Source organism: Zea mays, chromosome 2 (genome assembly GCF_902167145.1).
Source record: "Zea mays cultivar B73 chromosome 2, Zm-B73-REFERENCE-NAM-5.0, whole genome shotgun sequence".
NCBI classification, from domain to species: Eukaryota; Viridiplantae; Streptophyta; class Magnoliopsida; order Poales; family Poaceae; genus Zea; species Zea mays.
Window position 1 is genome coordinate 220,507,455 of NC_050097.1, and position 143,612 is coordinate 220,651,066.

Genomic DNA, 143,612 nt, shown 5'->3' on the forward strand with positions numbered 1-143,612 from the left:
TGGTTTATCCCGTGGTTCGGCCAAGTACAACACTTGCCTACTTCCACGTTGTGGCGTCCCAACGGACGAGGGTTGCAATCAACCCCTCTCAAGCGGTCCAAAGACCCACTTGAATACCACGGTGTTTGCTTTTCTTTTCTATATCCCGTTCGCGAGGAATCTCCACAACTTGGAGTCTCTCGCCCTTACAAAGATGTTCACAACAAAGCACGGAGTAAGGGAGGGATTAGCAACTCACAGAAGACACATAGATCACAACAAATACGCACACACAAGACCCAGACTTGAGCTCAAAAGACTAGCACACTAGAACGGAGCTTAAATCACTAGAATGTCAAACAAGTGCACAAGAATGGAGTGTGAGTGATCAAGAGTGCTCAAGGAATGCTTGGTGTTCTCCATGCGCCTAGGGGTCCCTTTTATAGCCCCAAGGCAGCTAGGAGCCGTTGAGATCATTCCAGAAAGGCAAATCTTGCCTTCTGTCGCCTGGCGCACCGGACAGTCCGGTGCACACCGGACAGTCCGGTGCACACCGGACACTGTCCGGTGTGGATTTCTTTCTTTCTGTGGCGGAGCCGACCGTTGGCGTCTGGGAGCCGTTGGCGCACCGGACACTGTCCGGTGCACACCGGACAGTCCGGTGCCCCCTCCCGACCGTTGGCTCGGCCACGTGTCTCGCACGGATCGCGCGGCCGACCGTTGGCCTGGCCGACCGTTGGCTCACCGGACAGTCCGGTGAATTATAGCCATATGCCGTTAATTAATTCCCGAGAGCGACCAGTTCGCCTGAGCCAGCCTGGCGCACCGGACACTGTCCGGTGCACCCAGACAGCGCTGGCTTTGGCTGAAACAAAGTTATCTCTCTCCAATTTGTTTTCTCCTGTTTCCAGCACTTAGACGCAATACATTAGTCCTTAAAACAATGTACTAAGTCTGAGAAACATACCTTTTGACTTGATTTGCACTTTGTCCACCACTTTGCATATATTAACACTTCAGCACTTGTGTTGGCACTCAATCACCAAAATACTTAGAAATGGCCCAAGGGCACATTTCCCTTTCAGTATTCCTATTCCGCTAGCTGGTTATGCTCTACTACGATACAATCAGCTGGTGCAGACCCATTCATTAGTATGTTACTGTTCCTGAATTTTAGCTCTTAATAATTTTGATAGTATATTATTGTTCCAGAGTTTTAGCTCTTAATTTTGCCCATAAAGTTTATTGTTCTTCTTTAACTAGCTGCTAAATTAGCGATTAATATGAAGGCCTTCTAGTATTGTTGGTCATTACCCTTGATGGAAATCAGACTGATGCTGATTTGAACTCTATAAGGGAGGAACTTGCTTCAAGACTGTTGAACAGATAGCAAAGGTACCTACCTCTGTTTTCTCATGTGTCTGCCTACTTTGGAAATTAACACATGAAAATTATTTTGCATTTTTGCTATGTGCAACGAAAAAATAATATAGCTACTACTGATTCATTTGATGTGTTGTTTGTTTGACCTGTATGACCTGTTTCTACCATATATCTTCCTCCTGGGTTTTGGTAAGCATTGTTTCATCCATGAATCCTGCAATCGAATAAACAATCTGTAAAAAGTTAGCTATGAATTTTTGTTTCTTATGGCTTCGTGAACTGCATAGATTGTACTGCCTACCTTTGAATAGTTCTGTTGTGAAATCTAAGCAATTTTTTGTTGGTGAGTTGTGATTTCATTCAAACATTATGGTCATTGTACCAATGACATGATTTTTTAGACCCATTACATATGAAGACTCTCACAAGCGACCTCCTTTGAGCTTGCAGTTCATATGGACGCAACAACGGTTGGTGCAGTGGCGCCCGTGTGAGTGGTGGCTGTCGGGGCCGCCAGTGCAAGGTAAGGCCTCACTATTTGGGGGGGTATGTGGATTCTAGACCTGGAAGTACTGATGATTAATGTCTGCCCTCCATGTGCAGCTCCGTCCAGGAGGAACGGGTACATCCGAATAGACTACTACGACGTTTAGATATGATTATTGATTGGAATAATTAAAAATAGCATGTTTAATGCATCTTCAGGGTCAAAGGAAAATACAAATTACGACTTGCAATATTAGAAACCAACATCATATTTTGTGTTGTGAGATTAATGTTGGAACTTGCTCTCCTGGGCAAGTTGATCCAACGGGGGAGTGGAAAGGATGCAAGTAAGGTTTAACTCGAGATGGCAATTGCTCTCTGTTAATCCAGCCTCTCAAGGGCACTATACAGGGGTATTTATAGGTCCCTGAGCGCCCAACGTCCCGATGTAAGGACGCTTATGCCCTCAGACACCTGGATTATCCCCAGAATATTCCCATAAGGGAGGGTTACAGACTGTCATTACAGAAAAGCTATTACAAATCAGGCTCGTAACACGCCTGTCCGTGCGGGGCCTGTTACAATGGGCTGAATCCCACGTGGGCCTCCAGGTCGGGTGAGGACGTGGGGTGGAGAGACTTCGTCGTAGGCCTTCGTCTTGCAGTGAATAGGGCGAAGGGTGGGCTGCGCCGGTCATCTTGCCTTCGTTGGCACAGCGAGTTGACGAAGGCCTGGAGCGAAGGGTAGCGTCTTTGCCTTCGCCCAACATTTGCCCTCCGAGGGACCAGTTCGACTGAGTCATCTGGTGCCGAAGACGTCGCTAGATGGTGGAGACGCTGCCCTCGCTCGAAGTGGTTTCGTGGGGGTTTTTGATGTGACCGTTGACGGACACGGTACTATTGGACTGTGGGCTTCCTGAAGCGTCGCGCCCTGTGTATAAAAGGGGGGTGGCGCGGCTGAGGCTTTCTTACCTTTCTGTGCGCCGCAAAACCCTAGCATTTTGAAATTGTTCGCCCGCTCGCCTACCCTCCTTGCTCCTGTTCATCGGAGATCTGGCCCGCGTCAAGCAGACCGCGCGACGCCGCCGACGGTACGTAGCCATGCCGTCTTCTTCTTCATCCGCAGCGAATACGCCATTGGGGAATCATCGTCCGAGGGTACCTTCAGTGATTTGGCGGCGGTGGAGCTACACCCGGGCCACACGGTGGAATTCAGCGTTTCGAGGATCTCCTCGGTTCACGTGCAAGACATGCAGCAGTTGGGGTATTTTGGGAACAGAGTTGGACGGGTTCCGGGGGCGGAAGAGATTCCTGAGCCAGAGGGTGAGATGGTTGTGTTCGAGGCATTTTTCATTGCCGGCCTTCAGTTGCCTGCGCATCGTTTTGTGGTGGAAGTGTTGTGGAGGTATGACGTGCAGATCCATCAATTGACACCTAATGTCGCGGTGGCCCTGACGAAGTATGTCTGGGCAGTGACTTCGTATGGCGGTCAGCCCTCCGTAGAGGTCTTCACTAAGAATTATTATTTGCACTGGCAGAAGAGAAAAGTTGGAAGCAAGATTGCACAGTTTGGATCATGCACCTTTACCCCGAGGACTGGGAAGACGTCGGTGGAAGTTGTTGAGCTAGTTCCCTGCGCCCGCAACAAGTGGGGCAACTGGTATGATTATTGGTTTTAAGTGGCGGGAGGCGAAGTCGAAGACCTTCCAGGATTCCCAGCGGTCGTGATGTGCTCCCACTGCTATATGGCGTTCCCACCGTTTGAGGTGGCGGAGGATGATGTTGACGAAGGGGCCCTTCGTTGTGCTGCCCGCATGAGTAGCAGGCGCGATTTAGTTGAAGAATTCATCGGTTATGGAGTGTGGCCCTTGGCGCATGGCTGGGCGTTGGGCGAAGTATGCCCTCGCCAGATGCCCTCTCTAGGCGAGCAGCGAGTGCGAAGTCCGGCCTTCGCGTTGGATCTGCGTGGCCGGGATCTAGCCGCATTCGTGCGTGAAGTGGAAGACGGGGCTGTGTGGATTGTGGAGCGTTATGTGCCGAGGACTGAGGCTCTACATATTTGGGATATCCGTGGATCCAACGTTCGCCTGAATATGGTCTTCGAGTTGAATCGTTTGCCGTACGGTGGCTATCCCGGGGACAACGCTGTCGTGGCCGTCGACCGCCGCGGGAAGAAACCAGTGGTCGTGACTGAGGAAGGCCCTTCGCAGGAGGCTGCCCCAGGCACTAAGAGGAAAATAGGTACTGCAGTGGGGGAACTGGGGGTCTCTGATAGTTTTGTTGTGGAGTTGATGGAGATGTGCGCGGCCCTCGGGGGAAGGATGTCTTCGCCCGAGCTCCGGGAGTCTTCGGCTCGAATGCTGAGGGTTACCGGGGGTCGATGGCCAAAGAATGTTCTGATCCCCCGCGCGGCTGGCGAAGACATGTTTACGTCTCGTATGGCTCGTGACTTGAAGATTTTTCCTTATGGACGTAATATTGTTGTTGTTGTATCGATAGTGATGGAGAAGGATCCTTAAGACGCTACACAGAAGCGTCGGGCGGTCGTTAGGATCGGGGATCCTTTCCGCGAGGCGAAGAAGGCGTGGGGGGCAAAGTCTACCGCCCCCAGCAGCAGCAAGCCGGTGCCGGCTGCGAAGCCGGTCGTCCCTAGGCCCAGGAAGTCTTCGGCAGGTGCGAAGGCTGCTGCCTCTGGCGCGGGCAAGACATCCTTGGGCGAGCCTGCAAAGGGGCGAAGGTTGCCCTCGCCGCCGTGTACTGACGAGGCGGCGGCGCGTGTTGCCGACTTCGATACATATATCTACGTGGGGGATTATCTTGGTGGTAAGGTTTTTTTAAAACTAGGTCTTAACCAAGATCATGGTGCAGGGTCGGATGTGGGGCAACTGGCTGTTGTCCCGCCTCCGGTGGTGGCCACTTCGCCGACGGCGGCGGTTGGTGCGAAGGGTGCTTCGCAGGACCTGTGGTCCGCCTTCTGCACGAGCGGCGCGATTCCGTCAGCCGCCTCCGCTAAGGACGTGGTGGGCTCCATGTCCCGGTAGCTGAGGCAAGCGTCGAAGCAGCTATCGCAGCAGCTGAAGCATGTAAGTTGTGTTGGACTTCGATAGTTCGTTGGTTTTATGAGGTTGCGAGTCTCATGGTTTTTGGTGGCAGACGGCCGACTTCGCCGACCATGTCGCGTCGGGTGCTCTAACTGCGGAGTTTGCTGCCAAAGTCGAGCGTCTCCATGCGCAGCATGCAGATGCTGTTCGGGAGAAGTCGGCTGCGGAAAGTAAAAACCGCAGGCTGACAGAGAGGTTGGCCGCTATGGAGGCCGAGAAGGGGGATCTCCGGCGCCAGCTGGTGGAGGAGAGGAGGGAGGCGAACAAGGCCATTGCTGATGCGCAGGCTGCGCAGGCCGACGCCAAGCTTGCACGGGCGGAGGGCAGTCTCGCCTGCCAACGCGCCGAGGAGCTGGAGGCGAGGTTCAACAGCCTACGCAACCGCGTGGACAAAGCCGAGGCCTCGACGCGTGCGGAGGTCGAGCAGACGCATGCGCAGTTCGTGGATGCGTACCGGGAACTGGGTGAGCGGACCGCCGCCTTCGAAGCGTCTGGCCAGGAGGCAGGCCTCCGCTTCCTTGAATGGTTACAGGAGGAGTTGGGGGTGCTCCCGACGATCGTGATGGGCCTCATGTCCTTTTCCTCCATCGTCACCTGCGAGGGGGCCATAAATGCTTTGTCCCGCGAGGGGTGCGGGCATTTTGAGGTCTTCAACCAATCGGACGAAAACTTCGAACGCGAAATCTTCGAGGTCGAGGACCCGATGCTGAAGCAGTCGGCGAGGGCGCTCTTCGACAGGATGTGGGGCCCGCACGGCCGAGAGATGGTCCGGAAGAGGTCCGACCGGGCAATTGATCAGGTAAGGGTTCATTTGCGTGGTTAAATGTGTGAGTATGCGTAGTTTTGTTGAATGTGTGCCATTGTTGCAGGTGGCGCATGCCGAGGAGGTCGAGGACCTTGGTGACCTGGATAGCACGCTGCCCGCGGCCTCGGTGGTGGAGGTGGCGCCGCCATCCGATGCCAGCGAAGGCCCCTCGACGGCCCTCGCGACAACCACGCCGACTGGAGCTGGCGAAGACCTCGCACCAGCCCCTGGGAAGACGGGTGGAGATGCTTCGAAGGCGATGGTGGAAACAGCTATCGAAGACCCCGCGGCGGCGGCTGGGCCTTCTGTCACACCCGGGTTTCGGAGCACCAAGACCCGGGCGCGAACATAATCACCAGGTGTGTTGGGACCAAGTCTCACACATATGATGAATCATGGCACAGGATCGAATGTCACATCTTTACTACATAACAGGAGTTCTATACAAACTAAATAAATAATTACATTATAAGGAGACAACGGTCCAGCAACCCAAAGTTGACTGGGAGACGACGGCCTAGACCTCTCACGAACGCATCACAGCATCCTCCATGCGCCTCATCCTGCGGTACCTGTTCTTGACCTGTGGGGGGGTGTGAGACAGCAAGAGTGAGCTCACATACGTTCATCGCTCAACAAGTTGTGGGGAATAATGTGCATGAACTCGCCAAAGGTGGGAGCTCATGTGAAGTGTAAGGCTTACCAAAGAGGATGGTTAGAGCTGAGCATTGCTTTTAAAGTTGGTCAAAATTTTATTAGCAATTACTAAGTATAAGTAAATACCAACCCAATTAAGTAGTAGAACAAAAGTAACAACATCACCTGCGATGCAATGCATATGACAAATTGAATTTAAGTTCCATAAGTTAATCATGTGAGGGTCCGAGCTGCTCATGACCGTGAGCACGGCTAGTATACCAGTTTTACACTCTGCAGAGGTTGCGCATCTTTACCCACAAGTCATGTTACCCATCTGCCAAGGGATCGCGACTTCCCATACACCTCTACCGAGGAGGCGAGGCAGGGTAACACTACGAGGCCTTTACAAAGTTCCACTAGCTTCAGAAAACCCGCTACAGTTTATAGGAAGCTCCAATGCAGGATATCCCTTGCAGGACCGCCATCGCAGCAAAATCCTCCCGAGGGTCTCCCTACACTGACCACTCCCCTACTGCCCTTGCCCCTTTCGGGTAAGGTAGTCCTCCACTAGCTTTCCTAATTAATCAGCCAAGGGCGTCCCATTGTACCCTTGTGGTAGCACTGTTTTCCCGGGTGGTCGCTCCATGTTCCAATTAACATAATGATCTTATCATGAACGATAAATAACAACAGATAACAAAAGTATAATCATGAGTAATGTATCTTCATACCCAAAACCACATAAAGCACTAGCAAGTACTACCCAAAAAGTTCAGTGGTAACAAGGTATAAATATAATCAAACTAGGGTAACCTATTGGGTCCCATCAAAATTAACCTATGCAGATCATTATGATTAATCAGAACATGAGTGGGTAAAAGAAGTGATCAAGGGCACAACTTGCCTGGGACTTGAGATTCCAGGTACCAAGATGATCTTCAGGTGACTCGTGACCTCACGCTAGTCGTAGCAATACAAACAAACATGGTATAGACAAAATTAACATCACACTAAACATAAGCACAAACTGCATAATAATGATCTATGTGTCGTAACGAGATCGTGGGAACAAGAATCGCTAAATTCGGAGTTACGGTTAAGAAGTTATGATTTTCCAAAGATCCACGTGGTTACATATAGAATATACTAAGTGCAACATTTTAACCTATATTCCATGACAAAACAAAATTATCAGATGATAATAAATATTATTGTGAGACTAATGCAACTAGAATGGATCAAAACAGAGTTACAGTTATTGAGTTACGAATTTCTAAAATTATTTATCACCTAGAGTAGATTAATTCAATTGAACAATTTTAATTCAAATTTCATGGTTAAAATAAAGTACTAGGTGATAAACAATATTAATACAAAATTATTACAACTAAAATGACTTAATTTGGAGCTAAAATGAATTTAATATGAATTATATAAGTTTATGGATTTATTTTTGTATTAAAATCAATTTCTATAAGTATTTCTCTGTTTTCTTATTTTCCTGGATTGCTCGCATGATTATATAAAAGGAAAGGGGCTAAAGCGCAAAAGCGTCCTAGACACAGCGATGCACTAGAGTGGACGGCGGGTTCTATATTCTAATAACATAAGGACTCTTTTGAATAAATGCCGAGGCGAAGGGGGTACGCGCCATTCTGGATTGTACGATCATAAATGGACGGTCCCGATTAAATCCCACCGAAGCGGTATTCTATTTCCTAATCGGAGCCACTCGATCAAACATGAACGACTCAGATTTTATTAACGTGCGATCAGCCCCACACCACCAGATCTGGCTACAACGGCCCGGATCATCCCAACCGAAGGGGTACGCTGGTGTTCTAATCTAGGCCGTTCACATAGGATCTGATGTCCCAGGCGCTTTCTTCCTCCCTGGAACACGCCAGCGGCGGAGCCCGAGCGGACCACAGCAGAAGGCTCGCCGGAGCACGCCAAGTTCTGGGTTCTGGCCGTCGATGTGGGATAAGACTAGGCGAAAAAGAGACCGAAGATCCTAACGAACGCGATAGAGAGCACCATACCTGGGATGGAAGCGCTGACTGACCTGCCCACGGTGGTGAGTAGTAGTGGTGCATTGGTGAAGGATTCCGGCCGCCTGAAGCGCGGCTTCGCCCAAGCAAGGCCACGGAGGAGTCACGCCCAGCATGGCGAAGCTCCCTGGCCCAGATCCAAGGCCCGAACGGCAACCCAAACGAGCTCCAGCGGTGGAGTCCATTCTCTCTCTCCCTCGGTCCGCGGCAGACTGTATGGCGGCCCGACGCCCCACACGGCGCTAGAGCAGTAGTGAGCCCGGACGACGGGCACCGCATACTGGCCATGGCACAGGCTCCCATCATCATACATACAGGCAATGGCGCCCGCGGTTCCTTCTTATCCCCCTGCTCACCCTCTCTGCCCTTCCGTCGCTCGAGTGATTCCTGGCGCGTATGCATAACAGAAGGGGAAACGGCAGAAGGCGGCTTGGCTTTTATAGCACGACAGATGATTCCGAGTTGGCAATCGACCGGTTGCCCTGAGAACGCCACCGAGATTCGCGGCAGGTGGAGCAAGCATCCAGAGAAAAGGATAAGAAGTAGCGACGAAGTAGCGGCGTCTGTTACGGAGTTCGCGCGGAAGAAGAAACTGGCTTCCTGGGCCCACGTGTAAGAGACACGGGTCTTCCACTGTGAGCGACCCCATGTGTCAGTGTCTGGGTTTCCAAGTTGGGTTGGCGCGGTAATGTGGCCCAATAGTCCAGCCGGTCGCGCGATTAGTTGGGCCGAGGGGAGAAAATCGGCCTAGGTAGGCTTACAGGTTTATCTTTTCTTTTTTTTTTAATTTCAGAGTTCTTCCTCCAAATTCAATTCAAATTCAAAATTCCTATTTAAAATCCCCCAAGTGTCAAAATTAATACTAATATAAATATGACCTCTAATATTTTCAATATTATTATTTATTATTTTCCTTATTATTTATAGGAAGAATAAATGGTTTTATTAAAATTCCCTCTCTCATTTTCTTAAATCCTTTTCTAATTTTCAACTTCAAATTCAATCTTCGAATCCCAAATTATATTTGAGCGGATACTTTAAAATCTAGTTAATTACACAATCAAAGAGATACTCAGCATGATGCATGTTCCTATTTTTGTCAATGCTTTTATATGCACATTTCATACACACTAGAAGTAGGGAATAGGTAATTTAAGGAATAAATTCTCTATCTTAAAAAAAATTCTTTAGAGAATAAATATAAAGGTGTATATATATTTTAACAAATGGAGAGCTAAAATCATACAGGGGTATTTTTTATAAAGAAAATATTCATTTTTAGGATGAGTGACTTCAAAAATCTTTATTGAATGATATTTTAGTTTAACTCTTCTCGAGAAACCCACATAAACCCTAAAATAGGATTTTGGGTGTTACAAATCCTACCCCCCTTAACAGAAATCTCGTCCTCGAGATTTGTGAGAAAGGGATATAGAGAGATTTGGTATGTAAATTAGCTTTTAGTTTCCCATTAGTTCAAAATTAAGAGTCCACTTTTAATAATCCTTAATGGGTGATCAGGAGAGTGTAGACATCCAGCTACTTATTATGTAGGATAAAAGATAGGAAGGTTAGGGCAAGATTAGACTGGGGTAAGACAGTTTATGGTGAGAAGAACTCTGTGTTGGATGGTAATGCACCAAAAGATCCAGTTTGACTTCTCTCCTTTCTTGACGAGGTTGAGCTTTTCTTCTCCAGACTTGGTCTCATTGATTCGAGGTTAGTGTATATCAACAGAGTTAGGGAATATAGATTTGGATGAGATAGACTACATGATGTGGGTCAAAAGCTTGTTTGATGTTAGTGGGGATAGGCAGATTATGTAATCCATCTCGACTCTATTGGTTGGGTTAGATCTCATGTACGTGGCTGAGTTGGTTTAAGGCACTAGTTTAGTTTTAAGTGTATGAGGGGTATGGCCTTATCTTTTGTACCAGCATTAAGTAACTTACTCTAGATTAGATCATAATAGATTAGATAAAATCTAGATTAGGTTAGATATGTCTGGATTAGACTAGTTAAGATCTAAGGTAAATTTTGGATTAGCTCACGGTTGTTATTCTAGAGTGGGATAAATATGCTAATTAGGGCAAGATGAATCCATAAGGATAAGGTAGAATCCTTTGAGGTCAGTTAGATCTATTAGGGTGACGTAAGATCTTTTCCAGATAAGATGAGTATCTTTTAAGATAAGATGGATCTATGAGTGTAAGATAGAATCTTTCAAGATGAGATGGATATTGTTAGGCTAGATACTTTAATGAGGGATAATCTAGTTTATCTAGTTATTTTATGATTTTTTTGCCTACATGTATACGTAGATGCAATTGCAGACATTACTCCACAACTCATCACACTCAATCAAAGATCCAAATCAGACAAGTTCCATAAGAACAAGCATTCAAGTACATAGATACCTATAAAAATAGTTTTGTTTTTGTTCCTAAGAGTAGGTCTCCTATTCCTAAAGATCACTTTAGGCACAGGATTTCAAAGTGTGAAATCCAAGTTTGTCTTTAGAAGGAAAAGGTAAGGATAATCAGAGTAAAGCGGAAATAGATGAGAAAAGATTAAGAAAAGTTTAGTAGGAATCAGAGTAGTAAAGATAAGTAGACAATGGTTGTCGAGTTCTATCTAGGTTTCGTCCTACAATCAACATTCCTCTGATACCACTTCTGTCACACACGGGTTTCGGAGCACCAAGACCCGGGCACGAACATAATCACCAGGTGTGCTGGGACCAAGTCTCACACATATGATGAATCATGGCACAGGATCGAATGTCACATCTTTACTACATAACAGGAGTTCTATACAAACTAAATAAATAATTACATTATAAGGAGACAACGGTCCAGCAACCCAAAGTTGACTGGGAGACGACGACCTAGACCTCTCACGAACGCATCACAGCATCCTCCATGTGCCTCATCCTGCGGTACCTGTTCTTGACCTGTGGGGGGGTGTGAGACAGCAAGAGTGAGCTCACATACGTTCATCGCTCAACAAGTTGTGGGGAATAATGTGCATGAACTCGCCAAAGGTGGGAGCTCATGTGAAGTGTAAGGCTTACCAAAGAGGATGGTTAGAGCTGAGCATTGCTTTTAAAGTTGGTCAAAATTTTATTAGCAATTACTAAGTATAAGTAAATACCAACCCAATTAAGTAGTAGAACAAAAGTAACAACATCACCTGCGATGCAATGCATATGACAAATTGAATTTAAGTTCCATAAGTTAATCATGTGAGGGTCCGAGCTGCTCATGACCGTGAGCACGGCTAGTATACCAGTTTTACACTCTGCAGAGGTTGCGCATCTTTACCCACAAGTCATGTTACCCATCTGCCAAGGGATCGCGACTTCCCATACACCTCTACCGAGGAGGCGAGGCAGGGTAACACTACGAGGCCTTTACAAAGTTCCACTAGCTTCAGAAAACCCGCTACAGTTTATAGGAAGCTCCAATGCAGGAATTCCCTTGCAGGACCGCCATCGCAGCAAAATCCTCCCGAGGGTCTCCCTACACTGACCACTCCCCTACTGCCCTTGCCCCTTTCGGGTAAGGTAGTCCTCCACTAGCTTTCCTAATTAATCAGCCAAGGGCGTCCCATTATACCCTTGTGGTAGCACTGTTTTCCCGGGTGGTCGCTCCATGTTCCAATTAACATAATGATCTTATCATGAACGATAAATAACAACAGATAACAAAAGTATAATCATGAGTAATGTATCTTCATACCCAAAACCACATAAAGCACTAGCAAGTACTACCCAAAAAGTTCAGTGGTAACAAGGTATAAATATAATCAAACTAGGGTAACCTATTGGGTCCCATCAAAATTAACCTATGCAGATCATTATGATTAATCAGAACATGAGTGGGTAAAAGAAGTGATCAAGGGCACAACTTGCCTGGGACTTGAGATTCCAGGTACCAAGATGATCTTCAGGTGACTCGTGACCTCACGCTAGTCGTAGCAATACAAACAAACATGGTATAGACAAAATTAACATCACACTAAACATAAGCACAAACTGCATAATAATGATCTATGTGTCGTAACGAGATCGTGGGAACAAGAATCGCTAAATTCGGAGTTACGGTTAAGAAGTTATGATTTTCCAAAGATCCACGTGGTTACATATAGAATATACTAAGTGCAACATTTTAACCTATATTCCATGACAAAACAAAATTATCAGATGATAATAAATATTATTGTGAGACTAATGCAACTAGAATGGATCAAAACAGAGTTACAGTTATTGAGTTACGAATTTCTAAAATTATTTATCACCTAGAGTAGATTAATTCAATTGAACAATTTTAATTCAAATTTCATGGTTAAAATAAAGTACTAGGTGATAAACAATATTAATACAAAATTATTACAACTAAAATGACTTAATTTGGAGCTAAAATGAATTTAATATGAATTATATAAGTTTATGGATTTATTTTTGTATTAAAATCAATTTCTATAAGTATTTCTCTGTTTTCTTATTTTCCTGGATTGCTCGCATGATTATATAAAAGGAAAGGGGCTAAAGCGCAAAAGCGTCCTAGACACAGCGATGCACTAGAGTGGACGGCGGGTTCTATATTCTAATAACATAAGGACTCTTTTGAATAAATGCCGAGGCGAAGGGGGTACGCGCCATTCTGGATTGTACGATCATAAATGGACGGTCCCGATTAAATCCCACCGAAGCGGTATTCTATTTCCTAATCGGAGCCACTCGATCAAACATGAACGACTCAGATTTTATTAACGTGCGATCAGCCCCACACCACCAGATCTGGCTACAACGGCCCGGATCATCCCAACCGAAGGGGTACGCTGGTGTTCTAATCTAGGTCGTTCACATAGGATCTGATGTCCCAGGCGCTTTCTTCCTCCCTGGAACACGCCAGCGGCGGAGCCCGAGCGGACCACAGCAGAAGGCTCGCCGGAGCACGCCAAGTTCTGGGTTCTGGCCGTCGATGTGGGATAAGACTAGGCGAAAAAGAGACCGAAGATCCTAACGAACGCGATAGAGAGCACCATACCTGGGATGGAAGCGCTGACTGACCTGCCCACGGTGGTGAGTAGTAGTGGTGCATTGGTGAAGGATTCCGGCCGCCTGAAGCGCGGCTTCGCCCAAGCAAGGCCACGGAGGAGTCACGCCCAGCATGGCGAAGCTCCCTGGCCCAGATCCAAGGCCCGAACGGCAACCCAAACGAGCTCCAGCGGTGGAGTCCATTCTCTCTCTCCCTCGGTCCGCGGCAGACTGTATGGCGGCCCGACGCCCCACACGGCGCTGGAGCAGCAGTGAGCCCGGACGACGGGCACCGCATACTGGCCATGGCACAAGCTCCCATCATCATACATACAGGCAATGGCGCCCGCGGTTCCTTCTTATCCCCCTGCTCACCCTCTCTGCCCTTCCGTCGCTCGAGTGATTCCTGGCGCGTATGCATAACAGAAGGGGAAACGGCAGAAGGCGGCTTGGCTTTTATAGCACGACAGATGATTCCAAGTTGGCAATCGACCGGTTGCCCTGAGAACGCCACCGAGATTCGCGGCAGGTGGAGCAAGCATCCAGAGAAAAGGATAAGAAGTAGCGACGAAGTAGCGGCGTCTGTTACGGAGTTCGCGCGGAAGAAGAAACTGGCTTCCTGGGCCCACGTGTAAGAGACACGGGTCTTCCACTGTGAGCGACCCCATGTGTCAGTGTCTGGGTTTCCAAGTTGGGTTGGCGCGGTAATGTGGCCCAATAGTCCAGCCGGTCGCGCGATTAGTTGGGCCGAGGGGAGAAAATCGGCCTAGGTAGGCTTACAGGTTTATCTTTTCTTTTTTTTTTTTAATTTCAGAGTTCTTCCTCCAAATTCAATTCAAATTCAAAATTCCTATTTAAAATCCCCCAAGTGTCAAAATTAATACTAATATAAATATGACCTCTAATATTTTCAATATTATTATTTATTATTTTCCTTATTATTTATAGGAAGAATAAATGGTTTTATTAAAATTCCCTCTCTCATTTTCTTAAATCCTTTTCTAATTTTCAACTTCAAATTCAATCTTCGAATCCCAAATTATATTTGAGCGGATACTTTAAAATCTAGTTAATTACACAATCAAAGAGATACTCAGCATGATGCATGTTCCTATTTTTGTCAATGCTTTTATATGCACATTTCATACACACTAGAAGTAGGGAATAGGTAATTTAAGGAATAAATTCTCTATCTTAAAAAAAATTCTTTAGAGAATAAATATAAAGGTGTATATATATTTTAACAAATGGAGAGCTAAAATCATACAGGGGTATTTTTTATAAAGAAAATATTCATTTTTAGGATGAGTGACTTCAAAAATCTTTATTGAATGATATTTTAGTTTAACTCTTCTCGAGAAACCCACATAAACCCTAAAATAGGATTTTGGGTGTTACACCTTCGCAGGTGGCAGAATAGGTTTTGGAGATTTTAAGTGTAAAATGTTGTCTCTGTGATACTGAACCTCGGTTGCTGCGCAGGTTCCGACGTTTGGGCATGCGCAAGCAACCGCTGCTGACTATACTGATTTTGTGGCAGCCTCAACCGTAGTGCCTGCCAATGATAATTTGTCTGTTTCTATGTCTGATGATTTTGAGTCCGATGGTGGATCTGGGAGTTCGTTTCGTTGGACGGAGGAGTCCTCGGATGAAGGCTTGGATTATTTTGTTGCGTTGGATGTGGTTGCGGCGGAGACTTCGTCGCGTATAGAGGGTGTCGGGGATCTTCCTAGTGCGGGTGGAGGGCGTTTGCGGCGAAGGGTGGTGGGGAAACATAGTGTGGGTGAGTTTTCGCGGAGTGGCAGGCGCCGTCATATGGGGATGGAGCGTGGCCGTCTCCGTGTAAACCAGGTTGATAAACGAGAATTGTTGTCCTTGCCAGCTGGGGCGAGCATAGGTGAAAGTCGCCTAGAGGGGGGTGAATTGGCAAATCTAAAATTTACAAACTTAAGCACACACTACAAACCGGGGTTAGCGTTAGAATTAAATTCGAGTCCGAAAGAGAGGGAAAACAAATCAACAAAGAAATAAAGCGGATGAACACGGTGATTTGTTTTACTGAGGTTCGATTCTTGCAAACCTACTCCCCGTTGAAGTGGTCACAAAGACCAGGTCTCTTTCAACCCTTTCCCTCTCTCAAACGGTCACCTAGACCGAGTGAGCCTTTCTCTTCAATCAAATGGGACACTAAGTCCACTACAAGGACCACCACAACTTGGTGTCTCTTGCTTTTATTACAATTGAGTTGGAAACAAGAATGGAGGAAAAAGAAAAACAATCCAAGTGCAAGAGCTCAAAAGAACACAAAAGTCTCTCTCTCTCTAGTCACTAATTTGTTTGGAGTGATTCCGGACTTGGGAGAGGATTTGATCTCTTTGTTTGTGTCTTGGAATGAAGTCTATAGCTCTTGTATGAGGTTTGATGGCTGAAAACTTGGATGCATTGAAGTGTGGTCGTTGGGGGGTATTTATAGCCCCAACCACCAAAATGGTCGTTGGTGAAGGCTGCTGTCGTATGGCGCACCGGACAGTCCGGTGCGCCAGCCACGTCACCCGACCGTTAGGGTTCGACCGTTGGAGCTTCTGACATGTGGGCCACCGGACAGTCCGGTGGTGCACCGGACAGGTCCTGTTCACCGTCCGGTGCGCCATCTGCGCCTGCTTTGACTTCTGCACGCGCAGTCCGCGCACTGTTCCCTGTTCCTGTAGCGTTGCAGACGACCGTTGGCGCAGGTAGCCGTTGCTCCGCTTGGCACACCGGACAGTCCGGTGAATTATAGCGAAGTGGCTCCCAGAATTCCCGAAGGTGGCAAGTTTGGAGTTGATCCACCCTGGTGCACCGGACACCGGTGCGCCAGACCAGGGCAGCCTTCGGTTGTCTTTGCTCCTTTTTGTTTGAACCTTTTCTTGGACTTTTTATTGGTTTGTGTTGAACCTTTGGCACCTGTAGAACTTATAATCTAGAGCAAACTAGTTAGTCCAATTATTTGTGTTGGGCAATTCAACCACCAAAATCATTTAGGAAAAGGTGTAAGCCTATTTCCCTTTCAATCTCCCCCTTTTTGGTGATTGATGCCAACACAAACCAAAGCAAATATATAAGTGCAGAATTGAACTAGTTTGCATAATATAAGTGCAAAGATTACTTGGAATTAAACCAATTTTTATTTCATAAGATATGCATGGATGCTTTCTTCATATTTAACATTTTGGACCACGCTTGCACCAGTTGTTTTGTTTTTGCAAATATTTTGGAAATTCTTTCTCAAAGTTTTTTGCAAATAGTCAGATGTATATGAATAAGATTTTGAGAAGTATTTTCAAGATTTGAAATTTTCTCCCCCTGTTTCAAATGTTTTTCCTTTGACTAAACAAAACTCCCCCTCAATGAAATTCTCCTCTTAGTGTTCAAGAGGGTTTTAGATAAGAACTAGGTGTGTGCCCGTGCGTTGCAACGGGACATATAATACCACGATAACTTATATACAAAATGTGTGTTATACTGTTATAAGAAAATGTTTCATAATCTATTTGTGATCCTAGCCATACGTAAATTTTATTTTTTTAATCTAATTGTTTCACCACTACATTGCAACCATCAGTAGCATCAGACTTCAATATATGCCACAATTTGAATAGTCTCGTCGTTGGAGAGCATGCCCCACACATTTCGTAAGAAGTTCCCTCGTACATCGTCAGTCATTAGGCACGCACCACCATAAACGCTTGCTTAAAGAAAGGCAAATGTGTGTTTGCGAAGATAATTAAAGGCAGATAGACACAAAAGCTACCCCGACGGTGGCGAGAATAACGAACTGATCATTGTTGTTGGTCTTCCTATGCGTCACCTCCGGCGCCGAGATGACGCACAGTCCTTGATATAGTAGTCATCGAACAAGCGCGATATGTCGAGTCTCGATGACTTTTGGCTAGGCTGTCAGACAAAGTACATCCCGGGCTCATCAGCGAGGTAGTACACCTGGTCGTTGTACCACCGGATACGCTACTCCTCTGCATACATCATGTTCGAGAACCACATGCGGGTGCGGCAAAAAGCCAAGCCATGCATGGATTTGCATGCGATCCAGCCAGGTCCAGGTGCTCATGAAAGTAGTTAGGACATCTCATGCACGTAGCGGCTGCCAGGTGGGCCCGTGCCGGGCAGGGATGGGAGGTTTTTAATGGCCCTAGCTTGCTTGTTTTGTGGCGGGAGCTGGGCGAGTTGCTTCGTTTTGAAGCATGTATATGTTGCATGCACGTCATTGCCCACCGGCAGGACGTGCAGTGCAGCCAGTGCGCGCGCGGCGGGGAAGGCGTGAGCCGTACGCGGCCAGCCGACACAGGGGCGGGGTGGCTGTTATATAGTCGGTTGCTTCCTGCACCGCACAAGCGGCGCAGAATTTCTGTCGTCGAATTCAATTTTCGTCCAGCCATTTTACCACGGTGTCTAATCTAGTGTAAAAAAGAAACGTGTAGGAGGACCATTAATTCCTGCTATTTTTTTAAGTACGCCCGACCTACTCTCCCTGACGTCGTGTCCTGTCCGTGCTAGTTCGGATCTGATATATATTTCCAGCATGTATAACTGTTGTCGTCTCCGGCCGGACGAACGAATATGGGTCAAATCGTCTCTGGATTATTGCATGTATATATGTAATAAAATAAAATGGGTGGCTGGTGGGTCATGTCAACGATTCCTAACATATGCATGCTAGAAATAGCATGACCCGAGGAGCTACCAGCATCGATCATATTAGAGTTTATTATATTATTTTTCTTAAAAGGAAAAGACCAAAGATTGCCCAGATATTGGTAGAGCCATCACCACGCGGTGTCACCAATGCAAGCGTGGTGAGCGTGGTGGTGGCCTCAGGTTCCATCGATCCTGACGGTGGATGGATGGCGGCGTCTGTGGCCGGGGTTCCTGTTGCCAGATAAGCGAGAGGAGCTGCCGACACGTCGTCGTACCGTCATACGTCTCGCGTCGAAAGGAAGGATAAAATAATGACAAACACGCGTATATATAATACGCCGTGGCCACGGACTTCGCAACAAAAGATACGCCCTGCTCGGTCTTCGTCTTCGTCTTCAGCTGTTGGTCCACCCAGTGTCACAGTAATTACCAGCCCTAATCAAAATTTTAAAATCACTACAGGTAGAGGTACAGGTGCAGGTACAAGTACATATTCAAGTAAAGAAGTGCTGGAGGGGTAGAGCGAGCGAGTATACTGCATCTGCATGCACCGGTGGCCCCGCTGGTTGAACGAGCAGTCAAAACTCGCTACAAATTGCAGCAACCAGCACGCCGGCCCTCTGCCTTCCTACCAGCTGCATGTGCGTCACTCTCGCCTCGCTAGTCGCTACCGGTACCAGCCCCAACTGTATCTGTAGCAACACAGAGTTCCCACAAGTGCTTCCCTGCCAGTACAGTGGTACACCCGATTCATATTCCACTCCTATAGTAGGGTCTTGGGACTTGGGAGTGATGAGTGTGGCACGCGGAGCACTGTACATCTGCGATTGCACGTCGCTCGTAGTGCTGGAGTGCAGGCGGGGACCACGGAACCAGTAGCAGGGCTCTACAGGGAGGGAGCAGTGTAGTAGAGGTAGAGCCGAGTGGAAGGAAGCAAGGGCACATAGAAATGACAAAAATCATGTAAAGGAAGGAGAGAGAGGGAGCGCATATCAAGAAGCGCGGAGTTGCGCAGCCATCGATAAGTGCGGGGGACGCAGCGCTAATGCCGGGAGGAGCGAGGCAAGCGGAAGTTGCGCACCTGCGAGAGGACGTGAGGGCGTAATGCGCGGTGCTGCGTAGCAAGCGGAGGGCGGGGGCAAGCTTCACCAAATGGTGGACGCGCTCCTTATGTTCTTAAGAAGTAGTATAGATTTTGAAAGAGATTATACCAATTTGAAATTATATCAAATATAAGATACCAATTGAAAAACTTCTTTAATACAAATTGAAAAGACTATATTTTTGAAATTGGTGGTGGTGCGGTTCTTTTGCTTTGGGCTAATACTTTCTCCCCCTTTGGCATGAATCGCCAAAAACGGATACTTGTGAGTGAAATATAAGCCCTATTACTTTCTCTCCCCCTTTGGCAAATAATATATGAGTGAAGATTATACCAAATTGGAGAGCGGTGCGGAGTGACGGCGAAGGATGAATAATTCAATGGAGTGGAGTGGAAGCCTTGTCTTCGCCGAAGACTCCATTTCCCTTTCAATCTATGACTTAACATAAAATACACTTGAAAACCACATTAGTCATAGCAAATGAAAGAGAGATGTGTGCAAATGAAAGGTACATAAATGAGCCATGTGTGCAAAACATCAATCAAAATTCGTAGAATCAAGAATATTTAGCTCATACCTAAGTTTGGTAAAAGTTTTCTCATCTAGTGGCTTGGTAAAGATATCGGCTAATTGTTCTTTGGTGCTAACATAAGCAATCTCGATATCCCCCTTTATTGGTGATCCCTCAAAAAGTGATACCGAATGGCTATGTGCTTAGTGCGACTGTGCTCAACGGGATTATCCGCCATGCGGATTGCACTCTCATTATCACATAGGAGAGGAACTTTGGTTAATTTGTAACCATAGTCCCTAAGGGTTTGCTTCATCCAAAACAATTGCGCGCAACAATGGCCTGCGGCAATATATTCGGCTTCGGCGGTAGAAAGAGCTACAGAATTTTGTTTCTTAGAAGCCCAAGACACCAGAGGCCTTCCCAAGAACTGGCAAGTCCCTGATGTGCTCTTTCTATCAATTTTACACCCTGCCCAATCAGCATCTGAATATCCTATTAAATCAAAGGTGGATCCCCTGGGGTACCAAAGGCCAAACTTAGGAGTATAGACTAAATATCTCAAGATTCGTTTTACGGCCCTAAGGTGAACTTCCTCAGGATCGGCTTGGAATCTTGCACACATGCATACGGAAAGCATAATATCCGGTCGAGATGCACATAAATAGAGTAAAGAACCTATCATCGACCGGTATACCTTTTGATCTACGGATTTACCTCCCGTGTCGAGGTTGAGATGCCCATTAGTTCCCATGGGTGTCTTGATGGGCTTGGCATCCTTCATCCCAAATTTGGTGAGTATGTCTTGAATGTACTTCGTTTGGCTAATGAAGGTGTCCTCTTGGAGTTGCTTCACTTGAAATCCTAAGAAGTACTTCAACTCCCCCATCATAGACATCTCATATTTTTGAATCATGATCCTACTAAACTCTTCACAAGTAGATTTGTTAGTAGACCCAAATATGATATCATCAACATAAATTTGGCATACAAACAAATCATTTGCAATTGTTTTAGTAAAGAGTGTAGGATCGGCTTTTCCGACTTTGAAGCCATTAGCGATAAGAAAATCTCTTAGGCATTCATACCATGCTCTTGGGGCTTGCTTGAGCCCATAAAGCGCCTTAAAGAGTTTATAAACATGGTTAGGATACTCACTATCTTCAAAGCTGGGAGGTTGCTCAACATAGACCTCCTCCCTGATTGGTCCATTAAGGAAGGCACTCTTCATGTCCATTTGATAAAGCTTGAAGCCATGGTAAGTAGCATAGGCAAGTAATATACGAATTGACTCAAGCCTAGCTACGGGTGCATAGGTTTCACCGAAATCCAAACCTTCGACTTGTGAATATCCCTTGGCCACAAGTCGGGCTTTGTTCCTTGTCACCACACCATGCTCGTCTTGCTTGTTGCGAAAGACCCACTTGGTTCCTACAATATTTTGGTTAGGACGTGGAACAAGATGTCATACCTCATTCCTCGTGAAGTTGTTGAGTTCCTCTTGCATAGCCAACACCCAATCCGAATCCCTTAATGCATCTTCTACCCTGTATGGCTCAATAGAAGACACAAAGGAGTAATGTTCACAAAAATGAGCAACACGAGATCGAGTGGTTACCCCCTTTTGAATATCGCCGAGGATGGTGTTCACAGGGTGATCTCGTTGTATTGCTTGGTGGACTTTTGGGTGAGGCGGTCTTGGACCATCATCATCTTCCTTGCCTTGATCATTAGCATCTCCCTCTTGATCATTGTCCTCCTCTTGATCTTCATTTTCATCATCTTGAGCTTGATCCTCATCTTGGGTTGGTGGAGATGCTTGTATGGAGGAAGATGGCTGATCTTGTGCATGTGGAGGCTCTTCGGATTCCTTAGGACACACATCCCCAATGGACATGTTCCTTAGCACGACGCATGGAGCCTCTTCATCATCTAGCTCATCAAGATCAACTTGCTCTACTTGAGAGCCATTAGTCTCATCAAACACAATGTCACAAGAAACTTCAACTAGTCCAGTGGACTTGTTAAAGACTCTATATGCCATTGTGTTTGAGTCATAACCAAGTAAAAAGCCTTCTACAGCCTTAGGAGCAAATTTAGATTTTCTACCTCTTTTAACAAGAATAAAGCATTTGCTACCAAAGACTCTAAAATATGAAACATTGGGCTTTTTACCAGTTAGGAGTTCATATGATGTCTTCTTGAGGATTCGGTGAAGGTAGAGACGGTTGATGGCATAGCAAGCGGTGTTGATTGCTTCCGCCCAAAACCGGTCCGAAGTCTTGGACTCATCAAGCATGGTCCTCGCCATGTCAAGTAGAGTTATATTCTTCCTCTCCACTACACCATTTTTTGTGGCGTGTAGGGAGAAGAGAACTCATGCTTGATGCCCTCATCCTCAAGGAAGCCTTCTATTTGTTTGAACTTCGTCCCGTTGTCGCTTCTAATCTTCTAGATCCTTAAGCCGAACTCATTTTGAGCCCGTCTCAAGAATCCCTTTAAGGTCTCTTGGGTTTGAGATTTTTCCTGCAAAAAGAACACCCAAGTGAAGCGAGAATAATCATCCATAATAACTAGACAGTACTTACTCCCGCCGATGCTTATGTAAGCGATCGGGCCGAATAGATCCATGTAGAGTAGCTCAAGCGGCCTGTCAATCGTCATGATGTTTTTGTGTGGATGATGAACACCAACTTGCTTCCCTGTTTGACATGCGCTACAAATCTTGTCTTTCTCAAAATTAACATTTGTTAGTCCCAAAATGTGTTCTCCCTTTAGAAGCTTATGAAGATTCTTCATCCCAACGTGGGCTAGTCGGCGATGCCAGAGCCAACCCATGTTAGTCTTAGCAATTAAGCAAGTGTCGAGTTCAGCTCTATTAAAATCAACTAAGTATAGCTGACCCTCTAACACTCCCTTAAATGCTACTGAATCATCACTTCTTCTAAAGACAGTAACACCTATATCCGTAAAAAGACAGTTGTAACCCATTTTACATAATTGAGAAACTGAAAGCAAGTTATAATCTAAAGAATCTACAAGAAAAACATTGGAAATAGAACGGTCAGGTGATATAGCAATTTTACCAAGTCCTTTGACCAAACCTTGATTTCCATCCCCGAATGTGATAGCTCTTTGGGGATCATGGTTTTTCTCGTAGGAGGAGAACATCCTTTTCTCCCCTGTCATGTGGTTTGTGCACCCACTATCGATGATCCAACTTGAGCCCCCGAATGCATAAACCTACAAAACAAATTTAGGCCTTGTTCTTAGGTACCCAAATGGTCTTGGGTCCTTTTACATTAGAAACAAGCACCTTGGGTACCCAAACACAAGTCTTTGATTCCTTGTGTTTGGCCCCAACATATTTGGCAACTACTTTGCCTGATTTGTTAGTTAGCACATATGATGCATCAAAAGTCTTAAATGAAATGTTATGATCATTTGATGCAATAGGAGTCTTCTTCTTAGGCAATTTAGCATGAGTGGATTGCCTAGAACTAGATGCCTCACTCTTATACATAAAAGCATGATGAGAGCCAGAGTGAGACTTTCTAGAGTGAATTCTCCTAATTTTGTGTTCGGGATAACCGGCAGGGTATAAAATGTGACCCTCGTTATCCTGAACCATGGGAGCCTTACCCTTGACAAAATTAGACAATTTCTTATGGGCATTGAGTTTGGCATTGCCTCCCTGTTGGAAACCAATGCCATCCTTAATGTCATGGCGTCTCCCACTATAAAGCATACTATGAGCAAATTTAAAATTTTCATTCTCTAATTCATGCTCGGTAATTTTAGCATCTAATTTTGCTATATGATCATTTTGTTGTTTAATCATAGCAATGTGATCATGAATAGCATCAATATTAATATCTCTACATCTAGTGCAAATAGTAACATGCTCAACGGTAGATGTAGATGATTTGCAAGTATTTAGTTCAACAATCTTAGCATGTAAAATAACGTTTTCATCTCTAAGATTGGTAATAGCATCATTGCAAACATTTAAATCTTTAGCCTTAGCAATTAATTTTTCATTCTCAATCTTAAGGCTAGCAAGAGATTCATTCAACATGTCAATCTTAGCAATTAAATTAGCACTGTCATTTCTAAGATTAACAATTGAATCATCACAAACATTTGATTTCTCAACCTTAGCAATTAATTTGACATTTTCATTTCTAAGGCTAGAAATAGTGTCATGGCAAGTGCTTAGCTCACTAGTTAATTGTTCACATTTTTCTACCTCTAGAGCATAAGCATTTTTAACCTTAATATGCCTTTTGTTTTCCTTAATAAGGAAGTCCTCTTGGCTATCCAAGAGTTCATCCTTCCCATGAATATCACTAATCAATTCATTCAATTTCTCCTTTTGTTGCATGTTAAGATTGGCAAAAAGAGTAAGCAAGTTATCCTCATCATCACTAGAATTATCCTCATCACTAGAAGTTGCATACTTAGTGGAGGATCTTGATTTTACCTTCTTCTTCTTGCCGTCCTTTGCCATGAAAGCACTTGTGGCCGACGTTGGGGAAGAGAAGACCCTTGTTGACGGTAATGTTTGCGGCGTCCTCGTCGGAGGAGGAGTCGGTGGAGCTCTCGTCGGAGTCCCACTCCCGGCAAACATGGGCATCACCACCCTTCTTCTTGTAATATCTCTTCTTTTCTCTTCTCTTTCCCTTCTTGTCGTTATCCCTATCACTATCACTAGACAAAGGACATTTAGCGATAAAATGACCGGGCTTACCACATTTGTAGCACACCTTCTTGGAACGGGGCTTATAATCTTTCCCCTTCCTTTGCTTGAGGATTTGGCGAAAGCTTTTTATGATTAAAGCCATCTCCTCATTGTCGAGCTTGGAGGCGTCGATGGGGAGCCTACTTGATGTAGACTCTTCCTTCTTCTCCTCCGTCGCTTTGAAGGCGACGTGTTGCACCTCGGGTGTGGAGGTGGCGCCTCGCTTGATGATTTGTTTGGAGCCTTTGATCATTAGTTCAAAGCTCACAAACTTACCTATCACTTCCTCGGGAGACATTAGTTTATATCTTGGATCACCACGAATTAATTGTACTTGAGTAGGGTTAAGAAAAACAAGTGATCTAAGAATAACCTTGACCATTTCATGGTCATCCCATTTGGTGCTCCCGAGGTTGCGCACTTGGTTCACCAAGGTTTTGAGCTGGTTGTACATGGCTTGTGGCTCCTCCCCTTAGTGAAGCATGAAGCGACCGAGCTCCCCCTCGATCGTTTCCCTCTTGGTGATCTTGGTCACCTCATCTCCTTCATGTGCGGTCTTGAGCACGTCCCAAATCTCCTTTGCACTCTTCAACCCTTGCACCTTATTATACTCCTCTCGACTTAGAGATGCGAGGAGTATAGTGGTGGCTTGGGAGTTAAAGTATTGGATTTGTTCGACCTCCTCCAAATCATAATTCTTGTCCCCTTTCTTTGGTACCTGCGCTCCATACTCAACAATATCCCATATGCTTTTGTGGAGTGAGGTTAGGTGATGCCTTATTTTATCCTCCACATAGATTAATCTTCACCTTCAAACATAGGTGGTTTTCCTAATGAGACAGAAAGTAATGGAGTGCATTTTGAAATACGAGGATAGCGAAGGGGCATCTTACTATACTTCTTGCGCTCATGGCGCTTAGAAGTGCCGGATGCCGATTCCGAGCCGAAGGTGGAGGGTGACGAAGAGTCGGTCTCGTAGTAGATCACCTTCTTCATCATCTTCTTCGTGTCACCCTTCCGTTGAGACTTGATGGAGGAAGAGGATTCCTCCTTGTGCTTGTGGGCGGACTCCCTTGAGTGTGTTCTCCCCGAGCTTGCGGACTTGTTGCCGGTCCCGATCTCCCTCATGGCGGATGCTCCCGACATTACTTTGAGCGGTTAGGCTCTAATGAAGTAACCAGCTCTGATACCAATTGAAAGTCGCCTAGAGGGGGGGGGTGAATAGGCAAATATGAAATTTACAAACTTAAGCACACACTACAAGCCGGGGTTAGCGTTAGAATTAAATTCAAGTCCGAAAGAGAGGGAAAACAAATCAACAAAGAAATAAAGTGGATGAACACGGTGATTTGTTTTACTGAGGTTCGGTTCTTGCAAACCTACTCCCCGTTGAGGTGGTCACAAAGACCGGGTCTCTTTCAACCCTTTCCCTCTCTCAAACAGTCACCTAGACCGAGTGAGCCTTTCCCTTCAATCAAATGGGACACTAAGTCCACTACAAGGACCACCACAACTTGGTGTCTCTTGCTTTTATTACAATTGAGTTGGAAACAAGAATGGAGGAAGAAGAAAAACAATCCAAGCGCAAGAGCTCAAAAGAACACAAAAGTCTCTCTCTCTAGTCACTAATTTGTTTGGAGTGATTCCGGACTTGGGAGAGGATTTGATCTCTTTGTTTGTGTCTTGGAATGAAGTCTATAGCTCTTGTATGAGGTTTGATGGCTGAAAACTTGGATGCATTGAAGTGTGGTGGTTGGGGGGTATTTATAGCCCCAACCACCAAAATGGTCATTGGTGAAGGCTGCTGTCGTATGGCGCACCGGACAGTCCGGTGCGCCAGCCACGTCACCCGACTATTAGGGTTCGACCATTGGAGCTTCTGACATGTGGGACACCGGACAGTCCTGTGGTGCACCAGACAGGTCATGTTCACTGTCCGGTGCGCCATCTGTGCCTGCTCTGACTTCTACGCGCGTAGTCCGCGCACTGTTCCTTGTTCCTGTAGCGTTGTAGGCGACCGTTAGCGCAGGTAGCCGTTGCTCCGCTTGGCACACCGGACAGTCCGGTGCTACATCGGACAGTCCGGTGAATTATAGCGGAGTGGCTCCCAGAATTCCCGAAGGTGGCAAGTTTGGAGTTGATCCACCCTGGTGCACCGGACACTGTCCAGTGGCACACCGGACAGTCCGGTGCGCCAGACCAGGGCAGCCTTCGGTTGTCTTTGCTCCTTTTTGTTTGAACCTTTTCTTAGACTTTTTATTGGTTTGTGTTGAACCTTTGGCACATGTAGAACTTATAATCTAGAGCAAACTAGTTAGTCCAATTATTTGTGTTGGGCAATTCAACCACCAAAATCATTTAGGAAAAGGTGTAAGACTATTTCCCTTTCAATAGGCGAGGGGGATCTTCGAAAGCTTTTTGAGGGTGAGGAGTTGAGGATAATGTTGTTTAATTACAGGGAGATGGGTATTATTTCGAAGGTTGAGCCGATGTAATAGGCGATGCCTTCGTCGTGTGTATGTGATAGGCGATGCCCTCGCCTTGTGTATGTAATAGGCGATGCCCTCGCCGTGTGTATGTGATTGTAATTTGTACGTGGGCGACTTTGTGTGGAGTGTCTTTGTAATGAGAGACTTCGATTAACGTTATTCCGGCTGCGCCCTTAAGCAACTGTTGCGCTCAGTGTCTGTTGAATAAAAGACTTTGATTAACACTCTTGTTGTGTTGTTCCGGCTGCACCCTTAGGCGACTTTTGCGCGGAGTGTCCTTTAAATAAAAGACTAGCACACTTGTGCTATTCCGGTTGCACCCCTAGGCAACTTTTGCTCGGAGTGTCTTGTAAAGAAAAGACTTTGATTATCGCTCTTGTTGAGCTGTTCCGGCTGCACCCTTAGGCGACTTTTGTGCGGAGTGTCTTTTGAATAAAAGACTGATTAACACACTTGTTGTGTTATTCCGGCTGTACCCTTAGGCGACTTTTGCGCAGAGTGTCTTTTTGAATAAAAGACTGATTAACACACTTGTTGTGCTATTCCAGCTGCACCTTTAGGCGACTTTTGCGTGGAGTGTTGCACGCGAGGGTAGTCTGCGCTGCCTCTCGCGGTGACTTTGGAGTAGTCGAATGCCGAAGACCGTCGATGCAGTCTTTTTGACATGTGGCATCTTAGTTTTTGCGGGGGATTTTTGCAGGTATATTACATGGCTCCGCCTCGTTAAAAACCTCACCCCCCCGGGAGGAAAAGTGTGCGGGCCTGAATAATATTGTTTGGTGAGTTACAAGGGCGCGTAGGCCCTGAGGATTTAAACCAAAAATTTGCGGAGATTGTCAATATTCCAGGAATGGTCTAGGTCTTCGCCGGATGGCATTGTTAGCCTATATGCGCTGGGGGACGCCTTCGACTTGACGATGAATGGACCCTCCCACTTTGGCTCCAGCTTGCCCCGTGACTCTGTTCGGGTGGTTCAGACGAGTACGAGGTCTCCTTCGTTGAATTCTGTTGGGACGACTGCGTGGTTGCGCCAAGCCTTCGTTTGAGCTTGGTATTTGTTGAGGGCCTGCAGGGCGAAGACACGGTCTCCGTCGATGAGGTCTTTGGACGTTGGTTTGTCTACGTCGAGGACGGCTGATGCACTTGTTCGAGGTGACCCGTGCTTTATTTCCTGAGGGGTCATGGCCTCTGATCCATATAGTAGACGAAAAGGAGTGAATCCAGTCGCTCGACATTCGGTCGTGTTTAGCGCCCAGACTGCTTCAGGTAGGTGGTCGGCCCATTTACCCTTCCTGTCGTCGAGTACCCTTTTCTTGATAGCAGTGAAAATCTTGTCGTTGGCGCGCTCGACGACGCCGTTAGATTGTGGGTGATATACTGAGGCGAAGGCAAGCTTGGTGCTGATGGAGAAGCAGAAGTCCCTGAAGTCCTGGCTGTCAAACTATTTGCCATTGTTGACTGTGAGCTCGGACGGGACTCCGAATCGGCAAACAATGTTTTGCCAGAAGAATTTCTAGGCAGTCTTCGACGTTATTGTGGATACTGCCCTTGCCTCGATCCACTTGGTAAAATACTCGACGGCGACGAAGGTGAACTTGAGGTTCCCTTGAGCCGTGGGTAGTGGCCCGACAATATCCATCCCCCAGCGTTGAAGTGGCCATGTGTGGGCAATCAGCTTTATGAATTGCGAAGGGTTGCCCGAACGGGGAGAAAACTTCTGGCAGGCTTCGCACGATGTTGGGGGCCTTCGGCTTCCGAAGGTCCTCAAAAACATGATTTAACAGTGTTTCTAGAGTATAATGTGTGAACAAGTATCTTCGGACTCGTATCAGAGAGGGAGAAGCTCAAAAGATACGAAGGTTGACACAGCGCCGAAGCTGTGAAGCAGGAAAGCTTCGGCATGTTCGCAGAAAAGGGAACCGACTTGAAGATGAAAAGGCCATTTAGACCTCGATAGATTACTATAGAATTAGCACCAAATGTAAAGGGCATGTATGTAATTTTGTATGGGTTGTACCCCGTGCCTATAAATAGGTGAACGATACCCCCGTACTGTTCACGCTGATCTGGTGTTCACTTTTGCGTCATGCTTGTACTTTCATTTCCTTCAAATTGGAGGTACATCTGTAATTCAATGTTATTTTTATTTATATATAATAATGATATATGATGATCTACGTAATTCTTTATGTTTCTTGTAATTCATTCTTCGTCAATATGTAATGTATTTATAAAGGTTCACCCTTTGTGACCTTCGTCCGGAAATCATTATATCCCAAGGGGAATAATGCTTCGTAGGACGAAGGACTTAACCGATTAACATTTTTCTATGTTGCCTTGTTCTTGAAGCATTTGAGAACAAGTCCCCAACATTGGCGCCCACCTCCGGTGAACTCATTTCCACTCTTTGAAGTTTTTTATCTTCGGCGATCATAAACCTTCGTTATGGCGCCGAAGAAAGCTTCAGCACCTGGGACTGCAGCTCTACAACCGCTGGACCACAATCAGGAGACAGTCTCTCTTTGGGAGGCCCGAAGCCAGAAAAGGAAGGCTGTTAGCCCGTCACCACCAGAGGACGAGTTAGATCAAGAAATTAGAGATATGGAGATGCTTCATCAACAAGTGCAGAGGAAGAAAGAAAAGATGGCCAGGCTAGCTGAACTACAGAGGCAGATAGACGAAGCCTCTGAAGAAGTTCGTCACCTTGCTCAGGATGAGCAACACCGAAGGCCTCAGCACCAAGACCTTCATCAGGAGGATTTTCCCAACGGAGATGACTGGTATGACAATTTCCATCATGGGAATTTTGTTTTTGACGATGCTTCTCCTCTGTCCGCTGAGCTGCAGGCTACACCTTGGCCTCCGTCCTACAAGCCTCCTCAGCTTCCCGTATTCGATGGCCACTCAGACCCGAAGCAGTTTTTGATGAGCTACGAGGCAACAGTATCTTCCTATGGTGGCAATGCTGCGGTCATGGCCAAATCTTTTGTTATGGCTGTCAGAAGTGTTGCTCAAACCTGGTATTCCTCCATTCGACCAGGAACGATCACTTCATGGCAGAAGCTGAAGGACCTCTTGTTAACTAGCTTCCAAGGGTTTCAGACGAAGCCGGTTACTGCTCAGGCTCTGTTCCAGTGCACCCAGGATCACGAAGAATACCTTCAGGCGTATGTCCGAAGGTTCTTGCGTTTGAGAGCACAAGCACCAACGGTGCCCAATGAAATTGTCATTGAGGCCATGATCAAGGGGCTTCGGCCAGGACCGTCAGCTCAGTACTTCGCCAGGAAGCCCCCTCAAACTTTGGAGAAGCTTCTCCAGAAGATGGATGAGTACATTCGGGCCGATAACGATTTTCGCCAAAGAAGGGAGGAAGCCTTCAGGTTTTCTGAAATGACCAGGGGCTTCGGTGGGAGATTTTACCCGAGGCATGTTAGATCAATTCATAACTCTACACAAAGTGATGATAAGGGGAGCCAACAGCAAAGGCCACAATATTCCTCACAGGCTTCGGGGCAACAGCAAGCTCCCTTCCGACCACCAGCTCCAAGAGGCAGAGGTGCCAGGGGCTTCGGAGGAAGATTTGGCGATCAACAAAGAAGAATCTTTTGCTTATTCTGTGGTGAGAACAAGGGCCATACTACCAGGATGTGCCATGTTACCATCCAGAAGCAAAAGGAAATAGCCGAAGCCGCAGCACAACAAGCTCAGCCGAAGCAGGTCATGCATACAGCTTCGTATCACTCGCCCTACATCCCAGACAAGGACAGCAGCCAGAAGGGAGCCAGTATGCTCCACACCAAAGGGACTTCCGAGAGCAGTCCGAAGCTCGTACAGTCAACAGCACCGTGCCAGAGTCAAAGCACATCTATTGACAAATATCCTACCCTAATAGCAATCTTTTCTATCCAGTTTTGTTTTCTGTAATAAAGGATATTGTTTAGGTTTCATATAAATACTTTCGTTGATTCCCACAAGGAAAATATATTTTTCTCAGGCTTAAATTGTGATAATCAAGAGGACCTTCGGACTACCGAAAATTATTCGAAACAGCAAAAAGTCGTTCTAAGGAACGCAGAGTAAGTTGCCGAAGTCACAAAAAAGTCGTTCCAAAGGGAACGCAGTGTAAGTTTTTTGCTCCAAAGACGTTCCTAAGGGAATGCAGAGCTTACAGCGAAAAGTCAACGCTGATTCCGCCAAAAGTAAAGGCGAAGAAGCTCCAAAGACGTTCCTAAGGGAATGCAGAGCTTACAGCGAAAAGTCAACGCTGATTTCGCTGAAGTAAAAGGCGAAGAAGCTCCTAAGGGAGGCTTATAATGAAAAATTTTGTATGTTTTGTCACAGGAGCGTGTGTATTTTCGGAATAAACAACATTTTACTCAGCATAACATCATCGCATCATTTCGCATAACATAAGCATCATACATCATATTGCATAAAGCACAAGAAGGGGATGTGACATCGATCTTCGGAAGAATGTTTTGAAAAGGGCAAACCATGCTAAGTAGCTTCACATTGTCAAGAAGCCTGGATATTATTCATCAGAACACTGGATATTGTTGTGACAAACAAAAATCCTTCTTCACGAAGCATGAAAAAAAGGGAAGGTGTTTTTTCGTCAAAGACTCAAAAAGCGGTATGTGTAAAGTTTCATGCATCGTAAAGAATTAAGCAATAAAAAGGGTATATACATTCAGGATTACAAAATGTTACAATTCAGAAGTTTACTTTACAATAATGTTCAATTTTCTTTTAGAACAACTTCTGCAGCCTCATTCAGGAGTCGATTGACGACTTCATCCATGATTGCTTCGGCCATCTTTTTAATTTCATTGTCTCCTTTCGGCTGAGGGCCTGGAGACGCTTCAGCAGGATCTGAAGGACAGGACACGGCTATGCTGCTATTACAAACGGAAAATGAAGCTTAAAACCAAAAATTACAACACAATACAAACTATTAGTTAATACCTAATTGACCTTCGGGCTCTGTGCTCTTTTCAGCAGCCTTAGCCACTTCTCTAGCATCGTAAATGCCCTTTTCACTTCTTTGAATAATATCTCCTGCCATTTCTCGGCCACCATTATCCCAGATATCAGTAAAAAACTTTCCACCAATTATGCTTGCTTCGGCCGAAGGGTCTTTTGCGTCTTCAAAGGACAAAGCAGTTTCAGATTGTGCTAAGATTTTTACGTGTTCACAGCCCTTCTTCTCTAGAATGGTGGCAATTCCTCTGGCCCCAGAAAAAGCACATATATCCCCACGGCTATTTAAAATTTCTTCGAAGGCTTCAGCTTCGTGGTCGATCCATTCAATAGGACCTTCGGGATTGCCTCTTATAAAGTTTTCTTCACTAGAGAAGGCACCGACCCTGGCGAAGCTAGCCTTCAACTTCTTAACACATTCTATAGATTTGTTATAGCACCTCTTTTTGGATGAACGAAGCTCTTCAACAGTTGCTTCCAAGTGATCCGCCCATTGGTCGCTGAGCTCTCGCCTTGTTTCTTCAAGTATACGTTCTTCCCTGGCTCTGGCCAGTTGTTTCCGAAGATCTTCTATTTCGCGTCTCTGAGCTTCAGCCTGACTCTTGAACGCAGCTTCGTCTTCCTTTATTTTATTTACCAATGAGTGTAATATTTTATCTTTTTCGAGGCCTTCGTTCCTCAGTTCAATTACTTCGGAACGAAGGTTGCTCAGGGCTATAGTACACCCTTCGTCTTCAGCATCTTTTTGTGCCCTGAGGGCATTACTAAGTATCAGGCCCTGCAAAGAAAAGTATGTGTGTTTCAATAAAACAAGCAAAAGGTTTTTTTTTGGTATCAACAAAGAATACAAGGATCCCATTTGTCGCACCTTTAAGCTATTGTAGGCCAGGCTGTCGGCCAAATCGTTCTTCGACAACACCGAGAGCCCGTCTTCTAAGGTTGGGAATCCGAAGCTCTTGCTCATCTCCCGGCAAACAGAAATTTCCTTGTTGTCAGGGAGACAATACAAAAAGTCTTCTTCTCCACTACCATTGAATATTAACGCCCCCTTTGGATACTTCAGCTTTTGGGCGTAATGCTGGGCCTCTTGCTCCTCTTTTTCTGAAAGTTTTTTCCCCGAAGCATGACGAACAATATAATCACGAGCTCTGATGGATGCTTCGGGGGCAATGACTCCGATCTCTTCAACAAAAGTTGGCTTTGTTATTTTTTCCTCAGTTTCCAAGGATTCTATCTTCGCGGGCTCTGAGGACCCAGCTTCGGCTTCAGTCCCTTGCACTGGAGTTTTATCAGAAATTTCAGTTGTCGTTTCAGGAATGGCAGCAGCCTTCTTCGGAGGTGTGCTTGAAGTTTTAATTGTTTCTAGTACATCTAGCACATTGGCCATTCTTCTTCTTTTTGGAGTCACTGCTGGCACTTTTTGATTTTTTATTGTCTCAACATTTGCTGCAGGACTCACAATTTCTGGTACTTTTTCTTCAGTTGGTTTTTTCACTTCTCCAATTTTTTCTGTGGATGGCGCTTCGGCCATTTCTTTTGTTTCTGGCAGCGAAACCTTCGGTTCTTCTAGTTCTGTCTTTTTCGCCGTTTCGATCATCCCTGCAGCTGCAGGTGGCGTGACTGGTATGGTGGGCTTTTTAGTCTCGGTAGCCGAAGAAGATTTTTCGGTAAACTCCGGCACCGAAGCTGGTTCGATATAGCGCGGCCGGTGAGTGAGGACTTTTATTTTCTTTCTTTCAGGCTCTGGCTCGCTAGGAGCAGTTGCAGCTTCTTCTTTTGCAGAGGTTGTGTTCTTTCTTTTCTGCCTTCGGACGGGGTAGCAATAGTCAGGGTAAACAAACCCAATTGCATCAAATACCCGATTCAGCCTTTTCTTTTTTCGGCCTCCGAAGGCTGCTGACATCGCAGTATCTTCGGCCTTTGAATAAGCACCAAGCAATTCGTCACTTAAATTTTCAATACTCTTTAGCCAATCATCATCTGGCTCAGTAAATTTATCTCCAAACTTGAAGGTGTACTTCAGTCTCACAAGCCCACCTTCGTCGGCCTCTTTTATGGTTTCTTGAGGCATTTCCCATTTCTCCGCAAGAGGCCAAACCCGGAAGGCAATATGCTCTTGTACTAAATCTCTTGTTCCAATAAAAGAGCAGATGACGCCGAAGGCCCTCTGGCATTCTTCGGCAGCTTCATTCATTTCCACCTTCAGCCTCCGAAGGCCGAAGCTTTGCCAAATAGGACGCATAATTATACCTTTGATATCTTCTCGTACTGATAGGTCATTCTTCACATAAAACCATTCTGTCATCCAATCCCTGGGCCATCTCTTCCGAAAGGTTGGTACGGGACAGCTTGCCCCGGACCGAGAGACGAAACTGTAGCAGCCAAAGTTATTATGGTACTGTTCTTTGCCCCAAGGCTTTGTTTCATATAATAATTCGTGTATATTACAGAAGCTTCTTGCATCAGGCTTCAGACCTTGGCTTTTCGCGGCCCACACGAAGATATTTAGCCTTATAATTGCCTCGGGAGTAAGTTGATGAAGATAGACTTCGAAGATTTTCAACACCTCCACGACGAAGCTACTCAAGGGAAATCGTAGCCCAGCTTTCAGAAAGCTTCGGTATATTACGACTTCATTTTCTTCAGGGTGTGGACAAGTCTTCTCTCCTTCATCGGCCCTCACAATGGACAAATCCCGAAAATACCTTCCTCTCATGTTGACAAGATGATTCTCTTTGATAGTTGATTTACCATAAACTGAATGGCTTGGTCGCCAGGGACGATCTTCGGAGTCTTCGCTACCGCTGTCCACATCATAACTGTCACTGTCACCAGTATCCTCAGACAAGCCTTCCAGAATTTCCTTGGTAATTTTTTCCGTGTTTGTCTTCGACATCGCTATAAGAAACCCCAAGTTTTTCTCTTCATCAAGAGTCAGCTTCGTCTCACCAGCAGTTTTCTTTTTCTCTTCATCAAGAGACAGCTTCGTCTCAGCAACAGCTTTCTTGTCTCCAGACATCTTCGGAAATACTAAAAAACTGTTTTCAAAGCCGAAGCTTTAAAACTAAAGACTCAGGGAATCTTAGCGCGCAAAAGCTAAAAATCGAGCGAGCGAGAGCAAGTGACAAGAGAGCGTACCAAATGAGCTCGCGGTATGCTCTTATTTATACGCTTGGTGCGGTAAAAATGGAAAGACCCCGCCTGTCAGTGAATGTTGCTATTCTAGCAAAGGGAAGGTGTTTTTTTCGGACCTTCGGCTTAAAGCCTTCGTCCATGTCGCAATCTAAATTTATTATTTTAACAAATTAATATTGCGAGGGGCTACTGTTGGGGGCCTTCGGCTTCCGAAGGTCCTCAAAAACATGATTTAACAGTGTTTCTAGAGTATAATGTGTGAACAGGTATCTTCGGACTCGTATCAGAGAGGGAGAAGCTCAAAAGATACGAAGGTTGACACAGCGCCGAAGCTGTGAAGCAGGAAAGCTTCGGCATGTTCGCAGAAAAGGGAACCGACTTGAAGATGAAAAGGCCATTTAGACCTCGATAGATTACTATAGAATTAGCACCAAATGTAAAGGGCATGTATGTAATTTTGTATGGGTTGTACCCCGTGCCTATAAATAGGTGAACAGTACCCCCGTACTGTTCACGCTGATCTGGTGTTCACTTTTGCGTCACGCTTGTACTTTCATTTCCTTCAAATTGGAGGTACATCTGTAATTCAATGTTATTTTTATTTATATATAATAATGATATATGATGATCTACGTAATTCTTTATGTTTCTTGTAATTCATTCTTCGTCAATATGTAATGTATTTATAAAGGTTCACCCTTTGTGACCTTCGTCCGGAAATCATTATATCCCAAGGGGAATAATGATTCGTAGGACGAAGGACTTAACCGATTAACATTTTTCTATGTTGCCTTGTTCTTGAAGCATTTGAGAACAAGTCCCCAACACACGACCTCGTGACTCGATTCGCGGCACAGATTATAGCAGGCCAGTAGAACCCTTGACGGATCACCTTGGCAGCGAGGGCCCTAGGCTCCGAGTGAGAGCCACAAGTTCCGCTGTGGACTTCGCGCAGGATCTAGATGCCTTCGATTTCATTGACGCATTTAAGCATGGGTTGACTGACCCCCTTCTTGTATAGTTGGCCCTTAATGATTGCGAAGTCCCGGCTTCAGTGCTTGAGGCGCTTGGCCTCGTTGATGTTGCTTGGATGATAATATCCTTGCAGGAACAGGGTTATTGGCGCCCGCCAATCTTTGGTCATGATGAGGTTGACTATGCGGGTGCCCTCGATGTCGTTGGTTATTTGTAGACCCTCTGGACTACGGACGACTGGCGTGCTGATGACGTGGTAGAACACGTCGGAGGGCAAGGCTTCGCCTCTGGTAGCTGCTTTGGCCAATGCGTCGGCCTCCTCGTTCCTGGCTCGGTCCACATGCTGCAAGGTAAAGCCCTTAAATTGTCTCTCAAGACTGCGAACAGCCGTGAGATACTACATGAGAGCAGGGTCTTTTGCTGAATATTCTTTTTCGACCTAGCCGGCAACCACTTTGGAATCTATCTTGATTATGCAGGTGGTGACACCAAGCGCTCTTAGCTTGTGAAGACATAGGATGACAACTTCGTATTCTACTACGTTGTTGGTGCATCTGTCGGACTCCAAAGCAAAACTGAGGCATGCTGCATGTCTGTGTTTGACCCCTGTGGGAGATGTGATGACTGCAGCCGCGCCTGCCCCCGCATGGCACCATGCGCCGTCGCGGTGGATGGTACACACTTCCTCTTCAGACTCGTCCTGCTGCATTATTGGCCCTGTCCAGTCAATGATGAAGTCTGCCAGGACCTGCGACTTGATTGGTGTCCTGGGTTCGAAGATGATATGGTAGCCGGAGAGCTCGGCTGTCCATTTAGCGATCCGGACAGACGCCTCCGGGTTGCGGAATAGCTCTCCCAGTCCCCTGTCCGAGGTGACCCGCACCTTGAATGCTTCGAAGTAATGGCGCAGCTTGCGTGATGCCATGACGACTGTGTAGGAGATTTTTTCCAACTCGGTCATGTTACACTTGGAGGCCGTGAGGACCTCGGAGACGTAGTAGACTGGACACTGTCGGGTTGTGCCCTCCCTGTTTTGCTCTTGGACTAGGGCTGCGCTGACTACATATGGCGAAGCGACGATGTAGAGCAGCAGTGGCAGCGAAGGGTCTGGACTGGTGAGAATGGCCAAGTCTGACAGGTGCTGGCTGAGTGATGTGAAGGCTGCCGCCTGTTCTGGTCCCCACGCGAAGTCTTTCACACCACACATTGTCTTGAGGAAAGCTAGACTCCGCTCGGCGGACTTGGAGATGAATATGTTTAGAGCGGCTAATCTGCCTGTTAGATGCTGGACGTCCCTGGTTGACTGCGGGGGTGTCATGTTGATTATTGCCTGAATCTTGGTCGGGTTGGCCTCGATCCCGCGATGCGACACCAGGTAGCCCAGTATCTTCCCCTGGCGGACCCCGAAGATGCACTTCTCGGGGTTGAGGCGAAGCCGTGCGTCCCTCATGTTTGTGAATGTCTCTACGAGGTCGGCCAGGTGATCCTCCTTATTTTTGCTGGCGACGACGATGTCGTCCACATACGTGAAAATGTTCCAGCCTACTTGGCTCTCGAGCACCGTCTTGGTGAGGCGAGAGAAGGTTGACCCAGCGTTCTTGAGTCCCTCCAGCATCCTGATGAAGCAGTATGTGTCGAAGGGTGTGATGAAACTGGTACTGGCCTTGTCTTCCTCCTTCATATATATTTGGTGGTAGCCAGAGAAGCAGTCGAGGAGTGACATGACTTCGCATTCGGCCGCACTATCGACTATCTTGTCGATCCGCGACAGCGGGAAATTATCCTTGGGGCAGGCCTTGTTGAGGCTGGTGAAATCGATGCACATCCGCCACTTGCCGCTCTTCTTTTGCACCATGACTACGTTGGACAGCCACGTAGGGTAGGCGACTGGCTTGATGAAATTGGCCTCTAGCAGGCGATGTACTTCGGCTTTGGCGGCTTCTGTTTTTTCATCGGACATTTTGCGCAACCGCTGCTTCTTTGGGCGCACCGAAGGGTCGATGCCCAGACTGTGCTCGATGACGGTGCGACTGACTCCGACCAGGTCTAGGGCAGACCAGGCGAAGACGTCCTTATTTCTGGAGAGACAGGAGATGAGTTTCTCCTCCTCTTGCGAAGTCAGGTCTTCGCTTATGATGACTGTTTGCTTGGGCGTTGTCGGGTCAAGGGGAACTGTCTTTGTTCCGTCGTTGCTTTGCAGCTGTGCCTTTTCATGTTCGTTGGCGGCTAGGCGGGTAGCCTCGGGGACTTCGGGCTGCGTCGTAAGGCAGTGTACGTTCCGTTGGCCGGGAACAAAATCTCTCTCAATGTTACGCGCAGTCTGCTGGTTCCCGTACACCGTTATTACACCTTGCGGACCCAGAATTTTCATGCAGAGGTATAATCCGTGGATGGCCGCTTCAAATTTGTTGATAGAGCCCCGACCCATTATGGCGTTGTAGGGATAGACCATGCCAACGATGTCAAAGGTGACATGTTCGCTTCGCGCATTGGGTGCTACGCCGAAGGACATGGGTAGCTCTATCTTGCCCACAAGGAAGGTGCCCTTGCCACCGAAGCCATATAGGGGATTGTCCGAAGGCTTGAGTAAGCTATGGCTGATGCCCATGCGGTCGAAGGCGTGGAGGAAGATGATGTCCGCCTGGCTGTCGTTGTCAACTAGGACTTTGTGCAGGTCCCAGCCTACCACACTGCAGTTGATTACCATGGCGTCAATGTGGGGTGCACTGCACAGATCAACATCTCTGGCGTCGAAGGTTAGCGGCACATGTGACCACTTCGTTTGCACGACTGGGCCGGTGATGGCGACGTGGTTGATGCTTCGGTAGTGATTCCTCTTTTGTCGCTTCGTGTCGAAGTCGACGCTGGACCCTCCGGTGATCATGTGAATGACTCCGCGATACGGCTGATCAGTGAAGTCTTCCTGTTTTGGTGCTTGGGGGTGATTTTGGTGGTGGGTGTTTGGTTGACGCGGAGGCGGGAGTGGGGGTGGTACGACCTGTACCTCCTGGTGTTGTTGATATGCGTGGTTGGGTAGATGCTGGGCGGGGCCGTGGTTGTATGGTTGTGGGTGGTGGTGTTGATATGTGTGCGCGACAACTCTTGGGTTGTCGGCAGGTTATGCCCGAGACATCCTGTCCCTGGTGGCCTTCGTTTCCGGGCAATCCCTGGTTGGGTGCGCGCAGTCTTCGCCGTGAAACAGGCAGTAATATCTGCGCGGCTGTTGCGCCCGTCCTCGGCCCCGTCCACGCGTGCCATTGCTGTGGCCCTGGGGGGATAATCTTGATGGCGGGGGGCTGGTTGGCAATGTTATGCACCTGCTGCTGACTGCGACTGTCTCGACTAGAGTCTGACTGTGAAGGTCTTGTCCATGTTCGACTGGACTGCAGAGGGTCCTTGGGCTTTCTTTGAGACTCGACCTTGCGCTGATGGAGCTCTTCGGATCTAGTGTACTTTTCAAACAACTGATAGAGCTCTTGGAGGTTTTTGGGTGGGTCCCTGATGCAGTGACTATACAGGACGCCAGCCCGAAGGCCACTGATGGCGTAGTGTATGGCAATTTGGTCGTCGACCGAGGGCAGTTGTGACTTGAGAGTCAGGAACTTGCGGTAGTACTCCCGCAGGGTTTCTTTCTCTTGCTGTTTGCAGAGTGACAGCTCGGCCAGGGCATCGGTGTCTGGGTGGTACCCTTGAAAGTTAAGCAAAAACTTGTCCCGGAGACTTCTCCAGGAGTCGATGGACAATGGGGGCAACCTGGTGTACCAGGTCAAGGCCAGACCCTCGAGGGCGATGATGAAAGACTTGGCCATTGTGGCGTCGTCCCCTCCGGATGATGCGACGACGACTTGATAGCTCATGATGTATTGTGCTGGGTCAGTGCTGCCGTTGTACTTAGGGTAGGTCCCTGCCCTGAAGTTGGCGGGCCATGGTGACACTTGCAGTTGCGGCGCCAGGGGGCTTCACTCATCGAGGTAGTTGATGCCCTGGAAAGCTGCAGCGTGCGGGATGAAGGGTCCGCGCTGGGGAATGAATAAGTCCCCGACTAGCGCACGCTGTTGGAGGGGCGGGTCGTGTTGCAGATCGTGTTGGCCTTCACGCTGCATGAGCGCAATCTCTTGCTCGAGTTCCTGAGCCCTCTGCTCCTCGTCTCGTATCATCTGGCGCACCTTGGCTTGCACGGAGACACGCTGATGCTTGGCCTCGAGGATTTCTTTCTGCTTTTGAAGGTTTTGGTTCTTGATGCGCAGGGCTCGTAGCTGTAGTTGTTCTTCTGCTGAGATGCCGATGACTTCGCCATCCTCTGTGGCATCCTCGCCCTCTAGTGGAGCGAAGCCTGGGGGTGGTTCTTGTGGTTGTTCTCCGGAGCTGTAGGTGCGGAGGGTGCCTTTGGGAGTGGGTTGATCATTGCGCTGTCTCTTGCTGAGTGCGTCGTCTTCGCAGGCTTCTTGGTGGGTGTTGTCTGCGAGGGCCTTGCCCTTTTTCTCGGCTAGAAGTGCTGCCTTCGCTGCTTCGTCGACGGATGGGGCTGCCTTCGAGCTAGCTCTCTTGGGTGCCATCGCGGGTGGTTTGCTCGTAGCACGAACGGTGGGCGCCAAATGTTGGAACTTGCTCTCCTGGGCAAGTTGATCCAACGGGGGAGTGGAAAGGATGCAAGTAAGGTTTAACTCGAGATGGCAATTTCTCTCTGTTAATCCAGCATCTCAAGGGCACTGTACGGGGGTATTTATAGGTGCCCGAGCGCCCAACGTCCCGATGTAAGGACGCTTATGCCCTCAGACACATGGATTATCCCCAGAATATTCCCATAAGGGAGGGTTACAGACTGTCATTATAGAAAAGCTATTACAAATCAGGCCCGTAACACGCCTGTCCGTGTGGGGCCTGTTACAATGGGCCGAATCCCACGTGGGCCTCTAAGTCGGGTGAGGACGTGGGGTGGAGAGACTTCGTCGTAGGCCTTCGTCTTGCAGTGAAGAGGGCGAAGGGTGGGCCGTGCCGGTCATCTTGCCTTCGTTGGCGCGGCGAGTTGACGAAGGCCTGGAGCGAATGGTAGCGTCTTCGCCTTCACCCCAACAATTAAATTTCTGCTTTGATGGTTTTCATTTTCTGAACACTAAATCCAAGTCGGCGCTTTCTGTTCTTATCAAGGTAACACATGGAATTCCTCTGTACCGGCTGCATTTGTAAATCAAAGCTAGGACAAAAGCGAAAAAGTTGGCTAAGCACTAACCAAACAAGCCTTTTTATTTTAGGCATCACCATTGGATTTGTGTGGTTCTGATTGTAGAAATAACATGGCTTTAGGATTGGAATATTTACCCTGTATTATCATTTATGAAACATAGTCTTATGATTATTGCTATTTTTGGTTCATCGAACATCGAACACACTTTACCACACCTGACTTGAGTTGGTCAAGTCTGGCTTTCCACTTTAGTATTCCTTTGTTGACACACTTGTGGAGCAATACAGTCTTAATGCAAATTAGCACTTTGAAATGCAAATAGGCCTGTTGTTCATATTATTACGCAAATTGATTACTGCTCTTTTCATTGGGGTCAGAATAGTGGACACCCATCATAGTCAATGAAAAATCCTGTGCATGCAAAGAACTTCGATTCACGTGGACTCCATAACTGCCATTAGAGTTTACTGGAAGTTCTACTGAAAAATTGATTACTGCTCTTCTCATACAAACGCGGAACAATATGCTGATGGGGCAAAAGGGTAACACATGCTCAAGTCTTAATATGTTTGGCTTCCGAGCAAACTTTCTCCAGACCCCAAGAAAATATAAGATCCGATCAGATATGTGTCGATGCTCATCCCAACGTACTCCCGTTGCAACGCACGGGCATACACCTAGTCATATATATAGGTCTGCATGATATTGATGGTTACAATGTAGTGGTGAAACATGTAGATTAAAATAACAAAATTTATATGTATAGTCAGGATCACCAATAAATTACAAAAACTTTTCTCATAACAATATAACACATTTATATATAAGTTATCATGATATTATATGTTTTTGTTGCAACGTACGGACACTACCTAGTTAGATTTGAAGATGTTAGAAGAGAAGCTCGCTTAACAGCTAGTTTGACAACTGTATTTTTTAAAAGGTTTCTATTTTTTAAAAAATATTTTTTAAAAGTAAAAATCTGTTAAAAAACGGACTTGATAAACTAGGACTCAACGAGGAGAGAAAAAAAACTCGGGCACGCCCGCACCTGTCCAAGTCTCCATGGATCCGGCACCGACAGTGTGCCATCCCCTGAGGCCCTGACCGGCTGACCCCTGCTGCCCCTGCGCTGCGGTGCTGCGCTGCCACGGAAATCCACTATGCCGAGCAAGGCGTGCCGCGTGCCCGCTGCCTCGTATGTGCACCTGGCTCTTGGACTAAACAAACCATTCACCATTCTAAAAAAAATCCCCGATCTACTACCTTTCTCCTCCTCTCTCACGGTCTCACCTCTAGTTTCCAGGATGACAAAATATGGGATCAGATTCGATTCGTGAGCCTGTAGAACAAGGATGCTCCTCCAATCCATACTAAATTGAACCCACGCAGCAGACATCCGCGCGCAGTACGTCCCCTTCGCGAAGCACCGCCATCCTCACCACGCCGCCGAGTCGGGCGGCGCATGCGCCATGGCGTTCCTATTCGGCGCATTCCTGGGCCTGGTGGTGGGCGTGGCCGTCGTGATGGCGTTCGCGCGATTCGAGAACAGCCGCGCCGAGCAGCGCCGTGAGCTGGTATGTCATATGTGTCGACGACCCAATTCCAGCCCCTTTCCTTCTTCTATTTCTCGTTGCGAGCGCTAGTTTGGTTTCAATTCGATTTAGGGTGAATGGGTGATGTTATTCCCGGATTTGCGTAGGTTTATTAATACCTTCCGTGGCGCTTAGCTCATCGCTAGCACCGGTGTTGTAGGAATTGTATCTCCGAATTCTAGAATAACGGTACTGTGGGACCGGTAGAGTATTGCGGTCCAGTAGGATCCACCTCATGTGTTGGAACCTGTCATCTATTTTTCATGCGTGGCTTAATTTGTTCCCGCAGGCTGCTACAGCTGCAGCTTTCTCGAAGTTGACTGTACAGGATTTGAGGAAGCTCATCCCACCCGAGTTTTATCCATCATGGGTTTCATTCACACAAAAGCAGAAGTTGAGTTTCTGCCTATTCTTGCAGCCAACCCTTATGTTGTGCAACACTGCTGCTACTGATACTCTTTGTTTTTAACCTGTGCAGCTTAAATGGCTGAATCAAGAGCTGACAAAAATCTGGCCATTTGTCAATGAGGTACTTAGCTTTTACAGGGTCTTCCAGTATCCCGCTTTTCTGATTTTAGCTGAGCTCTCTTACTCTTGAGTGAATTTGGTTATCAACAGTAGAAGTAATACGAGAGTCAAATGTGGTGGCTGTAGGCTGCATCAGAGTTGATCAAAACTTCTGTGGAGCCTATTTTTGAGCAGTACAAGTCATTCATCCTGGCCTCCCTCCATTTCTCAAAGTTGACACTTGGTACTGTTGCTCCTCAGTTTACTGGTATGGCCTCTTTACAGAACTCTAGAATTATTATATTTTTATTTGATTTGTGTCCTTTTCAATATTCGTGGTGCCTTTTTTTTGTATGTACTATGATACAAATTATCTTCCTTGTCATTTCCTTTATTTTTCAATTATTTTTTGAACTGTTAATCTGTATGGAGAATGTTATGTACCAAAGTCTCTGGAATTGCAAGGGACGGCCTCAATTCTCTAGTCATTCTGGGAGTTTGGACCTTATGGAAGCAACGCAATGGCTGTGTTTTTGACAATAAGAACCCCAGTGCGGTGGCTCCCATATGAGTGGGGTCTAGGGAAGGAATAACCGAGGCAAACCTTAGCCCTGTATTTTCGTAGAGAGGCTTGCGTCGAACCCATCTACCACAAAAGCTTATGGCTATTAGAAGAGTTGAGTTGGAGGTTCACCTATGGGAGATGGCTGGTGCAAAAAAGTTGTCTTTGCTCACCGCCCCCATTCCGGGCATCCCTGCTAGTTAGCTAGCATTGTGGTAATTTGTGTTAGTTTCTTCTTTAGACATGGATGGGTTTCTGTATGCCTGTTACTGGCCGCCATAGGCGCCTCTTTTGTTTTCTTCTGTAATTGTCCTTCTTCTTTAATATAATATCGCGCAGTTCTCCTGCGCTTTCGAGAAAAAAAAATCTGTATGCAGTAAGGGTCTGATCAGTGCAGTTTGCTCGTTGGTTGCCTGCATACACACTTATGCAGGTTTGCACGGTGCTCAAAACATGCCCAATGCAGTATTAGCTAGTACACAAGATTTGGTCATATCATACAATGCATATTTGCACAAACTGATGCGCATGTAGAACTGGAACATTCTCACCCTCCATACCTCTACTAGAAAGTAGAAACATGAGATTGAACTAATGACTACATGCAACAACAATTTTGTCAAATGCGGCTTGTCTGTGCAGAACAACCAAACATCAAGACTGTATATGTTTATGCTGGCTTAGATTATGCTACATAATGTCTAATGCAAGCTAAGGCTAATGCAACCAACCACAAGGACAGACCCAGTGCGGTGGCTCCCATATGAGTGGGGTCTAGGGAAGGAATAACCGAGGCAAACCTTAGCCCTGTATTTTCGTAGAGAGGCTTGCGTCGAACCCATGACCTTTGGCTCTGTGGAAAGGCAACTGGATCAGATATGCTGACTTCTAGTTTCATAATCAATCAACAGGCGAAAGGGCCTCTAGCTGAGTTGGTTAGGTGGTCTGAGTAGCACTCCTCAGGTCCTGGGTTCGACTTCCCGTGGGAGCGAATTTCAGGCTGTGGTTAAAAAAATCCCCTCGTCTGTCCCACGCCAAAGCACAGGTCTAAGGCTCAGCCCCGGTCGCGGTCGTTCTCACATGGGCTTCGATGCCGCTGTGTATGGGTGGGGCAGGGGTTCGGGGGTTTTCTTGACCTGTGTGAGAAGGTCTTCTTCTTAATACAATACCCGGGGGCTGTCTTACCCCCCGCAGGTCAAGTTTTTTTTTAATCAATCAACAGTAAATATAATTGGCATACTCTGCGTCTTTACAAATATAAGGATGCCTAGATCAAATATTGTTTATTAGTCATATTTTTTTTATCGAACAATGTAGGAGAGCACGGGTCATTTCATCAAGAGAAATAAGATACAAAGGGAAGGTCAAAAAACAGACTCTCCCCAACACAACCCCCACCCGCACACCAGGTCAATCACTTTACAGATGGCATCAACCAGTTAGGCCAAGTATTGTTTCATGATGAGGTTTTCTCATTAATATTAAATAGATCTAAGCATATTCCTGTATGAACCTTGCGAACAGCTTCATTGATGGTGTTAGGTGTATATCTTGTTGTATTTACCTACTAGTGTAGGGGGTTTCTTGCATATGTACGTGCTGTTGCTGTATGTATATACCTCCTGTTTGTTTGGGGTTCTCCTCATGCTTGTGTTGTGTAACCAAACAATCCAGCAAGCAATGCACAGAAGCATTTCTATGGTGCAGCCCTGAGGGTGAACACAATGGTACGAACTATGTCAAGAATTTGGTTGCTAAGTACTGCATGCTAGCTTGGCACCAAGCTTAGGCTGTTTTTCTTTTATTTTTTGTGGCATACGAAAGGGCCTCTAACTGAGTTGGTTAGGTGGTCTGAGTAGCACTCTCCAGGTCCTAAGTTCAACTCCCCATGGGAGCGAATTTCAGGCTAGGGGTAAAAAAATCTCCTCGTCTGTCCCACGCCATGGCACTGGTCTAAGGCCCAGTCCCTGGCCGCGGTCGTTCTCACATAGTCACATGGACTACGACGCCGCTGTGTATAGATGTGGTAGGGGTTCAAGGCATTGGAAACCCTAACCCTAGAATAGGGAGGGGATATGTATTAATAGACCTAGAGATGGGCCTGGCCCATTACTGTACACCGGGGAGACCCCCAAACCCTAATACAATGCTAACACCCCCCGCAGTCGCAACTCTATCCTGTACAGATGTTGAGAATGGACCGAAAGTCTAGGAATGCACTCGTCGGTAACCCCTCGGTGAAGATGTCGGCAAACTGCAGCGTGGTGGGAACGTTGAGAACCCGAACGTCAGCGGCAGCGACACGCTCGCGGACGAAGTGCAGGTCGATCTTCACATGCTTCGTGCGCTGATGCCGAACGAGATTGGTGGAGAGGTAGACGGCACTGACGTTGTCGCAGTAGACGAGGGTGGCACGCCGGAGGGGGTTGTGGAGCTCGTGGAGGAGTTGGCGCATCCAGGAGGCATCCGCCACGCCGTTGGCCACAGCGCGGTACTCGGCCTCGGCGCTGGAGCGGGAGACGACGGGCTTCCGCTTGGCGGCCCAGGAGACGAGGTTGGCACCCAGGAATACAACATAGCCGGAAGTGGATCGGCGTGTGTCGGGGCAGCCGACCCAGTCTGCGTCGGTGTAGACCACGAGCTCCGACATCGGGGATGATCGGAGGAGCAGACCGTAGTCGAGGGAGCCGTGGAGGTAGCGCAGGATTCGCTTGAGAGCGGTGAGATGGGGCTCCCGTGGGGTGTGCATGTGGAGGCACACTAGCTGGGAGAGGAGAAGAAAAAATGCCTCTGTTACCATATTGAAAACCCTAACCCTAGAATAGGGAGGGGATATGTATTAATAGACCTAAAGATGGGCCTGACCCATTACAGTACACCGGGGAGACCCCCAAACCCTAATACAATGCTAACACAGGGGTTTTCTCGATCTGCGTGAGAAGATTTTCTTAATATAATGACCGGGTGTTGTCTTACCCCATTCTTTAATTGCATGCAGCTTGCCTGCACATTTTAGGAAAAAAAGTATTTCAAAGTTTTGTAATTAAATGTTATTTTTTGTGATTCTAGTACCCCACTAGTTGTGCTAGATATCTGTTTTGTTGATCAGTCCAGATGTCTCTGAAGTCTCTATGATAATTTTGGGCAGCAGGAGAGGATCCCCATTTTCCTTTTTTTATTACTGACATGATATTTTCAGGTGTTTCAATCTTGGAGAGTGATGATTCTGCCATCATCATGGAACTTGAGTTGCAATGGGATGGCAATCCCAATATAGTACTTGACATCCAAACAACACTTGGAATTTCTCTTCCTGTACAGGTAATATGCTGTAGTTATATGTTACATTAAAGAAGAGAAAGGTATATGAATCCCTGCAATCTGGTTTACTATTCAAGAATCCCCCCCCAAGTTTATAGGGAAAACTGTTGTGTGATCAAGTTTCCCTTGCATTCAAACTACTAAAAGCCATGAAAAATGCTCAAAAAAATATAGATGTACTTTGTTATTTACTCTGTACATTTTGGTAGTACAAAAATGTGTGCAGTAAATAGCGACAAGAATGTGCAGAGTAAATAACGAAGTACATCTATAAATTTTTTTGAGAATTTTTCATGGTTTTTTGTAGGTTGATTGCAACAGTCTTTGGCCCCAGCTTGTATATTGTTATAATCTGCACACAACTTTTCACAGTCTACAAAGCAGGCCTTATAATCTCAGTATAATTTAACTAATTTATAGTTGTACTATTTCCTAACAATACATTTGTAGTATTTCTATTTCTGAATGTCTAAACCCAAAGAAAAGCAGCTGAAACACTGTGCTTATTATTTTTTTCTAGAACATGAAGGAGATCTGCGTGTCACACAAACATCCCACCGCTCTCAACCTACTAGACTGCCCATGATACACGACAAAACACTACTACGACCAGCACACACCAAACCCCACCGTTCTCAAACTACTAGATTGCCCATGATACATGACAAAACACTACTATGGCCAGAACACCTGAGAAAAACACATTTATGTCCGCTGAAGAATCAAGACAGTTAGATAAGCAATACCCTTAGCCCCGGCCAATGATAGATTCTCATCTCTCTTTGTCATTGGATAGGAACAGGGATTGCTCCTTTCTTTTCTGCCTATCTTTAGGACAGTAGCAGGTAGCATAGTTGTAGTACAAGTACTATGGGCTGCATGGCCCTTGGTTGGTAGAGTTGGTAGATGGCTTCATGTACTTTTGACTAAAACTAGTAGAGGCATAGGGCTTGATTGGTTGTCTGCATGGTCGAGTCTGGCTTGTACCTAGGGAGCCTGGCTCTTGTTGGCCTAGTTGAGAGCATGCAACATCCTTACGTTTGGTTGCCTGCATGTGTTCATCTTGGTCCATTAGAGGTGTTGTTTGATTGCTTGCACGAATAATCGGTGCATGGGCTCAAAAGCTATGAAGTTTATTATATTTTCATGTGACAGTGTTGTAACAGTCTATAATTTATCATACTAAACATCAATTTTCTTTTAAGCAAATTAATTCATTTAATAGACACTACTTACATGCTAATCCATCTTTAAGAAAGACTAATAATTGCACGAGTAGAGCCTGGCTCTGGAGAGAGACCCATTTCCTGCGTATCTCTAGAGTCAGGTCCTGAGGGAATCTTTGTAGGCTTGTAGTTGTAGCTGCAAAGCCAGGCTGTAGAGGCTGATCAGACAACCAAACGCGTGAAGGCTGCATCCCGTGAGCCTGGCCAGGCCATATGCAGGCAACCAATCAGGCCCATAGTTGTAGCCTCAGTTGTGTTAAAAAGTAGCTGCAGCCTCAGTTGCGTACTTGCGTTAAAAAAAAAGAAGATGCAGCCTCATTTCAGCTGTTCCATTTCACGTGTGTTGATATGTGTAGGGGTGGGCAAAATAAAACCGAAACCGAACCGAATAAATCGAAAAATCCGTTTTTTTAGTTTTGGTTTTTATTTCTCTGTAATTGAGTTGTCACACCCGGATTTAAGGGACAAAGCCGGGTGCATCTCATACATGCGCCAAAGAAGACAACATATATAATAACAGAGTGTATAGAGATAAATGTCACAATAACATCAAAGTATTTATTACATTGTGGAAGTCTTACACAATAAAAGATAAATATAAAACGAACTAAATTCCATCTTTGGCGCCAATAAGTCAACTGGGAGACGTCACCTAGATCAGATCAAACTCTTCGTTGTGTGGCTCCTCTTGAACCACTTGTTCTTCTCATGTGGGAGGGTGTGAGACAGTAAGGATGAACTCACACATGATCATAGCTCAACAAGTTGTAGGGAAACCAGTGTGCATGAACTCACCAAAGGTGGGAGTTCATATGATGTGTAAGGCTGATCAACAATAGGGGTTAAAGCTGAGCATTGCTTTTAATAAGTTGGTCAAATTTTAATAGCAGTTACTAAATGTAAGTGAATACCAAACGATAATAAAAATAATAGAACAAAAATTAATAAATAATCCCATGCAATGCAAATGACAAATTGAATTTAAGTTCTATATTTAATCATGCGAGAGTCCTGAGCTGCTCATGACCGTGAGCTCGACTAGTATATCAGTTTTACACTCTGCAGAGGTTGTACCCTGTACCCGCAAGTCGTGTATCCCATGTCGCCAGGGTTAGCTAGACCCTTAGACACTACCGAGGTGAATGGCTAGGGATCCACTACGAGGCCTTTACAAAGTTCCACTAGTTTCCGAAAACCCGCTACAGTTTATGGAGAGAGCACTTGCAAGAATCCCTCGTCTGACCGCCATCGTAGCAAAATCAACCCGAGAACCTCCCTGCATGCAACTCCCCTACTGCCCTTGCCACTTTCAGGTAAGCTAGTCTTCCACTATCTTTCCTAATTAGTCAGCCAAGGGCGTCCCATTCTACCCTTGTGGTGGCATGTGTTTCTCAAGTTAAGCTCCATGTTTCAATTAAAGATAATGATCTTGACATGAACATAAATAACATAACATAATAATTGGAACATGGATATAATGAAATATTAACCCAAAACCATATAAAAGAATAGCAAAACTACCCAAGTGATTCAGGGGTAAACAAGGTAAAAGATAATCAGACTAGGGTGACCTAGACTAGGGTGACCTATTAGGTTCCATCAAAATTAAACTTATGCATTGAATAGTGATAATAAAGAACATTATTGAGCAATAGAAGTGGTCAAGGGCACAACTTTCCTTCAATGAGCTCCTGCTCAGCAACTTCTATCTGCTGGGCACCAGGATCCTCAGCCACAGGTTCCTCTACTCGCCACAGTACAAACAAGCACAGTATAAAGGAGAAATTAACATCACACCAAACATGTAAACAAAATACATAATAATAATCTACACATTAAAATAAGATCCTAGGAATAGGAATCATTAATTTTGGAGTTATGGATTTTAAGTTTTGAATTTCCAAAGGTTTTATGTGCTTGATATATGATTAATTGAGAAATTAATTTTATTATTGTTTTCATGTCAAAACAGAGACTCTAGGTGATAAACAATAATATTACAAAATTTTAGAAACCGGAATGGATCAATTTGGAGTTAGTATGAATTTTCTATGATTTACACAAGTTCTAGCAATTATTTATGCACTAAAAAGTATTTTCCAAAGGGTTTTATCCATTTTCCCAGATCCCTGGCTTGCGCGCACTAAAACAGAGAAAGGCAGGGTCTAACGCGAAAGAATTCCCAAGACTCAGGGCTACCTCCAGTGCGGACCGCGGGTTAAATCTCTAATCACTAGGGGGCACTTATGAAAATGTGCACGCGAAGGGATATGGACCGACGCTGGCCGTCCGATTAGAGACTCACGGCCCAGATCAGATCCAGAGTGCGATGGTCGGGCGATCAGCGCGGACCACCGATGTCGTGATGGATGGTCCTGATTTAAAATGACTAGATCTATTCTACCGCGACAGATCGAAATCGTACGTGATAGTCGCCTAGAGGGGGGGTGAATAGGGCGAAACTGAAATTTACAAAAATAATCACAACTACAAGCCGGGTTAGCGTTAGAAATATAAACGAGTCCGCGAGAGAGGGCGCAAAACAAATCGCAAGCAAATAAGGAGAGTGACACGCGGATTTGTTTTACCGAGGTTCGGTTCTCGCAAACCTACTCCCCGTTGAGGAGGCCACAAAGGCCGGGTCTCTTTCAACCCTTCCCTCTCTCAAACGGTCCCTCGGACCGAGTGAGCTTTCCTTCTTCTCAATCAACCGGGAACAAAACTTCCCCGCAAGGGCCACCACACAATCGGTGCCTCTTGCCTCGGTTACAATCGAGTGTTGATCACAAGAGCACAAGAGAAAGAAAGAATGCGATCCAAGCGCAAGAGCTCTAAAGAACACGGCAAATCTCTCTCGCTAGTCACTAAAGGCTTGAGTGGAATTGGAGAGGATTTGATCTCTTTGTATGTGTCTAGAATTGAATGCCTAGCTCTTGTAAGTGGTTAGAAGTTGGAAAACTTGGATGGCAATGAATGTGGGGTGGTTGGGGTATTTATAGCCCCAACCACCAAAAGTGACCGTTGGCTGGAGGCGTCTGCTCGATGGCGCACCGGACAGTCCGGTGCACACCGGACAGTCCGGTGCCCCTGCCACGTCATCACTGCCGTTGGATTCTAGCCGTTGGAGCTTCTGACTTGTGGGCCCGCCTGGGTGTCCGGTGCACACCGGACATGTACTGTTTGATGTCCGGTGCACCGGCATGGGCGATTCTGACATCTGCGCGCGCTGCGCGCGCATTTAATGCACCGCAGGGAGCCGTTGGCGCCGCAGGGAGCCGTTGCTCCGCTGGCACACCGGACAGTCCGGTGTACACCGGACAGTCCGGTGAATTATGGCGGAGCGGATGCCGCGCGAACCCGAGGATGGCGAGATCAGGAGGCCGAGCTTCTTTGGAGCACCGGACATGTCCGGTGCACACCGGACAGTCCGGTGAATTATAGCGCGCCGGCTTCCGAGAAATCCCGAGGGTGAAGAGTTTGAGTCTGAGTCCCCTGGTGCACCGGACAGGTACTGTTCACTGTCCGGTGGCACACCGGACAGTCCGGTGCGCCAGACCAGGGGTGCCCTCGGTTGCCCCTTTGCTCCTTTATTGAATCCAACACTTGATCTTTTTATTGGCTAGATGTGAACCTTTTGCACCTGTATAACTTATACACTAGAGCAAACTAGTCAGTCCAATATTTGTGTTGGGCAATTCAACCACCAAAATTATTTAGGAACTAGGTGTAAGCCTAATTCCCTTTCAATCTCCCCCTTTTTGGTGATTGATGCCAACACAAACCAAAGCAAATGTAGAAGTGCATAATTGAACTAGTTTGCATAATGTAAGTGAAAAGGTTACTTGGAATTGAGCCAATATAACTACTTACAAGATATGCAAGGAATGTTTCTTTCTTATATAACATTTTGGACCACGTTTGCACCACATGTTTTGTTTTTGCAAATTCTTTTTGTAAATCCATTTCAAAGATCTTTTGCAAATAGTCAAAGGTATATGAATAAGAGTTTGCAAAGCATTTTCAAGATTTGAAATTGTCTCCCCCTATTTCAAATGCTTTTCCTTTGACTAAACAAAACTCCCCCTAAAAGAGATCCACCTCTTAGTGTTCAAGAGGGTTTTGATATACCATTTTTGAAATACTACTTTCTCCCCTTTTTGAACACAATAGGATACCAAATGATAAAGACTTTTGGAAAGCACTAAGTTTTTGAATTTGGTGGTGGTGGTGCGGTCCTTTTGCTTTGGGCTCATTTCTCCCCCTTTTTGGCATGAATCGCCAAAAAACGGAATCATTAGAGCCCTCGAAGTGCAATCTTCCCCTTTGGTCATAAATAAGTGAGTTAAGATTATACCAAAGACGAAGTCCTTTTGCGTTTGAGCTTTTACTCTCTCCCTCAAGGATGAAGTCCTTTTCCTTGATGCTCATTTCTCCCCCAAAGAAGAGAGAGTTGCTCGGAGTGGTGGCGAAGTATGAGTTACGGAGTGGAAGCCTTTGTCTTCGCCGAAGACTCCAATTCCCTTTCAATATACCTATGACTTGGTTTGAAATAAACTTGAAAACACATTAGTCATAGCATATAAAAGAGATATGATCAAAGGTATTCAAAAGAGTTATGTGTGCAAGCTTAGCAAAAGAAATTTCTAGAATCAAGAATATTGAGCTCATGCCTAAGTCTGGTAAAAGATTGTTCATCAAGTGGCTTGGTAAAGATATCGGCTAATTGATCTTTAGTATTAATGTAAGAAATCTCGATATCCCCCTTTTGTTGGTGATCCCTAAGAAAATGATACCGAATGGCTATGTGCTTAGTGCGGCTATGCTCGACGGGATTGTCGGCCATTTTGATTGCACTCTCATTATCACATAGCAAAGGGACTTTGGTTAATTTGTAACCGTAGTCCCGCAGGGTTTGCCTCATCCAAAGCAATTGCGCGCAACAATGTCCTGCGGCAATGTACTCGGCTTCGGCGGTGGAAAGAGCGACCGAATTTTGCTTCTTTGAAGCCCAAGACACCAAGGATCTTCCCAAGAACTGGCAAGTCCCTGATGTGCTCTTCCTATTAATTTTGCACCCCGCCCAATCGGCATCCGAATAACCAATTAAATCAAATGTGGATCCCCGAGGGTACCAAAGCCCAAACTTAGGAGTATAAGCCAAATATCTCAAGATTCGTTTTACGGCCGTAAGGTGTGATTCCTTAGGGTCGGCTTGAAATCTTGCACACATGCAAACGGAAAGCATAATGTCCGGTCGAGATGCACATAAATAAAGCAATGAACCAATCATCGACCGGTATACCTTTTGATCCACGGACTTACCTCCCGTGTCGAGGTCGAGATGCCCATTAGTTCCCATGGGTGTCTTGATGGGTTTGACATCCTTCATCCCAAACTTAGCAAGAATGTCTTGAGTGTACTTCGTTTGGCTAATGAAGGTGCCCTCTTGGAGTTGCTTGACTTGGAATCCTAGAAAATACTTCAACTCCCCCATCATCGACATCTCGAATTTCTGTGTCATGATCCTACTAAACTCTTCACATGTAGACTCGTTAGTAGACCCAAATATAATATCATCAACATAAATTTGGCATACAAACAAGTCATTTTCAAGAGTTTTAGTAAAGAGTGTAGGATCGGCCTTGCCAACTTTGAAGCCATTAGCAATAAGGAAATCTCTTAGGCATTCATACCATGCTCTTGGGGCTTGCTTGAGCCCATAAAGCGCCTTAGAGAGCCTATAGACATGGTTAGGGTACTCACTGTCTTCAAAGCCGGGAGGTTGCTCAACATAGACCTCTTCCTTGATTGGTCCGTTGAGGAAGGCACTTTTCACGTCCATTTGATAGAGCTTAAAGCCATGGTAAGTAGCATAGGCCAATAATATGCGAATTGACTCAAGCCTAGCTACGGGTGCATAGGTTTCACCGAAATCCAAACCTTCGACTTGTGAATACCCTTTGGCTACGAGTCGAGCTTTGTTCCTTGTCACCACACCATGCTCATCTTGCTTGTTGCGGAAGACCCATTTGGTTCCTACAACATTTTGGTTAGGACGTGGAACTAAATGCCAGACCTCATTCCTCGTGAAATTGTTGAGCTCCTCTTGCATTGCCACCACCCAATCCGAATCTTGGAGAGCTTCCTCTACCCTGTGTGGCTCAATAGAGGAAACAAAAGAGTAATGTTCACAAAAATGAGCAACCCGAGATCGAGTAGTTACCCCCTTATGAATGTCGCCGAGGATGGTGTCGACGGGGTGATCTCGTTGGATTGCTTGGTGGACTCTTGGGTGTTGCGGTCTTGGTTCTTCCTCATCCTCCTTTTCTTGATCATTTGTATCTCCCCCTTGATCATTGCTATCATCTTGAGGTGGCTCGTCTTCTTGATTTTGCTCTTCATCATTTTGAGCCTCATCCTCATTTTGAGTTGGTGGAGATGCTTGCATGGAGGAGGATGGTTGATCTTGTGTACTTGGAGGCTCTTCGGATTCCTTAGGACACACATCCCCGATGGACATGTTCCTTAGCGCGATGCATGGAGCCTGTTCTTCACCTATCTCATCAAGATCAACTTGCTCTACTTGAGAGCCGTTAGTTTCATCAAACACAACGTCACAAGAGACTTCAACTAGTCCAGTGGACTTGTTAAAGACCCTATATGCCCTTGTGTTTGAGTCATAACCAAGTAAAAAACCTTCTACAGTTTTAGGAGCAAATTTTGATTTTCTACCTCTTTTAATAAGAATGAAGCATTTGCTACCAAAAACTCTAAAATATGAAATATTGGGCTTTTTACCGGTTAGGAGTTCATATGATGTCTTCTTGAGGATTCGGTGAAGATATAACCGGTTGATGGCGTAGCAGGCGGTGTTGACCGCTTCGGCCCAAAACCGGTCCGGTGTCTTGTACTCATCAAGCATGGTTCTTGCCATGTCCAATAGAGTTCGATTCTTCCTCTCCACTACACCATTTTGTTGTGGCGTGTAGGGAGAAGAGAACTCATGCTTGATGCCCTCCTCCTCAAGGAAGCTTTCAATTTGAGAGTTCTTGAACTCCGTCCCATTGTCGCTTCTTATTTTCTTGATCCTTAAGCCGAACTCATTTTGAGCCCGTCTCAAGAATCCTTTTAAAGTCTCTTGGGTTTGAGATTTTTCCTGTAAAAAGAATACCCAAGTGAAGCGAGAATAATCATCCACAATTACAAGGCAATACTTACTACCGCCGATGCTTATGTAAGCGATCGGGCCGAATAAGTCCATGTGTAGTAGCTCCAGCGGCCTGTCGGTAGTCATGACATTTTTGTGTGGATGATGGATGCCAACTTGCTTCCCAGCTTGGCATGCGCTACAAATCCTGTCTTTCTCAAAATGAATATTGGTTAGTCCCAAAATGTGTTCTCCCTTTAGAAGCTTGTGAAGATTCTTCATTCCAACATGGGCTAGTCGGCGGTGCCAAAGCCAACCCAAGTTAGTCTTAGCAACTAAGCAAGTGTCGAGTTCAGCTCTTTCAAAATCTACCAAGTATAGCTGACCCTCTAGCACTCCCTTAAAAGCTATTGAATCGTCACTTCTTCTAAAGACAGTAACACCAGTATCAGTAAAAAGACAGTTGTAGCCCATTTTACATAATTGGGATACGGAAAGCAAATTGTAATCTAAAGAATCTACAAGAAAAACATTGGAAATAGTATGGTCAGGTGATATAGCAATTTTACCCAAACCTTTGACCAAACCTTGATTTCCATCCCCGAATGTGATAGCTCGTTGGGGATCTTGGTTTTTCTCATATGAGGAGAACATCTTTTTCTCCCCTGTCATATGGTTTGTGCACCCACTGTCGAGTATCCAACTTGAGCCCCCGGATGCATAAACCTACAAAACAAGTTTAGTTCTTTGTTTTAGGTACCCAAACGGTTTTGGGTCCTTTGGCATTAGAAATGAGAACTTTGGGTACCCAAACACAAGTCTTGGAACCCTTGTGCTTGCCCCCAACAAATTTGGCAACTACCTTGCCGGATTTGCTAGTAAGCACATAAGATGCATCAAAAGTTTTAAATGAAATGGCATGATCATTTGATGCATTAGGAGTTTTCTTTCTAGGCAACTTGGCACGGGTTGGTTGCCTAGAGCTAGATGTCTCACCCTTATACATAAAAGCATGGTTAGGGCCAGAGTGAGACTTCCTAGAGTGAATTCTCCTAATTTTGCTCTCGGGATAACCGGCAGGGTACAAAATGTAACCCTCGTTATCCTGAGGCATGGGAGCCTTGCCCTTAACAAAGTTAGACAAATTTTTAGGTGGGGCATTAAGTTTGACATTGTCTCCCCTTTGGAAGCCAATGCCATCCTTGATGCCAGGACGTCTCCCATTATAGAGCATGCTTCTAGCCAATTTAAATTTTTCATTTTCTAAGTCATGCTCTCTAATCTTAGCATTTAGTTGAGCTATGTGATCATTTTGTTTTTTAATTAAGGCTAGGTGATCATGGATAGCATCAACATTAATATCTCTACATCTAGTACAAATGGAAATATGCTCAACATTAGATGTAGAGGGTTTGCAAGATTTTAGTTCAACAACCTTAGCATGCAACATATCATTTTTAGTTCTAAGGTCGGAAATAGTAGCATTGCAAACATCAAAATCCTTAGCCTTAGCAATTAGTTTCTCATTCTCATTTCTAAGGCTAGCAATGGAAACATTTAACTCATCAATCCTAGCAAGTAAATCAACATTATCATTTCTAGGATCAATGCAAACATGAGAATCTACCTTAGCAATTAATTTAGCATTTTCACTTCTAAGGTTGGCAATAGTGTCATGGCACATGCTTAGCTCACTAGATAATTTGTTACATTTTTCTACTTCTAGAGCATAAGCATTTTTAACCTTAACATGTTTCTTATTCTCCTTGATTAGGAAGTCCTCTTGGGAGTCCAAGAGATCATCCTTTTCATGGATGGCACTAATTAGTTCATTTAATTTTTCCTTTTGTTCCATGTTAAGGTTAGCAAAAAGAATGCGCAAGTTATCCTCCTCATTTTTGTCATCATCCTCATCACTAGATGTTTCATATTTAGTGGAGGACCTTGATTTTACCTTCTTTTTGCCGTCCTTGGCCATGAGACACTTGTGGCCGACGTTGGGGAAGAGAAGGCCCTTGGTGACGGCGATGTTGGCGGCGTCCTCGTCGTCGGAGGAGTCGCTTGAGCTTTCGTCGGAGTCCCACTCCCGACAAACATGGGCATCGCCGCCCTTCTTCTTGTAGTATTTCTTCTTCTCCTTTCTTCTTCCCTTCTTGTCGTCGCCCCTGTCACTGTCACTAGACATAGGACATTTTGCAATGAAGTGACCGGGCTTACCACACTTGTAGCAAACCTTCTTGGAACGAGGTTTGTAGTCCTTCCCCTTCCGTTGCTTGAGGATTTGCCTAAAGCTTTTGATGATTAGGGCCATCTCCTCATTGTCGAGCTTGGAGGCGTCAATTGGTTGTCTACTTGGTGTAGACTCCTCCTTCTTCTCCTCCGTTGCCTTAAAGGCCACTGGTTGCGCCTCGGAGGTGGAAGGCTCGTCAAGCTCGTTGATCTTCTTGGAGCCCTTAATCATGCATTCAAAACTCACAAAATTCCCGATAACTTCCTCGGGGGTCATTAGTGGATATCTAGGATTCCCACGAATTAATTGTACTTGAGTGGGGTTAAGGAAAATAAGAGCTCTTAGAATAACCTTAACCACTTCGTGGTCATCCCATTTTGTGCTCCCGAGGTTGCGCACTTGGTTTACCAAGGTCTTGAGCCGGTTGTACATGTCTTGTGGCTCCTCCCCTTGGCGAAGACGGAAGCGACCGAGCTCCCCCTCGATCGTTTCCCGCTTGGTGATCTTGGTGAGTTCATCACCTTCGTGCGCCGTCTTGAGAAGATCCCAAATCTCTTTGGCGTTCTTCAACCCTTGTACTTTGTTGTATTCCTCCTTGCTTAGGGAGGCAAGGAGGATGGTTGCGGCTTGGGAGTTGAAGTGCTCGATTTGGGCCACTTCGTCTGTGTCATAGTCCTCATCCCCTATAGATGGTACCTGTACACCATACTCAACAACATCCCATATACTCTTGTGGAGAGAGGTTAGATGAAATCGCATTAAATTACTCCACATAGCATAATCTTCACCATTAAAAGTTGGTGGTTTACCTAATGGGACGGAAAGTAGAGGTGTATGTTTAGGAACACGAGGATAGCGTAGGGGAATCTTACTATACTTCTTACGCTCTTGGCGTTTAGAAGTGCCGGACGCTGCGTCGGAGCCGGAGGTAGATGTCGATGAAGTGTCGGTCTCGTAGTAGACCACCTTCCTCATCCTCTTGTGCTTGTCCCCACTCCGATGCGGCTTGTGAGAAGAAGATTTTTCCTTCTTCTCCTTGTGGTGAGAAGAGGAAGATCTTTTCTCCTTCCGCTTGGAGGAGTTTTTCTTCTTCTCCCTTTTCTTGGTGCGGGACTCTTCCGATGAGGTGCTCCCTTGGCTTGTAGTGGGCTTGTCGCCGGTCTCCATCTCCTTCTTGGCGTGATCTCCCGACATCACTTTGAGCGGTTAGGCTCTAATGAAGCACCGGGCTCTGATACCAATTGATAGTCGCCTAGAGGGGGGTGAATAGGGCGAAACTGAAATTTACAAAAATAATCACAACTACAAGCCGGGTTAGCGTTAGAAATATAAACGAGTCCGCGAGAGAGGGCGCAAAACAAATCGCAAGCAAATAAGGAGAGTGACACGCGGATTTGTTTTACCGAGGTTCGGTTCTCGCAAACCTACTCCCCGTTGAGGAGGCCACAAAGGCCGGGTCTCTTTCAACCCTTCCCTCTCTCAAACGGTCCCTCGGACCGAGTGAGCTTTCCTTCTTCTCAATCAACCGGGAACAAAACTTCCCCGCAAGGGCCACCACACAATCGGTGCCTCTTGCCTCGGTTACAATCGAGTGTTGATCACAAGAGCACAAGAGAAAGAAAGAATGCGATCCAAGCGCAAGAGCTCTAAAGAACACGGCAAATCTCTCTCGCTAGTCACTAAAGGCTTGAGTGGAATTGGAGAGGATTTGATCTCTTTGTATGTGTCTAGAATTGAATGCCTAGCTCTTGTAAGTGGTTAGAAGTTGGAAAACTTGGATGGCAATGAATGTGGGGTGGTTGGGGTATTTATAGCCCCAACCACCAAAAGTGACCGTTGGCTGGAGGCGTCTGCTCGATGGCGCACCGGACAGTCCGGTGCACACCGGACAGTCCGGTGCCCCTGCCACGTCATCACTGCCGTTGGATTCTAGCCGTTGGAGCTTCTGACTTGTGGGCCCGCCTGGGTGTCCGGTGCACACCGGACATGTACTGTTTGATGTCCGGTGCACCGGCATGGGCGATTCTGACATCTGCGCGCGCTGCGCGCGCATTTAATGCACCGCAGGGAGCCGTTGGCGCCGCAGGGAGCCGTTGCTCCGCTGGCACACCGGACAGTCCGGTGTACACCGGACAGTCCGGTGAATTATGGCGGAGCGGCTGCCGCGCGAACCCGAGGCTGGCGAGATCAGGAGGCCGAGCTTCTTTGGAGCACCGGACATGTCCGGTGCACACCGGACAGTCCGGTGAATTATAGCGCGCCGGCTTCCGAGAAATCCCGAGGGTGAAGAGTTTGAGTCTGAGTCCCCTGGTGCACCGGACAGGTACTGTTCACTGTCCGGTGGCACACCGGACAGTCCGGTGCGCCAGACCAGGGGTGCCCTCGGTTGCCCCTTTGCTCCTTTATTGAATCCAACACTTGATCTTTTTATTGGCTAGATGTGAACCTTTTGCACCTGTATAACTTATACACTAGAGCAAACTAGTCAGTCCAATATTTGTGTTGGGCAATTCAACCACCAAAATTATTTAGGAACTAGGTGTAAGCCTAATTCCCTTTCAGTACGGCTCCGCTCACCCGAGCCATCCGGTTCATGCCGTTCTAATCCCAGTCGTTCCCTCATCATCCAACGGCCATCGCGGAGCGCCCAAATTCTCCCCCAACACTGACCGGCGGCGACCCCAAACACAGCGGCGCCATAGCTGGTGAAAGCGAAAGCTCTAATCCCTAGCCTAGCTTCGATGTAAACGGCGCTACACTCTACGGCGGTGATGGCGAATCAAGGGGAAGGATTCTCACTGGTATTCTCGGCTTCAAGTTCTCTGCCCCCGAAGAGATAAACCAACGGCGGTGATACTCTACCGATGATGAAATTCGCCGACCGATAAGGCACCCACAGCCCACCAGCACGACGTCCCAGATCCACGGGGTCACATCGAGTGCCGATGACGGGCTCGCCACGAATCCGGCGCTCCTGCCCTCACGGCCCTCGCCGTATGGAGCTCCGGCGACGAAAATCTCTCTCTCCCTCATGCGATACTCCCTTTCTCTTACCGCGTCAAGGTTCTTCGGTGGAGGCGCAGGAGGGTCGAGGAGACGAGGCCAGAGAGGATTTTATACTTCGGTTGAGATTGGTCAGCGGCGGATTCGCGGAGTTCGCGCAGTTCGCCCACGCCGCGCTTATTTCGGGAGGTAGGTGACACACCTGAGCGGTCGGACCCACCCGTCATCGTAACAAGAGCGCAGTGCGAGCGTGCGGCCGACTACCCGGGTCCACATGCCAGCGAGAACGTGAGACACGCGACGCGCGCGCGTAGGAGCCTGACCCGCGGGGTCCTCTTGTCAGCGCCGGGTGTGGCTGGTCAGGCGCGCGGGAGAGAGGTGAGTGGATGGGCCGAATTGGGGAGTTTGGCCCAATTAGGTTTTCTTCCTCTTTTCTTTTTTCTTTTCTTGTTTTTGTTTTTCCTTTTTTCTCATTTAAATTCCAAATTCAAATTTTCAAATTTGGTTGGGAACTTCATTCCTAAATTTGTGTAATTATCCAAGACTTCAGTGTGAATAGTGACACTTATTATTATTTTTATTCCTTTGCATTCTTTATAATTAAGATCTTCTTTTCTCAAATTCTTGGTTTCCAAAATCAGGTTTAATGCCGCTTCTACTATTTGCATATTTCTTTTATCATCATCTTCATGAGTGAATGCACAAACAAATAAACCACAACATGATGCACAAATTATTTTAAGTGTCACTAATTAATTTCTCGGTTTAAGAGTGAGGGTTCTCATGTGCTAACAGGACTCATACCAAATAAAGAAATTAACTCTATCTTTATTATTTACAATTTTGGGTATTACAAGTTGCTCGGCTTCGGTTCAGTTTTCGATCTATAAAAACCGTATACGCCGAACACAACGAGTGGAGCTCGCTGCTTGTCTGCTTCGACCAATCGGTTGTGTTCGGTCTCCAGTCTTCAACATTTGTCCGCTGGCTCAAGTACCAAGAAGCCCAGATGCCAAGGCCCAGTAGCCAACATCCACGATTACACGTGGCCAGCATATGCAAGGAGACAGCCAGGCGCCCAGCTCGGTAGCTCATACAGTCAAGAGCCAACCACACATGTTTTTGTGACGTTTCTAAAATTTTGGTTTAAAACCGAAAATAGAAATAACCGAACCGAAATAATTCAGTTAGTATGGTCCGGTTTCTGCTTTTTCAACATATATTTCGGTTCTGGCCAGCTTTCGTGACCTTTCTCGGTCGGGGTTCCGATTGAGCTTCTTCTTAATATAATATCGGGGGGGGTCTTTCCCCTACCGGCGGAGAAACCGTTTTTTTATAAACCGAATTAACCTAATAAATGGAATGCCCACCCCTAGATATGTGTGTGCTCTGATCTTCTCTTCAACCTCCAGCCTGTTCTGTGGGAGTAGGGTGTGGTGATAGACACCTGACCGACAAAGCCGGCCAACAACCAAACCCCATAATCTCATCTCCTCAATTGCCAACAACGTGGTGCTCTCAGATTGTGAGGTCCCATAAAAATACAGTGATCACGATAGATTCCAAAAGATCCAAGTTCCGAGAATTATAATGGAATTTGGACCTTGCTGAACCTGTTTGACCACCCCTTCGTTGAATATTTGGTGCGGCTGGGTCAGCAGAGTTATTGTACTGTAATTACTCTGTTGCCCGGAATATTCCGGGAATGTAGCAGGTAATCGAGGGCATAACTGTATTTAGGTGTACCCACCCCCAGTTACCCTATAAATACTCCTGCCTAGCCGCCCTATAGCTGGACGGGACACGCCTAACAAGACATTTGAGCTCCCAGCCACGCGTTTTGTCGTGCCATCTGTCGCTTTTGCTCCTGAGTGCTTGGGCCCACTGTTCTTAGTCCCCAACACTTCTAAAGTCTGAACTGTGTAAGCGTGCTGATGTTCCTCTGCCTCTATCTTCTTGTGACATTCAAAAGTGGGCCCCCAACATAACACTAACGGCTACATCTTCACTGGTTTCTATTTTTCCACAGACAGTTTTGTGTCAAAAAAACATTAAACAGTTCTACTCAATCCTAGCAAACATGATTTGAAGAACTGGAAACATATTGTCATGGGCATCATAGGGAGCGAGAGGCAACAGCCAGGCTGGGATAAGGCTAGAGAACAAGATTGAGATGAGCTAGGATAAGGCTAGAGAATAAGATTGAGATGAGAGAATTGTGGAGAGTTGGTTAGCAGCAGATAAGTCCAAGAAAGTAGGAGTTAGTTGAGAGTTTGTAGGAGAAGTTGGTTAGCCATAGGGCTATTTATAAGCCACATGGCAACAGGGAATAAATCAAGCAAGATCATTATCAAACCAATCTCTCTCCCTTGCAATGACCCTCTCAAGCGCCTAGGGCTGCTACCCTAGAACCAAGTCTGCGGCAGAGGGGTATAACCTCGCCGGAGAAGACAGCTATCCCCATGGACCGAAGGTCCATGACACCTGGTATCAGCTCCAGGTTATCCTCACCACCACCAGCCGCCCATCCCTCACCACCACCAGCCGCCGCGCCATTTGCCGCCGCAACGCCCTCCCACCCGCCCTCTCCAACTCTAGATGCATTCACTCGGCTCGAAGAGAAGTGGGATCAATTCGTTGTGATGTTCCACCGCTACAAGGAGAAGACAGAGAAGGAACTCCAAGCAGCGGTGCGGCTTCAGGAGGCAGCGCGAGGGTTCCTGGCACGCCGCCAGGTACAGTCCCTTCGTGGGGAGAAGCACCTTGCTGTGGCCTCCAGGGCCACCCCATGGCCGTCATCACATGAGCAGGCCGTGGTGCGCCTGCAAGCCGCAGTGCGCGGCTTCCTTGTTAGGCGGGCGGTGCGGAAGCTGCACTTGCTGATCAGCTCATCGCTGCACCAACTCGCAGCCTGCGCGCCCAACCACCAGGTCTCGTCTATACTTTTTGAATCCCCTGCAGAAGTCAAGATCTGGGTATGCAATCCCCCTGCACGGCCAAAGAGGGTCGTCTCCTTCATTCGGGCAACTGCCTTGGTGCTGGACAGACCCAACATAAGAACGGGCTGGTTCCTCCTTCACCTTTCATCCAACGTGAAGTCCGCAGTTCAGCTCTTTCCTTGGGATCCAGGAGGACAGGAGGACATAGCTACAGTTCAAATTTATATTTTAGTTCCACAATTATTTTGCATTTTCGTCTTAAATAATAAAGGTAAGCCGAGATGTAAAAGGCTTAACCTTAAGTCGTGTCAGGTAAGTCTATGGCAGCTCGAGGACGAGCTGGTCCTCAAGGGAGGGGGAGATGTCATGGGCATCATAGGGAGCGAGAGGCAACAGCCAGGCTGGGATAAGGCTAGAGAACAAGATTGAGATGAGCTAGGATAAGGCTAGAGAATAAGATTGAGATGAGAGAATTGTGGAGAGTTGGTTAGCAGCAGATAAGTCCAAGAAAGTAGGAGTTAGTTGAGAGTTTGTAGGAGAAGTTGGTTAGCCATAGGGCTATTTATAAGCCACATGGCAACAGGGAATAAATCAAGCAAGATCATTATCAAACCAATCTCTCTCCCTTGCAATGACCCTCTCAAGCGCCTAGGGCTGCTACCCTAGAACCAAGCCTGCGGCAGAGGGGTATAACCTCGCCGGAGAAGACAGCTATCCCCATGGACCGAAGGTCCATGACACATATTCAGTGCAATGGCATGGAACAATTATTATTTTGTTGTTCGTGGCTCTTGTTGGGTTTCATCTCTAGCCTACTCTAACACACTTGAGTTGAGACTAAAAGGCTCCATTGTCTTTGTTGTTATTCAGGTGCATTCTGTTAGACATATATTCTTGTGCATTCTGTTAGTATTGAGCTTGGGTTTTGAGCCATGTAATCCTAAGCATAGCTGGCCAGCCCTTGATTGATTAGGAATAGGAGAGTCATTCTTGGTTGGTATTGTTTCTATAGGCCAAGATCTCCTGTGGCCTATATATACATGTACTCATCTAATCAATCAATCTACTATTTTCATGCAATCCCTATTGCTTATGCATGGATCATGGAAGGGAAAATGTTGCACGATTTTTTTGAGCAGTTGAACATTTGAAATATGCTTGATGTTATGTAGCAGGCTATATTTTTTTAGATCATGGTGTAATTATATAGAGTACTAAGTACATGTTTCTTTTTTCCATGTTAGGTGAAAAATATTGGATTCACAGGAGTACTTCGGCTCATATTTAAACCGCTGGTGTCTGAATTCCCCTGTTTTGGAGCTGTTTGCTGTTCTTTAAGGGAGAAGGTATCACATTTTTCTTTCAGATCTAATTCTCCTCGAAATGACTCTAGTAGACTGCATGTTTTGATTAGTTTGATTTCAGAGCAAGGTGGAATTTACCCTCAAGGTTATTGGTGGCGAAATGACTGCTATTCCAGGAATTTCTGATGCAATTGAGGTTTTTTTAATACATCATCCACTTTATTTTAGCATGTACTACTTCTGTCATGTTACATTTATTGAACAATTTCAGGGGACAATACGTGATACTATTGAGGATACACTGACATGGCCGAATCGCATAATTGTTCCCATTGTACCTGGAGACTATAGGTAACTCACTGCATACATAATCTGGAAGTATGTATGTTTGTCATTGGGTTGTTGAGTATGTCTATTCTTTCAGTGACTTGGAGTTGAAACCTACTGGGGTATTAGAAGTAAAACTGGTGGAAGCTAGGGACCTAAAGAACAAGGATCTTGTGGGAAAGTCGGACCCTTTTGCATTGATATACATACGTCCATTGCATGATAAAACAAAGAAAAGCAAAACAATTGTAAGTGCATTCTCTTGTTTAAGGCAGATGAATGTCATCCTAACTTATTCTTCTGCAGAACAATGATTTGAATCCCATCTGGAATGAGCACTATGAATTTGTGGTTGAGGACATATCTACGCAGCACTTGACTGTAAAAATTTATGATGATGAAGGACTCCAATCATCAGAGATCATTGGGTGTGCTCGAGTAGACTTAGCTGATATACAGCCAGGAAAAGTGAAGGATTTATGGTTAGATCTTGTGAAGGACCTGGAAATTCAACGAGACAAGAAACCTCGTGGTCAGGTCAGCTGATGCAATTTGCATGTCTTTTCCAGGTTTAGGTGCAGGTTTACAGGTTTAACTAGTATGAGGTTAGACCGTAGAATTGGCTCTATGGCATTTTAATTCCATCACATTTTCTAGTTATAGTTGTGAATGAATGGATATGCTAGGCATAGTCATGATCTGCCGTAAGATTTACAACACAATAGTGCTCCTACTTCGTCTTTAATCAGTTTTTGATTTTAAAGGGCAAACCCAGTGCTAGAGGCTCCCACATGAGGCCTTGTTCGGTTACATGAGGATCAGAGGGGATTGAGGGGGATTAAATTCCTTTCTATTCAATTTTGACTAGTATGGGGTTTAATTCCCTCCAATACCCTTCAATCCAGTCCCAACCGAACAAGCCCTGAGTGGGGTCTAGGGAAGGGATAAACCGAGGCAAGCCTTCCTCGCAAATGCGGAGAGGCTGCTTTGAACCCGCAGCCTGGTGACTCAATGAAACAACGGTCACCACTGTCTCAGTCAGCTTTTGGTTTTAGAACTAGAGAAGTATTTTAGTTGAAATGATGATAACACGCTAATCAAGTCAAATTGAAAGCGAAGGTATTTGGCGAGTGTTAAGGCCCATCCTATTGCTAAGGCCTGCTGGCCTCTATATAATCTCTGCAGCCCCTATGGACTAATCATCATTTGTCATTTCCAAAGGTAACATGGTAACAAAGTAGGTTAGGGTTAGCTTTAATCCCTCCCTCTAATCACACCACTTTTTTCGTCCGTCGGCGCCCGCACGTCTGGTGGCGCCCGCCTGGTCGCGTCCGCCTACGTGTCTGACTGCCACGGACTGTCATGTCTTCTCCGGCGCCCGTCGCGTCCGTCTGCACGTCCGCCTACGCGCGTGTCCTATCTCTGGCGGGTGGAACTTCGGGCCACCGCGTCCGCCCGCACGTCCTGTCTCTCGCGGCGACGCGTCTTCTCCGGTAACCGGCGGTCGGCAGCAGATGTTCTTTGGCGACGCCCACCCGCCCTTGCTCTGCTTCACGCGTCCAGTGGCGCGTCTCCAACGGCGCCGTCTGTGCCCGTGCGTGTGGATGGTCTTTGTCCACGTGCGACCAGCCCATTGGATCTGCAACCCGGTGGGGCTGACCAGACCTGTGCGGCTCTGAGGTCTTCGTATTCCCTGGTTGCTGGGCTGCTGCCGCTGGGACCTATTCTTTGGTCGGATATGATTCGCCTTCGGTGATTTTGTCACTAAGTTTTCTGATCGTTCATTCAGTTGCTTTCTCATCACTATGCCAGCCAATACTATAGTTGTCAATATTGTGCTTGATGGTCAGAACTACCTTGAGTGGGCCTTTTGTGTTCAGACTGCATTGAGAGGTCATTGGTTTACTCTTCCACCTCACTGAAGCTCCACTAGTTCTTGCTGATGATCGAAGCAATGCTGCAGCGATCAAAACATGGCAAATTAATGATGGCAAAGTTATGGCTGCAATGGTCAACAGTACCAGATCATCTATGATAATGAGTTTGTCAAAATTCACAACTGCTAAAGCTATTTGGTCACATTTGAAGGAACACTTTGTTCAAGATAGTGGTTCGCTGTTACACACCCTTATGCAACAAACTCATACCATTGAACAACATGATATGTCTATTGATGAGTATTACTCAGCCTTTGATCGTCTGATGGGTGCATTGACCTCTATGGTGCCTGCTTGTACAACTGTTCCATGTCCCACTCATTAATTTATTGAGAAGTTCTTCACCTACAAATTTGTTATGGGAGTTCGACCTGAATTTGATACACTTCATGCCCGATTGCTTCATACTTCTGACACTCTCACCATGGCTAAGGCGTTGTCTGAATTACTTGCTGAAGAGACTCGTCTTAAGTCAATGTCTTCTTCTGTTGGTGAGGGTCCTCACAGTGTGTTGGCTGCTGTTCAGAAACCCAGGCGTCCCTCTTTTCAACCTTGTGAGCATTGTAAACAGACTACTCACCGCTCCAAAAAATGCTTTGCTAAGTTTGGTACTTCTCCATGATATGATCATCTTCGAGTTTTTGGATGCACATGTTATGTCTTATTAGCACCCCGCAAACGGACTAAATTGACTGCTCAATCTGTTGATTGTGTTTTTCTTGGCTACAGTCCTGAACATAAAGGCTATCGATGTTATGATCCATCTTCTCGTCGCATTCATATTTCATGGGATATGAGTTTCAATGAAAACGGACCCTTCTTCCACAACTCGTCCACCAGCTCCACATACTTTCCCATAGAGTCCACATCCTTCATATGTCTTCCCACAGAGTCCACATCCTTCCTAGTCCTGATGCAGAACCAGTTGTGGATACTTGTACTAACAATATTGAGTCATCTGCTGTTTTTAATCAGGGATATTGTCTTCGTGACCATTGCACCATTGAACCTCTAGATCGCTATGGTTTTCCACTGGCTGCTACAGTAATTGTTGAACTATCCTCTTATCATGAGGCTTCTAGTATCCCTGAGTGGCAGCTTGCTATGCTTGAGGAATTGGCTGCTCTTGAACGCACGGGTACGTGGGATATTGTTCCTTTACCTACTAATGTTGTGCCCATCACATGCAATTGGGTCTTTCAAGTTAAGACAAAGTCTAATGGTTCCATTGAGCGCTACAAAGCTTGTCTCGAGGCTCGTGGTTTCCAACAGACTCAAGGACTTGATTATGATGAGACTTTTGCACCAGTTGGCAGTTGCCCATATGACCATTGTTCGTACATTGATTGCTGTTGCAGTCTCATCCTCTTGGACTCTCTCTCAGATGGATGTTAAAAATGCTTTTCTTCATGGTGATCTACATGAAAAAGTTTATATGCATCCACCTCCTGGTGTTGATGCACCATCAGGGCATGTTTGTCGTCTTCGACATGCCTTATATGGTCTGAAACAGGCCCCTCGTGTCTGGTTTGAGAGATTCTTTTCTGTCATCAAGGATGTCGGTTTCTCTTCTGGTGATCATGATCTAGCATTATTTATCCATACATGTACAAAAGGCTGTACTATACTATTATTATATGTGGATGACATGCTGATTACAGGGGATGATTCTGAGCATATTTCTCAAGTCAAGAAGCATCTTAGCAAAGAATTTCAGATGTCTGATTTGGTCCTCTTAGATATTTCTTGGGTATTGAGGTCCTACAAACCATAAAAGGATTTTATTTATCACAATCCAAGTACATCCAAGATGTTCTTGACCGTTCAAGTATTACTAATACTTGCACTGTTGTGACACCAATGGATATTCACTTGCAACTTCGTTCGACTGATGGGACACCTCTAGAGGATTCATCTCGATATTGTCGTATTGTGGGCAGTCTTGTTTACCTTATAATCACCAGACTTGATATTGCTCATGCTGTTCAAATTTTGAGTCAGTTTGTATCTGCCCCTACATCAATTCATTATGGTCATTTGCTTCGTGTGTTGCGATATTTACAAGGCACGAGATCCAGATGTTTAGTTTATGTTGTTGATAGTCCTCTATAGCTTCATGCTTATTTCAATGCCACCTGGGCAAGTGATCCGATGGAACAACGCTCTATTACAGGTTATTGTATCCTTCTTGGATCCTCTCCTATTGCATGGAAATCCAAGAAGCGAGCAGCCATTTCTCGCTCTAGTACTGAAGCTGAACTTCTAGCTCTTGCAACCACTACTGCTGAAATTATTTGGTTGCGATGGCTACTGGCTGATCTTGGTGTATCTTGTGACACTCCTACACCTCTTTTATGTGATAACATGGGTACTATACAAATTGCTCATGATCCTGTAAAGCATGAACTTACTAAACATATTGGTGTTGATGCATCTTTTACTCGTCTCATTGTCATCAAAAGACTATTGATCTTCAATATGTGCCTTCAGAAGCTCAGTTGACTGATTTCTTTACCAAAGCGCAAACCAGAGCTCAACATCACTTTCACTTGATCAAACTCAATGCTTCAGATCCTCTACTTCCGCCTTGAGTTTGAGGGGGGTGTTAAGGCCCATCCTATTGCTAAGGCCTGTTGGCCTCTATATAATCTCTACAGCCCCTATGGACTAATCATCAATTGTCATTTCCAAAGGTAACAACGAGAATTAGTAGACTATATAGATACATGGAACATGTATATATAGGTAGGGATAGGGACGACTTATAGAAAGAGAACCATCCTCCGCTATCCTGAAAACTCAATGAAACAACGCTTTTGGTTTTAGAACTAGAAAAATATTTTAGCTGAAACGATGATAACAGTCTAATCAAGTCAAACTGAAAGCGAAGGTATGCGGCGAGAATTAGTATATTATAAACATACATGGAACATGTATATATAGGTAATAGGGATGACTTATAGAAAGAGAACCATCCTCCGGTATCCTGAAAAGATCAAGATGCCCAAGAGGGGTGGGGTTGAATTGGGCTTCTCTAATTTTCTCACAAATTAAATACTAAACATAAGCCCAATTTCACCTAAGTGCCTAATGATGTGATAAACAGTTTTGTACCCTAATTTTCGACCCTATACTAGCATGACAGTTCTAGGAATATAAATGGTTGAATTGAATAGCTCAATTGTAAATACGTAAAAGGAAAGGGTTAAAGACTTCTCGACGTTTTGTCAAGTTCTTAGAGAGTCGGCACACACCACGAATCCTTGTTGGAGCAACCATACAAGAGTGTCGCTCACTGTTGGCCCGCACAAGGACCAAGTGTTTTACGAGTTGGTTCTTCGCCGCTTCGACATGGTGAACTATTCATAACCGTGTACAAGTTCGACTCGGGTTACTCACAAGCTCTCCAGGTAATCACTGCACTCCTGATAGTCACCTAGCCATCTAAGTGATGACGATCACTAAGAGTAACAAACACTAGACTCTCACTTGACCATGTCAAGTCTAATGAGGGTGGTGGTTGCACAAAAGTCTCTACTATATTTAAGTGTGAATCTTCCTTCGTGCGTCGCATCCCTACTCACGTGCGCGTGTCACATACTAGCATCCCTACGCCCTTTCTGCCCGGTGGGCCTGCCTCCTACGTGTAGGGTTCTCCACCAGACGCGCGCGTTGCATCCCTGCCCAACGGGCCCTTCTACGCACATGGTTTCCACACCAAAAAAATTGGACACGTGAAATAGGGCTCAAACCCTGGTTAGTGGTTATCGTTGTGAAGCTAGGGCACTTAACTGCCATCTGCTGACCAATAGAGCTCATAGTGAATTATGTAATATAAAGGATTAGGGTTTAGGGCTGCGACACTATTAAATATATACATACTAATAATTTGAAGAAAAAAATATAATCGTGCCAGGCCAAACCGACACTGCAAGCTGAAAGAAGGCCCAAGCAAGACACAGTTATCGGGTTGGAACGACATGCATCGATTTTGAATTTTGTTACACCAGGTTGCGACACTATTAAATGGGTTGTGCGTGCTGAGCTAGGCCACGGCACTATTAAATGGGTCGTGCCTCCCAGGCCAGACTGCGACACTATTGGGTCATGCCTGCTGGGCCGGGTCGCGGCACTATTAAATAGGTTGTGCGTATCAGGACAAGCTGTAGCACGACTATATATACTAATAATTTGAAAATAAAGAAATATAATCGTGCCAAGCTGGACTTGCACTGCAGGTCGAGAAGGAGGCCCAGACAAGGCATGATTATCGGGTCGGGCGCAACACCGAATCCATCGCGGCGACAGGGACGACACCGCCACATGCCTAGCTTTGTATTGGTTTGGCTTGACCCTGTATCTACGGGTTTGGATCGTATTTAAATAAATATCTTATTTAAGTAAGGTCTAACGATATAATATATAGAAACCATAGCAACGCACGGGCAACTAACTAGTCACTCTCTGCACTAATGAGGTTGCTAATCGCGCGATTACAATCTCTCGAGCTCCTCGCTATGCTATTGATCTTCCTCGCTCTTAAGTGGTTGCTTCAATAGTTGGAAGGGGCAAGACATCTCAAATGGCCTAGTTGGGGAGTATAAATTGGCCTAAGGGGTGAAATTAGTTGTTACACCCCACTTAGCACCGTCGGGGGTGCTGGACATGTCTAGTGCTCACCAACCCACAACATCGGACATGTTGGTGCCTTCCCAATAGCTAGTTTATGAAACTAGCCGTTATTGTATGTGGCATTCGGTGCGCAAGCTGGTGCTACACCGGAGATGTCCAGTGAGTATAGTTCCGAGTAACATAGTTGCATAATCTCTAAGTACCTTGCTCGGTGCCACATCTGGTGGCACACCGAAAATGTCCGGTGAGTACTCGGCCTCTCGAACACAGTTTACATGATCTCCGAGTACCTTGTTCAGTGCCATATTTGGTGGTACACGAATATGTTGGTGAGTTCAAATGTCTTTAGGCCACTTCTGTAAGATCTCTCGATCGCTAGTGAGTTCAAATGTCTTTAGTCCACTTCTGCAAGCTCTCTGGGTGCCTTGTCCGATGCACATTACCTGGTGTATACCAGACACGCCGGTGAAACTCTCAAATACTGTAGGGCACACTCCTATCCGGTGAAGCACTGGAAACATATGGTGCAACTGAGTCACCAACTCATTTGTTTCACTCACTTTTCGAGTTGGAATTTTTTTTCAAACCTTTTGTGGGCTCTCTTAGGTTTACCTAGCACTAGTTTTTACAAGTGTGCTCACCGTATCTAACTAGGCTCACCTAGGTACAGCTATCCGTTTCATAACCTCCTTTATAGTACAGCTTAGAGGAAAATAAAGGTCCTATTACTAATTTAAGTGCCTAACAACTCCATTGACATTTAGAACTAGCTGATCTTTTAGAAGCCAACCATTGATCTCTATTAATTAAGGGCACACATACCTTATAAGCCCAACCATTTTCTATTATTACGACCTAAGTTACTTTTTTCTGCAAAACACATGTTACTCACAATAATCTTTTGTCATTACTCACAATACCTTATATGCAATCATATCCCTTTCTAAATACTAAATTGGATTTGCATCCCTAAACATGTCAAGCGTACTGCCTGAGGTCCAAATCTACCTTAGTAGCTAGTGGCAATTAGCGTGGAACTCCATATGACCACATGTCTGTTCACCTAGCAGCAGCACCACTTTTTGATATATCTGTGTTGGATGCAGGGTAAATAGGGTACAACTTCGTAGCTAATGACATGCATGCCAGTATGTAACAATTGAAAACTTAACATCCGCAATGCCTGTGGCCAGCCCTAGTAGGGCTACATGCAACGCCTGCCTTTCAGGCTGTATACTTACCCACATGACATCCCGAGTGACATCAGTTAATACGCGCTCTTCCTTTTTCCTGTATTCTTATGGAACTTCAATCAAAACTTAGATCATATGCATTTATGTAACAGTGGTCCTCGTTTTTTTCTTGCAGGGAAGTTAATGATTTTGTATGTTTCCTTGTTCTTCAGGTTCACCTGGAGCTCCTCTACTACCCTTACGCGAAGCATGAAGGGGTTCCTAATCCTTTTGCTAATCAGATTCAACTAACTTCATTGGAGAAGGTTCTCAAAACCGAGTCTAATGGATATGATATTAATCAGAGGAAAAATGTTATTATGAGAGGAGTCCTTTCGGTGACGGTCATATCTGCAGAGGAGTTGCCACCTATGGACATTGGTGGCAAGGCTGACCCATTTGTGGTCCTGTACTTAAAGAAGGGAGAAACCAAAAAGAAGACAAGGGTTTTTATCTTTCCCAATCTCAGAGTTCTGTAGGGCCATATACTTTTTTCAAGGCTCTCATAGTTCAGTATTGTTGCAGGTTGTGACAGACACGCTAAATCCAATATGGAACCAGACATTTGATTTCATGGTAGAAGATGCACTGCATGATTTGCTCATGGTGGAAGTATGGGACCATGATACATTTGGAAAGGTGCATTCTCTCTCTCTCTCTCTGTCTCTCTTGCACATTGTTTGTTCATTTGAAATCTAGAACTCCCTACCTTGATTCCTTATGGTTTCACGACATCTCTGCCAATTTGTCCCTGTGTTGCTCTTTATAAGGGTGTTTATTTTTTGTTATCTCGACCAGACAAACATTCTGGTTTGTGGTTTAACAAGTCAGAAAAACTGTGGGAGGGGCTACTTGATATCATGATATGTTTATTGCTGCTTATGCGGTTTGAGTAATGTGTAGCCCTCTTGTTTACTTCTTGACTGCTTTGTGACCGATAGTTACTGTTTCTGATTTTTCTCATCGCATTTAGGTATATAGTGGAACTAATGTACCAAAAAGGTCAAAACGACTTAGAATTTGAAGTTGAGGGAGTATTTATTACGTTGCAGGATTACATAGGGAGGTGCATCTTGACACTGACGAGAGTTATACTCGAAGGTGAATTCCAAGATACCTTTGTCTTGCAAGGTGCCAAATCGGGAAAACTAAACTTGCATTTCAAGTGGACGCCACAGCCAATCTATCGTGATCGTGACAGGGATCAGTGAGACTTGTAAACGAAAAAGGCCGATAAACACTTATCCCCAACGGTGCTATGTATATTAGTCGTTCTGTATTTACAAAATCCCACGGTTCTTATAGCCACGTGACCAAAAAGAGATCAACCCACCGACCTGTATTTTCTCCTTTGTGATGCAAGTCAGCAAGTGCATGGACCTGTATATTTGAGTCGTTAATGAATAGGAAATGCTGTTACTATGCTGCAAGCACATATATGCTTAGTGGTGCCGTGGTGGTGGTTGCTTCTGTGCTGCTGTTTGTTCTTCCGGTTGTTATTATTTCCATAAAGAAAAATGTTTTTCATTTCTTTTTTCTTTTACAAAATCAATCCAATTTCACTCCATCTGCTTGATATTTTATCTGCTATTTTTCTTCTTATTTTCTAGAATTGTCCTTTCCATCATTAGAAAAAAGCCATGCTCTTTCCTAATCTAATGCAGCGACATGATGTGTGAAATTTCTACAAAACTGGTGTTAAAATTTATTACTTTATTAGATGGGATGTGTTTAAGGTGAACACCGATACAGACATATATAATTTACTAGGAAGGTGCGGATTAACTTGAGAAAATTGAGCAACTCAAAAGAAAACATGTGAAGTGTTTTTGATGAAATAAAACATGAAGACGCCCCTGCCATCTAGCCCTCTTATGTGTCCTTGTTCTCCTTGTAAAAAGGTGAAACCTGATAATATTGCTTACTATTACCAATCCGATCAAAGTCATTGATTGTGAGTTTTTTAGACCAAAACATTATTAAGCTCTCGGTCAATCATAGGAGTTTATCATGCTAAAGAAAGACAGAGTAAAATTCTAGCATAAAGAAATATTATAGGAATCCATAATCCTAATCCAAACTGTATATTTAATATACCTAGAGGTTTATAGTGTTGGTTTGGTCCGACTTCTCTGCTAGAAAATGAATGAAAATTACCAACAGTGCACAAACAAAGTAGTTTATCCACATAAATGTATTCCATTTTATAAACTACAATACATCATGCCATTCCTTCGGTCGGGGGAAACTGACCAAGGAGAACAGGCAAACCAACATAAATCTACTGAACCAACATAAATCTGACATCACCTTGGCGCCTCAGGATCAGATCACATCCAATCAATGATTTTGCTCCTCTTTTGGGGTCTTCTTATACCTGTTATTCTCAAGATTTGCTTTTGAAAGGAGGGAATCTAGAACTGCTACTTCAACAAGATTGTAAGGCGCCATCAAAACACTGGCATAATATCCACATGGGTGAGGGATAGATAGACATGGAAAAAAGAACATGATACCTAGCAGCTCGTATGTTTGGGCTAACAGATGTAGATGTAGAGGCAAAGGCAGTGCTCTGCTCATCCCTGTGTGCCCAGCTCTTGCTGTTGTGCGCCACGAACATCCTCCTGAGCCCATGCATCATGGCCGCCATCCTAGAGGCCTGCCGTCGAGAGCTCCTAGACGCGCTGAGCAACGCACCGCCGCTGAGCCAGTTTTTGTCCATGCCCACCCTCCCCGCCCCCTCAGCGTGTTGGCGGCCACGAATCGATGGCAGAGGATCTGGAGGTCGACTGCGGTACGGGGGCCGCGATTGAGATCGAGAGCGGGGGAGAAGAAATAGGGGCAGTGGGGAGTTCAGGCAGGCGAAATCGGTGGCGTGCACGCAGGCATCTGGGTGGCAGGGTCAGGACCTCCTGGCAGGACAGATCGGCGATGATATCGTGCGGGAGGGTGTAGGGGGTGCGGAACTCCAGCCACGGCGTGCGGCAATCTCAGGGGCGGGGGCGGCGGCGTGGGGGAGGGGCGGTCGCGTAGGGGTGATGAAGGGCGCGCGGATGGGGTGAGGGCAGGCGGGGGCACGGTAGTGTGGACGCTGACGTTACTAACTTAATAGAGTAGTATAGATACATGGTGTGAAAGGCTCTAGTTTAATTTTAGTAATTATGCGGCTGATTCGTTGCCGCATGCGTTGATTTTGTCTGAGCACATATTTAGTTATCTGCACGTGAGATATGCTGCACGTGAGATATGCGGGCTATATGAGTGGGTGTAAAATAAGTTATTTTAAAGTTACTTTTTTGCATCCGTTTGTGTCGCCGTGTCGGTGTTTTGGACCCGAGGGACCCTTAACCGACTAGTGAATTTTATGCTGCGTGTCTCTGCCCGGATGGATTAATGCAAGATGAAACACAAGGTTTATCCTGGTTCGGGCTAAGAAGGCCCCACTTCCAGCAGAGGGAGGATGAGGCTTATATTATCTTGCATCGGGGCGTTTGTAGTAGGTAATACAAGCTTTGCGAGAGAGGGAACGGGTCCCAGGTCTCTTGAGAGGTCTAGTATTGTGGAAAGGAGGTTGATGTTGTGTGAGCCGTCTGGGTGAGCTTTCAAAGCTTGCCTTGAGAAGGCCCTAGGCATCTCCTTTTATAGGCACAAGGAGGTGACCTAGCTGTACACATGGGGGTGTAGCTATGCGCTAACATGGACGACGGAGAAGTGCTTGAGCCCTGTAGAAGCGTGGCTGGCGGTGTGGCCTGGTCATCGAGGTGGCCTTGAAGTTTGTGTCCTGCTGACGTTTCTTTGACTTTGTAGAGAGCTCAGGACAGTCAACGTCATGGGCGCATGCCGAGAATCATCATTACCTGTCATTGGAGTAATTTGATGTGACACCGGTCTTGTTCCTTCGTAGCCTGAGGTGGCTAGCTAGGGGAAGGATAGTGTTGTATTCCCTGTTCGCGTAGTCGGTCCGAGGCCGTCTCGGGCGAGGCGGTGATTTCTCCCGAAGCCGAGGCCTAGGTCGGGCGAGGCGAAGACCTCCTCCCGAGGCCGAGGCCTAGGTCGGGCGAGGCGAAGACCTCCTCCCGAGGCTGAGGCCTGGGTCGGGCGTGGTGACGATTCCTCCCGAGGCCGAGGCTGGGTCGGGCGAGGCAGAACTCCTTGTTGCGGCCGAGGCTGAACTCGGGAGAGGCGGTAACTTACTGTTGTTAGTCTTACCCTGGTGGTTGGCACAGTGGTCGGAACGGGGTGAATAGTATCGTTATCCTGTTAGAACGATCAGTGAAAGGGCGAAGTGACTGCGGTCATTTCGATCTTGCCAACTGCGGTGCGCGTGTCGGGATAAGGTGTCAGGTGATCCCTATATTAAATGCACACATGATACGGTCGGTGGCAAGGCGGTTTGGCCGAGGCCGCTATACGACAAAGTTTACCCGAGTTTTGCCTCGGGCGAGCCGGGGGTGCGCCCTATGCCTGAGGGGACCTCGGGCGAGCCGTGAATCCGTACAGGACTACTGTTCTTGCCCGAGGCTGGGCTCGGGTGAGACGGGACCTCATCCCTTGGTAAACGAGGTCTTGATTTGAATCGTGCTTACCAGTTTTTATAGTTTGTTTTAAAGATGTTCTCCAGTCATATTTAGGAGTACTGGGGTACCCGACAGTTTGTATGCCTCAAAATAACCGTATCTGAGCCTGGGTGGACGGGTTATGTGAATTAATGTTACGTCAGATACACAGGTCTACATATACACTAGTGTGAGCGACACAGAGTCATGGGCTCGGGAGAAAGAAACGCCTAGTGTTGTCTGCGTATTGCATCGCACATTTATAGTAGGGTTGGTGATCCTGGGCTCCTGAGTCCTGGCCGACGATCGAGTTCCTATGAATTCAACTGAGGAGAAACATTACTCTGATGCTGCTGTGCTGCCAGCACCACAAAGTATCATCCGTTCCATAGCAACCCATACATAATCCTACAAGGGCAGGCACAGCACAATCTACTTCGTCAGACCAATTCACGGGGAATATATTTGGCTGCATCGTCCCGTTCTGAATCTGACCAATGTGCATCGACGAAACATGCAACATCTCCCGGAGACCGGAGTCCAGGACGCACAGCTTTCTGTTGGCAACAAGCACCGGAATCAAATTGAAATGAAATCACCAAACACGAACAGGCTTTTCGTCGAATGCCCAAACCGCACAGAAACCCAGACCACATTTGTCCACAGGGCAATGCAGCCAAAACAAAAGGGGGACAAATCTGATGCTTATATACTCGCCGCCACACTCAAACATGCATTTCATCGAACACCTAGTGCACTCCAAAACTGAACTCACGGAGAGGAGAGGCGGCCCCAGACTCCAGCCCCCGCGCTACCCACGCCGCCGCTGGCTTAGAGAAGCCCGAGGAGGAGGAGCAGGAGGACGGCGGGCGCCACGGCGAGGACGAGGAGCAGCTCGGAGCCGGCGACCCGCGCGTGGGCAGCGGCCTCGCGCCGCGCCGCTGCGATCTCGGCGCTGCGGAGGAGCCCCTCGGACCGGAGCCGCGCGAGCTCCTGCAGCGCAAGCTCGCGCACGGTCATTTCGAAGAGATGGAAGGGGAGCGGCGTGCGTAGCAAACATGCGCGGGGCCGATAGCGGGCGAGGACGAGGGGTTAGGGGGAGTTACCGCTGCGGCGGCCGAGGAGGGAGAGTAGGAGGTCCGGCGGCGATCCTGTGTCGGCGTCGGCGCGCGTGGCCGGCGGAGGGAGGCGAGGAGGAGCGCGGCCCTGGCGCAGCGGAGCATGGCCTCTGGCGCTGGCTTGGTCTCCTCCATGGCCGATGCTGCTTCACCGCTTGGCGTGCGCGCCGGTGGTTTGGGTAGGGGGTGCGGCTATTTTTACGGAGGGAAAAGCTGTTTTCGTGTTTGGTTTCTATTTCATTTTAATCTTTAAATTGTTAAATATAGAACGGTATTTGATAATTTAAATAAATAAATAAAATAAAATAGATAGACTAAAAATTAATCTCTAGAAATCAAACATCTCCTTTATAAAGCAAAAAAGAAAATCTGGTTTGCTAGGAATACTAGCTTACTAATGTTTAGACTTTTTAAGTCACCGATCACTAATGATCACCAGTCATAATTATAGCATTTAGAGAAGTTTGAAAACTTTGAATGTGACTTAGAGTGAAGTCCTTGCTCTTATATTGAATGTGGATGAGAGAAATGCTTAGATGATATGAATATAGGTGGTTGGAGTTATATTTATGATCATCAACCACTTCCTAGCCATTGCCCACTTCCGCCACTTGCGGACGATCCATTCTCCATCTCCTGGCCCGGACGGTCTGTCCCTTCAATCAACGGCTGAAATCGCAACAATCAGCAGTGACGGCTATATCAACAACTATAAATTCATTAAATATGTTGTCAGATATCAGATAAAGCAGTCGCGGACGGTCCTATCGTGCACCCCGAAAGGTCCATGAGGACACTACAAATTAATTTTATCGAATCTAGCACCTTCGTTTTTTGGATTTCAACGGGCAGACGGTCTACGCCTGTGTGCCGGACGGTCCGCGCTTGGTCCTGGATGATGGTCTTCTCTCCTTCGGATAGTCCGTGATAGAAATGTAGTTTTCAACATAGTTCCTGTCCGAGGTGAATAAAGTTGTCGCGGATGGTCGGCCCGGTCGGTCTGCGCACAGGTGAACTCTCCAAAAAGTTCTCTTGTCTGAAATAATCTACGTTATTACGGGCAGTTGACATCTGTGAAACAATCAACTAGTCAAACTAGTTAGTCCATTAGGTTGTGATGGTTATCAAGCATAAAATCAATTTAAAGAAAATAGTTAAAGTCATTTTCCTTTCAAAAGCACAATAGGAGTTATCTTTTTTTTCATTGTCAGTCTCACCACCTGGCAATCAACGAAGTAGAAAGTGGTGGCATAATCCACTTGGGAAGTTGGGTATATTTGTGGCATCCAATACAACCTGTGAAGCATTATCGCTGGCTCAGGTGCTAGCAAAATTGAGAGGAGCAGAAAGTGTAGCACCTATGAGGGTTAAAAACAAGTCTGTTTTTGGTAATTCAATACTACACAGAGTAAGTTTATTGAGCTAAAGTATCATTTAGTTCGGGGTCTATATATAGTGGCATGACCAATGTGAAGTTCATCAGGAACAAAGATCGATTAGTTGGCATTTTAGCAAACCCACTCGACAAGACAAAAATCCACTCAAAAATGGTCTGATTGAAGCTGGTAGCTTGCACCACAAGGCTTAGAAAGAGTGTTAGAAATAAACCTTATATGTTAAGTTTGGTTTGTTGGTTAGTTTGGTATGTTAATTATATTAGAAAATTAACATTTATGTGTTTGATTATAGGAGTATAATTTACTTTTCATATAATTTCTATTTAATCAAAGGAATGGGCCATGAACTACCAATCTTTGCAGCAGAGCCGTTCCTGACTTTTCAGGGGCCCAGTGCGAAATCCGATATGTAGGCTCATCCACACACAAATATATATAATTATACAAATACTATCAAATATTTGACATATAAAAATTATTATGCACTGTTTTAAAGTTTATAAGATAACAAATGTAAAATATAGTCAAAAACACTTGTTATCTGATATCATTAATAATATCTTCTAACATTTTGTGATACAAAGTCATCGCTTATATCATTGAGATCAATCTCATCCAACAACTTTTTCGATATATAGAATCGTCAAGCCATGTAACCTCTCTTGAGTTATTGTTGGCCATAAATAGTCCACAAAAATATTTCAATTTTAAAAAGCTTCTCTCTGTCGATGCAACCATTATATGTATAGTAAATAGTAGTCTCTCTATATCAAAATAGAATTTGGTTTGCTTCTTTAGTGGATTCATCATCATCTAGTTGAATATAAACATAAAAATCAAGAGCTAAACTATTTTGAAACGGATTGAGTATTCGATAAGTAATTGAGATATTAGTTTAATAATCTAAACGAGACTGGTTGATAGCGCAATCGCTCTTTGCGTATTTGTGTCTAGAATAGATAGATTTAACAGGAAAAATGCTAACGTCTAGTGACTAGGGGCCCTCTGTTTTTAGGTGCCTGGTGCGACCGCACCCTCGGAAACCCCTCAGGAACGGCCCTGCTCGCAGGACCAAAGCAAGCTAGTGTCCTGATTACGTGATTTTGTGGATGCTTTTGGTCAAGTGTTTACTGCGACAATATTCTAAGAGTCGTGACAAACAATCGACATTTTCGAGAAAAGTGCCATCGGAGCCCCCTTCCCATGTTCATCAGCGAAATTCTAAAATTCGATGGACCAAATTTCGTAAGAATAGTACTTAGAGTGGTTAGTTCAAAAAGAAATGAAAAAAAGCGAAATTAAACGTTTGAGCTAGGAATGGGCCTTACTGGCGGCGGCGTGGGCTATCGATCGGCCTCAGCAGTATACTGGACCGGCCCGTGAGAGCAGCTCATTCCGCCCGGCCCACATAGAGAACCCGTCCGTCCATCCATTATCTGGCCCATCCGGACATGCTGCTATACACGCATGCGTGATCCATGCCATGACATCCATCTCCTTCCATCGGCGGCACAAGTTCGTTTTCAGCAGCTGTTACTGTTATGCTCCAGTGACGGCGTGAGCTAACTAATCTAAACTCGAGCTGAGCAACTAACGAGTGGTCCATCGCACATCGACCGGTTGAGACGATTAGGTTAGGCGGGCCCCGGGCGGTGAGTGTCACTCGCAGAGTCACATGCCCCGCGCATCCGGTCCATCCACATCAAATAATGCCGGTGGTTGGCTGGAATACTTGCGAGCTCGGCTCATCATTGCGTTGGACTAGGTAGAAGAAGAAGGCACGAGGAGCTCGCCTTCTTACAAGCACGACAAAGCAACCTGCTAGTCTTAGTTCAGTGTTAGTTCAGAGCTTTTCTACAAGTGTTACTACTCACTCTTTCTATTTCAAGAAGATACACCAGCCGTTCAATTGGCTTTAATTAGTATCGGCCTCCTGAAGTGTTATGTTTCAATGAATTACAGCTGCAGTTTCAAATAGCTAATTTTAATCAAAGCGAGCATACGACGACCATACAGCTGATACACACTTTAATTATTTCATTTTATTTTACTTTGGACAGAGTTGATACACACCAAAGCGACTGGCAGGCCATGGCGGTACAAGACGAGTCAAGAGGAGCTGTTGTTGCTGCTTCAATTTATGCTTCGGAGGAAGCTAAAAATGTCAGGGGCCGCCCCAGCATTAGGAGGTGGCAGGCACACAAGACCAGGGATCGCGGCCGTTCGGCTAACCGGGCTAGCTGGGCGGACGGCTTCACCGTATCGACAGTTTTGGATTTTGAATTTGGTAAATTTGTAAATTTTGAAAACGATTGATGTCAGTTTTGTATAAATACTATGAATTATTTGAAGACTTTCTGCTAAAACCAAATTTCAAAATACACAATGAATTTTAAACATAAAAGTTTTGAAAAAAAATAAAAAAAACTGATATATCGGCTAGGATTACTGATTAGCCGCTCCTCAAAGCCCATAAATTGATGTGTATGCCTGATAAATATAAAAGTATTAAATAGTAATACTAAGATCTAACAAAAAATATTGGTTCTTAAAGCCATTGTCATCAACCTAACTCAAACAAATGTTAATAGATTTAACAAAAATTGGTATGAAAGTTTGCTACGATGTTAATAGATTTAACACTAACTCGAACAAATTTACATATATAGAGGTCTATCAAGTATCAACAATGCATATGTTAAAGGTGGAGGATGTATTGTATCTTCAGTGTTATTTGTGAACTATAAAAGTGAGACATGTATTATATTTGAATCATGAAATCGTGTCGTGTGATGCATTTGAACCATCAATTAAATGTGTTATTGAACTTGTTATAACTATTTGAAGACTTTTTGATGAAACCAAGTTTCAAAATACGTAATAGATTTCAAACTAAAAATAGTTGAAGTGTATGACTAATAAATCGATGTATATAACTGATCTGTCGGTGGTCGAATAGGAGCTAGGGTTAAGGGGATTTTTTTGTCTTTTACTTGAAATCTTTTTAAGTTACCACAACTAAATGTTGTTATTGAATGTGTGACAACATTTGGGACATTTTTTGTTCAATTGTTGAGACCTAAACATGTTTTTATTTGCCAAAAACACGAGATTTGATTTTACCTTATGTGTTGTTGATTTATGAGTTCTGGAATCGATAAATCAGTCATATCGGGCGATAAATTGATGTCAAACCGAGTAGATTAAAAAATGGTTTAAATTTGGATTTGGTCGGTTTGTTTCATTTTTTTAGCTCTTGGTCACTAAAAGCTGTTGTGGACCGCCGAACACTCGGTTTTTCAGCCAACTTCTATGAAAATCGATTTGATAAAAACCATCCAAAATCAAGTTAGACACATAATCGGTTGATTTGTTGCAATAGTAGAAATCCGTCACATTTTAGATCCTAATTCTTAGAAAAGTTAGTCAGAAAAAAGCTGAACCAAACATGCCCCTAAAGACCTCTCTCATGACCTAATTAAATCAATTCATATGCTAATTTTATCTATTTATTCCCCTGCAAAAAAAAGTCACGGACGCATACTTCAACAATCAGCACAGCACATGCCAAGCTGGGACAGCCGCGAATGGTACCAGTACCGTGCACCACCATGGACACGTGCTCCACGCCCACTGATGGCTCCGGCGCCCGACAAGGACAGCATGCAAAGGCAAAGCCCGTCGCCCAGGCTGTCTCCAGCAACGTCCTCTATATTCATCCTCTATATCCGTCCTTTACAGTCTCCTCTAAAAGATTCCACCCTCTATATTTCTTTCTTCTCCAACAACGTCCTCTAAATCACGTCCTCTATACTCAAATATCTATATTAGAAATATTTTTTATTTTTATTTTTTGTACATACGTATTTGTCATACTCTCAAATGTATTGTACATATTTTAGTTTTGCTAAACCGGTTATTTAAAGTATTCAAATGGATAGAAGATCGTTTAGAGGAACTCTATATATAGAGAATCCAGCAGCGTCCTCTAAATTTAGAGAACCGTTTAGAGGACGCTGCTGGAGGGCGTAGAGGACCATTCGATCCTCTATATTTAGGGTACAGAACTCTTTAGGGTCCCTTGTTGGAGCTAGTCTGATACCCTGCTTCGGATCGGAGCAGCTCTTGGTGTCCGCCCCATGCGCCCGCGCGCGTGCCCGGGCTGCCGCCGACCGCCGCTACTTCGCCGACATGCTGCGTCCCCGCGCGAGAGCTCGTGTGATTGTGCTTGTGCTGTGCCGACGTCTCAACGCGTTTCAATCCCCGAACTAACCGATCCTTGCTTCGATTTTAATTCTTTTCGATTTGAACCAAAGAAGAAGAAAAAGGTTCAGGGATTAAAAAAAAGAGTACCAAGTGTCCGGTTGCGTATCGTTGGTGTCAATCAAAGCGGAGCAAGCGAACCCCAAACCTTGAAGCGGAGAAAATGCGTCCGAATTGAATAGTCGGCGACTCGGCAAAGAGGACCAGACCAGCGCTGGACGGCGGCAGAAAAAAAAGGAAAGCGTGGCCGCACGATCGGGACGCGCTCCCCCGCTGTCCCTTTTGACGCGATTTTCCTCTGTTCTGTTCTCATATAGTCATATCATATCCGGCGCCCACTGGTTCTTCTTTTTCGCGATCAGTACACTCGGTGGCCTGATTTCAAATCGCCGTCGGCTATCTCAATTTGCGGGCGGTAGCGAGAAGCCACAGAGCTCGGCCACACGGTTTTGTTCGCCGCAGCGCATCCCGCGGGGTGCCAGTCCGCTTTCAACGCCTCCGACTCGGCCACTCCCCACGGTCCCACCCACAGTTTGGCAGCAAGCGTTTCGAGCTTCGAAGCCAATGTCTCCCGTTCCCTCCATATTTAAACGCGCGCCTCGGGCGGGGCACCGGGCCGCGGGCTGACCGGCGGGTGGGGCCAGGAATCGAAGGGCGTCGTAGGACCCCACTTGGCAGTGAGAGACGGTGTCCGGGCATGGATGATCACGGCCAATGAATGGGTTCGGTCCGCTTCGGGCTTGTCAAACCGGCCGCACTGCAAGATCCTCCTGCTGCCTGCTCGGAACGAAGCCGCTAGCCGCAGGCCACAGAGCACAAGCAGACTGACCAGCGCTCGTAGAATTGCAAAACTTACTGAATGCAGCATTGTACTAGTGAAGTTTTGGAGGATTTTTTTACGTGAGGTCTAACCAATTGGAAATTTTTCTATAGAATTGAAGGTCCCATACTCCCATACAACTCTATTCCTATTTTTTTTCTATTACTATATTTTACTAATCCTATATTCCAAAGGAGACCTGAATATTTTTATTGTTGGTTATAGATGATATTGCAAGGAGTTAAGCTCTATTATTAACTTGATCTAATAGTAAAGTCCTCCAAAGACGCCACCCTCCGAAATTGACTAAAACCATCGATCGAACTAGAAATTTCAAACTACCAGAACCTACCTGTCTGGAAAGACTAGGGACTTGACCAAAAAGAAAATGCTACCGCTGCTACTTGTAGATAGACCTGAGCACGGCTACCCGACCCGATCAACTCGATCTCACCGCCTGAAAAAAAATCCGACCCGGATGGATCGGGCCATTGTGTCGGGCGGGTTCAGGCCATGTTTTTTTTAACCCAGCGTAAAATTCGGATCAGGATCAGGCTCAGGCCAAAATTTAAACCCGCGGGCCAGTCCGTTGGCCTGACATAAACTTGCATCTCAAACCGTGTCCATCGGTTGGGCCTGGCCGGCTACCCCAATATGTCTGGCGGCCCATATATAACTCTAATAGTCTAACTCCTAGTGTAACCCTAAAATTTCTCCTCCCCTCCTCGGTTCTCACTCCTCAGCGGCTATCCCATGACGATATCTCCACCAGCAAGTAATCCACAATACCACTGTACACCACTAGTCACTGCTAGTTACATTCTGATTTATGAACTTTTTTCATAGCATTTACGTTCTAGATAGTTCATAGCATTTATGTTCTAGATAGCTAGCTGGTAGCCTCGTAGCTTTAGTTCTTTAGTAGTACTTATGATATTTTCAATGATGGTTTCATGCACATTTAATAGTGTATTACATCAGATTTTTTGGTGACATAGCATAGCATTTAAGAGGATTTAGTTTCATGGGAATGAAACCATGTTAACTCGTTTCCAATGTATTGGAAACCGTGTGAAACCTATATTGAAAGTGATTTGTTTCATATTCACATAATTTACTAACTTATATTAGTCAATGAATTCCGACATTTAATTAGTATGTTAGCATATGAAATAGTGACGCAAAATATTGCATTGGGAGATATTGTTTCATTCATAGTTTCATAACACTTATGAGGTTGTGGCAACGTTGGAAAGAGTGCTACAAAACTCAATAGCCTTAGTAGTTTACGTTTTGCATAGCTTTAGTTCACTTAGTTCCGAGACTATTGAAGCTTTGATGTGTCTACAAGATTGGTACCGTGAGAGGATGGATGAAGGTAAATGCAATCATAGTAAGTTTGGACTATATTTTTTCTCTTATTCACTACTAACTATCTTGTGTTGTCTTTGTTGTATGTGTACTTGTGCAGCATCACTTGCTAGCACAAGCGCACAAGGAGCAGACACTACTACAATTGGAGATGAAGAGAGGTCTAATTCTAAATGTAAGCGCCAAGTTCATTTCTTTTCTTGTCAAATTAATATAGAGTTGACATAGAGCCGTTTGCTGATTCTTTTTACCTATTGTATCCAACTCCATCCAAATACTTTTCAGGAAATGAAGCTCAACAGAAGGTTAGAACTCAACAAGTGAATAACCGAAGAAGTGTTTGCATGCTGCTGTAAAATATTAATTTATGTGATGTGGTATGTGACCTTTGTACCATGAATGTGTTGTGTGTGTGTGTGTCTGCGAGACAGTGAGTAGAGATGGCAATGGGTAAATACCCACCGGGTATTACTACCCCATACCCATACCCACGACAAAAAAATAACCCCACCGGGTCACCCATATACACCGGTGGGTATGGATTTACCCCCATACCCATACCCACGTGGGTATGGGTCACCCATCGGGTCACCCGTACCCATAAAATTTAAACATATATCAAAATATTATATTATACAAATATCAAGTATATCCATCTAAATACCATTACAAAATTTCTAGCATCATTTAACCATCCATTCAACACACATTGGGTGAATTACATGTTCCATTATATGGTCATTAAATGTCGATAAGCCTTCTATGACATAATGGCCTAAAAGGTTATTAAATAGTAAAAAAGATAGATGACTAAAGTCTAAGTTCATGCTTGGGCTAAGTTTATATTGGGTATTTTATACCCACGGGTTAACGGGTATGGGTGAAGGTGGAACGTTCTAATACCCGTTTACCCATTGGGTGAAGATATTTGCCCAATAACAGACCCACGGGTAGAATATTTAGCCCACGTACATACCCTAATAGAGTAAATACCCATCGGGTATCGGGTCGCGGGTACCCATTGCCATCTCTAACAGTGAGGTTTAATTTCAAATGTGTGACAATATGAGACTGGAGATGTGTATTTTGAATTTGTTATTTATGAACTATATGAGACTCCATTTGTACTGTGTAATATCACTGTTCTAAATTCTGTTTATTGGCATTTGTACTAATCTGCACGCTACATTGCACACTTGTAAACAGTTGTATGTCAGGTCATCGGGTCAGCCCATGGGCCATCGGGTCGGGTCATCGGACGGGCTCAGGCCGTGATTTTAAGGTATGTTTGGTTGCGGGACAGCCAGTCCCTGACGTCCTCTCTCGTCCCTCCAATTTTGAAGGACAACTAGGGACAACGCTGGGATAGTTCTGTCACAACCCTTGACACTGAACCAAACAACCTTATTTGAGGGATCGTTCTATCTCGTCCTGTCCTATCATTACAACCAAACGCAGATTCAGTTGGGCCACGAGCGGACTCGGACCAAACAGTTTTTGAATCGAGTTTTGCATGACTCAACCCGAACCCGACCCGGTAAATGATCAGGTCTACTTGTAGAAATGCAGGCCAGGACGCCAGGTGCGGGTGAATCTCTAGGCGGCGCGAACGAATCGTCTCACTTGCAGTTGCAGGCCATGATGGTATATTGCCATCGTAATTCTTCAGCCTCTGCAGGAGACAAGCTACGCTGAATTCAGCGAAAAGGCCCTACTCCCAAAAGGCGCCCGCGCCTGAAAAAGCCGGGTGCAGCAGCGCGACAAAGCAAGCAGAGAACATCCTCATTCCGATGACAGGCAGCGTCCTAGCATGGATAGTAAGCTCAAGATCAGAATTTGGTAGTGTTATCTTTACAGGTTTCATCGGCAAAGACCAGCCAGCCGAGCATTGTGACATGCCAAACATGCAATTCCGAAAACAAGCCTTATTGCTGTTTATGTACTACTGGCCTAGACTAAAAATTGTTGTAGCCGATGTAAAAAGAAAAAGAAAAAGAAAAGGGATCCTGCCGCTCTTGAAGGAATTGGAATCGGAATTGGAATCGGTGCCTCTCATCTTGACCAGTTCCTGTTGCTATTGACGTTGCCGCTACTCCTTGGCCTGCCGCTACCGCTAGGCTGGAAACTACGGTTGTTGTTCGTGTTCCCTTGCTTGGGCAGGTTCTGCGGACCCACCATCTGTACGTTCCTCTGCTTCTTCGCTGCGGTGGCGCGAAGCAGAGAACCGAAAAAAAAATGGAGATCAGATTCTCGGTCCATCAAGCAGCACAGCACAATGCATGAACCACCAGCACAATGAAGGATGGATATCCTATACCCATAGCAGCAGCAGCAGCACGCATACCGTTATCGGATTCTTGGTACCCTTCCTGGAGCTTCCTCTTGGTCGCCTCGAGCTTGGCGTTCTTCGCGAGCTCCAGCTTCGCTCGCACAGAGTTCGCGTCGAGTTGAGCCGCCGGTTTCTGCAGACAGATCGAGCGGAACTCAGACAACCAGACTTCGCGGCGATCAGATTCGGATCAGCACGTACGGTTTTTAACGACGGAGGCACGAAACGCTCACCTCGGACGCAGCCGGCTGCGGCCTGGCTTGAGCTGCTGGGGTGTCCTGGTGCTGCTGCCTAGGCCTCGCCTGCGGTCTCCCGGGGCCCGACTCCACGCTCGAGGGTCTGGCAAGCATCTCCGCGACGAACTGCTCCTTTGTCTGCCCGTTGCTCAGTTCCTGCGGCCGAGACTGCCTCCAGCATGGCTCTGGGTCGTACCGCTGGCCCATTGGCGGAGGCCTTCTAGCCGGTTCTTGGTTCATCATCGGGTACCGCTGCCCACAGTCCCTACTGTCATTGGTCATGATGCCTGAATTGGAATTCACAAACCGACCGAGATGGTAAATACAAATTCCTAACCAAGAATGGTCAGAGGGAGGGAGGGGATTGATTGATGAGAGCGAGAATCTGATCACTCACTTCCATCGCCATCCATGTTCTCCTGAGGAATGACGAGAGGGAGCAGCGTCAGATCACACCATGGACCATGCAATTTTTTTTCCGCGCTATAGTAGTTCATATGCATGCTGAGTCGATTGGTTTTGTTGTGAACCACGTACCTCGGACAGCCGAATTGTAGTGCTCGGCGTTGCGAAGAGGTCGCCTTCATCCATGTGGGTGGAAGCCGCCCCTCGATCCTCCTGCTCCAAGCTTGAAGGACCCATGGACTGAGGTGTTTGATCTGTTACAGAACCATCGATGAAGCAACTAATCCAAGTGCAGCACTACTAACGGTGAGCTAATTTCTGCCTGTTACCTACCTACAACAGCATCTCTGCGGTGAGCAATCCACACGTCAACTGTGTGTTTCCAGTCTCTGGGATTCACACCAAACATGTCAGCATAGAGAAACGGCAAGAAAAAAACAACCCCGAAAGGCTTCCTGAATGATACGCGTGGAAGTGGAAACGTACTCGATGAGCGATCTCACGAGATTCCGAATCTGCTTGGAGCTGTGCTTCCGGAAGTTGGCAACTGCTTTGCCAATCGCAGTGGCCTATCAAACGTAACGAACCAATAAGGTTGGAGGAATCAATCTAATCCGTCATCAACGGATACGGCGGAGGAAGGTGGCTCACATCCAAGGTGTCGAACGCGAGGTCCAGCTCCTGCAGCCGCCGGAGTAGCTCCAGCAACTCGGCCTCCGGCTGTAACGTGAGAGGCGGGGAAGATTCAGTGCGAGTTACCAGTATGGAACCGGCGGCGGCAGAACTGTGCAGAGGGGAGGAGGGGAGGGGACCTTCTCTTGGTCGCTGAGGAGGACGGCCTTGATGCGCTCCGTCTCGGCGAGGACAGGATCGTCGCAGCGCGGCGCGGCGTCGTCGGCGATGGCCTCGGCGCGGTCGGAGCTGCAGAGGCTGGGCACGCTGGCGGCGCCCTCGGGGTGGAGCTGTGCCGGAGTGGGCGCCCCAGCCACGGGGGTTCCCCCCGCTGCTCCTCCTCCCGGGGCCGCCGCCGCCGCCCCCGCGGCCGCTGCCGCGGCGCTGGTGACCAGGAGCGCGGTGAAGAGGCGCTCGGCGATGCCGTCGCGGCGCTCCCGGAGGGCGGCCGGGTGGTCGGACGCGGCGACGGTGATGGCCGCCTCGATGGCGTCGAAGATGTTGTCCCCCGCGCCGCGGAAGAAGCCGAGCCAGTAGTCCCTCGACGGCGGCGCCATCGCCGATCGATCGCCCGGCCGGCACAGCCCGGAGCCCCGGACGAACGCACGCACGCACGCACTTGTGCCTCTCCTAGTAGCAGATTAATTTTACGTTCCTTTTTTTTTTCCAATTCGATTCGATTGATTGGGGGTCTTCTTTCTTCGGTTCTGTTACACGGGTTCAGGAACAGGTGGGGGGGAGAGAGAAAAGAGATGCAGATTGCCACGCTCGGACGCAACAACTCGCGGGCGGATTCAAGAGGTCACGAGAGAACCCGAGGAGGACGCGACCGGCGAAGGAGAAGGCGGCGGCGAGGGCGAAGAAAAGGGTTTCCTCCTCCTCCGGTCCCTTCTATGTTCTCTCTCCTGGGCTCCTCCCGGGTGGGTGCGTGACTAATTCTGATGCTTGCCCTTTCTACCTGTGCCTATCTGCCGATCCCCTCCCGACCTGCCCCCACAAAAGCGAGACGACGACGACGATACGAGAGGGCAGAGAGAGAGAAGGCGAGGTCGGGCCGTCGGGGCGGTGGTGGGCCGTGTTGCGGTGTTTGTTTGCTGTTGCGATTGCTCGCGGATTCGCTCGCGAGCGCAGCGCCGCAATCCGGGTGCGTGGGCGTGCGCTGCCGTGGCCCGTGGGGAGGAGGAAGCGGTAAGCCAAGACCGCGCGGGCTCTCCGTTTTGTTTTGGCACGACACATGTGCAGGATAGACACGCGCGCGTGGCAGGCTGGCAGCAGCCGGAGCTCAGGCTATCCACAGGAACCTAAATTTCTACTCTAAAAAGAATATTCTATCCTCGTCAGCAAAATTATCTACTATATATCACAATTCTCCGCAGTCATATTTACTCTATATATCAACTCTATACCAACTACCACATATTATATTATTTTTTCTACTTTACTCTTTTCACTGCACGCGCCCAGAACCACTTGTGTCTGCCTGCTTGGAGCAGACCGCACGACGGAGAGGACATGAGAGATTTAGAGTAGGATGGTACAGACGCTGTATATGAGGTTTTTCCGTGCTCTCCTTATATTTTCAGTAGCCGGTGAAGTGCCCGCTGCAGCGTTTACTTTACTGTATATCTAACTGCACACGGGTAGCGCTTCCTTTACAGTACGTGGCTGCGCATAGCCTCACCAGCGTTCCAAAGGGAGGTATGAGTTGGTCCAAAGGTTCTCTTCGTGCTGACCTGCTTGCTTGTGTCAAAACATGTGTAGATTTAAGGACCCGTTTAGAGTCGAAATATCGTTTGAGACAACTCTGCTCTATCCTAAAACAGCTCTTTTCAAAACTAAAAAAACTAAATAAAGCATTTTAAAATTTTATATTGTAGCTCGCAACACTCTAAACTATTAGCTCGGCTAAAGCTCCACGTGTAACCTAATATTTAGCGAATATTGTTAGAGCAACTACAAGGTACCAGCTAGATCATTTTGTAAAAATAAATTTGGTTAGAAGAAAAATGACTCCAACAAACTATGTAAATTGCTCTTCCAATCTAGTAGGTTTTCATTCATCGCATTCGCGGTCTATTTTTTTGGTAGTATGTTTTATTCGTCATCCAATCTTTTGGTTTACATAGTCTATTAGATTAGTTTACACTTTTGTTTTATGAAATCTATAGAGTTACTAAAACAAAAAATTGACCAATCTTTTTTCTAGTCTTTTGGATTGCTCAGCAACTTATTCAGCTGGTTAAATCATCCATTAGTGAATCTGATTGGTGAGGTCATTAGCCGAGTTGTTTGGACCGTTTGGATCCTCTGGAGCTAGTTTTAACAGCTGCTCATCAGCTCATGTGATTCACACTCCGTATATGTCCATTGATCTTTCGAATTGGGCATTAACTATATTATCTTGTGAGAACAAAATTAATTTGTAACTCGTATTTCTTTGATCGTGGAGAGATGCCCCATGCCTCCATTTGTACTAACAACTCTATGAGAGACCAGTAAAAGATGGGGACATGATTTAGAGCGTGTTTAAAAGCACTACAATTAATAGTTAGCTGACTAAAAATGAGTAGTTACTAATTTTAGATGGGTTGAACCAACTAATAAACTAATAAATAGTTGAGGACGTAGCTAATAGTTAGTTGGACTATTAGCTGATGAAAATTTTAAAAGTAGCTAATAGTTAAACTATTTATGTCATGTTCCAAACTATATAGATAATTATTAGTCGGCTAATAAGTTGTTAGCTAATTTTAGCTGGTTTAGAGTTGCTAACAACTATCACCTATTTGAGTGGTATAATGAATAATTAGTTGGTTTATTAGCTGACACGTTTAAACCTCTGAGCTATATTTTAGCTACTAGCTATTAGTTTTAGAGGTCTGAAACTGTATTTTAGCTAAATTATTTGGATGACTTTACCTAATTTTATCAAGTAATTATTGGGTCTAGCGTATTCAAACAAGGCATTAGTTATTGCCCATTAATCATTGGGGTGTTTGTTAAGAATTGAATCCTTGGCCAACTTTTTCTTTCACACTCTATGAAGTGGGACGTGAGAACTCTAAAAATTAGATCTCGTTTCTCACTAGAGAATTACATAGATAATACATTTCTACTATATCAAAGGACAAGTTTCTATGGTTCCATAGTTTATACCATCGTTGTGCTCCTAATATTTAAAATAGTAAATGATAAAATAATACATAAATAGGGATACAAACTATAATTATTATTTGCTCTAAACCAACATTCACACTCAGTAGCTAACAGAACACATGTTTTTATATACTTAAAAATAAATATAAACTATAGTAACGTACGAAAATTTTGCTAGTACAAATGAAATGTGGGTAGAGCCTTATCGTCACTTTTGTTAGTCATTAGATGAATGTATAATGTATAGTCTATCGTCACTAGAGAATTACATATGTATGTGCGTGTATATCCTGTCGTTCTCACAATTAGAAGGTTCTTATCACTTTCGTTTTCCACGCACTTTTGTTTGGGTGGTGGTTTTTAGCAACCCGGCCCTATGATTTTAAGGGACTCAGTGTAGTTGGACCTTAGACTATATAAAAAATTCTATGGTATATAAAACTATACATGCACTAATTTACGTGCAAAACCAAAGCAAATACATTGATATATTTAATTTAATATGTCAAATACTAATCGAGGAATAAAATCAACCAAAATACCAATATATTTGTATCTTGGAGCTATATGATTATCTTAGGTTGTCTTTAGTGGATTGTGTAAATAGAGAACACAAAACTATAGACGACACTATTTGGCATTGTTTGTAGAGTGAAGTTTAAAATAGGATATAAGATAAATGATGAGATAGTCTTAATGAAGAATAGAAATTCATCACATCCATTGCTTCTCATGAAAAGACACTTCGTTGGGCATTTCTTTTATGTTTTTTTTTTCTTTTCTGATAACCTAACAAGAAAAGCAAGTAAATAATTGTGTGCACTGTAATTAATTTTTAAATATCTAAAACGCTTGATATTATACAGTCTTAGATCTACTATTCAATTACATGTTGGACCCCTCTTCTTTCTGGTCTCCGATGGTCACCTCTGTTGCATGACCCTAGGGCCGGCCCTGATTTTTAATCAAATAAAACAAGCCCATTAATTTCGCTTTAGTCAAGACAAAGAATCTCAATGGTTTCGCGTGCATGGGCACATAGTTTCATATAGCTCCAAATATAGTTAGTTTGGAAAACTCAAATCCTCTATGGAATTGGAAAGGAACGAGACATTCTCCTCCAATCCTGGATGAGATTTTGATAGCACCTAGAGGGGGGTGAATAGGTGATCCTGTAAAACTTGAACTTAATGTCACAAAAACTTGGTTAAGCGTTAGCACAGTATTACCAAGTGGCTAGAGAAGAGTCTTAGCGAAACACAATAACCATAAGAGAATCAATACAGGTAGACACAGTGGTTTATCCCGTGGTTCGACCAAGTACAACACTTGCCTACTTCCACGTTGTGGCGTCCCAACGGACGAGGGTTGCAATCAATCCCTCTCAAGCAGTCCAAAGACCCACTTGAATACCACGGTGTTTGTTTTTCTTTTCTATATCCCGTTCGCGAGGAATCTCCACAACTTGGAGCCTCTCGCCCTTACAAAGATGTTCACAAAGAAGCACAGAGTAAGGGAGGGATTAGCAACTCACACAAGACACAAAGATCACAGCAAATACGTACACACAAGACCCAGACTTAAGCTCAAAAGACTAGCACACTAGAACGGAGCTCAAATCACTAGAATGTCGAACAAGTGCACAAGAATGGAGTGTGAGTGATCAAGAGTGCTCAAGGAATGCTTGGTGTGCTCCTCCATGCGCCTAGGGGTCCCTTTTATAGCCCCAAGGCAGCTAGGAGCCGTTGAGAGCAATCCGACAAGGCAATTCTTGCCTTCTGTCGCCTGGAGCACCGGACAGTCCGGTGCACCACCGGACACTGTCCGGTGCGGATTTCCTTCCTTATTTGGTGAAGCCGACCGTTGGCAGCCTTGGAGCCGTTGGCGCACCGGACACTGTCCGGTGCACACCGGACAGTCTGGTGCCCCCTCCCGACCGTTGGCTCGGCCACGTGTCTCGCGCGGATCGCGCAGCCGACCGTTGGCCCGGCCGACCGTTGGCTCACCGGACAGTCCGGTGAATTATAGCCGTACGCCGTTAATTTATTCCCGAGAGCGGCAAGTTCGCCTAAGCCAGCCTGGCACACCGGACACTGTCCGGTGCACCACCGGACAGTCCGGTGCACCCAGACAGAGCTCGCTTTGGCTGAACAAGGCCATCTCTTCTCCAATTCGATTTCTTCTGTTTCCAGCACTTAGACACAATACATTAGTCACAAAAACAATGTACTAAGTCTGAGAAACATACCTTTATACTTGATTTGTACTTTGCCCACCATTTGACACTTAGGCACTTGTGTTGGACACTAAATCACCAAAACACTTAGAAATGGCCCAAGGGCACATTTCCCTTTCAATCTCTCCCTTTTTGGTGATTAATGCCAACATAACATAAAGCAAGTAGAACAGGTACAAAATCAATTCAAATAAGAACTTAAATTTGGCATATATGGATCATTCTTTGCCACCACTTTGTTTGTTTTTGCAAATCAAACTCAATTTCCTATCTCTAAGTCAAACCCACATGTTGAAACATAAAGAGAGATATTTCACGAGAAATTGATCAAGGATTCAAAAACTCCCCCTTTTTCCCATAATTAAGCCTTCTCCCCACAAGAGACAAACAAGAGTATTTTGACAAACAGAGGCAAATAAGAGTATTTTGACAAACAAAAACTCTAACTCTACTATTTTCAAAATTCACAAGTGGTAGCTGATTCATTTATTGCTTTGGCCTTATTTTCTCCCCCTTTGGCATCAAGCACCAAAACGGGATCAATTTTGGCCCAAGAACCCCATTGCCTCACCAAGATCTTCAAATAAGAGTACAAAGGCAATAAGGTCATAAAGATGAACTTGGAATAAGTTACCCTCTCATCGGAGTGCAGTGGAAGTCTTGCATGGTGAAAGGGAAATGTGCCCTTGGGCCATTTCTAAGTATTTTGGTGATTGAGTGTCAACACAAGTGCTGAAATGTGAATCAATGCCCATGGATGAACAAAGTACAAATCTAGAGCAAAGGTATGTTCCTAAGTCTTAGTACATTGGTTTTGTGTACTAATATATTTGTCTAAGTGTTAGAAACAGAAAGAAGAAGAGAAGAGAAGACTTGGCTGTGTACAGCCAAGAGGCTGTTTCGGTCTGGGACACCGGACTGTCTGGTGGTGCACCGGACAGTGTCCGGTGCGCCAGGCTGCCTCGGCCGAAGAGGCCGCTCTCGGGAATTTGCTGACGACGTACGGCTAAAATTCACCGGACTGTCCGGTGTGCACCGGACTGTCCGGTGAGCCAACGGTCGGCAGGGCCAACGGTCGGCCGCGCGATCTGCGCGGGACACGTGGCCAAGCCAACGGTCGGAAGGGGGCACCGGACTGTCCGGTGTGCACCGGACATGTCCGGTGCGCCAACGGCTCCCGCATCTGCAACTGTCGGCTTCGCCATTTAAGGAAAGGAATCGGGCACCGGACACTGTCCGGTGTGCACCGGACTGTCCGGTGCGCCCGACGACAGAAGGCAAAGATGGCCTTCCAGATTTGTTCTCAACGGCTCCTAGCTGCCTTGGGGCTATAAAAGGGACCCCTAGGCGCATGGAGGAGTACACCAAGCAACCTTTGAGCATTCTTAATCATCCACACTCAGTCTTTGCGCATCCGTTTGTTATTCTAAGTGATTCGAGCTCCGTTCTTGTGAGAAACTGTGAGATAGTCTTTGAGCTCGATTCTTGGCCGTGTGTGTGCGCATTTTGCTGTGGATTTGTGTGTGTTGCTTCCCTCCCTTACTCCGTGTTTCTTTGTGAATCTTAAGTGTAAGGGCGAGAGACTCCAATTTGTGGAGATTCCTCGCGAGTGGGATAAAGATAAGCAAGGCAAAAACACCGTGGTATTCAAGTGGGTCTTTGGACCGCTTGAGAGGGGTTGATTGCAACCCTCGTCCGTTGGGACGCCACAACGTGGAGTAGGCAAGTTTTGTACTTGGCCGAACCACAGGATAAATCACCGTGTCTTCCCTGTGTTAAATTCTTTGTGATTGTCATATTGTGCAAGATCTCCTCTTTAGCCACTTGGCAATTATTGTGCTAACCCTTAACAAGTTTTTGTGGCTATAAGTTTAAGTTTCTACAGGATCACCTATTCACCCCCCCTCTAGGTGCTCTCACATGGTCCAAGTCCACCTTTTCCCTTTCAATCCTCCTTCGAGACTAAATCAAACAAACTCAAGCACATGGTTAGTCTCAAAGGGTCAAGTTGTAACACATCTCCCCCTAAATATGTGCATCACTTTGCAACGGATTTGTGAGGTCCGGGGAGTGTTTGTACAACTTGAGCACCATAAATAAGCAACAAAATGCATAAGGAACATGATCAAAGGCATAAACACAAGTATGTTATAATTCAATTCAGGTTCCGCGAATCTAAGACATTTAGCTCACTACGCAACCTGCAAAAGGTCTGCTCATCTAAAGGCTTGGTAAAGATATCGGCTAGCTGGTTCTCGGAGCTAACATGAAACACTTCGATATCTCCCTTTTGCTGGTGGTCTCTCAAAAAGTGATGTCGGATATCTATGTGCTTTGTGCGGCTGTGTTCAATAGGATTATCCGCCATGCGGGTAGCACTCTCATTATCACATAGGAGTGAGACTTTGCTCAGATTGTAGCCAAAGTCCCTGAGGGTTTGCCTCATCCAAAGTAGTTGCGCGCAACACTGTCCTGCGGCAACGTACTCGGCCTCAGCGGTGGATAGGGCAACGGAGGTTTCTTTCTTAGAACTCCATGACACCAGGGATCTTCCTAAGAATTGGCACGTCCCCGATGTACTCTTCCTATTGACCTTACACCCAGCATAGTCGGAGTCTGAGTATCCAATCAAGTCAAAGGTAGACCCCTTTGGATACCAGATCCCGAAACAAGGCGTAGCGACTAAATATCTAAGAATTCGCTTCACAGCCACTAAGTGACACTCCTTAGGATCGGATTGAAATCTAGCACACATGCATACGCTAAGCATAATATCCGGTCTACTAGCACATAAATAAAGTAAAGACCCTATCATAGACCGGTATGCTTTTTGATCAACAGACTTACCTCCTTTGTTGAGATCGGTGTGTCCGTCGGTTCCCATCGGAGTCTTTGCGGGCTTGGTGTCCTTCATCCCAAACCTCTTGATCAAATCTTATGTGTTCTTCGTTTGGGAGATGAAGGTTCCATCCTTGAGTTGCCTTACTTGGAACTCAAGGAAGTAGCTTAACTCGCCCATCATCGACATCTCGAATTTCTGAGTCATCACCCTGCTAAACTCTTCACAAGACTTTTGGTTAGTAGAACCAAATATTATGTCATCAACATAAATTTGGCACACAAAAAGATCACCTTCACAAGTCTTAGTAAAAAGAGTTGGGTCGGCTTTCCCAACCTTGAAAGCATTAGCAATTAAAAAGTCTCTAAGACATTCATACCATGCTCTTGGAGCTTGCTTAAGTTCATAGAGCGCCTTAGAGAGCTTACACACGTGGTCGGGGTACCGTTCATCCTCGAAGCCAGGGGGTTGCTCCACGTACACCTCCTCCTTGATTGGCCCGTTGAGGAAAGCGCTCTTCACATCCATTTGGAACAACCTGAAGGAATGGTGAGCGACATATGCTAGCAAGATACGAATGGACTCTTGCCTAGCCACAGGAGCAAAAGTCTCCTCAAAGTCCAAACCTGCGACTTGGGCATAACCTTTTTGTAAGGAAAATGGACCCCGGGCCATTTGGCTAATTGAGTTTTGGTGTTTGATGAACAACACAATCCGTGAACTAATAAGTTTTCTAGTGTTTATGTTTGTAGTTCACAGGATGCGAAGAGAATTGGACCAAGGCAATGAGGATGCAACACCTCAAAAGAAGACATAAAAAGATGCATAGGAGTCCAATACTCAAGAACAAAGAAGCCCGAAGAAATCAGCGAAGAAATCCAAGACAAGGGCTGTCAGCCAGCGCCAGGTGGCGCACCGGACACTGGTGTCCGGTGTGCACCGGACTGTCCGGTGAGGCACCGGACAGTCTGCGCAGAGAGGCCGCAGAAAGGCGCTCTCTGGCTGTAGCACCGGACTGTCCGGTGTGCACCGGACTGTCCGGTGTGCCAACGGGCAGAAAGGCAACGGTCGACTGCTACAGGCGCCAACGGTCGGCTGACGTGGCGTGCACCGGACATCTACTGTTCAGTGTCCGGTGGTGCACCGGACTGTCCGGTGCACCCGACGACAGAAAGCTGCTGCTTTCTGTCCAACGGCTAGTTGAGGGTGTGGAGGCTATAAATACCACCCCAACCGGCCATTCTCAAGTGTGAGAGCCCAAGCAACATTCCAATACACATAGTGCATATCTCCAAGTGCTCAAACACCCAAGTGCTTAATAGAATCACTCGGTGATTAGCGTAGGTGCTTTGCGAAGTGCTTAGGTTAGTTAGACCGCTTTAGCGCTTGCTCTAGGTGAATCCTAGTTAGTTGAGTGAGTTTAGATAAACCTCACAACCCCTCGGCTCTTGCGCGAGCCGTTGTAATTGTACCGAGTGGGGCGAGAGTCTTGCGAGACCGTGACAACCGCGTTTGTGTCACGGCCGCCACCGTGTACCGGAGGGAACGAGGCCCGCGGCGTTTCGGCCGGAAGCTCGATAGTGGAGACGGCGGGGAGCGTCCGAGAGGAGCCGGAAGCGGAGCACCACTTGCGCGTGGAGAAGGCCCGTGGCTCTCTACGGAGTTACTCGACCGTGGTGCTTGGCCCTCGCGTGGGCTTCCCTTTGCGTAGGGGCACCAACGAGGATTAGTCGGGACCTTGCGCGGTTCCGGATACCTCGGTAAAAATACCGGCGTCATCCACGAGAGTTTGCTTCTCTACTTAGCTCTTTACATTCCGCATTTATATTAAGCATTTAAGTTTCAATCTTGTAGTCATACTTATTTAGTGTAGATTGAAACTTAGCCTTTGCGGTAGAGATAGCAACACTTAGACAAAACCTAGTTTGCACATTCTAGCTTTGATACCAATTGTAGGAAACGGGTGACGCCTAAGAGGGGGGGTGAATTAGGACTTCTAAAACTTTTACTAAACTAGGCCACAATTAAATCCCTACAGGGGCACACCCATTAGATTAATCTTGCGGATCATCCTCATTACCTTTCCGACGCGTCGGATTGTTTCTTCGTCCTCGGAGGATGATGTGCATGGTTGATTATCTTCATCATCATCACTTTCTTCTTCTTCTTCCTCTTCTTCGCTTGAGGAACTTGGAGTGGGAGCCTTCTTTTTGCCCTTCCTTTCATCACATGCAAAAGCATATGGTCTTGAGGTAGTTGGCTCCTCTCCCCGACTCATTTTTCGCGACATCTCAAAGGCCGCGATTTTCCCAATCACAATAGTCGGGGTCATGTTGCTCAAGTCCTCCATGTTGTGAAGGATGGTGATGATGCTCCCATATTTTTGTTGTGGTAGCAGGGAGATAATCTTCCTCACAATGTCCGCATCACCTAGCTTATTAATGCCAATAGAATTGAGCTCATTGATAATTAGATTCAAGCGAGAATACATGTCTCTAACAAGCTCATCATCTTTCATAGCAAAAGAATTATACTCATTTAAGACTAGGCAATGTTTTTGCTCACGGACATTGGATGTACTGTCATGGAGCTCATGCAAGGCGCTCACAAGTGTTAGAACTTGGGATGACTCTTCAAGTGAAGATGAACCTCCAAGGACGCGCAGCCACCGGTCCTCGTCACGATCATCACGGTCATCACACAAATGCCTTATGGCAAGAGGTAACAAAAGCATTCCATCCTCTAGTGATGAAAGTAGTAGTGATGATGAAGGTGAGGGAAAGGCCTCTCTAGAAGAGCTTGCGGAAGCCGTTAATTTTTTCCAGGATGTTTGCACTAAGCAAAAAGCTCAACTTAAAACCTTGAAAAATAAGTTGGTTAGCTCTCAAAATGATTACAAAGGTTTGCTAGAAAAATTTGAAACTTTTGCAAACTTAAATGGTGAGCTATCAACTAAAATTGAACTGTTAGAATCTAGTGCTCCATCCACTGCTACCGATGATAGCCTTATTAAAAAGAATGAAAAACTTAAGGCTAAGTTAGCTAGCTCCCAAGAAGCTATTGAAAATTTGCTAGAGAAAATGGAAATTCTTAGCATACACAATAATGAGCTAACTACTAAGCTAGAAAACATTGGTAGCACCCCAGCAGCATCTTTAGTTGAAATACCTAAAATTATTAAGAAAGATGCTTCTACTTCCTGCTTTGATTTAATTGATGATTCTAACCCCTGCAACCAAGTCGTTGTTGAGAATATTGTTGTAGAGACATGTTCTGATGAAGTTGCAAGGGAAAATGAACAATTAAAGCAAGAAGTGGCTCGTCTTGGCAAGGCTTTGTATGACAAGAAAGGCAAAGCCAAACAAATCCGACCTCCACAGGATAACACCACTGCGGGAGTGAACAAGCCTGTAGAGGGAGAAACTGTGATTTGTAGGCTGTGCCACATGGAAGGCCACAAGTCTTTCCAATGCAAGGCGATGACCGGGGATAAACAAAGGCAAAAGCTCAAGCAAAAGCCATCAAGCAAAATCACCAACACCTACATCAAAAAGGTGAACAAAAAGGATGCTACACCATATTTGATCAAGAAGAAAAAGAACGGAAAGGTGATAACAATCAAGGCCAACAAGCAAGCCAACAAAGGAAAAGGGGCCAAACGCATCTGGGTGCCAAAGGAAATAATTTCAACCATGAAAAGCACCAAGAAGGTTTGGATCCCGAAAGGGAAGTGAGTGGACCGAAGGTCTTCGGGAAATTTGGAGACTTGGCAAAATTGGGATGTATATCATGGGATACATCATATTGGATCAAGTTTTTTGCCAAGTGGGTTAGTGAAAACTTTGGACCCAAATTTCCCACCCATGACTAAGGTAACTAGTCTTATTGTATTCTTTGTTTTTACAATTGGTATCTATTTATCTTTTATCTAGTTTACCTTTCTTGCCTAGTATTACATTTGTTATGTACTCTTATTCAAAATCATGCATACTAGGTAAATCATATGGTAGGATTGCTTGTTTTTAATTCATATACTTAAGCAAACCTACATGGCTTAAAATGATTATTTAAGCACGGCACATAGCTTTTATATCACTCCATAGTAAATGATGCATAAATTGAAAATTTTGACTTTTACAAAGTGTATCATTTAACTTATATGTGCCAAAGTTTGGATTATGGATAATTTCCCCCCGCTTGATATCAAATCAAAGTGCATGTCTCCTACAAGTATTCAAAACTTGTATGCACACCTTTAGGGGGAGGTTACTCTATAATCTAACACTTTGAGACTAACACCTTTTCAAGTCTATTTTATGTGATAGTCTCATTGTAAGGAAAATAAGGTCCCCGGAGAAAGACAACAATCTTCCACTATCTCCAAGAACTCTCATGTCTCTCAAGCTCGCCATTGATCTTCAATTGGTATCTTTTGAGACTACTTTCAGTATCATTTACATGTCTTCTCCAATATTTGATTAGACTATATTTCATATCATATGCTTCCTTGTTGCTAAAAATGCATAAGTGGTTAACTCATACTCTGTTACCTATGCATAAGGGAAGTTAGTCTTTTCAAATCATGTCTTGCACCTCTAATTTTCACATGCTTTTTCCTAAGTAGAGGATCTCTGTCAGGGGGAGTATTTCTTCATCTCTAAAGGGGGAGAAAAACTCTTTCCAAAGGAGAATACTCATTTAGAGGGAGTAATCTTTTGAGGAACTCCTACTCATGGTATCTTTCATGATCTACAAGTGGTATCTTTCATGGCTTAATTTAATATCCTTCTAGTGATATCATTTGTTGAGGGCAAGCTTTTATTTACTTCCTACATGCTTTTAATGTCTTCCTTTTCGGTGGTTGATGCCAAAGGGGGAGAAGTTTAGGGGCCAAAGCAATGAAAACTATATCAAACACCAAACACCACCAATTTAAAATTTTATATCTACAAATGGCTTTTTAAGTGGTTTTGGTTATTTGGTCCAAAAATAGGAAGTAAGTGAATTATGGAGTTAGGGGGAGGCTTAAGTCCATAATGTCACATTGTGGGGACAATCATGCATCTTAGCAAGTAGATTGCATATTTTCATTCAAATACTTGTATTATTTGCTTGCTTTGGTTGTGTTGTCATCAATCACCAAAAAGGGGGAGATTGTAAGGAAAATGGACCCCGGGCCATTTGGCTAATTGAGTTTTGGTGTTTGATGAACAACACAATCCGTGAACTAATAAGTTTTCTAGTGTTTATGTTTGTAGTTCACAGGATGCGAAGAGAATTGGACCAAGGCAATGAGGATGCAACACCTCAAAAGAAGACATAAAAAGATGCATAGGAGTCCAATACTCAAGAACAAAGAAGCCCAAAGAAATCAGCGAAGAAATCCAAGACAAGGGCTGTCAGCCAGCGCCAGGTGGTGCACCGGACACTGGTGTCCAGTGTGCACCGGACTGTCCGGTGAGGCACCGGACAGTCTGCGCAGAGAGGCCGCAGAAAGGCGCTCTCTGGCTGTAGCACCGGACTGTCCGGTGTGCACCGGACTGTCCGGTGTGCCAACGGGCAGAAAGGCAACGGTCGGATCCAACGGTCGACTGCTACAGGCGCCAACGGTCGGCTGACGTGGCGTGCACCGGACATCTACTGTTCAGTGTCCGGTGGTGCACCGGACTGTCCGGTGCACCCGACGACAGAAAGCTGCTGCTTTCTGTCCAACGGCTAGTTGAGGGTGTGGAGGCTATAAATACCACCCCAACCGGCCATTCTCAAGTGTGAGAGCCCAAGCAACATTCCAATACACATAGTGCATATCTCCAAGTGCTCAAACACCCAAGTGCTTAATAGAATCACTCGGTGATTAGCGTAGGTGCTTTGCGAAGTGCTTAGGTTAGTTAGACCGCTTTAGCGCTTGCTCTAGGTGAATCCTAGTTAGTTGAGTGAGTTTAGATAAACCTCACAACCCCTTGGCTCTTGCGCGAGCCGTTGTAATTGTACCGAGTGGGGCGAGAGTCTTGCGAGACCGTGACAACCGCGTTTGTGTCACGACCGCCACCGTGTACCGGAGGGAACGAGGCCCGCGGCGTTTCGGCCGGAAGCTCGATAGTGGAGACGGCGGGGAGCGTCCGAGAGGAGCCGGAAGCGGAGCACCACTTGCGCGTGAAGAAGGCCCGCGGCTCTCTACGGAGTTACTCGACCGTGGTGCTTGGCCCTCGCGTGGGCTTCCCTTTGCGTAGGGGCATCAACGAGGATTAGTCGGGACCTTGCGCGGTTCCGGATACCTCGGTAAAAATACCGGCGTCATCCACGAGAGTTTGCTTCTCTACTTAGCTCTTTACATTCCGCATTTATATTAAGCATTTAAGTTTCAATCTTGTAGTCATACTTATTTAGTGTAGATTGAAACTTAGCCTTTGCGGTAGAGATAGCAACACTTAGACAAAACCTAGTTTGCACATTCTAGCTTTGATTACTTGCATAGGTTTTGCTCTAGGGATTTAATTGTGGCCTAGTTTAGTAAAAGTTTTAGAAGTCCTAATTCACCCCCCCTCTTAGGCGTCACCTGTTTCCTACACTTTTGCCACAAGTCGTGCCTTATTCCTTGTCACCACCCCGTGCTCGTCTTGTTTGTTGCGGAACACCCACTTGGTTCCCACAACATTTTGCTTGGGATGAGGCACCACTGTCCAAACTTCATTTCTTTTGAAGTTGTTGAGCTCCTCCTGCATGGCCAACACCCAGTCCGGATCTAGCAAGGCCTCTTCTACCCTGAAAGGCTCAATATAAGAGACAAAGGAGTAATGCTCACAAAAATTAACTAATCGAGATCGAGTAGTTACTCCCTTGCTAATATCACCCAAAATTTGGTCGACGGGATGATCCCTTTGAATCATTGCTCGAACTTGGGTTGGAGGTGCCGGTTGTGCTTCTTCCTCCATTACATGATCATCTTGTGTTCCCCCTTGATCACACGCCTCCTGTTCATCATCTTGAGTTGGGGGTTGCACCATTGTTGAGGAAGAAGGTTGATCTCGCTCATCTTGTTCCTGTGGCCGCACATCTCCAATCGCCATGGTGCGTATTGCGGCCGTTGAAACTTCTTCTTCATCTACATCATCAAAATCAACAACTTGCTCTCTTGGAGAGCCATTAGTCTCATCAAATACAACGTCGCTAGAGACTTCAACCAAACCCAATGATTTGTTGAAGACTCTATACGCCTTTGTATTTGAGTCATAACCTAACAAAAATCCTTCTACGGCTTTGGGAGCAAAATTGGAATTCCTACCCTTTTTCACTAGAATGTAGCATTTACTCCCAAATACACGAAAGTATGATACATTGGGTTTGTTACCGGTTAGAAGCTCGTACGAAGTCTTCTTGAGGAGGCGGTGAAGGTAGACCCTGTTGATGGCGTGGCAAGCCGTGTTCACGGCTTCCGACCAGAAGCGCTCGGGGGTCTTGAACTCTCCAAGCATCGTCCTTGCCATGTCTATAAGCGTCCTGTTCTTCCTCTCTACCACACTATTTTGCTGTGGTGTGTAGGGAGCGGAGAACTCGTGCTTGATCCCTTCCTCCTCAAGGTACTCCTCCACTTGAAGGTTCTTGAACTCGGACCCATTGTCGCTCCTTATCTTTTTCACCTTGAGCTCAAACTCGTTTTGAGCTCTCCTTAGAAAGCGCTTGAGGGTCCCTTGAGTTTCAGATTTATCCTGCAAAAAGAATACCCAAGTGAAGCGGGAAAAGTCATCAACTATAACAAGACCATACTTACTTCCTCCTATACTTAGATAGGCGACGGGTCCGAAGAGGTCCATGTGAAGCATCTCCAAAGGTGTTGATGTGGTCATCACATTTTTGGTGTGATGAGAGCTCCCCACCTGTTTGCCTGCTTGACAAGCTGCACAAGGTCTATCTTTTTCGAATTGCACATTAGTTAAACCTATCACGTGTTCTCCCTTTAGAAGCTTGTGAAGGTTCTTCATCCCCACATGTGCTAAGCGGCGATGCCACAGCCAGCCCATGCTAGTCTTAGCAATTAAGCATGCATCTAGACCGGCCTCCTCTTTTGCAAAATCAACTAAGTAAAGTTTGCCGTCTAATACACCCTTAAAAGCTAGTGAACCATCACTTCTTCTAACGACAGACACATCTACATTTGTGAATAGACAATTATATCCTATATTGCATAACTGACTAACAGATAACAAATTATATCCAAGAGACTCAACTAAAAACACATTAGATATAGAGTGCTCGGATGAAATAGCAATTTTACCTAACCCTTTTACCTTGCCTTGATTCTTATCAACGAATATTATTGAGTCTTGGGAATCCTTGTTTTTGACGTAGGAGGTGAACATCTTCTTCTCCCCCGTCATATGGTTTGTGCATCCGCTGTCGATAATCCAGCTTGAACCCCCGGATGCATAAACCTGCAAGGCAAATTTAGGCTTAGGTCTTAGGTACCCAACTCTTGTTGGGTCCTACAAGGTTAGTCACAATTGTCTTAGGGACCCAAATGCAAGTTTTGTCTCCCTTGCATTTTGCCTCTAATTTCCTAGCAACTATCTATCCTTTCTACAAATGGCAAAGGAAGCATTTAAAGCATGATATATGGTAGAAGGTTCATTAATTTTCCTAGGAACATTAACACCATTTCTCCTAGGCCCATTTCTACCATGCATACAGGAAGAACTAGAAGCAAACATAGCATATGAATCATAAACATGTGAATCAAAAGCATCATAACTTCTATTTGCATTTCTAGCATGTCTCCTATCATGATACATAAAAGCATGGTTCTTTTTAGCACTACTAGCCATAGGGGCATTCCCTTTCTCCTTGGCAGGGATGGGAGCCTTATGGCTTGTTAAGTTCTTGGCTTCTCTCTTGAAACCAAGTCCATCCTTAATTGAGGGGTGTCTACCAATCGTGTAGGCATCCCTTGCAAATTTTAACTTATCAAATTCGCTTTTGCTAGTCTTAAGTTGGGCATTAAGACTAGCCACTTCATCATTCAATTTAGAAATTGAAACTAGGTGTTCACTATAAGCATCAACATTAAAATCTTTACACCTAGTGCAAACCACAACATGTTCTACACAAGATGTTGATTTATTAGCTATTTCTAACTTAGCATTCAAGTCGTCGTTTATGCTTTTTAAACTAGAAATAGAGTCATGACATGTAGACAATTCACAAGAAAGCATTTCATTCCTCTTTATTTCTAAAGCAAGGGATTTTTTAGCTTCTACAAACTTATCATGTTCATCATATAAGAGATCCTCTTGCTTTTCTAGCAATCTATTCTTATCATTCAAAGCATCAATTAATTCATTTATTTTATCCACCTTGGTTCTATCTAGACCCTTGAATAAACATGAATAATCTATTTCATCATCATCACTAGACTCATCCTCACTTGAAGAAGCATAAGTACTAGTGTTACGAGCGCTTACCTTCTTTTCCCTTGCCATGAGGCAAGTGTGATGCTCGTTGGGGAAGAGGGATGACTTGTTGAAGGCAGTGGCGGCGAGTCCTTCGTTGTCGGAGTCGGACGACGAACAATCCGAGTCCCACTCCTTGCCAAGATGTGTCTCGCCTTTTGCCTTCTTATAGTTCTTCTTCTTCTCCCTCTTGTTCCCTTGTTCCTGGTCACTATCATTGTCGGGACAGTTAGCAATAAAATGACCAACCTTACCACATTTGAAGCATGAGCGCTTCCCCTTTGTCTTGGTCTTGCTTGGCTGCCCCTTGCGACCCTTTAGCGCCGTCTTGAAGCGCTTGATGATGAGAGCCATCTCTTCATCATTGAGCCCGGCCGCCTCAACTTGCGCCACCTTGCTAGGTAGCGCCTCCTTGCTCCTCGTTGCCTTGAGAGCAATGGGTTGAGGCTCATGGATTGGACTGTTCAACGCGTCGTCGACATATCTCGCCTCCTTGATCATCATTCGCCCACTTACAAATTTCCCAAGAACTTCTTCGGGCGACATCTTGGTGTACCTAGGATTTTCACGGATATTGTTCACCAAATGTGGATCAAGTACAGTAAAGGACCTTAGCATTAGACGAACGACGTCGTGGTCCGTCCATCGTGTGCTTCCGTAGCTCCTTATCTTGTTGATGAGGGTCTTGAACCGGTTGTATGTTTGGGTTGGCTCCTCTCCCCTGATCATTGCGAATCTTCCAAGCTCGCCCTCCACCAACTCCATTTTGGTGAGTAAGGTGACATCGTTCCCCTCATGTGAGATCCTGAGGGTGTCCCAGATCTGCTTGGCATTGTCCAAGCCGCTCACCTTATGATACTCGCCCCTGCACAAAGAGGCTAACAACACAGTAGTAGCTTGTGCATTTCTATGAATCTGTTCATTGATAAACATAGGACTATCCGAGCTATCAAATTTCATTCCACTCTCCACAATCTCCCATATGCTCGGATGGAGAGAGAACAGGTGACTACGCATTTTGTGGTTCCAAAATCCGTAGTCCTCTCCATCAAAGTGAGGAGGTTTGCCAAGTGGAATGGAGAGCAAATGAACATTTGTACTTTGCGGAATACGAGAGTAGTCAAAAGAAAAGTTCGAATTAACCGGTTTTCTTCTCTCGTAGTCGTTGTCGTCGTTGTCCTTTTGGGAAGAAGTGGACTCGTCGCTGTCGTCGTAGTAGACGATCTTCTTGATGCGCCTTGTCTTCTTCTTCTTCCCATCCTTTCGTTTGTGGCCCGAGCCCGAGTCGGTAGGTTTGTCATCCTTCGGCTCGTTGATGAAGGACTCCTTCTCCTTATCATTGATCACGATTCCCTTCACCTTAGGATCCATCTCTTCGGGCGGTTAGTCCCTTTCTAGAAGAGAACGACTCTGATACCAATTGACAGCACCTAGAGGGGGGTGAATAGGTGATCCTGTAAAACTTGAACTTAATGCCACAAAAACTTGGTTAAGCGTTAGCACAGTATTGCCAAGTGGCTAGAGAAGAGTCTTAGCGAAACACAATAACCACAAGAGAATCAATACAGGTAGACACAGTGGTTTATCCCGTGGTTCGGCCAAGTACAACACTTGCCTACTTCCACGTTGTGGCGTCCCAACGGACGAGGGTTGCAATCAACCCCTCTCAAGCAGTCCAAAGACCCACTTGAATACCACAGTGTTTGCTTTTCTTTTCTATATCCCGTTCGCGAGGAATCTCCACAACTTGGAGTCTCTCGCCCTTACAAAGATGTTCACAAAGAAGCATGGAGTAAGGGAGGGATTAGCAACTCACACAAGACACAAAGATCACAGCAAATACGCACACACAAGACCCAGACTTAAGCTCAAAAGACTAGCACACTAGAACGGAGCTCAAATCACTAGAATGTCGAACAAGTGCGCAAGAATGGAGTGTGAGTGATCAAGAGTGCTCAAGGAATGCTTGGTGTGCTCCTCCATGCGCCTAGGGGTCCCTTTTATAGCCCCAAGGCAGCTAGGAGCCGTTGAGAGCAATCCGGGAAGGCAATTCTTGCCTTCTGTCGCCTGGAGCACCGGATAGTCCGGTGCACCACCGGACACTGTTCGGTGCAGATTTCCTTCCTTATTTGGCGAAGCCGACCGTTGACAGCCTTGGAGCCGTTGGCGCACCGGACACTGTCCGGTGCACACCGGACAGTCCGGTGCCCCCTCCCGACCGTTGGCTCGGCCACGTGTCTCGCACGGATCGCGCAGCCGACCGTTGGCCCGGCCGATCGTTGGCTCACCGGACAGTCCGGTGCACACCGGACAGTCCGGTGAATTATAGTCGTACGCCGTTAATTTATTCCCGAGAGCGACAAGTTCGCCTGAGCCAGCCTGGCACACCGGACACTGTCCGGTGCACCACCGGACAGTCCGGTGCACCCAGACAGAGCTGGCTTTGGCTGAACAAGGACATCTCTTCTCCAATTCGGTTTCTCCTGTTTCCAGCACTTAGACACAATACATTAGTCACAAAAACAATGTAATAAGTCTGAGAAACATACCTTTATACTTGATTTGTACTTTGCCCACCATTTGACACTTAAGCACTTGTGTTGGACACTAAATCACCAAAACACTTAGAAATGGCCCAAGGGCACATTTCCCTTTCAGATTTGAATTTGCCAAACTAGCGATAAAATAAACCCCTTTTGTTAATAGCTACTCCATATATTAAGGCCCTATTAGGATCCATCCATTTTTCTAGAAACTAGTTTTAAAAGTTGGAAGGCCTTCAAACGAGACAATATTTATCCCGTTTTAAAAACTACTTTCATAGTTTCTTAAAAACTAAGAACCTAGTCTCCTCCGGCTTAAACCGCTTTTAGATGATTAATTACATAGTACCCTCAATAAAATAGGAAAAAAATACTGAGAATGTCATCGTCTGCCCTTCTTCCCCAATCGAATCGTTGTTTCTCACAAAGCATTCGCTATCGCTAAGGACCCGTCGATCCTGCCCCATGCCTTGGCTTCTTCGCAAACTCCGCCACCCCTGTTGACTTCGCGCTCTGGCTTGCGCCACCGCCGACCCATGCCCAACATCATGGTGTATTTGGTTGGATGTACAAAGAGAGATGTAATGAAGCGGCCACATTTTGCCGATAGTTCCTTTGTGCGAGCTCTTCTGATCTCGTCGACCCTGTGTCTTTGGCTTGCGACGAGATCGACCCCATGCTCCTAGAGTGTCCTGCCACCGACAGCCTCACCGCTTCCCTTTGTCTTCGTCTACTCCGACACTCAAAAGGGGTAACATTGTCATTGTTTTTGAAAAAGGCTATAAACCGAATTTTAAAGACTAGTATCCAAACACCCTCGTTTTGCCCTCTAAAAACAAGTTTCTAGAAATCAAGTATAGAAAACCCTTGTTGCCATTGCTGTTTTGACTAACGCTAAGTCGATTCTATAAGCCTACATATTAATAATAAATTGTTGTTAGTTAACTTCCTGTAGGACCGGTTCTCCTCGCTTCTTTCTTCGTTTCTATGGCAAGCACTCTGTATTATGCCTCTACCCTCTCACTGAGAAACCTGTTTAAGCACGGTCGTTAACTTCCTGCATGCCATTCTTCAGCCACGTACCTAATAATCGACAACCTTTTGGTTTAGGAGAAACGCCTCTACTAACATAGTACAGGGTACCATGATCATATATGCTGCTTGTACTAGTTTACCGGAAATTCCCGAGGATCTCAATTTTCAAGTCTCCTTTTTAATTGGATCGAGGGAACGCTACTATTTTCCTTTTTTACAAATTACAACACGAAATAATGGTCAAAGCTTTGTATTTATTGGTGTAGGTGGCATATCAACGATCCAAATCAGTGTTCTTTTAATCAAAACGGTTGAGCATCTCAACTAAAAAGCATGCATTCATGCTGCGCGTGAGGTGATTTGTCGTTTCCACCATTTTCTTGACGACGGCGGGGCGCCGGGAGGTGAGCGCGGTCGGCGGCCGCTGGGCGCCCCCGCGCCGTCTCGCGTGGGCGTTGCAGGGACCGCGTCAGCCCTAGGCGGGCGGGGGATCAGTGTCTGTCTCCGCGTCCGCGGCGCAAGCGCACGTGCTGCTTGAGGCTGAGGGAAACGCGCGTCTCGCAGCCGGGAGATGTTCCACACGGCCGCGCGCTGGCAGCGCGACCGGGTCGCCAGCAGGCACGAGGACGCCACCTCCACCGGCGGCAACGCGGTGCGGACCGCGGGCAGAGCACGCACGCGGCGTGCGTGCGTACGTACGACGTACTGACCAGGCGTGCTAGGACCGCCCGAGGACAATGCGTGGAGGCGGCAGGGAGAGACGGAGCTGCTCTGCCTATGCCTGCCTGGCCAGCGGTTGGGATCACCCTGGGCGTCACGTGGTATGGTAGGTGACTGACCACTAGCTAGCTAGCTAGCTAGGGTGTAGGAGGAGGGCGGGCTCGATCGAGGGCTTTTCCCACGTTTCCAACGCACGGATAAGCGGTACGCCAGGACGGAATGAAGGAAGACCATGAACCATGGTCGACACGACACACAGATGACGACCGTAGTGGACTGGGAGCCGATGGAACACAGCCGATCGACCACGTGGGACCACCGTCCATCAACACGTCCCTTTTCCGTTCTGTCATTCTAATGCGACAGATGGTCAGAGGAAGGAAAAGGTGGGCTAGTGCTACGACTCCCGCCCGCCGGGCACCGGGACTGTTCTGCAATTCCGTTGGCGCCGCCGCCGTGCCCGCCAAGTACACGTACACCACCCCGTGCCTGTGGGGGGAATTTGGGAAGCAAGCGCTTGAGGCTGACCGACGCCGGGAGCCGGAGACGCTGACACGGCCTCGGCGCCGAGACTCTGGTGGTGGGTGGCCGGTAGCAGCCCACAACCGCTAACGACCCCAGCGTAGTCGGCACCGCACCAACAACAACAGAAAAGAAAGAAAGAAAGAAAGAAAGAAAGAAAGAAAGAAAGAAAGCGAGGGCTTTTTTCCCGCCCGGGTTCGACGTCACCATTCAATTCGTCGCTCGGAAAGCGAATGCGGCGTGGCGTTTGGAAGCGAGAAGGGATTAATTACTAGAGTATTGTTCGCTCCGGTCCGGTCCGGTCCGGTCCAACCGAGACTCCGAGCGGCGTCGGCGGCGAGGGACCGATTCGAGACCGACTGACCGGGACGGGCGGCGGGACTGGAGTACTGGACTGTTTTTTTCCTCTCTCTCTCTCCACCATCGACTCGGTCGGCTGGCAGAAACCGCAACTCCGAAAGACGCATGGTAGCCCACAAGTTGCCGGGCCGCCAGTTGGGCGGCGCGGTGGTGGTGGGTTGGTGTTGGTGGCGGTGACTCACTGACGGCGACGCGTCCTGCTCGTGGAATCCACGACTCGCGCTCTCTGCTTGACAGCTGCGCCGCTCGCCCGCTCCTTGCGGCTGAGAAGCCGAGTGCTCCCAGATTTTTCCTTTGCCGCACCCCCCAAACCGCCCCCCACCCGGCGCGTGCGTGCGTGCGTGCCGTGCCGTCCAACCGGATCAGGCCATCATGGCGTCATCCCCTTCGTTGGATTGGATCACGCTTCCCCCCGCGCTCTGTTCTGTTCTGTTCCTTCCTCAAATCTTCTCTTCTCGCGTGTTTGGATAATGGAATTCGTAGGGAACAAGCTGTACAAGCTGTTTGCCACGGTAGTATCGTAGGAGCAGCACATCGAAGATGCTACGGCCTCAAGCCCGTCCGGCCCACGGGATACTGGACTGGCCCACCTATACAAGTATGCGTAGTTTGGGCTTCCGTCTGCAGCATTGTAAAGTTTGTTCTGCAGCCCATGGCCTGGCCTCCGCTACCACGAGTAGGGTTGATCAAACTTGATCGGCCGCTCTATCATGAGCTGTGTCTATCTTGAATTTGAGCCCGTCGCACTTGCCAGGTCGGGCGTGGGCCAACGTAAAAAGAGTGACGTTTCTTCACCAATCACCCTGCGTTTCTTCTCCTGTTCATCACCCGTGCGTGCGCTCTCTCTCTTTCTCGTGCGGCAACTGCGAGGCCGCCGACGCCCGACGGCAGGGTGCCCAGGCCTTCTTCGGTCCCATCGCGAGGCCATAGTTGCATCATTCGCCTGAGACGACTGCCCACCGCCAGGTATGCGGCACCCTTTCTCTTCCGTCCCCGCTGTGCGAAACCGGGCATCCAAACCCTAAGTTAAGCTATTTCGCAATTTATATTCGGATCTGATCTAATTACAAGTGTATACAAGCCTATTAACTTCCTTTTTTTTGGAAAAAATGGGCGTAGTGTGACCACCCGCCGCTGTTCTGCGGTGTTTCTTTTTTAATTATTTTTTTGTATTAATTTTGGTGTTGTGTAATGGTAATATATGATTATATGTTTATGTACTGGTGAATTTTGTGCGGATTAGTTTTGAAATTTTGTTTTCAGGACTGATCTCCTCACTAGGCGCGTAGAGGTGAAGAGAATAACTTGACAATGAGCAGCATAGGCACAGGTTACGATCTGTCTGTCACCACCTTCTCCCCAGATGGTCGTGTCTTCCAGGTCGAATATGCTACCAAGGCCGTCGACAACAGCGGGTTAGATTCCACTGCCTCCCACCTCCTATTGTGTTTTTGCTTCAAGCCTTCACTTATTTCCTTTTCTCTGTTCTATGTAATCTTATTGGTTTGGTTAATGCCATGGTATTTGTGAACAGGACTGTTGTTGGGATCAAGTGCAAAGATGGCATTGTCCTGGTAAGATTTGCCCTTATCTATCTTTTTTCTTTGGTTCAGGGATGAAGTTATTTGGCTTGCCCAAGTCCTGACTGGATCACGATTTGATTTGGTGGTTGGTTCTTTAGGGTGTTGAGAAGCTGGTAACCTCAAAGATGATGCTGGAAGGGTCAAACCGGAGGATCCATTCAGTGCACCGGCACTCTGGCTTGGTAATGCCTTTACAAGTGACTCAAAGTTAATAGTGGTTTTCATGCAAAATCATGATGTTGATGAATAAATAAAATAGCAGGATCGAAATTCTGCTTTGGTCTTCTAACCTGCACGACTGAATATCACAGAAAGATAGTAGAAGCATGCTCTAATACCCGTTTTCCTAAATAATTAATTATTGATAAAAATTAGATCTTTTTATTATGAATTTCCTTGTGGTGATACCTTTTCTCCTCTTCTTCTAGATTAAGGAATAAAAGGATTCCGACCTGCACCATCCATAAGTGAATGATTATAGCTGTTCACCACGATACACCAGCCACTTAGACCACACCCCAGAAGGTGTTACAAACATGACAAAAAAACTCAGGCCTTAGCTGAAAGAAGACGACTATTTCTCGAAGATCTTGATCGCTAACACTTCAAGACATTTGCATCCTTCAATCATTGTTACTCTCTTTCTCTTTAGATAGTCGGGACCATTGCCTGATCCTGGATGTCACTCTGAAGGTCACTTGCATGAAAGAGTTAGTATTTCCCTGTTAAAGACAGCATAATTTCTATTTAACCACAACGCCCAGCACATGGCTGCTACACCAACTATTGTTTGATTCCTAAACTTCTGCGCAAAGCCCTTTAACCATGCATCAAATAAATGGACTGTACCCTTAGGTTGTTGGAGTTTAAAAATGATGGGACAACAAATTCCCCCACATTCGTGCAATATAACATAAAAAAGGGGTGTTGGACTGTTTCTTCTAAACCACAAAAACTACGCTTAGGGCGTGTTTGGCATGGCTCCAGAGCAAAACTCCAAGGAGGAGCTGGCCAGAGCATGCCAAACACCCTAACTCCAGAGTTGTAAACTCTATGAAGTTTTTGGAGCTGCAGTACAATTTTTTGGAGTACCTCTTTTGCTGCTCCGAAAACTCCAAAAAAAACAACCTAGTCATGGAGTTTGGAGTTATTTACCCGCCACTGCCACCGGTTATGAGAAACAATTTAAACTCTGGAGCAGAGCTGCTCCACCCAGAGTTTTGGAGTAGAGCTGCTCTGGGGTGGAGCAGAGCCATGCCAAACACGCCCTTAGTGCCCCCTTCTACCCCTTTTTAGCAAGTTATATTCTTTGTTAGAACCATTCCTTTTTCTAAGGTACCAAAGGAAAACTTGTAACTTAACCCTCCAAAGCTGAACTTTCCTAGCGATTCTCCCATTTTTTTAATCATATCTTTATATAAAGAGCGTGTCGAGAAAGTTCCATTTTCGTTCAAGTTCCAAATGAAAACACCCTTATTCTCATTTGAAGATGTGGGCAGAACTAAAGAAACTAGACTAAGCCAAGCCTTCAGTTTTTTTCCCGGTAAGAGCCCTCCTAACTGAAACATTCATGGGAGAGGTGCTTACCACACTAGCTACAGTTACACCCTTTCTTCTTACAATTTTATAAAGATCTGGTACTCTAGCTTCAAAGGTTTTTTTTACCGATCTAATGGTCCTCCTGAAACCTAGTTTGATGCCCACTATTTACTTTGAATTTCCCTTTCTCACTTGAGATAGCCATTTGTTCTTCAAAGGTTCATGTTCCACTAGCCATTTTTTTATGAATCATGTTTGTTTTCACAAATTACTTTTATTATCATTTGCAGGCTGTTGCTGGTTTAGCAGCAGATGGCAGGCAAATTGTTTCAAGGACGAAGTCAGAAGCTGCCAGTTATGAAAAGTAAACACCTTGTCTTTGAGACCATGGGATGCGAGATCTTTTATATGACTGTTCTGAAAATTTAATGGACTAGGGTCTATGGAGAACCCATTCCTGTTAAGGAATTGGCTGATCGTGTGGCAAGTTATGTTCATCTTTGCACGCTGTACTGGTGGCTCAGGTAATATATTCAACAGTGTCCATAATAACTGGAGGCATGACTTGTATTCATCAAGCATTATCCTGGCTACTGTAGTCAACCCTAACTCGGTTTCTGTTGTACCAGGCCTTTTGGCTGCGGTGTTATTCTTGGAGGTTATGATAGGGATGGGCCACAGCTCTACATGATAGAACCCTCAGGAGTTTCTTATGTAAGTTGGTACTGCATTTCCATTACATAGTTGTATCAACATGAGTGCATAGGCTCATTGTGTTAGTTTGAATATGAATTATGTCTTCCATCAGTCATGTGCTCATTTTCAGTACGTAGATGCCATTGTTTTTAAGTAGCAATACACTTTAGGAGTGTTGTGAATTTGAAAAACATAATGTTTGAGTTTACAAACTTGAACAGAAATACTTTGGTGCTGCATTAGGGAAGGGGAGACAGGCTGCAAAAACGTAAGCTTACTTTTTTTTATTTGTTCTTAATGCTCTCTTTGTTTCTTGTTCTTCTGTCGCGAATGCTTAAAACATAATCAAATAAACATTTATTGCTTATTGTAAGAGTGTACAATATATTCCTTCCAATCACAAATAAGTGATGTTGGCATGGTCTTAATAAGCCAAAACACTGGAGACTGGACTAGTACTTTTTGTTCCAAAATATTTATAGAAAATAGCAAAAGTATACTTTTACGGAACTAGATTTCAACACAAATCTACACACATCTTTTTCAAATACCCATACTCCATATAAAAATTAACGTACAGCCAAAGTTTAGACTGATTGACTTGGGACAATCTAAAAATGACACATACCTGTGACTTGAGGGATTAGCTTGCTGAGACAGAAAGCAAAAGAGAAAGTATTGTCGTTCAATAGTATGGATTATTTGATAGCTACAATATTCTTTGTTGGATGTCAAAAAAATTTAAGCCAATGTTAGCATATTGTATGAAATAGTGACTATACCATTGCATTGTGGAATAATCTTTGTGCATATGTTTCGTGCTTCCTTTTGTGTTCATTGATTAGAGTTAATCATTAAAATATAGGCAAGGTTCATTTATATAATTGGAGTTCACATTTTATATGTTCTCAGTTTTCATGTATATCCCTCCCTTCATTTCCAATGAAATATTGGCTTCTAATATAATCCGATGGAGTTCACTATCGGCTTTAGCTTTTGTGTTCCGTAATCTTGTTAACAAGAATGCTTCTGCAATTACTGTCAAATCACCACTGGATGTTCTTAATTCTGTGTGAACTTCTTTAATCTTATAGATGGACCTCAAAATGATTCTGAACCCAACTATTTGAATGTGGTCATGCAGTGAGATAGAAAAGTTGAAACTTTCAGAGCTTACGTGCCGGGAAGGCATTGTTGAAGTTGCAAAGATGTATGTCTAATTCTCTTTTCTCATAATAGTACAACTTTGCAACTGTATGAATCTTTTTATTTTTACTTTTTTTCTCTGATTGAATGTTATTGTCTATACTCTATAGCGATGCTGGTGTTCATTTCGCTGTAGTTTAATTGGCTTCAATCACTCTTCTTCATTGTTCAATGTCATTCAAGAAATCCGTTGTTCATGTCTATACAAAGCCTAGGAAGGGTGTGCCCAGTAATCATTGTCTAGTCATTAAGGGATTACATTCCTTCTACAGTGGACATTTTTATCTCAAAACTTTGCTGGTATGAGTATTATTAGTAGAGAACTGCTTTAAAATATCATGATTGCAATGCAGCTTTGTTAGTACTGTAAACTGATCAACACTCTTGGTAAGAGTAGGAGCACGTCATAGTTTACAACTTATCTCAGGCGATGCTAGGTTGTGGATGTTTTTAAGTTTAGCTTTGATATTTAAAAGATATTATACCAAGTTCCTTTTACATTTTCTTTCTTGCTTGATGCCAATGAACTTGAAAAGGCTACTTACTGCCCTTCAAAATTTACGTTGCCCAAATGCAGAATTTATGGAGTGCATGACGAAGCGAAGGATAAAGCTTTCGAGTTGGAGTTGAGCTGGATCTGCGATGAATCGAACCACCAGCATCAGAAGGTACTGGGATATTCGCATGAATAATGAATTGTCTCTGCATGGTCCTCGATTTGAATCTGAGGTGAAACTTAAATCTTTTTTTGCTTGCTTGCCATGCAGGTTCCAAATGAACTGTTGGAGCATGCCAAAGCTGCTGCCCAGGCTGCTCTTGAGGAGATGGATGCCGACTAAGAGACACGATGATTTGCCCAAACTTGGTGTTTTCGGTGGTGTTGATATCTCTGATCCCTTGGGGGGGGGGGGACCCACTAGGGGTAGGCACATTTCAACCGAAAACCGAGCCGAACTGGAATCAAGGTTTTTTCGGTTTTTCGATTCGGTGTCGGTTTTCCTTTCTTACGAACCGAAAAGATCGGCTCGGCTTCGGTTTCTATTTGCTGGACACCGATACAACCGAACTTACTGCAGTCTAATGTCCTGTGTGGCGCGCGTTCAACTGGACCTGGACAATTTGCAGTGCAGCCCACCGAAGCCCAAAAGACACCAACGCACAGCTTCATAGTCCATACCAGCTAGCCCAATTATTTATTACCAAACGTCTAGGGCTCCAGGCCAAGCCACACGCCCAAAGTCCAAACCATGCCGCATCGTATAGACAGAAGCGCTTTTGGCCTGCCCCTGGTGGCTCTCACGTCGGCGTGTCGTGCGCCAGCGTGGTGCATCTGTGGAACCAGCAGCGAGCGGCACCTCGCGAGAACTGCGGCGGGCGGCGCAGCTCTCTGGAAAGAGCGCGGCGGCAACGCGGAGCAGTCGATGGGCGGCGACGACTGCGGAAGCCAGCAGCAGACACACGAAGACGATTCTTTTGGTAGAAACTGAACACCGAACGAAGTCTACCTCGACGGCAGCGTCTACGTCGACGGCTGGAGTACTGCACTGAGATACGAAGTTTAGCTGCACCAAAGAAACAGAACCGATTGGTCGGTTTAAACCGATTGCCCACGACCCACTGGACATGGCCAGTTTCACACAGCCTACGTTTTGATCCATGTCATGTAGAACTCCAACCACGGTTGAGTGTCTCGCTAGGTAACGAGCGAAAACTGGGGAATTTTCTCGTTCTCGGTCCACACTGGGATACGAAAGCCAGCTCGGATTTTAGTGTATTTCGGTTTCAAATTTGAAAATATAATAATTGAATGGTCAACAAAACGGTTTTTGAAATTTCAAAACGAGAATGTAATCCCTGACTCCGACCATGGAAGTCTGGAATCTAGATTGACTGATATCAGCGCTGTGGATGCCTTGGCGTCTTGAGGAACTTTTTAGCTTCTGCTGTACCGGTTACGCAGACTGGAGTACTGCACACTGTGTCGCGGAATCGTGCATCAGACTTTTAGCTGTTCCTGGGCTCCTATTCTCCCCAGATAAAGTCTGAGTCACCTTTGTCGTTTTTGGCGTGGCAATATAGCGCTGTGCTGCGACGTCAGGTTAATAAAAAAAACTTCGAAATCGAATGGTTTTTGGAGTTGATGAAGTATGATTTTTATAGTGCATGTTTGGATTCCATTAGCTAAAGCGAATGACTAAGGGTTTGTTTGGTTTCTAGAGACTAATTTTTAGTCTTTTCATTTTATTCCATTTTAGGGTTACTTTAGGAGCTAAGAGCAACTCCAATAGTTTTCTAAATAACTCTCTAAATCTTAAATATAAAGAAGTGAACAGAAAAATGTTTCTCCAATGGTTTTCTAAATATACTTGCTAAATTTAGTTACTTGATATCTAACGTTATTTAGTCTCCATATTTGGCAACTCGATAGGAACTCACTAAATGCAGTTGATGTCAGCTTATTCACACTCGCGGGACTATTTTTCCCCTTCCCACAAAGTGAGGTAGCCATGTACTGCACATTCTTTTTCCACTTTCTAGCACAGTGAGGTAGCTAGTCCCAACACGTGTGACATAAATTTCTCTTTCATCGTCAGACAACTACTACCCCATATGCTGCGCCATGGGACCACCACTCTTGCATAGGTCGTGTCGATCGGTCTTTTCTCCTCTGCCCTCGACATCCTCTGCTCTCAACCCCGCCGTAAGCCAGATTCGATGGAGGCAGGGCTGGTAAAACTAGATTCAAAATCGAACTACTCCCTAAGTATGGGCAACCATTGGAGACTACACTATTGTTTTACTCCTAGTATCTATTTAGTAACTTGTTAAACATGATTTTAGCGAGCCCTTTTTAAGAACTATTGGAGCTGCTTTAAAGATGAAGAACTAAAAGTGACTAAAAGGGATTGGCCCCATCTCTCACTGACCTAGATGAACATTATCTTTTGACCTTCAATCAATAGTTCGATTTATTATTAAACTATCAGTTGCTATATTGGTTTTCAGTAATGTACATCCGAAGATAAGGGTTTTTTGGATAAGCTCGAGGGACAATGTTTGTCGAGGATGAGTGATAACTTGAGCCATGGAGCAGTGTTCACTGCGCTGCTCGAAGCTTAGGGGTTGCGCGTAGGCTTCCCCACAGTATATAGATTGGTTCTTCAGTGTGGTCACAACCTAGTTGTAGTCGTCGTCGAGGCCTGCCAATAGCATTTTTGCTATTTCTATTTTTAGCTCTTTCAATTTGGATTTTTAGATTTCAGACCCTGTTTGGTTAGAGAGACTAATTTTAGCCCCTGGTTTTTAGTCCTGTTTAGTCCCTATTTTACCAAACGGAAGGACTAAAATATATACTAATTGGCTTTAGTCTCTAGTCCCTCACATGAATGCTAAAAGAGACTAAAGGGCAGCATTTACTCTAAATGACCTTACTTAGAAAACTGGTGTCATATACGGGAAACAAGAAAAAGACTATTTCAGTCTTTTATATGTTGCATTTAATGCATTCGGGTCAGTTTAGTCCTCATATATAGGGTTGGAAATGGATGTATGGAAATCCAAATTATCCTTGTTGTATTCGTTAAAACTGCTAATATGGATATCTGTATCCGTATTCGATTTCAATATGGATGTCAAATGGACGTATCCGAATTCGATTTATAGTACCTTTTCTCTATCTGATTCCGTATTTGTATTTAAAAAACAATAAACATACGATACTATCCGTATTTGTGAAAAAATATGTTCGATGAAACCATTTAAAACTTAATTTTATCACTGATTACTAATTACAAATGATTTTATGTTTAATAATATACTAGAAAAATGATATATACCATTTAAATATTAAAAATATTTATATGATAAATAAATAAATAAATCACCCTTATATTTCTTGTGATATTCAATAATAAAATTCAACTATAACTCTCCACTTTGTCTATATAGTGAACACATCTCAACAAAGTTTCATAAACATTCAACTATAACTCTCCACTTTACAATATATAGATATTTTTCTTCATGTTTTCATTTATGTTTTGGTACACACATTTATATAGGGCATTCATTCATTTTAGAATGATTTTTTCTCTCGATACATTAACTATTTTATATCAATTTTTGTTTACTCGTATTTGTACAAATGTTATTTATTAAATATAATGTGTTGTTATTTATCTTTGTTACATGATTCGATAGTTTAAAAATATTATTTATATAGTTTTGTTGACTTGGATATCGAGGTTCACGAGAAATCTACTTTAATTTAAATTTGTTTTGACTATATACTTACTATCTATAAACTTATACTTAAATAAAAATCAACATATGTGAAATTTTAGAGTATGTTGTTTGAGTTGAATTGAGTAAATATCCGAATAACAATTCAGATTCGACTATCCGTTTTGTATGCATATCCGAAGATATTCGAATTCATATCCGAATTTGGACTAAAATTTGGTAAACTGTGACATTCGAATTTGTATATGTACATATTCGATCTGTTTCCACCCCTACTCATAGTACTAATGGAACCAAATATAGCTTTAGAGTGATTAAATTTTAGTCACCTTGCTTTAGCTCATGATTCAAAGTGGCCTTTATTGAGGAAGGCAAACTAAAATTACGCGCGGGTTACATGGACTTTTTCGTTCTACCGCTGTACCGTTCAACGTCAGCGAATCATTAAGAAACGCCCGGCCCACGAAAGGCCCAACTATCTCTCTCCCATTCATCATCCTCTCCGAATCCCTGTCAGTCGCCAACCTCTCTCCCCTCCAAACCCTAGCTAGCTCCTCCTATCGGGAGAGATTCGATCTCGCCCTTCTCGCCGTGGGACCGTCGGCGCATGTCCTCCGGCGGCAACCCCAACCCAACCGGCGCTCCCACCCAGCCGCGTCCAATGCATCAGCAGCAGCAGCCTCAAACGGGCGGCTCACCGGCAACGCCCATGACCCACCTCCGCCCTCCCTCCCTCGCCGGCTCCCCCTTCCAGGGCCTCTTCCACACGCCGCCCACCCACAACCCCGCCTTCCAGATCCACATGGGTGCCTCGTCATCACCCCAGACTCCGCTCATGGCCGCCACTGCAGGATCGGCCAAGCGCCCCCCGCAAAAGCCCCCTGTCCGGCCCCTGGCACCCGGCTCAACCTCGTCGGCCGCAGCGGCCTCGGCGGCTGCCGCGTACAAGGCTGCGGCCGCGGCGGCGGCCGTTGCCAACTCTGGGGGCGTCGACCTCACCCCCGCCGCGCGGCGCAACAAGAAGCGCAAACTCCCCGAGAAGCAGCTCCCTGACCGCGTCGCCGCGCTGCTCCCAGAGTCCGCCCTCTACACGCAGCTGCTCGAGTTCGAGGCCCGCGTGGACGCCGCGCTTGCGCGGAAGAAGGTAGACATCCAGGAGGCGCTCAAGACGCCGCCCTCGCTCCAGCGCACACTCCGCATCTACGTCTTCAACACCTTCGCCAACCAGGGGCCTCGCACCATCCCACCGCCCAAGAATGCTGACCCGCCAACCTGGTCGCTCAAGATCATTGGTCGCGTGCTGGAGGACGGCGCCGAGCTGGATCCTTCCAGTGTTGTGCCCAAGCACAACCCAGTGTACCCCAAGTTCTCCCAATTCTTCAAGAGGGTGACTATAGCGCTGGACCCCTCTCTGTACCCAGAGAATCCGCTCATCATCTGGGAGAATGCACGGACAGCTGCCCAGCAGGAAGGGTTCGAGGTAAAGAGGAAAGGGGATAAAGAGTTTGTTGCAAACATCCGGCTGGAGATGAACTACAATCCTGAGAAGTTCAAGCTGTCACAGCCGCTTATGGAGGTGCTTGGGGTGGAGGTGGACACTCGCGCACGGGTGATTGCTGCCCTCTGGCAGTATATTAAAGCAAAGAAGCTTCAGAACCCAAATGATCCTTCCTTCTTCATGTGTGACCCTCAATTGAAGAAGGTGTTTGGGGAGGACAAGCTCAAGTTTGCAATGCTGTCACAGAGGATATCTCAGCATCTGTCTGCCCCGCCACCCATCAATTTGGAGCACAAGATTAAGCTGTCGGGGAATGAAGCGCATAGCAGTGCTTGCTATGATGTGCTGGTGGATGTTCCCTTCCCGCTGCAGAAAGAGATGATGGCATTCCTTGCCAACACAGAGAAGCACAAGGACATTGAGGCCTGCGACGAGGTGATATCTGCTTCGATCAAGAAGATCCATGAGCATCGCAGGAGGAGGGCCTTCTTCCTGGGTTTCAGCCAGTCCCCAGTGGAGTTCATCAATGCTCTGATAGCTTCCCAGAGCAAAGATTTAAAGCTGGTTGCTGGCGAGGCGAATAGGAACATTGAGAAAGAAAGACGTGCCGACTTCTATAACCAACCATGGTATTGCTCTTTAGCTGATCATTGTTTTTTCTTAGTTGAGCATTATATTATATGTATTCATGTGCTGATGGGATCACTTCTGTGCCATAATCAAATAGGGTTGAAGACGCCGTTATAAGATACTTGAACCGCAAACCGGCTAACGAGGGCCTAGGTGGTGGTGCTGGTGGTTCTTGAGGCGTGGATTTCTCCTAGCTATTTTAGTGTATAAACAAATTATCTGTTCTGTATTGGCAGTAAATTTCAGACGTATTAGTGAAGAGATTTGTTCAGTGTTGTGAAATGATGTTCAGGCTAGTCATTGTATGTTTATGTTGTGTTCTATATTGTCAAGTGCTGAACTGAACCGTAATGTTGCTTGGTGTGGCCCTGAAAATAGTAAGCCTAAATCACATTCAAAAAAACTGGAATGCAGGATGATGATAGTAGCCTTTCCATAATTCCTGGAGCTGGAAGAAGCTTTGAGGTGTAGATGCCTTTTGTCATGGACATTTTCTATCTATTCCAGGATCTTCTTATAAGCCATATTATTCTTTCTTTAAGAACCTTTTGTTTTCAGATTGTAGTTCTTTATGATCTGGTCTACGCACTATATTTATAAACAATAGCTATTCTGATGCAACATTTCAAAGCATGACACCTACAATTACTTTTTAGTTTGTCTTCAGTGTGCAGGATGAAGAATAATCTTTCTACACATCTGATGATACTGACGCACCTCCTAAAGATCCAAACCAATAATGTTAGCCAGACAATTACTGACGCACCTCCTAAAGATCTAAACATCTGATGACCTGTCAAATAGACCATGTCTTGTCCGCTCATGAAAAAAGGTACAAAATCCTCTTCATCTGGGTTGAATGTGACAATGCACACATACGACTAAGCACCCATACAACAACAAGAGAGGAACTTTTGTTCCCAAGCAAGTTGGGGTAAGCTAGGGATAAAATCCAACATGACAAGCTAAAAAAACAAAAGGGGGTATTAGTAATATTGAAAATAGTAGTATTGATTATGGTAAACGGACACGCAAACGCGCATTCACGCCCCACGCACGCGCCTAAACCCTTGATTCAAGTGAATTCGGATAGAGTTTAGCTTTTCAGGGGAGCTTTAATATTTATTTTTGACCTGTAGCTAAGCTCAGTCAAGCCAACTACATACCAATTCAGGTTTTAGTCTCAAGTTGGGATTTTGTTAGTGCTCTGCTCCCAAATATAAGCCTATCCCATCCTTCTTGGGACTATAAGCGAAATTATTTGTTTTGTTCTCAATTGAAGCCAAGCTGGTTTTTAATAATGTGTTTGGTTCGGTGTCAACGAGGGATGGGACGAGATCAACCCTCGGTTGACCCCGTCCCTTATTTTTTGAGGGATGTCACCATCCACTATTTTTTAGGAATATTACTTGACCCCGACTCTAAACCTCCAAACCAAACATGAGTCAATTTAGAATGATCCCACCTCATCCCTCTTCATCCTTCCTCGTCCATCCATCCAAACACTACCTAAGTGATTGGCTTGTTACACTCCTTGTTACATTCAACAGCATGGTTCTTTGGTTCTTGTTAGTCCTCAGATGGACCACCAGTGTTAGTATGATCAGTTGCTTCAATAGACCAATACTTGTACCTTAATGTTCACCCTGATTTATTCGAGACAGAATGTCCACTCTAATTTTTAGAGCTGTGGTTTTCAATTATGCTTTTCTTGTGACGTTTTATCAACTTTTTATCACATCTAATACTTAACCATTACAGACCTAATGTTGTTATTGATTTTGCACTAACATTGGAAATTTGGAATGTACACTCTTTTGGACTGGTCGTTATGCATTGTTTTCTAGCCTGTTGAGACAGTGACAAGCAACTGCACCAGAGTCTAAAACTTGAAAGTGCATTGAAGTATGTGTTGTAAACTTGTAAGCAACTGATGTAAGCAACTGCACCAGGTGTGGCCTGCTTAACCTATGCAAAGCCTGGACCGTACTAAAACATGAAAGTGCATTGAAGTATGTGTTGTAAACTTGTAATTGTAAGTGGTGTTTGGGATCGGCGTATGCGACACTCATGTAAGAAGCATTAAACAGGAAATAGGACATTACGGAGTATCTTCAAAAATCATCGAAGAAAAATCGGTTCATTTAATGATTGTTTGGTTGGTCAAGTCACATGCATTGATGGGACAGACCTATTTGACAGTGGCGAAGCTGAAGCTAACTAGAGTAGGATGCAATTGGCTTATGGATGCATAAACATTATGTGATAGAGGTGTATATAAGGTGAAAATTTGACCATTACAAGGAACTCTATATTTTTAGTGGGTGCATCTGCACCCTCTAAATTGAATATAGCTTCGCCCTTGATTTCAGGCGCGATCCTAGCATGAGGGACCACTTGACCGATGACTCATGCTAAGCAGCAAATCATGTAAAATAGGAGATTTACATTATTTACAGTGAAATTTGAAATATGATATTGTCGGCGTTTCGAGACCGAGGGGTCCCTGTGCCGACGAGTGAAATGTTGTCGCGTGCCCCAGCCCAGATGGGTCGGCGCGAGACGGAGCGCGAAGGGGGGGGGGGGGGGGGGGAGAGAGAGAGAGGCAGGCGTGAGAGGTGGAAGTCCCGCGGCCTTCGTGTTTGCCCCGCGCCCAGGTCGGGTGCGCTTGCAGTAGGGGGTTACAAGCGTCCACGCGGGAGGGGAGCGAGCGGCCTCACGCGAGCGCCTGTCCCGTCCTCTTCCCCGCGCGGCCAACCCTCTGTAAGAGGGCCCTGGTCCTTCCTTTTATAGGCGTAAGGAGAGGATCCAGGTGTACAATGGGGGTGTGGCGTAAGGAGAGGATCCAGGTGTACAATGGGGGTGTAGCAGAGTGCTAACGTGTCTAGCAGAGGAGAGCTAGCGCCCTAAGTACATGCCGTCGTGGCAGCCGGAGAGGTTTTGTCACCCGGTTCGTGTGGTGTCGTGGCCGTCGGAGGAGCGCTGGAGCCTGGCGGAAGGACGCTGTCGGAGCTGTTGAGTCCTTGCTGACGTCCTCTAGCTTCCGTAAGGGGGCTGAGAGCCGTCGTCGTCATAGAGCGTGCGGGGCGCCATCATTGCTTGTCTGGCGGAGCGAGCCAAATGGGACGCCGGTCTTGTTTCCCGTAGCCCGAGTCAGCTTAGGGTAGGGTAATGATGGCGCCTCCTGTTGACGAGGTCGGTCTGTGTCCTAGGTTGGGCGATGTGGAGGCTCCTCCGAGGTCGAGGTCGAGTCTGTCTTCCGAGGCCGAGGTCGAGTCCGAGCCCCTGGTCGGGCGAGGCGGAGACCGTCGGCTGAGGCCAGGCCTGAGTCCGAGCCCTGGGTCGGGCGGAGCGGAGTTCGCCGTCTTCCGGGACTTAGCCCGAGTCCGAGCCCTAGGTCGGGCGGAGCGGAGTTCGCCGTCTTCCGGGGCCTAGCCCGAGTCCGAGCCCTGGGTCGGGCGGAGCGGAGTTCGCCGTCTTCTGGGGCCTAGCCCGAGTCCGAGCCCTGGAACGGGCGGAGCGGAGTTCGCCGTCTTCTGGGACTTAGCCCGAGTCCGAGCCCTAGGTCGGGCGGAGCGGAGTTCGCCGTCTTCTGGGGCCTAGCCCGAGTCCGAGCCCTGGGTCGGGCGGAGCGGAGTTCGCCGTCTTCCGGGGCCTAGCCCGAGTCCGAGCCCTGGGTCGGGCGGAGCGGAGTTTCCTATGGTGCCTGAGGCCAGGCCTGGCTGCCTGTCAGCCTCACTCTGTCGAGTGGCACAACAGTCGGAGCGGCGCTGTCCTTCTGTCAGGCTGGTCAGTGGAGCAGCGAAGTGACTGCGGTCACTTCGGCTCTGTCGACTGGAGGACGTGCGCCAGGATAAAGGTGTCAGACCACCTTTGCATTAAATGCCCCTGCGATTTGGCCGGTTGGCGTGACGACTTGGCCAGGGTTGCTTCTTGGCGAAGGCTGGGCCTCGGGCGAGCCGGAGGTATGTTCGTCGCTGGAGGGGGGCCTCGGGCGAGACGTAGATCCTCCGGGGTCGGCTGCCCTTGCCCGAGGCTGGGCTCAAGCGAGGCGTGATCGAGTCCTTCGAATGGACTGATCCTGACTTAGTCGCACCCATCAGGCCTTTGCAGCTTTGTGCTGATGGGGGTTACCAGCTGAGAATTAGGAGCCTTGAGGGTACCCCTAATTATGGTCCCCGACAGTAGCCCCCGAGCCTCGAAGGGAGTGTTAACACTCGCTTGGAGGCTTTTGTCGCACTTTTTTGCAAGGGGACCAGCCTTTCTCGGTTGCGTTTTATTCCGGTGGGTGCGCGCGAGCGCACCCGCCGGGTGTAGCCCCCGAGGCCTCGGAGGAGTGGTTTGACTCCTCTGAGGTCTTAATGCCTCGCGCAATGCTTCGGCTGGTCTAGTCGTTCCCTCATGCGAGCTGGTCGTAGCCCGGGTGCATGGTCGGGTCCCAAGTTCTCGGGCTGGTATGTTGACGCTGTCAACGGTTAGGCTGGAGCCGGGTTTGCGAGAGCAGCCCCCGAGCCTCTGCACAGGGCGAGAGGACGGTCAAGGACAGACTCGACTTTTTTACATACGCCCCTGCGTCGCCTTTCCGCAAGGAGGAGGGGGGGAAAGCGCCATGTTGCCCTCGGAGGGCGCCGAACATGGTGTCTCCGTTGAGCTGCTGGCGGGTAATCCAAACGGACGTCCGTGCCCCATTTGTTAGGGGTCGGCTAGAGGCCTGGAGGCGCACCCAAAAGTACCTGCGGGTGATCTGCCGGACCCGGTCCCCTGTCGACGGGGTCCGAGGGCTCGATGCCTCCCTCTGATGGGATTCCGTTACAAGATCGTTCTCGCTGGTCTCGGAAATGTCCTAGGGTACCTCGGGAGCGTAGCCCGAGCCTTGGTTATGTATCGAACGTACCCAGGGTCATCCCTCGCTCTGTGTCTGAGGCGGCTGTGAACCCTTCGAGGGCCAGCCTACGAACCCCTGATCAGTAGTGGGCGCTGAAAGTTCCCTTTGACCCGGGAACAGGATCTGGATGTCGCCTAGAGGGGGGGGTGAATAGGCGAATAAAAACTTATCAATTTAAAACTTAAATTCTTACTCTACTCGAAGACTTAGTACGCAGTGGAATGAGAAGATCCTTCGAGTAGGTTGCAGCGGAATAGAAGATCCTGTCTCAAAATGTCCTGCACTTCAAATAAAGCTTATACCACAGATAAGTGTTGAAGTGCAGATATAAAGACGAGTACGACAGAGAGTCAGGGTACAATACAGAACAGAGCACACAGACGCAAGGATTTATCCCGAGGTTCGGCCAAGCCTGAAATGCTTGCCTAGTCCTCGTTGGAGTTAGCCACACCTGGGCTTGGAGTCTATTTCAACTCCTTCCTCCGTTTGCTCAGATCTGTCAGTATGACAGATAGAGCCTTTCACTATGTTGAGTTGGATTACAACAAAACCGCGGCTGCTTACAAACTTCTTGACAGCGCCCCGGCAGAGTAACGATACGCTCAAGATCTTGCTCTAGCTCTAAGCAGCACTTCTCCTCTCTCTTAAGGCTTATAGCTGTGCCTTCTACACAAACTATAGAGTTACACACACGAGGGAGAGTGAGAATTGATTCGAGTGATGTCTACACTTGTTGGCTGCACTTGTATCTTGCTTGAGGCGCCTAGGGGTCCCTTTTATAGGCACAAGGGGCCTAGGAGCCGTTGGAAGCAATCCAGGAAGGCAAATCTTGCCTTCTGTCGGGTGGCGCACCGGACAGTCCGGTGCACACCGGACACTGTCCGGTGCCCGATTTCTTTCCTTCTATGGCGAAGCCGACCGTTGGCAGTCTTGGAGCCGTTGGCGCACCGGACATGTCCGGTGCACACCGGACAGTCCGGTGCCCCCTTCCGACCGTTGGCTCGGCCACGTGTCCCGCGCAGATTGCGCGGCCGACCGTTGGCTCACCGGACAGTCCGGTGCACACCGGACAGTCCAGTGAATTTTAGCCGTACGCCGTGGGCGAATTCCCGAGAGCGGCCTCTACACGCCGAGCCAGCCTGGCGCACCGGACACTGTCCGGTGCACCACCGGACAGTCCGGTGTGCCAGACTGAGCTGAGTCTTGGCTGTACACAGCCAAGCCTTTTCCTCCTCTTTTCTTTTCTTCTTCTTTCTGTTTCTAACACTTAGACAAGTATATTAGTACACTAAAACCAATGTACTAAGTCTAGAAACATACCTTCTCTTAATTATTACATCTATAGCATTTCACATGCTTGAGCTTTGATGTTGGACTCATAAATCATCAAGTCAGCTTGACTTGATCTAGATTGACATTTCTTAGCTCCAACATCCTGCAAAGGTCACATAGAACATCTCCAAACATAGGAACAACCCAAACTAAAGATTAAGGTGAACTTAGCTCTTTTGGGCTGCTTCCAGTTCTGGTTTTGACACTTGTTCTCCTTCTAGTGACCTTGATCTCCTTCTTTGTAACATCCCAAAAATCCTAAACTAGGTTTGAAACCCTAATCCCCCTTTTTCCCCTCCCTTCATCCTCTAATTCTAAGTCCCCCGCTAAGTTTTCCTTCATCATATGCATACATTTTGTTTGATCACAAGGCACCTCACTTAGATTCTATTTTCCCAACACTTAGAGTTTTCACAAAATATTTTGTTCAAAAGAAAAAGGGGCAAAAAGGGAAATGGGGTTTGAAAAGTAAAAAGAAAAAGGATAAAAACCCTCTCCTTGCCTGTTGGACCGAATCTCGGCCCAACACCCGCGACCCCCCCCCTTTTTCCCGCGCGCCACCTCCCCGCTTTCGGCCCAACTGCGGCCTGCTTCCGCGCGCGCGACGGCCGCTCCTCACCTCGCCCTCCCTCTCGCTGACAAGGCGTCCCCACCCGTCAGCCACCCGCTCTCTCGCTCGCTCGCTCCCTCTGACCCAGCGACCCCACGGGTCAGCTGCTTCGTCGTCCGTCCGCCGTCCCCTCGCCGAGGTCACCTCCGGCCGTCGCCTCCGTCCTCCCCTCTGCCATCCTGCCACACAGGAAAGTTTGGCACCGCTTCGTCCTCCTCCCCTTGACCAGCGTCCTCGTCGGTACCGCCCCGCCGTAGCGTCCCCTCGGCGGCGCTGTGCGCCATTTATGGCGGCACCGGGAAGTTCGCCGGAGTCAGGGAGCTCCACCGCCCCCTTGCCCCCCCCCGCGCGCCTATAAAAAGCTCGCCCCGAGCTCCTTCCTCCTCGCACCAGCTTCGGCCATCCCTCTCCTCCCCTTCCCCGAGCCCAATTCGCGAAGCGCCACCGTCTTCCCCCTCTCCGGTGAGTTCCTCCCCCTCTTCTCTCTCCCTCTCTGTTGGCCCAGCGATCGATTAAGTTAGCCTAGCAGCTTCCTCACTGTGCCGCAAACTCAAAGCACCACTTCCCCGCCCCAATCCCTCGCCCAAGGACCACCGGCGGCGATCCCCGCCGCGGAGCTCCGCCACCTCCCCGCGGACAGCCCCCTCCTGTCCCCCTCTAGCCAAATCAAGCCCACCCCTAGGATCGCCAGCCCCTGCCCGTGCTAAGCCACCTCCTTGTGGACCAAGAACCGGGCCACCGGCGGCGAATCGCTGTCAAGCCCACCGGCGGCCGGGTTTTCTTCCCCGCGGACGACCGGTTCGCCCGCGCCGTGGAACCGTGGCGCCGTTTTCCCTCCGCTCTCGCTGACTGGTGGACCCGCAGTAACGCCGTTGCTCCCGCGCGCCCGCGCCGTCTCCCCGCCTGCGGGCCGCAGCTGGGCCGGCGCCCTCGCGCGCGCGTGCCTCGCGCCTGGCTGGGCTGAAAACCACCCCCCCGGCCCACCTGAGAAGAAATTCCTTTTCTTTTTTCCTTCCCTCCCCTTTTCCCATTTAATTAGTTTTCTTCAATATTTTATGCACCAAAAATTATCCAAATAATTTCTAAAAGTCTCATACAACGATAATGTTAGAAAATGACACACTATAAGTTGTAAATCCCTGTTGATGTATTGTTTTATTGCCTGTTTTCCTAGAAGAAGCGGGGATCGTTGATCCGGAACCCGTAGCCCCGGAGGAGGGACCAGAGCCCGAACTTCCGGAAGTAGGTCTTCTGTGCCAGGAAAGCTTCGACGAAGGCAAGTCCATCCTTCCCTTGATGCATAAATTACCTATTCTCTCTACCACTGCCTAGGCCGGGAATCACGGGGGAATATTGCATTGAGAGTGAGAGATGACCCGCATTAACATATACTTTCCGGATACGAAATGTGGATTGGGAAGAAGGGCAAGGTGTTTCTCCAAATAAAGTCTCTTTTTGAAATGTTTCGCGATGAAGGGTACTCACCCTCATCACCCTGGGAGTGGGATGATCAGGGACTCCCTGGTTTAGGGGAGGGCCTAAGGTGTTGGCTCAGCTGGTTTAGGCGTGAGCAGAAGGATTGTCCCCTCATATAAGGACCAGCTTGTCATTTTCACTACCTGTACTCCTTTGTCGTACAACCACTCGAGACTGTGTGGGCAGTCACTCAATCCGAACTCGTGCGGTCCAACCCTAGGGTTAAGAAGGCTGGGGAGCACCGGGAGGATAAGGAGGGGGAAAGTTTTGTCCGGTTTGGGCATGGTGGTGGCCTGACTCCTTCCGGATAACCGATAAGGTTAGGACGTGCGAGTAAGGAAAGAGATCCGGCATTCGGGTCTCGCGACGGTGAGATCGCAGAAACCGGACTAGTGGGTAAAGTGTACCCCTCTGCGCAGAGTTGAAACCTATTCGAATAGTCCGTGTCCACTGGTATGGATGAGTCTGGTATGGTATGGCAATTAGAGCTTTTTCACTAAGTTTCTTAACAAGGGAAAGGTGTGATTAGATGGGTATTGAAAAAGAAAATTTAAGCCACGGGAGCGGGAAGCTCAGTGGTGGTTGAGTTTTTGGTTACTTTTAAGACCATGGGAAAACCTTCAAGCAACTGCCTCTCTCTAAGAAAATGATGAGTGACTACAACTCCACCAAATTGAGCATGTACATCATAGGTCTCTTTCTCTCTACGGGAGCGGGGTGGGCTTGCGGAATACCTAGTGTATTCACCCAGATTTATTTATGTTTTCAGCAGCCGAGGACTTCTTTTCTGCTATGCTTGATTAAGAGGGCTGTGTCTGCACCCAGTTCTGCCTGTGGCTTGGGCTAGTACTTTCTTCCTCCTGCGCTTCTTAAATTTGGCTCTCTCGAGCTTGTAACCCCGGTATTGTAATAACCTTATTTAAACTCTGTACTATTTGAAGTAAAGAATGTGTTTACTAGCCTCCTAGGACTAGTAATTTGTATCACATTTGAGTCCCAAAGGATCGGGACGCTTCAGGTGGTATCAGAGCCCATAGGACTGGCCGTAGGACGCAGCCCTGACCTTAAAAACTTGCCCTAGAAAGAAAATACCTCTTACCTCAAGAAAAGTTTTCTCTTCCCTTCCCCGGTATTAACAAGACCCTTCTTTTCCTATTCCAGATGGAAGACTCTCTGGCCATTAAGTCATCCTACTGCTCAGAAGTGGAAGGGTTCCCACGCCTCTTGCGAAGCTGTGCGCTCCGCATGGGAATCCGCAAGAAGCCGGAATACGTCTGGACGGAACATTTCGAGGGCGGAATGATAAGATGCTCTATGGCAGTCTACCTGGGGGAAAGCCAAAGCTATCCAAACCAACATTCCTTCCAAGTCACTTTTACCGGAGTCCATTTCCTAGATGCTTGCCAAAATGTCGCCCGAAAAGCCCTCCGACAGCTATGTCAGAACTACAACAAAGTAATCATTGAAACCCCCCTTCGCTACTTTCCACCCAGCAACAAGAATACCCCCACCTGGAGGAAAAGACTTCAGGCCCTATCAGGAGGAGATCCTATTGAGAATGATCCCGCCATTGTCTACATGGCTGGATACCTTCATACCCTTGATAACCAATATGATGACCTCGCCCTCCACTGCACCTCCCTAACCTCCCGGGTGGAAAGCCTGGAGCAGAAAGTCAGGGAACTTTCAGAAGAAAAAGCGTCCCTTCAAGAGAGCCTCTCGATAGCTGAAGGCGAAGAGACCAATACCCGTGAAGCTTACCGCACCCTCAAAATGGACTACGACAAGAAACTGAAGAAGCTCGCCCCCGTAAGGAAAATCCGCAAGAAGACCAGAAGCCAAGGATGCCAGACTGAGCCGCAGGAAGAGAACCCTCCCAGAAACCAGTCCGACACCGAGGACATGTCCCTGGCCAGCCTTGATGACCTTCTCAAGGAATTTGGGGACACTTTAGAGAAAGAGTTCGGGGGTACCCTAGGTAGCACTCGTGTGTGATGAGCTTGTGGTAGCAGTATGCTCTGTAATGTAATGGCTTGATGTAATGAATAAAATAATTAGTTAAAAAAATGGCATGTGCATAATAGTGACCCTTTTCCCATGGCAGATGGCTTCGGATAGAACCACGCCTACCGCCTCCGGAATTGGAGCAAGACTTCCTCTAGGAGCTGAAGGAGAGGCTGGCGGAGAAGGGGGTGAGACCCACCTCCCCGCACCTCCGGAACTACCACTAGACCTAGCCCAGATTCTGACCAATCAAACCAGACTCATTGAAGTCCTCACTCGAAGTCTGGAGAACCAGCGCCCAGGCGGTGGAAGGCCCCAGGACAGGATGGGGGAATTCCTGAGACTAAAGCCGCCCACGTTCGCGGGGTCCAGCAATCCCCTCGATGCAGATGACTGGCTTCGCACGATCAAGAGGAAGTTGGAAGCCATCGCGTGTCCCGAGAATCAGCGTGTTCAGCTGGCAGCCCATCAACTTTCAGGAATGGCTTTAGCATGGTGGGACACTTTCAGTGAAGCCGTCAGAGATGCTACCTGGGCAGTTTTCGAAGCAGCCTTCCGTGAGCACCACGTACCCCAGGGGATAGTTCAACTCAAGGAGGATGAGTTCCGGGAGCTAACTCAAGGCGGGAGAACATTCAGTGAGTATGTGCACAAGTTCACCGAGCTGGCCCGCTACGCGCCTGAGGATGTCAGCACCGAGTCCAGAAAGATGGCTCGTTTCCTGAGAGGACTAAGACCCGAGCTTAAGACCATCCTTGACAGCCAAGACTTCCACAGCTTCTCTCACCTCTCCAACAAAGCTATTCAAGTGGAGAGAGCAAAAGAGGAAGAAAAAGGGCACATCAAGAGGAAATTCCAGGTCCTCCGAGCGCAACAGCAAGAGCGTCACCAGAGAGCTCGACCCTTTGGGCTTCCACCCAGGGGTCCAAGCTTCAATAAGCAATCTGGACCCTCTCCATCACGCTACAGTCAGCAGAGTCAGAGCTCCCATCAGGCACCCTCCGTTGCAAGCAACCAGCCGCCAGCAAACGCCTGTTGGCACTGCGGGGACCCCAGTCACTTCAAGAACAACTACCCTCAGTTGAAGGCACCAGGGCCAACCTACTCCAACTCGGTAAATGGCCCCAAGATTCCATCGGCACCTACCTCCAAGGCGCTTCCTTCCAGCAGCCAGCAGAGCAGGACTCAGTACCAGGGCAGGGCCCGGGTCAACCACGTCGACGCTCAGGAAGCCCAGCAAGCCCTGGGAGTAGTGCTCGGTGAGTTCCTTGTTGAATTTACTCCCGCTTCTGTGCTTTTTGATTCGGGAGCATCCCATTCTTTTATAGCCACTAAGTTTGTGGAAAAGCATGGCATCCCCTCTACACCCCTAGCTATCCCTTTGGTCACCCGAACCCCGGGATCAGACCTCCTGTGCAAACTCAGGTGTTCCCAAGTCAGAATTCTTTTAAGTGGGGTAGTGTTCCTGGCAGACTTAACCATCTTGCCATCCCAAGGAATTGATGTAATCCTAGGAATGGATTGGCTAGCTAAGCACAAGGGTGTTATCAGCTGCGCAAGCAAGACTGTTCTTCTCATAGATCACCAAGGAAAGGCAGTTTCCTGTCAAGCCCAACCACCCGCAAATGATCCAATGATATTTAATCTGGCAGTAGAAAGCATGTCTGTAATCAAGGAGTTTGAAGATGTATTTCCAGAAGAGTTGCCCGGGATGCCACCGGAAAGAGAAGTAGAGTTCTATATAGATCTCATTCCCGGCACCGCACCCATCGCAAAGAGACCCTACCGCATGGCCCCCACTGAGTTGGCAGAATTGAAACTTCAGATTTCGGAACTACAACAAAAAGGGTACATCCGTCCCAGTTCGTCTCCCTGGGGAGCACCCGTTCTTTTCGTTACCAAAAAGGATGGGAGTATGAGGATGTGTATTGATTATCGATCCTTGAACGAAGTTACAATCAAGAACAAGTACCCTCTTCCCCGGATCGATGACCTCTTCGACCAACTGCAAGGAGCCAAATACTTCTCCAAGATAGACCTCAGGTCAGGGTATCACCAACTCAGGATTAAGGAAGCAGACATTCAGAAAACTGCATTCGTCACCAGATACGGGCAATATGAATTCACGGTAATGCCATTTGGACTAACCAACGCACCCGCCTTTTTCATGAACCTCATGAATAAGGTATTTATGGAAGAATTGGATGAGTTTGTCGTGGTTTTTATCGACGACATCCTCATCTATTCCAAGAGTCGCAAGGACCATGAGCAGCACCTTCGAACCGTCCTCGGAAGACTCAGAGCACATCAACTTTATGCTAAGCTCAGCAAGTGTGAGTTCTGGTTAGAGAAGATAGCTTTCCTAGGGCATATCTTGACTGCAGAAGGGATAGAAGTGGACCCATCTAAGGTAGAAGCTGTTTCAAATTGGAAGCAACCATCCAACGTCAGTGAAGTACGAAGCTTTCTGGGAATGGCAGGATATTATCGCCGCTTTATCAAAGGATTCTCCAGCATAGCAAAGCCCATGACTGAACTTCTCAAAAAGGACAATAAGTTTGTATGGGCTCCCAAATGTGAAGAAAGTTTCCAGATCATCAAGGAGAAACTTACAACTGCACCAGTCCTGACCTTGCCAGACATACACCAGGATTTTGTCATCTTCTGTGATGCTTCCAAGCAAGGCTTAGGGTGTGTCTTAATGCAAAATGAGAAGGTCATTGCTTATGCATCCCGATTACTCAAGCCGCACGAACAGAACTATCCGACCCACGATCTGGAATTGGCAGCCATAGTGCACGCCCTAAAAATTTGGAGGCATTATCTGATTGGGAACAAATGTCACATCTTCACTGATCACAAGAGTCTAAAGTACATCTTCACGCAACCGGACCTCAACCTCCGTCAAAGAAGGTGGCTCGAATTGATCAAAGATTATGACCTCGAAATCCACTACCACCCCGGAAAGGCCAACGTGGTAGCAGACGCCCTCAGCCGAAAACCCTTCGGGGTTAAGGGAGCAAACTTTCTGGAAGATTGGAAGAAGGAATCAGCTCAGCTAAATGCATGTCTGGGAGACAACGGTGGCCTGGAAGTCAGGCCAAATCTAGAAGATCTCATATGCAAGGCCCAACGCCTGGACACAGAAACAACCAAGCTTATGGAAAGAGCACGAAAGGAGCAACTTCCGGACCTCAGGACAGATAATCAAGGAGCCCTCTAGTTCAAGGATCGCCTGTGCGTGCCAGTGGGGGAAACGCGAGAAACCCTGCTCGATGAAGCCCACAACTCAGCTTACTCTATCCACCCAGGGACCACCAAGATGTACTTAGACCTTAAGGCCAGATATTGGTGGAAAGGGATGAAAAGGGAAATAGCACAGTATGTGGCCCGATGTGACACCTGCCAGCGAACAAAGGCCGAACATCAGAAGCCTGCAGGCCTGCTTCAACCCCTCCCAATACCCGAATGGAAGTGGGAAGAGATAGGCATGGATTTCGTAACCGGACTGCCCAGATCACAAAGAGGAAATGATTCCATATGGGTAATAATCGATCGTCTCACCAAGGTGGCCCATTTCATTCCAGTAAAGACCACTTTTGGAGGAGCAGCCCTCGCCCGAGTATACCTTAAAGAGATAGTCAGGCTACATGGCGTTCCACGGAAGATAGTATCAGATAGAGGAACGCAGTTCACTTCAAAATTTTGGAAGGGCCTTCAGCAAGCAATGGGCACCAAGCTAGATTTCAGCACTGCCTATCACCCCCAGTCAGATGGTCAAACAGAGAGAGTCAACAAGGTCCTTGAAGATTTACTCAGAGCCTGCGTATTAGCCTTCGACAGAGATTGGAAATCTAGTTTGCCGTACGCCGAATTCTCATACAACAACAGCCATCAGGCCAGCATCAAAATGTCACCATTCGAAGCACTGTATGGAAGAAAATGCCAGACTCCCCTAATGTGGTCCAATGTAGGGGAGAGGTCACTAGAAGGACCCGACTTTGTTAAAGAAGCCGAAGAAAAGGTTGCTTTGGTCCGCAGAAGGTTACTTGAAGCTCAGAGTCGACAGAAGAGTTACGCAGACAATAGGCGAAGGGAACTCAGATTTGAGGAAGGAGATTTTGTTTATCTCAAGGTTTCTCCAATGCGTGGTGTCAAAAGGTTCCAGATGAAAGGAAAGCTAGCACCCCGTTTCATCGGTCCTTACCCTGTCATTTCCCGAATAGGACCCGTGGCATACCGTCTTGAACTACCAGAATCCATGTCAGATATTCACAATGTGTTCCATGTGTCGCAACTCCGCAAATGCCTAAAAGTCCCAGAAACCCGTATCGAGGCAGAAGCAATTCAGATTCAAAAAGATCTCCAGTACCGGGAAAAGCCAGTGAAGATTCTCGACTCAGCAGTCAGAAGGACCCGCAACTCAGAAGTGAAGCTCTGTAAGGTTCAGTGGAGCAGAGATGGAAAAGAGGAAGCCACCTGGGAAAGTGAGGACTCTCTGAGGAAGGAATACCCTTACCTTTTCCCGAACCCCGTCTGAATCTCGAGGGCGAGATTCCTTTAAGTGGGGTAGGTTTGTAACATCCCAAAAATCCTAAACTAGGTTTGAAACCCTAATCCCCCCTTTTCCCCTCCCTTCATCCTCTAATTCTAAGTCCCCCGCTAAGTTTTCCTTCATCATATGCATACATTTTGTTTGATCACAAGGCACCTCACTTAGATTCTATTTTCCCAACACTTAGAGTTTTCACAAAATATTTTGTTCAAAAGAAAAAGGGGCAAAAAGGGAAATGGGGTTTGAAAAGTAAAAAGAAAAAGGATAAAAACCCTCTCCTTGCCTGTTGGACCGAATCTCGGCCCAACACCCGCGACCCCCCCCTTTTTCCCGCGCGCCACCTCCCCGCTTTCGGCCCAACTGCGGCCTGCTTCCGCGCGCGCGACGGCCGCTCCTCACCTCGCCCTCCCTCTCGCTGACAAGGCGTCCCCACCCGTCAGCCACCCGCTCTCTCGCTCGCTTGCTCCCTCTGACCCAGCGACCCCACGGGTCAGCTGCTTCGTCGTCCGTCCGCCGTCCCCTCGCCGAGGTCACCTCCGGCCGTCGCCTCCGTCCTCCCCTCTGCCATCCTGCCACACAGGAAAGTTTGGCACCGCTTCGTCCTCCTCCCCTTGACCAGCGTCCTCGCCGGTACCGCTGAAAGTTCCCTTTGCCCGGGAACAGGATCTGGATGTCGCCTAGAGGGGGGGGGGGGTGAATAGGCGAATAAAAATTATCACTTTATAACTGGAAATTCTTACTCTACTCGAAGGCTGGATCGCAGTGGAATGAAGGACCCTTCGAGTAGGTTGCAGCGGAATTGAAGTCCCTGTCTTAAAATACCCTGCACTTCGAAGACAGCTTATAGCACATATAAATATTGAAGTGCAAGTATAAACAACAAATAAGACAGAGAAACAGCACACAGCATAGAGCAGAGCACACAGACACAGGGATTTATCCCGAGGTTCGGCCAAGCCTGAAATGCTTGCCTAGTCCTCGTTGGAGTTAGCCACACCTTGGCTTGGAGTCTATTTCAACTCCTTCCTCCGTTTGCTCAGATCTGTCGGGCGACAGATAGAGCCTTCCACTATGTTGATATCAGTTACAACAAAGCCGCGGCTGCTTACAATCTTCTTGACAGCACTCCGGCGGAGTAACAATGCGCTCAAGACTTTGCTCTAGCTCTTTGCAGCACCTCTCCACTCTCTAAAGGCTTATAACTTTGCCTTCACACAAACTAGAGAGATTTACACAAGAGGGAGAGAGAGAATCGATCCGAGTGATGTATACAATTGTTGGCTGCACTTGTGTTGTTGTTTGAGGCGCCTAGGGGTCCCTTTTATAGCCCCAAATGGCCTAGGAGCCGTTGGAGCTTCATTTGGAAGCTCCCAGCCTTCCCTGGTTGCGGGTGCACCGGACTGTCCGGTGGCGCACCGGACAGTGAACAGTAACGGATCTGATTGACAGTTTCCTTCTCTGGAACAGCTAGCCGTTGGTGCACCGGACAGGTTACTATTCACTGTCCTGTGCACCGGACAGGTCACTATTCACTGTCCTGTGCACCGGACACAGCTACTATTCACTGTCCTGTGCACCGGACGCTGCGACTATTCACTGTCCTGTGCACCGGACGCTGCGACTATTCACTGTCCTGTGCACCGGACACAGTTACTATTCACTGTCCTGTGCACCGGACAGAGTTACTATTCACTGTCCTGTGCACCGGACAGCTACTATTCACTGTCCTGTGCACCAGCCAACAGCACACTAAGTGCTTTTTCCTCCGTTCTTTCTCCGTTTGACTTCAACTTTTGGGAGGATTTTCCTGAGACTTAAACAAACACATTTAGAGTATAATCCAATTGATTTAGTCCTAGAAACTTACATCTTTCTTGTTCTTCTCCTAGCTTTTCTGTTTCTCCTCCAGCAGAGCTCAGAATGGTACTTTCTCTACAGGAAGAGTTAGAGAGCAAACCAAAGCACCAAACTTGTAGTAAGAGGTGTATGCAAAATGGTTGAACACTCAAACCTTACATACTTAACCTTTTTCATCGTTTTACCCAATTTGGCTTGTTTGAGGTCGATGTTGGACTCTAAACCATCAAGTCAACTTGACTTGATCTAGATTGACATATCTGAGCCCCAACCCCCGTTCACTTCTCGAGCTTGATCTTGAGCCTTATGACTTACACCACATAATTGTAGATGTTACCTCATTGGTTGTAAGTCATGTCCTTATGTAGTGATCCTTGATGCACCATAACTCTTCTTAACTCGATCAACCTTGACTTTGCAAGTCTTCTTCTTCACCCCTGGCTTTGGGTTCCTGGTCTCCTTGACCTTCTCCCGTGCACTCGGTACCTCGAAGCTCTTCTTGCCTCCATCCTTGGCTTGATCGGTTGTCTCTTGAGTTACGCACACCGAGTCTCACTTAAGCAATGTCCATCTTACTTGTGATGTTCATTATCTATAGATAATCCAGTCTTTGGACCATCACACCTGTTTACTTGTGTTGAACCCTGTTATCTTTGCATTCAGCACCTGTTCAACACTTAACACACTTGTTAGTCCTTTAATTGGGTTGTCATCCAAACACCAAAACCCACAAGAGAGCTTTCAATCTCCCCCTTTTTGGTGATTGATGGCAACACAATTAAAGCTTACATAAGAATAAGATTTAAAGCACACATTTTGAATTCTAAGTTTATAGAATGCTCCCCCTAAATATGTGCTTACATTAAAATCTTAACTTTGGCCTTAAATGCCAAAATGCACATACTTAGGATAATTCGAAGCATTGCTACACCTTAGCACCTGTGGGATGCATTGTGTGAAGAATCAAACCGTGATGCGTATAACACACAAATGCACAGAATCAGAGTTAAACACCAATTAAATAAATATACCATAGGAATATCAACCTACCACTATTCACCATTAAGATACCGATTTAAAGCGCCAGAACCACATGAATATCTATCACAGGATAAACATAGTAGATACCAATTGATTCATATCAACGGAAGCACTAATTTTGCATTATCACCATATAATACAACAAGAAGCATATGATAAGTATTATCAACAAACTAACACATTTTTCCTTAAGATCAAAGGAACTCAAGGAAACCCCTTTAGGTCCTTTAGCACACAAAAAATTAATCTTCACCCTCTTCACACTTAAGATAAGCTTTCCTCTCAGGTCGAGGTGAGCTTTAATGCACAAATTCTCCCCCTTTGACATCAAACACCAAAACCATATTCAAGCAAGAACATAGGATGATGTCAAGGGACAACAGGGTATTAAGCAGGTAAAATGCAACACACTAACATTACTCCCCCTTACACATTAAACATATGCAGCAGAAGCATTGGAGGAAAATTAAGATACAAATACGCAAAAAAAAGGTCAATACCTCCTTTTGTACCTTTACCATGTTATGGTGTACTTTCCATCTAAGTAGGCGGAGTTCCTTTTGTCATCAATTCAAGATTTCCATCTTGAAAGTTTTATCTCTAGGGAGCTCCTTTACACTTATGCCTGATCCTTTATCCTGACCTTTTCTTGTTGCTAAGATACAAAACTTAGAACACGTTATAGTATTGTGGCACAAGATGAAGCTTCTATTCTAGTGATTACCAAAAGATACCAATTGAAGCACACTACCAAGGCTACCAATTGAACAATCATCACTGTCATAGCTCCATGATATTTAAAGATAAGCATCTAGGATCACCAACTATTATAGAGCACGAGCAACCTTTAAATACGTAATTACTCATAACTTTAGATACCAATTACTTGACTTGTGGAGGTACCCAAGTCCTGATTGCTCCATTTCTTGCTCATCTTCCCTTTTCCACCTTGAGACTATACAGGATCACTCAAGAAACAATTAGTCTCAAAAGACACAAGTTATGTGTGCTCCCCCTAAAGTTGTGCATCAAGTATTTGAATGACTTGCACTTTGCACATTCTAGCTTCCTCAGAACTAGAGGGGATCACAACATAACTTGGTCAAGGCATACTCTATCAATTTCATCACAAAGAGATACCAATTGAATAGTTGACTTAATACAACAACGCATGCCTCAA

The 143,612-nt window shown here is 46.3% G+C and overlaps 5 protein-coding genes and 1 long non-coding RNA gene across 6 annotated transcripts; 3 read left to right on the forward strand and 3 right to left on the reverse strand.

Annotated features, from left to right (window-relative positions):
• Positions 1 to 42,557: 42,557 nt before the first annotated feature.
• LOC100191632 (lipid binding protein) lies at positions 42,558 to 74,685 on the forward strand. Its single transcript, NM_001137061.1, has 13 exons — positions 42,558 to 42,872; positions 43,180 to 43,284; positions 43,369 to 43,419; positions 43,545 to 43,665; positions 47,159 to 47,280; positions 65,070 to 65,171; positions 65,251 to 65,325; positions 65,401 to 65,480; positions 65,554 to 65,704; positions 65,763 to 65,993; positions 73,431 to 73,703; positions 73,783 to 73,896; positions 74,310 to 74,685. Exons 1-13 carry the CDS (start codon positions 42,768 to 42,770, stop codon positions 74,466 to 74,468), a joined length of 1,689 nt encoding a protein of 562 aa, NP_001130533.1. The 5' UTR covers positions 42,558 to 42,767; the 3' UTR covers positions 74,469 to 74,685.
• Positions 74,686 to 75,420: 735 nt separating this feature from the next.
• Positions 75,421 to 76,143, reverse strand: LOC111590896 (uncharacterized). Its single transcript, XR_002750036.1, has 2 exons — positions 75,774 to 76,143; positions 75,421 to 75,677 (listed from the first exon to the last, which is right to left on the reverse strand). It is a non-coding gene; the product is annotated as an uncharacterized lncRNA (long non-coding RNA).
• Positions 76,144 to 78,376: 2,233 nt separating this feature from the next.
• Positions 78,377 to 79,115, reverse strand: LOC100279026 (uncharacterized). Its single transcript, NM_001371669.1, has 2 exons — positions 78,920 to 79,115; positions 78,377 to 78,806 (listed from the first exon to the last, which is right to left on the reverse strand). The coding sequence occupies exons 1-2, from the start codon at positions 79,064 to 79,066 to the stop codon at positions 78,645 to 78,647; spliced, it is 309 nt and encodes a 102-aa protein (NP_001358598.1). The 5' UTR covers positions 79,067 to 79,115; the 3' UTR covers positions 78,377 to 78,644.
• Positions 79,116 to 88,598: 9,483 nt separating this feature from the next.
• On the reverse strand, positions 88,599 to 90,651 carry LOC100382505 (uncharacterized). Its single transcript, NM_001175242.1, has 7 exons — positions 90,565 to 90,651; positions 90,404 to 90,472; positions 90,239 to 90,321; positions 90,086 to 90,141; positions 89,885 to 90,006; positions 89,345 to 89,766; positions 88,599 to 89,244 (listed from the first exon to the last, which is right to left on the reverse strand). Exons 6-7 carry the CDS (start codon positions 89,627 to 89,629, stop codon positions 89,041 to 89,043), a joined length of 489 nt encoding a protein of 162 aa, NP_001168713.1. The 5' UTR covers positions 89,630 to 89,766; positions 89,885 to 90,006; positions 90,086 to 90,141; positions 90,239 to 90,321; positions 90,404 to 90,472; positions 90,565 to 90,651; the 3' UTR covers positions 88,599 to 89,040.
• Positions 90,652 to 114,062: 23,411 nt separating this feature from the next.
• LOC100383475 (proteasome subunit alpha type) lies at positions 114,063 to 120,229 on the forward strand. Its single transcript, NM_001176123.1, has 11 exons — positions 114,063 to 114,244; positions 114,542 to 114,693; positions 114,813 to 114,852; positions 114,960 to 115,043; positions 116,691 to 116,764; positions 116,838 to 116,924; positions 117,030 to 117,114; positions 117,318 to 117,364; positions 118,241 to 118,306; positions 118,880 to 118,970; positions 119,070 to 120,229. The coding sequence occupies exons 2-11, from the start codon at positions 114,590 to 114,592 to the stop codon at positions 119,139 to 119,141; spliced, it is 750 nt and encodes a 249-aa protein (NP_001169594.1). The 5' UTR covers positions 114,063 to 114,244; positions 114,542 to 114,589; the 3' UTR covers positions 119,142 to 120,229.
• A 2,788-nt stretch (positions 120,230 to 123,017) lies between these two features.
• LOC100382816 (uncharacterized) lies at positions 123,018 to 124,976 on the forward strand. Its single transcript, NM_001368202.1, has 2 exons — positions 123,018 to 124,671; positions 124,770 to 124,976. Exons 1-2 carry the CDS (start codon positions 123,152 to 123,154, stop codon positions 124,846 to 124,848), a joined length of 1,599 nt encoding a protein of 532 aa, NP_001355131.1. The 5' UTR covers positions 123,018 to 123,151; the 3' UTR covers positions 124,849 to 124,976.
• Positions 124,977 to 143,612: the final 18,636 nt, after the last annotated feature.

Bases quoted from the DNA above. Each gene is read 5' to 3' on its own strand.
- LOC100191632 (NM_001137061.1), top strand. From the start codon at position 42,768: ATGGCGTTCCTATTCGGCGCATTCCTGGGCCTGGTGGTGGGCGTGGCC. The intron at 43,420-43,544 runs GTACTTAGCTTT...TGGTGGCTGTAG, and splicing joins TCTGGCCATTTGTCAATGAG to GCTGCATCAGAGTTGATCAA. The intron at 73,704-73,782 runs GTTTTTATCTTT...GTATTGTTGCAG, and splicing joins AAACCAAAAAGAAGACAAGG to GTTGTGACAGACACGCTAAA.
- LOC100279026 (NM_001371669.1), bottom strand. From the start codon at position 79,066: ATGGAGGAGACCAAGCCAGCGCCAGAGGCCATGCTCCGCTGCGCCAGG. The intron at 78,807-78,919 runs GTAACTCCCCCT...CTTGCGCTGCAG, and splicing joins CCTCCTCGGCCGCCGCAGCG to GAGCTCGCGCGGCTCCGGTC.
- LOC100382505 (NM_001175242.1), bottom strand. From the start codon at position 89,629: ATGACCAATGACAGTAGGGACTGTGGGCAGCGGTACCCGATGATGAAC. The intron at 89,245-89,344 runs GTGAGCGTTTCG...ATCTGTCTGCAG, and splicing joins CGCAGCCGGCTGCGTCCGAG to AAACCGGCGGCTCAACTCGA.
- LOC100383475 (NM_001176123.1), top strand. From the start codon at position 114,590: ATGAGCAGCATAGGCACAGGTTACGATCTGTCTGTCACCACCTTCTCC. The intron at 114,694-114,812 runs GTTAGATTCCAC...ATTTGTGAACAG, and splicing joins AAGGCCGTCGACAACAGCGG to GACTGTTGTTGGGATCAAGT. The intron at 118,971-119,069 runs GTACTGGGATAT...CTTGCCATGCAG, and splicing joins CGAACCACCAGCATCAGAAG to GTTCCAAATGAACTGTTGGA.
- LOC100382816 (NM_001368202.1), top strand. From the start codon at position 123,152: ATGTCCTCCGGCGGCAACCCCAACCCAACCGGCGCTCCCACCCAGCCG. The intron at 124,672-124,769 runs GTATTGCTCTTT...ATAATCAAATAG, and splicing joins GACTTCTATAACCAACCATG to GGTTGAAGACGCCGTTATAA.